We start from the raw sequence: 143,312 nt of genomic DNA on the forward strand, positions 1-143,312 counted from the left end.
CGACACGTGATGTCTTCCTGCTACCGAATGTACAATTAGAGCCCTTTAAATTAAGCTATGATCTAGCTAAAGCAATGAGACCCCGACTGCCCTCTTCGTTAGGGGGGCTGCACTATTCACATATGGGGGACTTTTCTAATTGCACCTTTTGGGGCTAATTAATTGCTCACATTGGGTCGTTTCTTATCCCCACAGATAAGGGGCGCCCTTAGGAATGTAAAAGATTAGAAAAATATGGCGTCCTCATTACAGAAATTGCACGAGAACATTCCATGCCACTCTATTAAAAAGAATAAAGCTGAGCTGTAATACTGCACACAACCTGTAGACTGGGGTGGTGCTGTTTTTAGAAGGAAAATAAAAAAAGCAAAAAACATGTTTTTATATATAGTAGGAACCTGTTTAATAGAAGGCATCCCAAGTGGGCTACCGGTCTCTAGGATGTTCATGTCCACTAAGTCACATCTCTTTTCAGAAACCACTTTTTTATTAACTAAGAAGACATAAAATAAATTTTAAAAAAATATCTTTAAAAAAAAACCTTACTTTTGGCTTCAAAAATTCTCTGTAGGACAAGAGTCAATTTTGCCCTTGATCGACGCTCATTTTGGGATTTTTGTGATCCACAGAGGAGACATTCCCCGCAGTCTGTGCTTCTGCTCGCCGCTGCCAATAGCTGCAGTTAACTTAGCCATTTTTTTTTATAGCAAATTGCGGCGCTGGGTAATGTCACCCTCCGGCAAGAAGAGGAAAAGTTTACATTTAATAAAATTCAGAGGCAAAAAAACAAAACAAAACAAAATAAGAGTAAATAGTGTAGCTGCTCTGCCCTGGAGTAAATGATGAATGTGACGGTTATACTATTACTGGACTAATTAGACTAAATGAAAACTTTAATTAGTGCGGAGTGATTGAGCTGGGAGTATTCAGGAAATACATAACTGTAGCTACAAGTCACAATCTACAAAATACTGAAATAATTAGCATTTAAAGCAACAGTACACACAGAACTGATACACTGTCATGCCTAATGCAGGATCTGTGTGGGCGGAGCATGAGGCAGGAATTTGAAGACCACGATCTCATTGGTAGGCTCATGCTCCGCCCATGCAGAACTTGCACTAGGCATAAGTGTATCAGAGGGTTCCCGTAAAGATTGTCTCCTCATTTCCATTGAAAGCCAAGATCAGGGGTGCTGTTTGTAGACTTAGGCTTCTTTCACACTAGCGTCGGAATCTCCCCGTCGCAATGCGTCGGGGAGAGATTCCGACGCTAGCGTTTAACGCTTTGCACAATGGGTGCAGCGGATGCATTTTTCCGGCGCATCCGCTGCCCCATTGTAATGTGCGGGGAGGTAGGGGCGGAGTTCCGGCCGCGCATGCGCGGTCGGAAAAAGCGGTCCGTCGGGAGAAAAAAACGTTACATGTAGGGTTTTTTTTTCCCGACGGTCCGCCAAAGCACGACGCATCCGTCGCAAGACGGATGCGAAGTGTGCAAATCCGTCGCAAATGCGTCGCCAATAGAAGTCTATGGGGAAAAAACGCATCCTGCAAGCACTTTTGCAGGATGCGTTTTTTCTGCAAAACGACGCATTGTGACGGATTTACAAAAAACGCTAGTGTGAAAGTACCCTTAGCGGTTTTGTTATTCCCGTGCCTGTAGGAAAATGTATCAGTTCTAAAGGGCCGGCCATTGGTTCATCATGAAGATAATTGATCGTGGTGCTTATGAGTTGTTGTTTTTTTTCACTATTCACTCCCAAAGCTTAAGGCTATGTGCACACGTTCAGGATTTCTCGCAGAAAATTCCTGAGAAAAACCGGACATTTTCTGCAAGAAATCCGCAAGAAAACCGCATGCGTTTTTGCCTCCGTTTTGACGCGTTTTTGCTGCGGTTTCTACGCGTTTTTTTCCGGACACTTTCCAATGCATTTTGTAGTGGGAAATCCGCAAAAAAAACCCGCAAAATTAATGAACATGCTGCGGTTTTTACCGCGATGCGGTTTTGTCGCGGAAAAAAATGGCATCATGTGCACAAAACATGCAGAATTCATTCTAAATGATGGGATGCTTATTGTATGCGTTTTTTTGCGGTTTTATAGCGTTTTTATCGGGAAAAACCGCAAAAAAATCCGCAAAAAAAACGCAACGTGTGCACACAGCCTCATTCAGAATTCTGCTGGCTTCTGGTCACTTGAAAGAGAATGGTGGAGATCTTGTGATCACAATTAAAGGGAACCTGTCATATTGGACATGCTATAGGGCAGAAGGAGCTGAGCAGATTGATATATAGTTTTGTGTCAAAAGATTTAGCATAACTAGTATTTTTAATATTTTACTTCCTGCTAACTCTGGGCTCAGGAGTCCAGTGGGCGTTTCTAACACAGTGTCAATCACCGCACACTGGACTTCTAAGCATAGAAAAAACAGAGGTTTAGAGCAAGAAATTAGTAGTTGTACTGAAACAAAGGTAAAGCAAAATATTTTCAAAGTAGGCAGGCAATATAGTATCCAACAAACAGCAGCAAAGATCTCAGCCTGACTTAGGTGGAAGTCTATTTATATTTCTCAGAATGACGATTATTACCTTCACTACTGCCTATTGTTCACATGGCTCATTCTACTGCTGTGTTTTGCTCACTGTGCCGGTCTTGCTGTACAAGAGAAGGGATCACTAGAGGGAAAGTTTAAACACCTGTTAAATGTATAAAAACAAAGATTGAAATATTCATATAAGCATAGTAAGAACATTACATCCAAATTCCGGTTAGGCCTCTTTCACACGTCCAGATAATTTTGGTACCGGAGTTATCGGTGTGCTCACGTAGTATATCAGTGTGGCACACGTGCGCCAGCCATGTGCCGACTGAGGACCACACGGACCGTGCGTGCAGGAGACAGCGCTACAGTTAAGCGCTGTCCCCTGCTTTTGGTGCTTAAGCGTGCTGAAGCCGGCATTCATTCCTTCTCCCCAGCAGCGTTCACTGTAGAGGAGGAATGAAAAATCAAGGTTTTTTTTTGTGTTAAAAATAAAGTTTGCGGGTCACATCCCGCCTCGCATCCCCTGTGCACCCGCCCGCTTGCCGAGAAATACTCACCCAGCTCCTGCGATGTATGCTCAGCGCCGGCAGCAGGTCCTGTGTGAGTGGTCACATGGTACCGCGCATATTCATCACTGTAATGAGCGGTACCATGTGACCACTCACACAGGACCTGCTGCCGGCGCTGAAAGCATACATCACAGGAGCTGGGTGAGTATTTCTTGGCAAGCGGGTGGGCGCACAGGGGATAGGAGGCGGGAGGTGACCCACAAACTTTATTTTTAACACACACAAAAAAAACCTTGATTTTTCATTCCTTCTCTCCAGCAAACGCTGCTGGGGAGAAGGAATGAATGCCGGCTTCAGCACCAAAAGCAGGGGACAGCGCTTAACTGTAGCGCTGTCTCCTACACGCCGTCCGTGTGGTCCTCAGTCGGCACACGGCGGCCGCACGTGTGCCACACTGATGTGCTACATGAGCACACGGACACGGATAACTCCCGTACTGAAATTATCTGGACGTGTGAAAGAGGCCTTAAAGGGAACCTGTCACCCCGTTTTTTCAGATTGAGCTATAAATACTGTTAAATAGGGCCTGCGCTGTGCGTTACTATAGTGTATGTAGTGTACCCTGATTCCCCATGTATGCTGAGAAATACATTACCAAAGTCGCCGTTTTCGCCTGTCAATCAGGCTGGTCTGGTCAGGTGGGCGTGTTCACAGCGCTCTTTTCTTCTCCAGCTTTCCGTTGGTGGCGTAGTGGTGTGCGCATGTCCAAGGTCCGAATTCCCTGCGCCCACGTGAAGACACAGCGCGCGATCTGCGCTGTAATCCCTTGCATCGGTGGGGGCGGCCATCTTCCTGGGGCCGCGCGTGCACAGATGGAGTGCTCTGCTGCACGGGGCTTCAGGAAAATGGCCGCGGGATGCCGCGCGTGCGCATTAGAGATCGCGGCGGCCATTTTCCCAAAGCCGAGTTTGCATCTCGGCTTTGGAAAAATGGCCGCCGCGATCTCTAATGCGCACGCGCGGCATCCCGCGGCCATTTTCCTGAAGCCCCGTGCAGCAGAGCACTCCATCTGCGCACGCGCGGCCCCAGGAAGATGGCCGCCCCCACCGATGCAAGGGATAACAGCGCAGATCGCGCGCTGTGTCTTCACGTGGGCGCAGGGAATTCGGACCTTGGACATGCGCACACCACTACGCCACCAACGGAAAGCTGGAGAAGAAAAGAGCGCTGTGAACACGCCCACCTGACCAGACCAGCCTGATTGACAGGCGAAAACGGCGACTTTGGTAATGTATTTCTCAGCATACATGGGGAATCAGGGTACACTACATACACTATAGTAACGCACAGCGCAGGCCCTATTTAACAGTACTTATAGCTCAATCTGAAAAAACGGGGGTGACAGGTTCCCTTTAATGAGAGTCCCTGCTTATGGGTCTTTACAAGAGGAGGAGCTGTGTGGAAGCTGTCAATCACCGCTAGGGTAGGACCGCCCTCTGGACTCTTAGCAAATAATGAGAAGGAAATCCAATAGTCATACTGCCTTCTATGTTATGAAATACATTGTACTCTTCTCCGAGGCTCCTTAGTGGACTGGCAGCGTACACAGCCCGGGAGTTGGGATCACCAGCAATCTACAGGGCATACAGCCCAAATGTTGGGAGCACCAAAAATCTACAGGGTATATAGCCCAGGTGATGGGAGCACCAACAATCTACAGGGTATGTAGCCCGGGTCATGGAAGCACCAATAATCTACAAGGTATACAGCCCGAGTGATGGGAGCACCAACAATCTACAGGGTATACAGCCCGGGTGATGGGAGCACCAACAACCTACAGGGCATACAGCCCAAATGTTGGGAGCACCAACAATCTATAGGGCATACAGCCCGGGTGATGGGAGCACCAACAATCTACAGGGTATACTGCCCAGGTGATGGGAGCACCACCAATCTACAAGGTATGCAGCCCGGGTGTTGGGAGCACCACCAATCTACAAGGTATACAACCCGTGTGATGGGAGAAAAAACAATCTACAGGGTATACAGCCCAAATGTTGGGAGAACCACCAATCTACAAGGTATACAACCCGTGTGAAGGGAGTATCAACAATCTACAGGGCATACAACCCAAATGTTGGGAGCACCAACAATCTACAGGGCATACAGCCCGGGTTATGGGAGCATCAACAATCTACAGGGTTTACAACCCAAATGTTGGGAGCACCAACAATCTACAGGGCATACAGCCCGGGTGATGGGAGCATCAACAATCTACAGGGTATACAACCTAAATGTTGGGAGCACCAACAATCTACAAGGTATACAACCGTGTGATGGGAGCATCAACAATCTACAGGGTTTACGACCCAAATGTTGGGAGCACCAACAATCTACAGGGCATACAGCCCGGGTCATGGGTGCATCAACAATCTACAGGGTATACAGCCCGGGTGATGGGAGCACCAACAATCTACAGGGTATACAGCCCGAGTGTTGGGAACACCAACAATCTACAGGGTATAAACCATATGTGGGTTTTAAACACTTCAGTAGTCATCTAATTTATCTCTTAAAGGGGAATCACACATTTAGGGTATGTTCACACGTTCAGGATTTCCATCCTTTTTTTTTCCTGTTTTTTAAAAAACTGCAGCTCTTGGCAGAAAACGCAGGTCCTTTTTTTGGTCCTTTTTTGGTCCGTTTTTGATGCGTTTTTTGATGCGTTTTTTTGATGCAGTTTTCTAGCCAGAGTCTGTGTGTTTTCTAGGAATTTTTTTAGGGTTAAAATGGCTGAAAATACCCTAACCCTACCCCTACCCCTACCCCTACCCCTAACCCTACCCCTATTCTAACCTTAGTGAAAAAAAAAAAAAAAAAATTCTTTATTTTTTTTATTGTCCCTACCTATGGGGGTGACAAAGTGGGGGGGGTGTCATTTACTATTTTTTTATTTTGATCACTGAGATAGGTTATATCTCAGTGATCAAAATGCACTTTGGAACGAATCTGCCGGCCGGCAGATTCGGCGGGCGCACTGCGCATGCGCCCGCCATTTTGCAAGATGGCGGCGCCCAGGGAGAAGACGGCCGGACGGACACCGGGTGAGTATAAGGGGGGGAGATTAGGGCACGGGGGGGGGCATCAGAGCACTGGGGGGGGGGGCATCGGAGCACTGGGGGAGGGCATCGGAGCACGGGGGGGCGGGATCGGAACACGGGGGGGGGCAGCCACACTCCGCCCACGCACTTCCGCCCGCTCCCCGCACTTCCTGCTGCAGCGGTTCTGCACATCAAACCGCAGTAAAACCTGCAGATATATTTTTGATCTGCGGGTTTTACTGCGGTTTGGACCTCACAATGGAGGTCTATGGGTGCAGAACCGCTGCGGCTCCGGAAAAAGAATTGACATGCTCCTTCTTTTTTCCGGGAGCTATTCAGCGCGTCTTTTTTTTTTACAATTTCCGGACCATGTGCACAGTGTGTCCTGTTTTCCATAGGGTACAGTGTACTGTACCCTGCATGGAAAACAGCTGCGGAACCGCAGCGGCAAAACCGCCGCGGTTCCGCGGTAAAAAACGCACTGTGTGAACATGGCCTTAATGTTTAAGAGATGTCTTAAAGTGGAACTGTCATTTTAATAACTTTCCCATAAATCAATAGTACGCATGAAAATAAGCAACTTTGTAATATATCTTATCAGAGAAATCTTCTTTCTCCTTCTGATCTTTCAACTTTAACACAAGGGTGAAATGTGTCCTCAGAGAAGACAGGTTTGTCCCATTACTGAGATAGGAGATGACCATCTCAGTCGCTTGTCTGTTCCGTCTTTACAGGGGCAGTGGAACAATCCATTAAAGGGGTTCTCTTTCCTGCGCACTGATGCTTCTCTATTTTTTGTCTAAATTCAGCCTCCTTCTGGTTTCCTGTAAATAAATAGAGAGCAGTGCATTGTGGGGGCTGTGATGTCCGACAACTGGATAGAGCCGAATCGTTGTCTGTTTCCAAGGGCAACCTGCAGAAATCATCAGGACCAGACAGAATATGCTGGCCGTCCACCAAGTGATACCAGCAAACAAGGACAAGGATGTCACCCAGAGCTGCCATTTTATTAAAAAAAAACGAGACCAGGAATTAGTATTTTTTTCTCCCTCAATGAGACTAAAATTTGCGGCCTTGGATTCTACTTTAACTCACAGGGATCATTAAATGAGGCTACCTGCCGCCATTTTTGAGTGGTATCCGCTTCAGTAAGCAAAATGTTTTTGAAACACGGCCTCGGTACTAACTGAGCAAAAGTGTCCTCGTTGCCCATAGCAACCAGAGCTCGGCCATTATTTTTTTTACCTGCTGAGGTAAAACGAAAGCTCCATGGTGATTGGCTGCTATGGGTAACAGACAGCTTCCCTTCTGCAAGGATATCCTGTCATGTGACTTTTACTTAAAGCGGAGGTCACATGACAGGAAGTCGATGCAGAATCGTCCTTTTTCAGCTACCATGGAAACCCCAGAGCCAGCGTGACATTTACAATTGTGCCGAGTAGGGAGGAACCTAATCTGAGCTCCATTTTTATGCACAGTATATCTTTAATGTATTCAAAATGGCCGTCCCCACTAGGCAGTAGGTTATAATGAGACAAAAAGTGGCGGACTCCAGCCTTGAGGGATGAACCTGAAGACCTGGAAGGGGGGGCTGAATCAATTATGGGCGGTCACCCATGACATCAAGTGTATAGGACACCAAGCAAATGACACCGGCATGGAGGTTTTAACTCTTTATTGTCCAGTCACGTACACGTTGCAGTCCTGTGCTGGCAGGTGGCATGCGTGACGGTAGAATATGGCTGTTTGGACGTCCTCGTGCTCCTCAGATGGCGCCGTTCCCACGGTGATGCCAATTATAAAATAATCAAGGTGTCCAGAAAAAAAAATTATTAAAAGACATTGTGGCCGACCACCGGCCAACATACCTCCAGTGTAACATGGTCCGCCATGTCTGCCCAATCTCGCATACAATGATATATTTATATACAGGTCATTTTACAAGTCACGGTGCATTATTAAATATATTCTGTATAGATAGCGCCAGTCACAGCCGGGAGCACAGCACATTATATACAATATAAGGGCCACAGGCGTCTGACCATAGGGTGCATTATAAAGCCGCAGCAGTATTATTGGCCTGTCCTGAATACGTGATGGAGGCAGCCATTTTATGGAAGGAAAGAGATCTGCAGCCTATAGGCCAGCCATTAGTAACAACATAAACCATGGATTACTTAAAGGGGTTGTGAGAACAATATTTTGCTTTACTTAAATGCATGTATTTTGGGCTAATAATCATTTTTGCAATTGGTTTACATTACAAATGATGCAGCATTTGCCTGTTGCTGGCTGCAGAATGAGTTGTCTGAGAGTCGCTCAGTGAGCTTGTTCTGACGATCCAGTGGGAGAGTTCATAACTCTTATCTGCCTTTTTCTGAGGAGCTCTCAGCTGATTTACGGCCAGAGACCGCATCAAAGCTGAATGTGTCATGAAACAAAGAGCCTGTAAAAGCCAAATGGTGTAAAATGTTTAACAATTGATTTGCAAAAATGATTTTCTCCTTCCCCCCCCCCCCCCAAGCATACATTAACTTTAGAAAAGAAAAAAATTGCCCCCAGAGGTCGACAAACCCATTAAAAATGGCGCTCTGACTAGCATCTAGTGAATGGGCCTGCCTAGACCTCCAGGCCTTAAAGGGGGACTCTAGGGAGGGAAGCTATATGACACATTTCCAAAACAAAGGAGCGATCAGGGCTACTCAATAGAGACATGATAGTATTTTGGACACTGTAAGTAAGCCCCTTCATGTTAGGAATATATGGGGGTCTTAGCACAATGTCCTTCAGGGACGAGCTAGAGGAGGTTTCAGTGTATCTTCATTTAAGGGGGTCCTTGATGAGGACTGTCCTCGCACTACTGCGGCTGGGGTGATTTCTCTACACAGTCTATTCCATGGACGGGCAGAGCGTTTCACATCACTAATTCGTGGTTTTGCTGGCACTGAAGCGACGTCAGACAAGGAAGCCACCATATCCTCAAGAGTAACACCCCCCTAAACCGTGCCCCTTGTGAGTGAGGCACCCATACATAATTATTTTGGGGCAGAAGGACCAAGTATCTAAAGTATACCATAGCCTGCTGAGTCTCCATTAATGGCAGATGTCATGGAAAAGAAGGACTGGGCATGTTGAATTTCAATATGTCCAATCTTTTACTCTAAGAGGATATAAGCCATTGCCAGAGGTGTCTGGTAGCAGCTTCCTTCACCCAGAACACATCTACATATCAGAAAACCCAGCTTCACATCACTAGCTTAGCATGTAGCAGGTCCCGGTACTCCCTGTGGGGGGATGAAGCTGCAGCCACCCGGCACCCTAAACCTCAGGTAACTATATTAGTTGTGGCTGGTTTTGCCTTTTCAGAGTGAGATGAGTGTAATAAATAATAGCTGGTACCTCGCTCCGGTAGTACCGCGGTGTGTTCGGTGCTCCGCTCTGGTTGTACCACCTTAAAGTGCATGTCCACCTTTTAATGAAACCATGTTGCTGGTTTTGGGTCCTAAGTGCTGTGCTGACCTGTCCTTAGCGGCCGGGGTTTCTTTTCTATTACACAGAGAGTTCTGCAGAGATATGGAGCTGCTGAATAAAATAATGGGTGCCTGCAGCCACCAGCAGAGGGCGCTCAGGAGCTTAAAGGGGTAGTTCAGTAGTTAAAAAAACTCCACGAGATTTATAAAAAAAAAACAAAAAAAGACATTCCTTGCTTGATGCCTCCTACATCTACATATGTGACTACTGCAGCCAATCACTTACCTCAATGGTGATGCAGAAACTGATGAGATGAGTGATTTCCTGCACAGATCATGTTAATGTATGTGACAACATCACTGCAACCATCACATCACATACATCCAGATGACCGCTGCAGCCAATCACTTACCTCAATGGTGATGCAGAAACTGATGAGACAAGTGATTTCCTGCACACATCATGTTAATGTATGTGACAACATCACTGCAACCATCACATCACATACATCCAGATGACCGCTGCAGCCAATCACTTACCTCAATGGTGATGCAGAAACTGATGAGATGAGTGATTTCCTGCACAGATCATGTTAATGTATGTGACAACATCACTGCAACCATCACATCACATACATCCAGATGACCGCTGCAGCCAATCACTTACCTCAATGGTGATGCAGAAACTGATGAGATGAGTGATTTCCTGCACAGATCATGTTAATGTATGTGACAACATCACTGCAACCATCACATCACATACATCCAGATGACCGCTGCAGCCAATCACTAACCTCAATGGTGATGCAGAAACTGATGAGACAAGTGATTTCCTGCACACATCATGTTAATGTATGTGACAACATCACTGCAACCATCACATCACATACATCCAGATGACCGCTGCAGCCAATCGTTAGCTTTAGCAGGCTTTTGCAGCAGGATCAATGCTGCAGCAGACTGATGGATGTATGTGATGTCATCGCCACAGCAATGACATCACATATATCTCAAGTGATTACTGCAGCCAATCACTGGCCTCAGTGCAAGGCATTTTTAATTAAATTTTACAAAAATCCCAGACAGTCCTTACTGCATACAGGTGACACATTGTAATCAGTACTTGAACAGTATGCAGTGAGCTCCCTCTAGTGGTGACAGCCAGCATAACTGAATTCTATGTCAGAGCAGAGGATTCGGTGCTCTGTATCATGAAAAAGCACTGTGTGGCCATAATAAAGAGAAATGGTGTTTAAGAGTGACCTTCTCTTTTTGTAGGATTGGAGGTCGGACGGAGGCTCTAGGCATCGGAGAGTCTGTATGGATAATACCTGGGCTGAGAGGAGAAAATAAAGGGGAGACCTAAGGAAACTATGAGGCAGAGACCCCAGCTCTACAGTATATCACCATGAATCCGGTCACATCTGTGCAATTGTCCACACAGGACCACCGGGACTCACTGCGACCCCACAACATCCAGAAGAGAAAGATGCACACATGGAATGTTCAAGCCTGGGGGCGACGCGAGACGAAAATCGGGGAACAATGCCCATAAACAGTTCACCTAAATCATAGAGGGGCTACTATACTAAGGATGAGGTGGCCGAGGTAAGGCCACAGTCCGGGTTTCAGCTTTTGGAGGGGGTCTGGGGGCTCCCATGTGCCGGCACACATTCCTTGCTTAGTCGGACGATCTCCTGGGAGAGAGCTTCCAGGTCCTGCAAGGAGAAGGAGAAAGGGTTAAAACTCCACAGTCGTCAAGTTGGTGTATGCAATCCGGAGCAAAGATAGCAGACAATAAGTGTAAAAAATAAATATAAATAACAAACAATAAAGCCCCAGCCGGCATTACACAGCAGCAAATCATTCCGATGCTGCGGAAAAACCTGCAGCAGAAACTGACCAGGGGCAAGAACTCGGCAGACCTCAGAAGCCTCAGATACATGTGTGGACACTTGTCCTGTCGCTTCCATGGCCGCTGACCCTCACCTGGTGCTCGGTTATCATGTCCGTCATGTGGCGCCCCATGCTTCCTATATGAAGGTTGAGGCAACACTTAAGAAATCTGCCTCTCCCAGCAGTAGGAAGAGGCTTTTCATGTTGCTATTCCCAGGCCGCAGGTTCTATGCAATCGGAAAATCAATGGCATGGATTCCTAGCACACCGGCTGCCTGAGATCTGTTTGACCTTCTCATGTCCTCCAACTGCATAAGAAAGAGCAAAAATAGACTCCAAGTGAGTACCGGAGTTATGTTGCGACCGGAGAGGACAGGCCGCGGGCCTAGCGACTGGAAAGAGCGGGCTGCGGGCCTAGCGACTGGAGGACAGGCCACGGGCCTAGCGACCAGAGAGGACGAGCCGCGGGCCTAGCGACTGGAGAGGACGGGCCGCGGGCCTAGCAACTGGAGGACGGGCCTAGCGACTGGAGAGGGCGGGCCTAGCGACTGGAGAGGAAGAACCGCGGGCCTAGCGACTGGAGGATGGGCCTAGCGACTGGAGAGGAGGGGCCGCGGGCCTAGTGACTGGAGAGGAAGAACCGCGGGCCTAGCGACTGGAGAGGAAGAACCGCGGGCCTAGCGACTGGAGAGGAAGAACCGCGGGCCTAGCGACTGGAGAGGATGGGCCGCGGGCCTAGCAACTGGAGAGGATGGGCTGCGGGCCTACAGACTGGAGAGGATGGGCTGCGGGCCTAGAGACTGGAGGACGGGCCTCGGGCCTAGCGACAGGAGGGGACGGTCCGTGGGCGTAGCGTCCGAAGAGGACGGGCCGCAGGAGTAGCGACCGGGCCGTGGGTGTAGCAACTGGAGAGGTCGGGCCGCAGACGTAGCGACCGGAGTGGACAGGCCGCAGGCGTAGCGACCGGAAAGGATGGGCCGTGTGTGTAGCGACTGTAGAGGACGGGCCGCGGGTGTAGTGCTCACAGAGGATGAGCCATGTGTGTAGGAAATGTCTGACATATAGGAAAGCCTTGGTGTAAATTACTTACAGTAAATTACACTTTCATGGAAGCTTTTGCACAGGCTATAAATGAATTATCCCTTTCTCTGGGATCAGCGCTGAGCCAGGACATTGTGCGTCGGGCTTGATGTAAAGAGCTTTATCATTATGGCTTCAGAAAGGCTTTACTAAGATCCTGGAATTGATTGATTCGCTTTCCTGCTCCAGTAACTTACCGGCGGGTTTGTGATACTGAGCGGCAGGCGAGAAATACATGAGATCTTTGGGTAAGAGGTGAATTCCTTCCATGGAGTGGATATTAACTGCCATCTATCATAGACACAGTATGGATGGGTCCAGTGTGCGGCCAGTAGTGGGTATAGGGAGTGCTCAGTGCCAGGAGGGTGCCGACATCCATGGGCCCTTGGTGTGCTGCACATTGTATGCAGGGGCCACCATCATGGACACCAGCACTTCCTATAACAGGCAGGAGAGGTGGCAATACCACCCACTACAACTGTGATGGTCGGCGGCCCACAACGCCCTGGGACGAGCTGCGGCCGGTGCACGGAGCAGCGAGGCTCACCAGCACTGGCGGAGGGACGGCCCCTGAGTGCTCCTGGATCAGCACATTGCTAAAACGGTCATATCCTTGTATTGATTAAAAGTCTTGCAAAATAATAAGGCTGATATTGTCTCGTGGCTCATTTTCCAAAGCCTATTACCTGCCTCAGCAAGATCAAGCGACGTGAGGCCTCAGCCAAATCGTAGGAACAGCCCCCCAGGGGTGCTGGGGGGGCATACGTCTGTGCTGAAATGCAGAAGCCTGAAACTTAATGAAGCACCTCTGGTTTCAGGATGACAGGACCGCGCAGCCCTTTTGCACCACACTGAGATTTCTCTTACTGGGGATGTCACACAAGATCCTAAGCAATGGTCCAAATCCATCCTAGATGGGTGGAAGGTTGGGTCAGACTTCCACACTAATTCGCAAGCTGGCCATGAGCACTAATGGTGACTGCACCCCGGTCTGCCACGGATGAGCACATGGGCTATGCCCCACGGTACACTTGGAACTAGCACTGTCTTGCAAAACTTGCAAAACTAGTGCATGCTGTGAACCGGCGGTCCTTGCCGAAAATCGCTGTTAACGGTCTGTGCAGACAGCAGACGGGCACAATTATGTTCTTCTGAACCTACTCTAAGAGCAATCCCTGAAGAGTGCCACAGGGGTCCGCACCTTGTATTCAGCATGTGACCTGTATGATCTTCTCATATGTAGGATGACTTCTCCCTACGAGTACGAAGAGCGAGAGACACCTGAAACTGGCGGTATAACCAAATCTTCCCAAACATGCGCATGCTATCTGAATGGATGGAATATAGGCTGAACTGGATGGACAAATGTCTTTTTTCGGCCTTACTAACTATGTTACTATGTTATGTTAATGGGGATGGGGGTAAGCTGCTGGCACACACCCCCCATGGCCGCTTATCTTCCAAGTGAACAAAAGGATGGAGCATGGTGAAATACAACTGCCCGATCCGTCTCTTCTCCAAAAATGGCCAAAAGTTGGAAGACCTCATACACATTAGACCATCGTCAGGTCCCACGGACATTTATCTCGTGAGCATAGGAGACTTTTTACTCTTCAGTACAAGGGCTTTTGCGTTTTGCCCAGTACACCCAGTTCCTTCTTTCCTGGTTATCACAATAACTGACTAGCACTGCTGGTTCCAGCACGTTGGCTCCTGGCAGTCCCTTCTGTTCAGTGCCAGCCTCATTTGTCATGTTGGCATCCGAGCTGTCTCACTGGTAGGCTCTTTGCCCTTTTCCCTGTCTCATCTAAGTGCTAGCACTCTCCTGGCCAGCTGTAGTGTCATCTCACCATGTTGGCGGTCACGTCCCGCACTCACCTTCTGCAGGTGCATGTTCTTGGTGAGCTGCTCCTCCAGCATGTTCTGCAGCTTCTTATTCATCTCCCTCAGGTTCTCATCACCTGGTTTCACCAGATCTCGGAGGACACTACTGAGGCTGCTGCGATCTACCTGCCCATGAATGGCCGAAACGTCTGCAAGAAAGAGAGAAGAAGTTGGTTACTCCTTATAGGCCTAGGAGAAGGCGCCATCTCAGCCCTTAGACCACGGCTGGACACAAAGTCCTAGAACCATCGGCAGGAAGGAAGTAGGGTTGTGGGTAGATGCATCTTGTGCCATGGCCACAAAGTTGGCATCCCTACTGTGTGTCGTGCCATAAGGTCTCAGCCTGTTCACCCCGTTAGGTGGGAATCATACAATGCTGCTTTGATTGCAACCTAAATAATTCAAGTCCTTATAATCTCCATCCACATTTGCAGGAGCCGAACCCCCCCAACACTCGCTTGCCCGCTCCATCCTCATCAGTGCGGCACACCCCTCACCTCTCCCATTTTATGCCCTAGTAAATAAAACATCAGCCAATCTTCCTGCAGCTAAATTATTCACACCCTGCAGCCCCCCACTTGCTGACGGCCTCAAAATCCACAATGTATGTCAGGTTCTGTTAGCCTCAGATCAGGTGGATGGGGTCGAAGCCGGGCATCACCGTGTGATATATGATTGGAGGGGAAGCCTGGCACTGCATTAGGCGCAGCCGATTCCCCCGGCGCCACGCTGCACTTAGAGTGATGGGTCGTGCCCGGGCAGTGTGGGGCATGGAGCACTCAGATGGAGACTTAACACGTAATGCTAAGGAGGGGTCAATGGGCATTAACTGGCACCAATCATACGTTGGCACCGACACTCCTCACGGCTGAGATCATCATGATTCTGCTCAACTAATGCGACATGATCGCCAGCAGGTATCGCGTCAGGCGGTGACATATGTCAGATTGGCGAGGAGAGGGTGGCAGAGCAACGCGCCAAGCATCCAGACACATTATAACATCAGGGTGTTAGTTAACCTGCGCTAGACGGCCCCAATCCCTGGTGGCCACCACCTCCTGTGCAGCCAGGTTTAACCCTCAGCTTGCCCAAATAGCTCTGCACTCAGTAGCTTAATCCCGTCTTTTCCATAGTGTTACATAACAGTCTGCTGCCACATCCCGCTCGTTTCACGCCGGTCCTTCTCCGATAACTAGGACTGGCTTAACCCCTCATCTTCCAGCGCCAAGGCAGGCATTACTGATATGTACTTTTCTGCCAAAGACCTACTTATCTCCTCTAAGAAAACGCCAACATAGCAATAAATGGTCTTATTTACCTAGGGCACGTGAGGCCAGAATGGTTATTTTCTGACGAGTAATGTTAGTAAATTTTGTACCCTTATATCTGTAATGAGAAGAGAATGAGGTGTTTTCACTTCTTTAAGTGCTAGCAAATCTGGATCCATTAGTATTGTCCTGTATGGAGGTATGTGCTAGTGTCTTGTATGGGAGGTATGTGCTAGTAAATCTGGATCTATTGGTAATGTCTTGTATGGGAGGTATGTGCTAGGAAATCTGGATCCATTAGTATTGTCCTGTATGGAGGTATGTGCTAGTAAATCTGGATCTATTGGTAATGTCCTGCATGGGAGGTATGTGCTAGTAAATCTAGATCCATTTGTATTGTCCTGTATGGAGGTATGTGCTAGTAAATCTGAATTAATGATGTCTTGTATGGAGGTAAGTGCTAGTAAATCTGGATCCATTCGTAATGTCTGTTATGGAGGTCTGTGCTAGTAAATCCGGATCTATTGGTAATGTCTTGTATGGGAGGTATGTGCTAGTAAATCCAGATCCATTGGTAATGTCTGGTATTGAGGTATGTGCTAGTAGATCCGGATCGATTGGTAATGTCTCGCATGGGAGGTATGTGCTAGGAAATCCGCATCCATTGGTAATGTCTTGCATGGGAGGTATGTGCTAGGAAATCTGAATCCATTGGTAATGTCTTGCATGGGAGGTATGTGCTAGGAAATCTGAATCCATTGGTAATGTCTTGCATGGGAGGTATGTGCTAGTAAAGCGGAATCCATTGGTAATGCCTTGCATGGGAGGTATGTGCTAGTAAATCTGAATCCATTTGGTAATGCCTTGCATGGGAGGTATGTGCTAGTAAATCTGGATCCATTGGTAATGTCTTGCATGGGAGGTATGTGCTAGTAAATCTGGATCCATTGGTAATGTCTTGCATGGGAGGTATGTGCTAGGAAATCTGAATCCATTGGTAATGTCTTGCATGGGAGGTATGTGCTAGTAAAGCGGAATCCATTGGTAATGCCTTGCATGGGAGGTATGTGCTAGTAAATCTGGATCCATTGGTAATGTCTCGTATGGGAGGTATGTGCTAGTAAATCTGGATCCATTGGTAATGTCTTGCATGGGAGGTATGTGCTAGTAAATCTGAATCCATTGGTAATGTCCTGCATGGGAGGTATGTGGTAGTAAAGCGGAATCCATTGGTAATGTCTTGCATGGGAGGTATGTGCTAGTAAATCTGGATCCATTGGTAATGTCTTGCATGGGAGGTATGTGCTAGTAAATCTGGATCCATTGGTAATGTCTTGCATGGGAGGTATGTGCTAGGAAATCTGAATCTATTGGTAATGTCTTGCATGGGAGGTATGTGCTAGTAAAGCGGAATCCATTGGTAATGTCTTGCATGGGAGGTATGTGCTAGTGAATCTGGATCCATTGGTAATGTCTTGCATGGGAGGTATATGCTAGTAAATCTGGATCCATTGGTAATGTCTTGCATGGGAGGTATGTGCTAGGAAATCTGAATCCATTGGTAATGTCTTGCATGGGAGGTATGTGCTAGTAAAGCGGAATCCATTGGTAATGCCTTGCATGGGAGGTATGTGCTAGTAAATCTGGATCCATTGGTAATGTCTCGTATGGGAGGTATGTGCTAGTAAATCTAGATCCATTAGTATTGTCCTGTATGGAGGTATGTGCTAGTAAATCTGAATTAATGAGGTCTTGTATGGAGGTATGTGCTAGTAAATCTGGATCCATTCGTAATGTCTGTTATGGAGGTCTGTGCTAGTAAATCCGGATCTATTGGTAATGTCTTGTATGGGAGGTATGTGCTAGTAAATCTGGATCCATTGGTAATGTCTTGCATGGGAGGTATGTGCTAGTAAATCTGAATCCATTGGTAATGCCTTGCATGGGAGGTATGTGCTAGTAAATCTGGATCCATTGGTAATGTCTTGCATGGGAGGTATGTGCTAGTAAATCTGGATCCATTGGTAATGTCTTGCATGGGAGGTATGTGCTAGTAAATCTGGATCCATTCGTAAGGTCTGTTACGGAGGTCTGTGCTAGTAAATCTGGATCTATTGGTAATGTCTTGTATGGAGGTATGTGCTAGTAAATCTGGATCCATTGTTAATGTCTTGTATGGGAGGCATGTGCTAGTAAATCTTAATCCATTGGTAATGTCTTGCATGGGAGGTATGTGCTAGTAAATCTGGATCCATTGGTAATGTCTTGTATGGGATGTATGTGCTAGTAAATCTGGATCCATTGGTAATGTCTTGTATGGGAGGTATGCAGCCAATCTGCAATACTTGACTGAATACTAGCAGACAATCTCAGCACACTGCATCTGTGGTGATAGGAAACCATCAAAAAGCAGGACAGCTGCTGCTGACGGACCTAATTATGATTTATTTAATTCATGTGAATGCTAGCGTTGGATTTTCATATCTAATTGATCCGGGGGCTGCTGGGAGACAGAATCATCAAATTATCCATCACAGCAGTAACAGATCTGTCAACTTGCTGATGGTTTCCATGAATAGTTTTATTAGATTTACTGTTTCTCTTCCCATTTGAAAGATCATCTTACAAATGTGCTTTGATGGTGGGATTCTGGGTAAAACCCTCCTGTGAGAGCGCGCAGTCAGGTCTGGAGCATCAATCCGAATCCCACTTAGGTTTTGTTGAAATATTAATTAACTTGTTAAAATCTTAAGTGAATCTTTTTTTCCGTTTCTCTGTAGAGCTCAGCAGCTCCTAGTGTTTTACCATGAACAAGAGCAGCTTGTGATGATAATGTATGCCGTGTATATATCTACTATATGTTACATATTCCATAGCGCTGTACACAGACTGTGATGACCCCACTGATCCCTACAAACAGGGGAGAACCAGGACCCCACTGCTTACCACCCACCATGCATAACCGTACATTTCCCCACACAAGCTCCAAACTCGCTGCTAAGACCAAGAGATAGATTATGCAATTCTGTCTGCCAGCAGCCGCCACAAGAGGGAGCTCCCTGCACTCAAACCGAAGCTGCTAACACAGAATACACACAGCTCCACCTAGTGGCAATTACAGGTAGACACAAGGGTTTTCATTATTAACTCACTCAATTCAATTTTACGCTTTTGCAAAAAAAAAAAAGAAATATATATTTTTTTTAATATTTTATACTTTTAATAAGTTCCCATAAGGTACGTGGGGACCTGTGATCACAGTGTGTAGTGAAATTGAGGATCTCTTATGAAAACCCCTGATCGACTCTCGGGAGAAGGTGGGGAATGGTCAACATGTTGAAGCTTTTTAAATGCTGCAGTTGCTCTCGACAGCAGCATTTAAGGGGTTAAACTGTTGTGACCGGCGCTGGCTGTGACTGTCTGGTGCCGGCTATGTAACACGGCCAGTATGCACACTATATATGTATGGAGCGGGCTCAGCTCCTGAACCTGCTCCGTAGAAGCGATGCACACTTATACGGCAGATGCCACTAAAGGGTTAAAGGGTTTTTTTCATCATCTCATAGGATATATCCCCTTTATGATCTTTGGGGGGAGCAGGGAATGATCAGGACGGGATGCGGAGTTACACCCACACTGAAAATCTCAGGATTGCTGGTGGTCTGTGGTCAGATCCCCACGACCATAAATGTATTTGGACATCAGGAGAGGAGTATGTCTGGTTTGGGTTCACCCTTGTGATCCACATGGACCCACCCTGCCTGGGAGAAGCAAATGTAGGATATCAAAGTCAGGTCCCATCCCCCCCCAGCTCCCATAAAGGAGGCTCCTGGGGAGCAGGGATGTCTTTGCTGAGTTTGGAGGTCGCTTTTTTCAGTCTAGAACAAAGGTAATCAGATCCAGTGACAAACCAAGGACAGCTAGGGAGAGGCACGCCAGCATACGCTGAGGAAGGAGGCACCGATGCCAACGCAGACTGGCAAACAGGTGGTGGTGGGGGAGCAGTAACGCTGGCACCTCAGCCGCATCCGCTCAGACACCCACTGTGCCGGCAATAGGCAAATTCTCTACAGGAAAGTGTTTACTTAATGACCGCGAGCGATTGCTTCCCCGAGAAAATAACCGCAAGGAGAGGAAAGAAAAAAAGGCTTTATTATAGGCAGCGGTTACAGCCAAGCTGCGATCCCCCGGCGGAGCCGCCATCATCCAGGAGGGGCGCCCACTGAGGACGCATTAACCAGAGAAGTAATGAGCAAGAGATGGATACCGAGCCTTGTGCAGATGCAGAATGGCTGATCACTGTGGGCACATGGCTGAGGCATGGGAAGGATGACTGATAATGGGGGGCAGCGGAGGTTAAAGGGAACTTGTCTCCCCCAAAATCGAAGGTGAGGTAAGCCCACCAGCATCAGGGGCTTATCTACAGCATTCTGTAATGCATTCTGTAATGCTGTACAGTCATGGCTAGAATTTTTGAGAATGACACCAAAATTATATTTTCACATGATCTGCTGGCCTCTGGTTTTTATTAGTGTTTGTCTGATGTTTATATCACATACAGAAATATAATTGCAATCATATTATGAGTACCAATAGGTTATATTGACAGTTAGAATGAGTTAATGCAGCAAGTCAATATTTGCAGTGTTGACCCTTCTTCAAGGCCTCTGCAATTCTCCCTGGCATGCTCTCAATCAACTTCTGGACCAAATCCTGACTGATAGCAGTCCATTCTTGCATAATCAATGCTTGCATTTTTGCCAGAATTTGTTGGTTTTTGTTTGTCCACCCGTCTCTTGATGATTGACCACAAGTTCTCAATGGGATTAAGATCTGGGGAGTTTCCAGGCCATGGACCCAAAATCTCTATGTTTTGTTCCACGAGCCATTTAGTTATCACCTTTGCTTTATGGCAAGGTGCTCCATCATGCTGGAAAAGGCATTGTTGGGCGCCAAACTGCTCTTGGACGGTTGGGAGAAGTTGCTCTTGGAGGACATTCTGGTACCATTCTTTATTCATGGCTGTGTTTTTAGGCAAGACTGTGAGTGAGCCGATTCCCTTGGCTGAGAAGCAACCCCACACATGAATGATTTCAGGATGCTTTACAGTTGGCATGAGACAAGACTGGTGGGAGCGCTCACCTCTTCTTCTCCGAATAAGCGGTTTTCCAGATGTCCCAAACAATTGAAAAGGGGATTCATCATAGAAAATGACTTTGCCCCAGTCCTCAGCAGTCCACTCCCTGTACCTTTTGCAGAATATCAGTCGGTCCCTGATGTTTTTTCTGGAGAGAAGTGGCTTCTTTGCTGCCCTCCTTGAAACCAGGCCTTGCTCAAAGAGTCTCCGCCTCACAGTGCGTGCAGAAGCACTCACACCAACCTGCTGCCATTCCTGAGCAAGCTTGGCACTGCTGGTAGTCCGATCCCGCAGCTGAAACAGTTTTAAGATATGGTCCTGGTGCTTGCTGGTCTTTCTTGGGCGCCCTGGAGCCTTTTTGACAACAATGGAAGCTCTCTCCTTGAAGTTCTTGATGATGCGATAGATTGTTGACTGAGGTGCAATCTTTGTAGCTGCGATACTCTTCCCTGTTAAGGTACCGTTACACATAGCGACGCTGCAGCGATACCGACAACGATCCGGATCGCTGCAGCGTCGCTGTTTGGTCGCTGGAGAGCTGTCACACAGACAGCTCTCCAGCGACCAACGATCCCGAGGTCCCCGGTAACCAGGGTAAACATCGGGTAACTAAGCGCAGGGCCGCGCTTAGTAACCCGATGTTTACCCTGGTTACCATCCTAAAAAGTAAAAAAAAACAAACACTACATACTTACCTTCCGCTGTCTGTCCTCGGCGCTCTGCTTCTCTGGTCTGGCTGTGAGCGCCGGGCAGCCAGAAAGCAGAGCGGTGACGTCACCGCTCTGCTTTCCGGCTGACCGACGCTCACAGCCAGAGCAGGAGGAGAGCAGAGCACAGCGCTGGAGGACAGACGGCTGTAGGTAAGTATGTAGTGTTTGTTTTTTTACTTTTAGGATGGTAACCAGGGTAAACATCGGGTTACTAAGCGCGGCCCTGCGCTTAGTTACCCGATGTTTACCCTGGTTACCAGCAAAGACATCGCTGAATCGGTGTCACACATGCCGATTCAGCGATGTCTACGGGGAGTCCAGCGACGAAATAAAGTTCTGGACTTTCTTCCCCGACCAGCGATCTCCCAGCAGGGGCCTGATCGCTGCTGCCTGTCACACTGGACAATATCGCTAGCGAGGATGCTGCAACGTCACGGATCGCTAGCGATATCGTCTAGTGTGACAGTACCTTTAGGCCAATGATGGCTGCACGTGTTTCTTTAGAGATAACCATGGTTAACTGAAGAGAAACAATGATACCAAGCACCAGCCTCCTTTTAAAGTGTCCAGTGATGTCATTCTTACTTAATCATGACTGATTGATCGCCAGCCCTGTCCTCATCAACACCCACACCTGTGTTAATGGATCAATCACTGAAACAATGTTAGCTGCTCCTTTTAAGGCAGGACTGCAATGATGTTGAAATGTGTTTTGGGGGTTAAAGTTCATTTTCTGGGCAAATATTGACTTTGCAAGTACAGTAATTGCTGTTAAGCTGATCACTCTGACATTCAGGAGTATATGCAAATTGCCATTAGAAAAAATGAAGCAGTAGACTTTGGAAAAATTAATATTTGTCTCATTCTCAAAATTTTTGTCCATGACTGTAGATAAGCCCCTGATGTATCCTGAAAGATGAGAAAAAGAGGTTAGATTATACTCACCCAGGGGCGGTCCGGTCCGATGAGTGTCGCGGTCCGGGGCCTCCTATCTTCTTACGATGAAGTCCTCTTCTTGTCTACACGCTGCGGCTCCTGCGCACTGCAGTACTTTGCTCTGCCCTCAACAGGGCAAAGTACGCCTGCGCCGAAGCCGCAGCGTGTAGACAAGAAGAGGACGTCATCGTAAGAAGATAGGAGGCCCCGGACAAGACAACGACGCCCATCGGACCAGGACCGCCCCTGGGTGAGTATAATCTAACCTCTTTTTCTCATCTTTCAGGATACATCATGGGCTTATCTACAGCATTACAGAATGCATTACAGAATGCTGTAGATAAGCCCCTGATGCTGGTGGGCTTAGCTTACCTTCGATTTTGGGGGAGACCGGTTCCCTTTAAGGGGATATTTCCCAACCTAGGATGTTATCACCTCCCTGCAGGACAGGGTGCGACCACTGGGATCCCCACCAATTCCGAAATCGGGGCTGTAAAATACCCGGGGCCGTACACAATGTGCATCGCTGCTCTCGGCTATCTCTGGTGATCACATAGACAGTGAATGGAGCAGAGGTGTGCATGTGCGGCCAACACGATTTTCCCATTTTCAGATGAGATGGAGGTCAGAGTGGTCAGAAGAAAGTTATCATCTGTCCTGTGAAGATCTGTGCTTGGAGGTCGCTTTTTCAGATGCTGCGCTCAAATTCTCCTACATACACAAAGCATTAAAAGAGAACATGTTGACTACCAGCTGCCACCACCAGGGGGAACTCAGGAGCCTACTGCAGACTACTCATACACTGAGCCTAAAAGTAATGCTGTCTGCACTGAGCTCCCCCTGGTGGCAGAAACAGGATAATGTACTATTGGAATTTGCTCACACGGAGGAACTTTCATACCAATTTCCTTGTGCACTCAACACTGAAATCCTCCCACAAACTCCTCTACAGTTGTGGCCAAAAGTATTTACACCCCTGCAATTCAGTCAGATAATACTCAGTTTCTTCCTGAAAATGATTGCAATCACAAATTCTTTGGTATTATCTTCATTTAATGTGTCTTAAATGAAAAAACACAAAACAGAATGAAGCCAAAAAAGCAAAACATTGATCATTTCACACAAAACTCCAAAAATGGGCCAGACAAAAGTATTGGCACCTTCAGCCTAATACTTGGTTGCACAACCTTTAGGCAAAATAACTGCGACCAACCGCTTCCGGTAACCATCAATGAGTTTCTTACAATGCTCTGCTGGAATTTTAGACCATTCTTCTTTGGCAAACTACTCCAGGTCCCTGATATTTGAAGGGTGCCTTCTCCAAACTGCCATTTTTAGATCTCTCCACAGGTGTTCTATGGGATTCAGGTCTGGACTCATTGCTGGCCACCATAGAAGTCTCCAGTGCTTTCTCTCAAACCATTTTCTAGTGCTTTTTGAAGTATGTTTTGGGTCATTGTCCTGCTGGAAGACCCATGACCTCTGAGGGAGACCCAGCTTTCTCACACTGGGCCCTACATTATGCTGCAAAATTTGCTGGTAGTCTTCAGACTTCATAATGCCATGCACACAGTCAAGCAGTCCAGTGCCAGAGGCAGCAAAGCAACCCCAAAACATCAGGGAACCTCCGCCATGTTTGACTGTAGGGATCGTGTTCTTTTCTTTGAATGCCTCTTTTTTTCTCCTGTAACCTCTATGTTGATGCCTTTGCCCAAAAAGCGCTACTTCTGTCTCATCTGACCAGAGAACATTCTTCCAAAACCTTTAAGGCTTTTCAGGTACGTTTTGGCAAACTCCAGCCTGGCTTTTTTATGTCTCGGGTAAGAAGTGGGGTCTTCCTGGGTCTCCTACCATACAGTCCCTTTTCATTCAGATGCCGAAGGATAGTACGGGTTGACACTGTTGTACCCTCGGACTGCAGGGCAGCTTGAACTTGTTTGGATGTTAGTCGAGGTTCTTTATCCAACATCTGCACAATCTTGCGTTGAAATCTCTTGTCAATTTTTCTTTTCCGTCCACATCTAGGGAGGTTAGCCACAGTGCCATGGGCTTTAAACTTCTTGATGACACTGCGCACAGTAGACACAGGAACATTCAGGTCTTTGGAGATGGACTTGTAACCTTGAGATTGCTCATGCTTCCTCACAATTTGGTTTCTCAAGTCCTCAGACAGCTCTTTGGTCTTCTTTCTTTTCTCCATGCTCAATGTGGTACACACAAGGACACAGGACAGAGGTTGAGTCAACTTTAATCCATGTGAACTGGCGGCAAGTGTGATTTAGTTATTGCCAAGACCTGTTAGGTGCCACAGGCAAGTTACAGGTGCTGTTAATTACATAAATTAGAGAAGCATCACATGATTTTTCGAACAGAGCCAATACTTTTGTCCACCCCTTTTTTATCTTTGGTGTGGAATATATCCAATTTGGCTTTAGGACAATTCTTTTTGTGTTTTTTCATTTAAGAAAAATTAAATGAAGATAATAAAAACAAAGAATTTGTGACTGCAATCATTTTCAGGAAGAAACTGAGTATTACCTGACAGAATTGCAGGGGTGTCAATACTTTTGGCCACAACTGTATGTGTTCATCAGCACAGAACTGTACATCTACAAATGATAGAGTCTGAAAGGGAAGCTGCCACTGGGGTTTACCCATATGCACTGTTCCCACAATACTTTATGACATGAAAATACCCTCTAATCTTGTAGATGTTTGGCCTCCTTAACACTGTACACCTTAAAAAAACCTCCTGTGTCATATGCTAATTAGCCATGAAGTGTCCGCTGGGCATATTCAGACCTTTCAAGTGTCCTGCCGTATTGTGGCTACGCCGCTATTGATCATATCACAGGTGTATTAATTTAACAGCGGAGATCCACTGGCTGTTACCTTCTTCAGTGCTGCCATCTACTGGCTGTTACCTTCTTCAGTGGCGCCATCTACTGGCTGTTGCCTTCTTCAGTGGCACCATCTACTGGCTGTTACCTTCTTCAGTGCTGCCATCAACTGGCTGTTACCTTCTTCAGTGGCGCCATCTACTGGCTGTTACCTTCTTCAGTGCTGCCATCTACTGGCTGTTACCTTCTTCAGTGGCGCCATCTACTGGCTGTTACCTTCTTCAGTGGCGCCATCTACTGGCTGTTGCCTTCTTCAGTGGCACCATCTACTGGCTGTTACCTTCTTCAGTGGCGCCATCTACTGGCTGTTGCCTTCTTCAGTGGCGCTATCTACTGGCTGTTGCCTTCTTCAGTGGCGCCATCTACTGGCTGTTACCTTCTTCAGTGGCGCTATCTACTGGCTGTTGCCTTCTTCAGTGGCGCTATCTACTGGCTGTTGCCTTCTTCAGTGGCGCTATCTACTGGCTGTTGCCTTCTTCAGTGGCGCCATCTACTGGCTGTTGCCTTCTTCAGTGGCGCCATCTACTGGCTGTTACCTTCTTCAGTGGCGCTATCTACTGGCTGTTACCTTCTTCAGTGGCGCTATCTACTGGCTGTTGCCTTCTTCAGTGGCGCTATCTACTGGCTGTTGCCTTCTTCAGTGGCGCTATCTACTGGCTGTTGCCTTCTTCAGTGGCGCCATCTACTGGCTGTTACCTTCTTCAGTGGCGCCATCTACTGGCTGTTGTCTTTTTCAGTGGCGCTATCTACTGGCTGTTACCTTCTTCATTGGCGCCATCCACCGGCTGTTACCTTCTTCAGTGGCGCCATCGACTGGCGACAATTCAGCAGGACTCTTGGAAGATCTGTATACGCCCAGAGGACACTTCAGGGCCAATAAGTATATGTATATGAGTATATGACTCGCATTATTTTTTTCTTTTGACTTCATTTTATAAGATGTGCCGGGCTCCGAGAGGTTAATAGATGGAAGTTTAGAAAGGTCTTTCTGGGTCATACACCGCGGTAGGAATGGCTCATGGAGGGTGAGACCCCGCATTAGTTTCCCTTTAAATGAGCTACAATACGGGTGTGATCAGTGGATCCACAGCTTTCAGCCCCGAGAGAGGATGAAGGTCCACCAAGATTCGCAGGACGCTGGTCACATCAGTCCTCCGCTGCAACCGAACCACGCAGCGCAAACTCCCTCTGCCGGCATCCCAGGCGCCTCTTGTAATAAGTGCACCCCCGTGATATTATGCCATCATGTGATGTCACCATGTGGCGGAAACCTAACAAGGGGCCAAGGATGCCGGCAGAGGGAGTGTGCCAGGCTCTGGTACACATCTGAACTCTGCAACCGGACCGGACAGTGCAGACTTCCTCCGGGCGCCTCTTCTAATAACTATACCCTCGTAATCACATACAGGGTCATGACATTGCAGGAGCCTAGTAATCATGAGAGGCACCCAGGATGCCGGGGTTCAGGTGCTGGCAAAGGAGGTTCGCACCGTCTGATCCGCCTGCAGCGGAGTACTGACGTGGACACTGGACAAGGGCAGCGCAAACTTAATCTGCCAGCATCCTGGATGCCTCATGTGATTACTAGGCCCCCCAACATCACAACAACATAATATCACAGGGGGGCTAGTTCTTCCAAGAGGCACCCGAGTGCCGGCAGAGGAGGTTGGCACTGCCCTGGGCCAGGTTCCTGAGAGAGTGTCGGCAGAGGAGGTTGGCCCTGCCCAGGGCCAGGTTCCTGAGAGAGTGCTGGCAGAGGAGGTTGGCACTGCCCTGGGCCAGGTTCCTGAGAGTGTGCCAGCAGAGAAGGTTGGCCCTGCCCTGGGCCAGGTTCCTGAGAGTGTGCTGGCAGAGGAGGTTGGCCCTGCCCTGGGCCAGGTTCCTGGGAGTGTGCCGGCGGAGGAGGTTGGCCCTGCCTTGGGCCAGGTTCCTGGGAGAGTGACGGCAGAGGAGGTTGGCCCTGCCCTGGGCCAGGTTCCTGGGAGTGCCGGCGGAGGAGGTTGGCCCTGCCCTGAACCAGGTTCCTGGGAGAGTGCCAGTGGGGGAGGTTGGTACTGCCCTGGGCCAGGTTCCTGGGAGAGTGCCAGTGGGGGAGGTTGGCACTGCCCTGGCCAGGTTTCTGGGAGAGTGCCGGCAGAGGAGGTTGGCCCTGCCCTGGGCCAGGTTCCTGGGAGAATGCCAGTGGGGGAGGTTGGCACTGCCCTGGGCCAGGTTCCTGGGAGAGTGCCAGTGGGGTAGGTTGGCACTGCCCTGGCCAGGTTCCTGGGAGAGTGTCGGCAGAGGAGGTTGGCCCTGCCCTGGGCCAGGTTCCTGGGAGAATGCTGGCGGAGGAGGTTGGCCCTGCCCTGGGCCAGGTTCCTGGGAGAGTGCCAGTGGGGTAGGTTGGCACTGCCCTGGGCCAGGTTCCTGGGAGAGTGCCAGTGGGGTAGGTTGGCACTGCCCTGGCCAGGTTCCTGGGAGAGTGTCGGCAGAGGAGGTTGGCCCTGCCCTGGGCCAGGTTCCTGGGAGAATGCTGGCGGAGGAGGTTGGCCCTGCCCTGGGCCAGGTTCCTGGGAGAGTGCCAGTGGGGGAGGTTGGCACTGCCCTGGGCCAGGTTCCTGGGAGAGTGACGGCAGAGGAGATTGGCCCTGCCCTGGGCCAGGTTCCTGGGAGTGCCGGCGGAGGAGGTTGGCCCTGCCCTGAACCAGGTTCCTGGGAGAGTGCCTGCGGAGGAGGTTGGCCCTGCCCTGGGCCAGGTTCCTGGGAGTGTGCCGGTGGAGGAGGTTGGCCCTGCACTGGGCCAGGTTCCTGGGAGAGTGACGGCAGAGGAGGTTGGCCCTGCCCTGGGCCAGGTTCCTGGGAGTGCCGGCGGAGGAGGTTGGCCCTGCCCTGGGCCAGGTTCCTGGGAGAGTGCCTGCGGAGGAGGTTGGCCCTGCCCTGGGCCAGGTTGCTGGGAGAGTGCCTGCGGACGAGGTTGGCCCTGCCCTGGGCCAGGTTCCTGGGAGAGTGCCTGTGGAGGAGGTTGGTCCTGCCCTGGGCCAGGTTCCTGGGAGAGTGCCGGCAGAGGAGGTTGGCCCTGCCCTGGGCCAGGTTGCTGGGAGAGTGCCTGCGGAGGAGGTTGGCCCTGCCCTGGGCCAGGTTGCTGGGAGAGTGCCGGCAGAGGAGGTTGGCCCTGCCCTGGGCCAGGTTGCTGGGAGAGTGCCTGCGGAGGAGGTTGGCCCTGCCCTGGGCCAGGTTGCTGGGAGAGTGCCGGTGGAGGTTGGCCCTGCCCTGGGTCAGGTTGCTGGGAGAGTGCCGGTGGAGGAGGTTGGCCCTGCCCTGGGTCAGGTTGCTGGGAGAGTGCCTGCGGAGGAAGTTGGCCCTGCCCTGGGCCAGGTTCCTTGGAGAGTGCCGGTGGAGGAGGTTGGCCCTGCCCTGGGCCAAGTTCCTGGGAGAGTGCCGGTGGAGGAGGTTGGCCCTGCCCTGGGCCAGGTTCCTGGGAGAGTGCCTGCGGAGGAGGTTGGCCCTGCCCTGGGCCAGGTTCCTGGGAGAGTGCCGGTGGAGGAGGTTGGCCCTGCCCTGGGCCAGGTTCCTGGGAGAGTGCCGGTGGAGGAGGTTGGCCCTGCCCTGGGCATCTCAGTGTGGAGCTCCACTATAACACACGGGCTGCCTGTGGAGCGCTCGGCAGTGCGTGGTGTGGAGGTTACGAGCCCCTTCCTTACACTCCTGACCTCTTTTTTCTCAGCCTGATGCTATTTTCACTCGTATCACAATTACAAGGACAAGATGCCAGTAAAATACGGCGATGAAAACAAAAAGTAAAAGCGACAAGATATATCCTCCATCTGAACAGGAGCTACAAGTCCCAGCATGCCCAGCCTCAACCATCCCTGGAGGTGCTCACCTATCCTACTGTCCATGACGTACGCCTCGATGATGGCGCTCTTCCTGCACAGATCCTCCGCCATGGACGCGCTGCTCACTTCTAAGTGCTTCACCTGCAGGAGACATTAAACCCAAATTAAATCCATTGTCAGCACCGGCGAGAGATAACAATGAAGGATGATGCGTCCGGAATCTGCGGTCAGATCACAATCACCGAACACTGAAAGCCTTCCTGACACAGCCAGCACTGAGTACACCAGCCTCAGGCCATAGGAACGTGTAGGTATGGCGCCACTCCTGTCCACAGGCTGCGTCTGGTATCACAGCTAGAAAAAGAGGAAGATGCAATACTGCAGGCGGCCTATGGAGAAGAGAGGCGCTATTACTGAGAAGGAAAACAATATATTAAAGGGGGATACTAATCTTCTCACAGGGATGGCATCTAAACTCCAGGACCCTGAAAACCCTGAGACTGAAGGGGATTTAGAGCTGTATCTTCTTCGCTGTGGATTCCCTGCACAGTGGCGCCCTGGCCTCCCGCAGCTAATGTAGCGCCCCCATCATTCCCAGGGACAGATATCCAGTGATCGGCCATCATTTGATGGGATGTGATACCCCCAGAGAGTAATCCAAACCTATAAGAACTGGCACAGCTCCCATTGAAATGAATGATAATCATGTCTTCAGCAGGCTCCCTCTAGTGGTGGCCACTGGAATACTACATGTGATTATTATTATGGGGGTAAATGCAGAAAATGGTAAATTTTTCTTACTTTCACACAAGTCCCGGACAGTCTGTCAGCAATGACATTATGTCCATCATAATGCGGAAGTGATCGGCACTGAACAACCCCTTCAGGCTGTGTGAGGGTAAGCAGGAGGTTATAAAGCATCTTACCTTTTCTTCCAGCATCCACTTTTCCTGCTGGATTTCGGCTAATCTCTGGAATAGGTCGGACACCTCGTCATCGGACAGCTCGGCGGGTCTCTGCGGCTGGGACTGGGGGCTTCCACTGTTAGACTGGAGCACAAATGTGGTCTTTAGGACATAGCAGGTTGGACCCCCTAAATGACCCCTGTAAATCTGAGCTGTCATCTCAGATACTTTTTAGAAGTTTTGGGGAAAGCTGGGTGACATGGGCAAGAGCGTCACGGTTTCTGCAAGCAAAGTGGACCCCTGTTTCTCATCTCGAGACCCTTTATATTTCTGATCTGAGCAGACTAAAGCCCATCAGAGCTTCCTCATCCCGCGTGTCCTCTGTAGTGCTGTGCAGAAGATGGATCCCTCGCAGATCCCCCTGCCACACACATTAACCAAGAGCAAAGGTCCTGCCAGCTAATTAACCCGCCTCTATGGCTTCTCTTGTAAGGAGAGCGGCCCGAGCAGCCATAATAGGCTGGTGATATCTCGGCTGTGTCTCGCTAGATGACAGCCGTGTCTGCACCACTGAAGTTCTGAGGACGCACGGACCTGTCACATCCTTACGAGGACGGAGGACGCCGAACCTTCAGGAAGGAGAATCCAATGTCAGGGACAACACAAAGTTTCCTCCAAGATAGCGCTGACCTAGAGCCCGGGCCTCCGTATTGGGTCGCAGTTTTTTGCAAAAACTGTAATTCTTAAAATGCCTTGAAAGTGGAGTGTTGTCAGGGCATGCTGAGAGTTGTAGTTTTTCATTAATGGTGCACGGGTGAAGACCACTGCTGCAGGTAACATCTACCAACCATCGGTCCAGTGGGTGAAACATGACTTTTGCCTCTTTTTTGCACCCTTTTCCATCCATTACCTTATTGCTGCTGGGGGTTGCATTCTCCTTCATAATCTCCCGGTAGCTGAAGGAGGAAACGCTGCTGCTGTCACCGGTCTGTGTCCGACTAGGGGAGCTGATCTCAGCTAGCACCAGGTCCTCCAAACCTAAGACAGACCAACGTGCGTTACAAGCGTGAAATGGCCTGAAGGCAAGGCATAAGCACAAATACTGATAGGACTGATCCATGGCCCCATGAATACAGCACTCACTGCCCGCACCGCACACAGTCACAGCACTCACTGCCCGCACCGCACACAGTCACAGCATTCACTGCCCGCACCGTACACAGTCAAAGCACTCACGGCCCGCACCGTACAGTCACAGCACTTACTGCCCGCACCGCACACAGTCACAGCACTCACTGCCCGCACCGTACAGTCACAGCACTCACTGCCCGCACCGCACACAGTCACAGCACTCACTGCCCGCACCGTATAAAGTCACAGCACTCACTGCCTGTACCGTACACAGTCACAGCACTCACTGCCCACACCACACAGTCACAGCACTCACTGCCCGCACCGCACACAGTCACAGCACTCACTGCCCACACCACACAGTCACAGCACTCACTGCCCGCACCGCACACAGTCACAGCACTCACTGCCCGCACCGCACACAGTCACAGCACTCACTGCCCGCACCGCACACAGTCACAGCACTCACTGCCCGCACCGTACACAGTCACAGCACTCACTGCCCGCACCACACAGTCACAGCACTCACTGCCCGCACCGCACACAGTCACAGCACTCACTGCCCACACCACACAGTCACAGCACTCACTGCCCGCACCGCACACAGTCACAGCACTCACTGCCCACACCACACAGTCACAGCACTCACTGCCCGCACCGCACTCAGTCACAGCACTCACTGCCCGCACCGTACACAGTCACAGCACTCACTGCCCGCACCGCATACAGTCACAGCACTCACTGCCCGCACTGTACACAGTCACAGCACTCACTGCCCGCACCGTACACAGTCACAGCACTCACTGCCCGCACCGTACACAGTCACAGCACTCACTACCTGCACCGCACACAGTCACAGCACTCACTGCCCACACCACACACAGTCACAGCACTCACTACCCGCACCGCAGTCACAGCACTCACTGCCCGCACCGTACAGTCACAGCACTCACTGCCCGCACCGCACACAGTCACAGCACTCACTGACCGCACCGCACAGTCACAGCACTCACTGCCACTGCCCGCACCGTACAATCACAGCACTCACTGCCCGCACCGCAGAGTCACAGCACTCACTGCCCGCACCGTACAATCACAGCACTCACTGCCACTGCCCGCACCGCAGAGTCACAGCACTCACTGCCCGCACCGCAGCACTTACTGCCTGCACCGCAGAGTCACAGCACTCACTGCCCGCACCGCAGTCATAGCACTCACTGCCCGCACCGCAGAGTCACAGCACTCACTGCCCGCACCGTACAGTCACAGCAATCACTGCCCACATCACACAGTCACAGCACTCACTGCCCGCACAGCACACAGTCACAGCACTCACTGTCCGCACCGCACAGTCACAGCAATCACTGCCCACATCACAGTCACAGCACTCACTGCCCACACCGCACACAGTCACAGCACTCACTGCCCACACCGCACACAGTCACAGCACTCACTGCCCGCACTGCACAGTCACAGCACTCACTGCCCGCACCGCACCATACAGTCACAGCACTCACTGCCCGCACCGCACCACACAGTCACAGCACTCACTGCCCGCACCGCAGCACTTACTGCCTGCACCGCAGAGTCACAGCACTCACTGCCCGCACCGCAGAGTCATAGCACTCACTGCCCGCACCGCAGAGTCACAGCACTCACTGCCCGCACCGTACACAGTCACAGCAATCACTGCCCACATCACACAGTCACAGCACTCACTGCCCGCACAGCACACAGTCACAGCACTCACTGCCCGCACCGCACAGTCACAGCAATCACTGCCCACATCAGTCACAGCACTCACTGCCCACACCGCACACAGTCACAGCACTCACTGCCCACACCGCACACAGTCACAGCACTCACTGCCCGCACTGCACAGTCACAGCACTCACTGCCCGCACCGCACCATACAGTCACAGCACTCACTGCCCGCACCGCACCACACAGTCACAGCACTCACTGCCCGCACCGCACCATACAGTCACAGCACTCACTGCCTGCACCGCACACAGTCACATCACTCACTGCCCGCACCGCACACAGTCACAGCACTCACTGCCCGCACTGTACAGAGTCACAGCACTCACTGCCCGCACCGTACAGTCACAGCACTCACTGCCCGCACCGTTCAGTCACAGCCCTCACGGCTCTGTGCCCACACCATATACCGTAGTCACAGGGCTCTCTGCCCACACCATGTAGTCACAGGACTCTCTGCCCGCACCATATACCGTAGTCTCAGGACTGTCTGCCCGCACCATGTAGTCACAGGACTCTCTGCTCGCACCATATATCATAGTCACAGGCCTCTCTGCCCACACCATATACCGCAGTTACATGACTCTCTGCCCGCACCATATACCGTAGTCACAGGGTTCTCTGCCCGCACCATATACCGTAGTCACAGGACTCTCTGCCCGCACCATATACCGTAGTCACAGGACTCTCTGCCCGCACCATATACAGTAGTCACAGGACTCTCTGCCCGCACCATATACCGTAGTCTCAGGACTCTCTGCCCGCACCATATACAGTAGTCACAGGACTCTCTGCCCGCACCATATACCGTAGTCTCAGGACTCTCTGCCCGCACCATATACCGTAGTCACAGGACTCTCTGCCCGCACCATATACCGTAGTCACAGGACTCTCTGCCCGCACCATATACAGTAGTCACAGGACTCTCTGCCCGCACCATATACCGTAGTCTCAGGACTCTCTGCCAGCACCATATACCGTAGTCTCAGGACTCTCTGCCCGCACCATATACCGTAGTCTCAGGACTCTCTGCCCGCACCATATACCGTTGTCTCAGGACTCTCTGCCCGCACCATATACCGTTGTCTCAGGACTCTCTGCCCACACCATATACCGTTGTCTCAGGACTCTCTGCCCGCACCATATACCGTTGTCTCAGGACTCTCTGCCCGCACCGCACAGTCACAGCACTCACTGCCCGCACCGCATACAGTCACAGCACTCACTGCCCGCACCGCACAGTCACAGCACTCACTGCCCGCACCGTACACAGTCACAGCACTCACTGCCCGCACCGTACAGTCACAGCACTCACTGCCCACACCACACACAGTCACAGCACTCACTGCCCACACCACACAGTCACAGCACTCACTGCCCGCACCGCACACAGTCACAGCACTCACTGCCCACACCACACAGTCACAGCACTCACTGCCCGCACCGCACACAGTCACAGCACTCACTGCCCGCACCGCACTCAGTCACAGCACTCACTGCCCGCACCGTACACAGTCACAGCACTCACTGCCCGCACCGCATACAGTCACAGCACTCACTGCCCGCACTGTACACAGTCACAGCACTCACTGCCCGCACCGTACACAGTCACAGCACTCACTGCCCGCACCGTACACAGTCACAGCACTCACTACCTGCACCGCACACAGTCACAGCACTCACTGCCCACACCACACACAGTCACAGCACTCACTACCCGCACCGCAGTCACAGCACTCACTGCCCGCACCGTACAGTCACAGCACTCACTGCCCGCACCGCACACAGTCACAGCACTCACTGACCGCACCGCACAGTCACAGCACTCACTGCCACTGCCCGCACCGTACAATCACAGCACTCACTGCCCGCACCGCAGAGTCACAGCACTCACTGCCCGCACCGTACAATCACAGTACTCACTGCCACTGCCCGCACCGCAGAGTCACAGCACTCACTGCCCGCACCGCAGCACTTACTGCCTGCACCGCAGAGTCACAGCACTCACTGCCCGCACCGCAGAGTCATAGCACTCACTGCCCGCACCACAGAGTCACAGCACTCACTGCCCGCACCGTACAGTCACAGCAATCACTGCCCACATCACACAGTCACAGCACTCACTGCCCGCACAGCACACAGTCACAGCACTCACTGCCCGCACCGCACAGTCACAGCAATCACTGCCCACATCACAGTCACAGCACTCACTGCCCACACCGCACACAGTCACAGCACTCACTGCCCACACCGCACACAGTCACAGCACTCACTGCCCGCACTGCACAGTCACAGCACTCACTGCCCGCACCGCACCATACAGTCACAGCACTCACTGCCCGCACCGCACCACAGTCACAGCACTCACTGCCCGCACCGCAGCACTTACTGCCTGCACCGCAGAGTCACAGCACTCACTGCCCGCACCGCAGAGTCATAGCACTCACTGCCCGCACCGCAGAGTCACAGCACTCACTGCCCGCACCGTACACAGTCACAGCAATCACTGCCCACATCACACAGTCACAGCACTCACTGCCCGCACAGCACACAGTCACAGCACTCACTGCCCGCACCGCACAGTCACAGCAATCACTGCCCACATCACAGTCACAGCACTCACTGCCCACACCGCACACAGTCACAGCACTCACTGCCCACACCGCACACAGTCACAGCACTCACTGCCCGCACTGCACAGTCACAGCACTCACTGCCCGCACCGCACCATACAGTCACAGCACTCACTGCCCGCACCGCACCACACAGTCACAGCACTCACTGCCCGCACCGCACCATACAGTCACAGCACTCACTGCCTGCACCGCACACAGTCACATCACTCACTGCCCGCACCGCACACAGTCACAGCACTCACTGCCCGCACTGTACAGAGTCACAGCACTCACTGCCCGCACCGTACAGTCACAGCACTCACTGCCCGCACCGTTCAGTCACAGCCCTCACGGCTCTGTGCCCACACCATATACCGTAGTCACAGGGCTCTCTGCCCACACCATGTAGTCACAGGACTCTCTGCCCGCACCATATACCGTAGTCTCAGGACTGTCTGCCCGCACCATGTAGTCACAGGACTTTCTGCTCGCACCATATATCATAGTCACAGGCCTCTCTGCCCACACCATATACCACAGTTACATGACTCTCTGCCCGCACCATATACCGTAGTCACAGGGTTCTCTGCCCGCACCATATACCGTAGTCACAGGACTCTCTGCCCGCACCATATACCGTAGTCACAGGACTCTCTGCCCGCACCATATACAGTAGTCACAGGACTCTCTGCCCGCACCATATACCGTAGTCTCAGGACTCTCTGCCCGCACCATATACAGTAGTCACAGGACTCTCTGCCCGCACCATATACCGTAGTCTCAGGACTCTCTGCCCGCACCATATACCGTAGTCACAGGACTCTCTGCCCGCACCATATACCGTAGTCACAGGACTCTCTGCCCGCACCATATACAGTAGTCACAGGACTCTCTGCCCGCACCATATACCGTAGTCTCAGGACTCTCTGCCCGCACCATATACAGTAGTCACAGGACTCTCTGCCCGCACCATATACCGTAGTCTCAGGACTCTCTGCCCGCACCATATACCGTAGTCTCAGGACTCTCTGCCAGCACCATATACCGTAGTCTCAGGACTCTCTGCCCGCACCATATACCGTAGTCTCAGGACTCTCTGCCCGCACCATATACCGTTGTCTCAGGACTCTCTGCCCGCACCATATACCGTTGTCTCAGGACTCTCTGCCCACACCATATACCGTTGTCTCAGGACTCTCTGCCCGCACCATATACCGTTGTCTCAGGACTCTCTGCCCGCACCGCACAGTCAAAGCACTCACTGCCCGCACCGCATACAGTCACAGCACTCACTGCCCGCACGGCACAGTCACAGCACTCACTGCCCGCACCGTACACAGTCACAGCACTCACTGCCCGCACCATACAGTCACAGCACTCACTGCCCACACCACACAGTCACAGCACTCACTGCCCGCACCGTACAGTCACAGCACTCACTGCCCACACCACACAGTCACAGCACTCACTGCCCGCACCGCACACAGTCACAGCACTCACTGCCCGCACCGCATACAGTCACAGCACTCACTGCCCGCACCACACACAGTCACAGCACTCACTGCCCGCACCACAGTCACAGCACTCACTGCCCGCACCGTATACAGTCACAGCACTCACTGCCCGCACCGCATACAGTCACAGCACTCACTGCTCACACCGTATACAGTCACAGCACTCACTACCCGCACCGCACACAGTCACAGCACTCACTGCCCGCACCGTACAGTCACAGCACTCACTGCCCACACCACACACAGTCACAGCACTCACTACCCGCACCGCAGTCACAGCACTCACTGCCCGCACCGTACAGTCACAGCACTCACTGCCCGCACCGCACACAGTCACAGCACTCACTGCCCGCACCGCACAGTCACAGCACTCACTGCCACTGCCCGCACCGTACAATCACAGCACTCACTGCCCGCACCGCAGTCACAGCACTCACTGCCCGCACCGTACAATCACAGCACTCACTGCCACTGCACTCACTGCCACTGCCCGCACCGTACAATCACAGCACTTACTGCCTGCACCGCAGAGTCACAGCACTCACTGCCCGCACCGCAGAGTCACAGCACTCACTGCCCGCACCGTACACAGTCACAGCAATCACTGCCCACATCACACAGTCACAGCACTCACTGCCCGCACCGCACACAGTCACAGCACTCACTGCCCACATCACAGTCACAGCACTCACTGCCCACACCGCACACAGTCACAGCACTCACTGCCCGCACTGCACAGTCACAGCACTCACTGCCCGCACCGCACCATACAGTCACAGCACTCACTGCCCACACCGCACCACACAGTCACAGCACTCACTGCCCGCACCGCACCATACAGTCACAGCACTCAATGCCCGCACCGCACTATACAGTCACATCACTCACTGCCCGCACCGCACACAGTCACAGCACTCACTGCCCGCACTGTACAGAGTCACAGCACTCACTGCCCACACCGTACAGTCACAGCACTCACTGCCCGCACCGTTCAGTCACAGCCCTCACGACTCTGTGCCCACACCATATACCGTAGTCACAGGGCTCTCTGCCCGCACCATATACCGTAGTCTCAGGACTGTCTGCCCGCACCATATACCGTAGTCACAGGACTATCTGCCCGCACCATGTAGTCACAGGACTCTCTGCTCGCACCATATATCATAGTCACAGGCCTCTCTGCCCACACCATATACCGCAGTCACATGACTCTCTGCCCGCACCATATACCGTAGTCACAGGGTTCTCTGCCCGCACCATATACCGTAGTCACAGGACTCTCTGCCCGCACCATATACCGTAGTCTCAGGACTCTCTGCCCGCACCATATACCGTAGTCTCAGGACTCTCTGCCCGCACCATATACCGTAGTCACAGGACTCTCTGCCCGCACCATATACCGTAGTCACAGGACTCTCTGCCTGCACCGTATACCGTAGTCACAGGACTCTCTGCCCGCACCATATACCGTAGTCTCAGGACTCTCTGCCAGCACCATATACCGTAGTCTCAGGACTCTCTGCCCGCACCATATACCGTTGTCTCAGGACTCTCTGCCAGCACCATATACCGTAGTCACAGGACTCTCTGCCTGCACCGTATACCGTAGTCACAGGACTCTCTGCCCGCACCATATACCGTAGTCTCAGGACTCTCTGCCAGCACCATATACCGTAGTCTCAGGACTCTCTGCCCGCACCATATACCGTAGTCTCAGGACTCTCTGCCAGCACCATATACCGTAGTCTCAGGACTCTCTGCCCGCACCATATACCGTTGTCTCAGGACTCTCTGCCCGCACCATATACCGTAGTCTCAGGACTCTCTGCCCGCACCATATACCGTAGTCACAGGACTCTCTGCCCGCACCGTATACCGTAGTCACAGGACTCTCTGCCCGCACCGTATACCGTAGTCACAGGACTCTCTGCCCGCACCATATACCGTAGTCTCAGGACTCTCTGCCAGCACCATATACCGTAGTCTCAGGACTCTCTGCCCGCACCATATACCGTAGTCTCAGGACTCTCTGCCCGCACCATATACCGTAGTCTCAGGACTCTCTGCCCGCACCATATACCGTTGTCTCAGGACTCTCTGCCCGCACCATATACCGTTGTCTCAGGACTCTCTGCCCGCACCATATACCGTTGTCTCAGGACTCTCTGCCCGCACCATATACCGTAGTCTCAGGGCTCTCTGCCCGCACCATATACCGTTGTCTCAGGACTCTCTGCCCGCACCATATACCGTTGTCTCAGGACTCTCTGCCCGCACCAGATACCGTTGTCTCAGGACTCTCTGCCCGCACCATATACCGTAGTCTCAGGGCTCTCTGCCCGCACCATATACCGTTGTCTCAGGACTCTCTGCCCACACCATATACCGTTGTCTCAGGACTCTCTGCCCGCACCATATACCGTAGTCTCAGGGCTCTCTGCCCGCACCATATACCGTTGTCTCAGGACTCTCTGCCCGCACCATATACCGTTGTCTCAGGACTCTCTGCCCGCACCATATACCGTTGTCTCAGGACTCTCTGCCCGCACCATATACCGTTGTCTCAGGACTCTCTGCCCGCACCATGTAGTCACAGACCTCGCTCTGCAGTACACACAGTGTGATGGGACCGGTCACCGCCCGCACTATACCCAGTGTGACAGTAACATGAATTTGCACTCTGCGGTGCCTTCGTCCTCATCCTCCCAGTGCAGCCGTCACTTCCAGCATTACTTCAGCTCAGCACTTTCCACGCTGATCTTTTTAAGAAAAGCTTTGGCTGTCGCTGCCTCCCACCTCCTGACTCATCACAGCAATGAAATATTAATGCTCTGCTGAAAGTCTTAATGCTTCTAGTGGGATTATGAGACAGGAGGGAGTGGCAGGGCATCCGAAGAAGCCTGCACTAGAGCGGTGAAGGGGTGGGAGACGGGGACCCCACACAAAGCCATGTAAAAGCCCTGGTGACAATCAAGGGGGGCCCAGCCCTGCACTGGTTGCCCCCGTTGTGGTATAGTTCCCCACAAAACTCTCTAATAGACTTAGTGTTGCAATTTTCAGCATGTTCAGCATCTGTGCTTGTTGTCAGTGAATGGAACTTCGCTTCTACATGCAAATCATGTCCCGCTGAGCATTTTACTGACTCTCTCTGGTAAGGGCCCTGCAGCTGCACCAGCCGGACCCGACTGGCGACATTTTCTATTACCTAAAGATGGAAAATCCATTTATGGCACAGGAGACGCCCGTCCTGGGGTGTATACTGTAATATTTATGAGCACAGATATATGTATATACTATGCAACGTGCAGCGGAAAGGTCCTGGATTCCACATTCTTCCGATAGGCTCGTGAATTATACAGCACACGAGCCGGGACGGATGCGGACTTCTTGATCTCGGCAGCTTTGCAGTCCAGAAAAGTCATGTGAAAGCCCCAAGTATATAAAAGTTTGTAAAAGTTTTTCTAAACTTCTTTTGTTTGGGGGCGGATATATTGGATGTCACCAGCATTAGGAAATAAGACAGCGCCCCTAGTGGCCACTTCTTACAAATGCAGATTACATGAATATTTACAGTATTCCCAGCTATTATAGGATTATTTAGAGTGACATTCTTTTAATCCGGCATCCAACAGTCCAGAAAGACTCCCAGTATAAATTACCATTGCATTTTGAGAGCTATTGTGACAGTCTGATAATCAGGAATGAATGATAATCTGCGTTATGGGGGATTAAAGGATTTTTACCATTGATGGAGGCACCAAGTATCTACAAAATGTACCAAAAGGAAATACACCAATCTGCTGATGGCTGTTGAGGGGTTCTCACCCCCTGATTGGCGCGATGTGTGGAGACTGCCCCTCTGGGCCAGGGTTCGGTGAATCTTATTGAAAAACGTAATTTTTATTGTTACTTCCCCTTTAAGTCCCCGCACCTATGGACTCGTGGTGAGGATAAAGCGGGGGCCGTGCAGCCATGTGGCAGAATTTTATGAAGCCCCTGGTGACGAGGCGGCGATGAATGCTCCTGACCCCAGACGCTCTCTTCCTCTGCGCTGCGGCAGGATCACTTTACAGCGCGGCTCCACTGCAGAGCGGCCGAGGCTGGAGATTCTGTGTCAGAACTAAAGGAGGAAAACAAAAGCCCTGACAGCTCCATTTATAACCGGGCAGCCGAGGATTGGCAATGATGTGGAGATAACGAGCCGTCTCTGGAGGCCGAGCCTCACACTGCAGAGCCTGGAGGAGAGCAACGCGAGAGGCACGTACGCACCGCGCCTGGCATCCGAGGGCTCGGGAAGAGATCTGCAGGACCCCAAAACACTGCCGCGTACTGCAGATCATCCTGGAGGACCCCAAAACCCTGCCGTGTACTGCAGATCATCCTGGAGGACCCCAAAACAAGGCCGCGTACTGCAGATCATCCTGGAGGACCCCAAAACCCTGCCGTGTACTGCAGATCATCCTGGAGGACCCCAAAACCCTGCCGTGTACTGGAGATAATCCTGGAGGACCCCAAAACAAGGCCGCGTACTGCAGATCATCCTGGAGGACCCCAAAACCCTGCTGTGTACTGGAGATAATCCTGGAGGACCCCAAAACAAGGCCGCGTACTGCAGATCATCCTGGAGGACCCAAAAACAAGGCCGCGTACTGCAGATCATCCTTCAGTACCCCAAAACAAGGCCGCGTACTGCAGATCATCCTTCAGTACCCCAAAACACTGCCGCGTACTGCAGATCATCCTGGAGGACCCCAAAACCCTGCCGTGTACTGCAGATCATCCTGGAGGACCCCAAAACAAGGCCGCGTACTGCAGATCATCCTGGAGGACCTCAAAATCACGCTGCGTACTACAGATCATCCCACAGTACCCCAAAATCACGCTGCGTACTACAGATCATCCCACAGTACCCCAAAATCACGCTGCGTTCTACAGATCATCCCGCAGTACCCCAAATTCACGCCGCATACTACAGATCATCCCACAGTACCCCAAAATAACGCTGCGTACTACAGATCATCCCACAGTACCCCAAAATAACGCTGCGTACTACAGATCATCCCACAGTACCCCAAAATCACGCTGCGTACTACAGATCATCCCGCAGTACCCCAAAATAACGCTGCGTACTACAGATCATCCCGCAGTACCCCAAAATAACGCTGCATAACACAGATCATCACGCAGTGCCCCAAAATAACGCTGCATAACACAGATCATCACGCAGTGCCCCAAAATAACGCTGTGTACTACAGATTATCCCACAGTACCCCAATATAATGCCACGTACTAAAGATCATCCCGCAGTACCCCAATATAATGCCACGTACTACAGATCATCCCACAGTACCCCAAAATAACACTGGGAACTACAGATTATCCCGCAGTACCCCAATATAATGCCACGTACTACAGATCATCCCACAGTACCCCAAAATAACACTGGGAACTACAGATCATCCCACAGTACCCCAATATAATGCCACGTACTAAAGATCATCCCGCAGTACCCCAAAATCACGCTGCGTACTACAGATCATCCCGCAGTACCCCAAAATAACGCTGCGTACTACAGATCATCCCACAGTACCCCAAAATAACACTGGGAACTACAGATTATCCCGCAGTACCCCAATATAATGCCACGTACTACAGATCATCCCACAGTACCCCAAAATAACACTGGGAACTACAGATCATCCCACAGTACCCCAATATAATGCCACGTACTAAAGATCATCCCGCAGTACCCCAAAATAACGCTGCGTACTACAGATCATCCCGCAGTACCCCGAAATAACGCTGCGTACTACATATCATCACGCAGTGCCCCAAAATAACGCTGTGTACTACAGATCATCCCACAGTACCCCAATATAATGCCACATACTACAGATCATCCCACAGTACCCCAAAATAACACTGCGAACTACAGATTATCCCGCAGTACCCCAAAATAACGCTGCGTACTACAGATCATCCCACAGTACCCCAATATAATGCCACGTACTACAGATCATCCCACAGTACCCCAAAATAACGCTGCGTACTACAGATCATCCCACAGTACCCCAATATAATGCCACGTACTAAAGATCATCCCGCAGTACCCCAAAATAACGCTGCTTACTACAGATCATCCCGCAGTACCCCAAAATAACGCTGCGTACTACAGATCATCCCACAGTACCCCAAAATAACGCCGCGTACTACAGATCATCCCGCAGTACCCCAAAATAATGCCACATACTAAAGATCATCCCACAGTACCCCAATATAATGCCACATACTAAAGATCATCCCACAGTACCCCAATATAATGCCACGTACTACTGATCATCCCACAGTACCCCAATATAATGCCACGTACTACAGATCATCCCACAGTACCCCAATATAATGCCACGTACTACAGATCATCCCGCAGTACCCCAATATAATGCCACGTACTACAGATCATCACGCAGTGCCCCAAAATAACGCTGTGTACTACAGATCATCCCACAGTACCCCAATATAATGCCACGTACTACAGATCATCCCACAGTTCCCCAAAATAACGCTGCGTACTACAGATCATCCCACAGTACCCCAATATAATGCCACGTACTACAGATCATCCCACAGTACCCCGAAATAACGCTGCGTACTACAGATCATCCCACAGTACCCCAATATAATGCCACGTACTACAGATCATCCCACAGTACCCCAAAATAACACTGCGAACTACAGATTATCCCGCAGTACCCCAAAATAACGCTGCGTACTACAGATCATCCCACAGTACCCCAATATAATGCCACGTACTAAAGATCATCCCGCAGTACCCCAATATAATGCGACGTACTAAAGATCATCCCGCAGTACCCCAATATAATGCCACGTACTACTGATCATCCCACAGTACCCCAATATAATGCCACGTACTACAGATCATCCCACAGTACCCCAAAATAACGCCGCATACTACAGATCATCCCGCAGTGCCCCAAAATAACGCTGCGTACTACAGATCATCCCACAGTACCCCAAAATCACGCTGCGTACTACAGATCATCCCGCAGTACCCCAATATAATGCCACGTACTACAGATCATCCCGCAGTACCCCAAAATAACGCCGCATACTACAGATCATCCCGCAGTACCCCAAAATAACGCTGCGTACTACAGATTATCCCGCAGTACCCCAAAATAACGCTGCGTACTACAGATCAACCCGCAGTACCCCAAAATCACGCCGCGTACTACAGATCATCCCACAGTACCCCAAAATAACACTGCGTACTACAGATCATCCCACAGTACCCCAATATAGTGCCACGTACTACAGATCATCCCGCAGTACACCAAAATAACGCCGCATACTACAGATCATGCCACAGTACCCCAAAATAACGCTGCATACTACAGATCATCCCGCAGTACCCCAAAATCACGCTGCGTACTACAGATCATCCCGCAGTACACCAAAATAACGCCGCGTACTACAGATCATCCCACAGTACCCCAAAATAACACTGCGTACTACAGATCATCCCACAGTACCCCAATATAGTGCCACGTACTACAGATCATCCCGCAGTACACCAAAATAACGCCGCATACTACAGATCATGCCACAGTACCCCAAAATAACGCTGCATACTACAGATCATCCCGCAGTACCCCAAAATCACGCTGCGTACTACAGATCATCCCGCAGTACACCAAAATAACGCCGCATACTACAGATCATCCCACAGTACCCCAAAATAACACTGCGAACTACAGATTATCCCACAGTACCCCAATATAATGCCACGTACTACAGATCATCCCGCAGTACCCCAAAATAACGCTGCGTACTACAGATCATCCCGCAGTACCCCAATATAATGCCACGTACTACAGATCATCCCACAGTACCCCAAAATAACGCCGCATACTACAGATCATCCCACAGTACCCCAAAATAACACTGCGTACTACAGATCATCCCACAGTACCCCAAAATCACGCTGCGTACTACAGACCATCCCACAGTACCCCAAAATAACGCTGCGTACTACAGATTATCCCGCAGTACCCCAAAATAATGCCACATACTACAGATCATCCCGCAGTACCCCAATATAATGCGACGTACTAAAGATCATCCCACAGTACCCCAATATAATGCCACGTACTAAAGATCATCCCACAGTACCCCAATATAATGCCACGTACTAAAGATCATCCCGCAGTACCCCAATATAATGCCACGTACTAAAGATCATCCCGCAGTACCCCAAAATAACGCTGCGTACTACAGATCATCCCGCAGTACCCCAAAATAACGCTGCGTACTACAGATTATCCCGCAGTACCCCAAAATAACGCCGCATACTACACATCATGCCACAGGACCCCAAAATAACGCCGCATACTACAGATCATCCCGCAGTACCCCAATATAATGCCACGTACTACAGATCATCCCGCAGTACACCAAAATAACGCCGCATACTACAGATCATCCCACAGTACCCCAAAATAACACTGCGTACTACAGATCATCCCACAGTACCCCAAAATAACGCCGCATACTACAGATCATCCCACAGTACCCCAAAATCACGCTGCGTACTACAGATCATCCCACAGTACCCCAAAATAACGCCGCATACTACAGATCATGCCACAGTACCCCAAAATAACGCTGCATACTACAGATCATCCCACAGTACCCCAAAATCACGCTGCGTACTACAGATCATCCCGCAGTACACCAAAATAACGCCGCATACTACAGATCATGCCACAGTACCCCAAAATAACGCTGCGTACTACAGATCATCCCACAGTACCCCAAAATCACGCTGCGTACTACAGATCATCCCGCAGTACCCCAATATAATGCCACGTACTACAGATCATCCCACAGTGCCCCAAAATAACGCTGCGTACTACAGATCATCCCGCAGTACCCCAATATAATGCCACGTACTACAGATCATCCCGCAGTACCCCAAAATAACGCCGCATACTACAGATCATCCCACAGTACCCCAAAATCACGCTGCGTACTACAGATCATCCCGCAGTACCCCAATATAATGCCACGTACTACAGATCATCCCGCAGTACACCAAAATAACGCCGCATACTACAGATCATCCCACAGTACCCCAAAATAACACTGCGAACTACAGATCATCCCACAGTACCCCACAATCACGCTGCGTACTACACATCATCCCGCAGTACCCCAATATAATGCCACTTACTACAGATCATCCCGCAGTACCCCAAAATAACGCCGCATACTACAGATCATCCCACAGTACCCCAAAATCACGCTGCGTACTACAGATTATCCCACAGTACCCCAATATAATGCCACGTACTACAGATCATCCCGCAGTACACCAAAATAACGCCGCATACTACAGATCATCCCACAGTACCCCAAAATAACACTGCGAACTACAGATTATCCCACAGTACCCCAAAATAACGCTGCGTACTACAGATCATCCCACAGTACCCCAAAATAACGCTGCATACTACAGATCATCCCACAGTACCCCAAAATCACGCTGCGTACTACAGATCATCACGCAGTACCCCAAAATAACGCCGCATACTACAGATCATGCCACAGTACCCCAAAATAACGCTGCATACTACAGATCATCCCGCAGTGCCCCAAAATAACGCTGCGTACTACAGATCATCCCACAGTACCCCAAAATCACGCTGCGTACTACAGATCATCCCGCAGTACCCCAATATAATGCCACGTACTACAGATCATCCCGCAGTACACCAAAATAACGCCGCATACTACAGATCATCCCACAGTACCCCAAAATAACACTGCGAACTACAGATCATCCCACAGTACCCCAAAATAACGCTGCGTACTACAGATCATCCCACAGTACCCCAATATAATGCCACGTACTAAAGATCATCCCGCAGTACCCCAAAATAACGCTGCGTACTACAGATCATCCCGCAGTACCCCAAAATAACGCTGCGTACTACAGATCATCCCACAGTACCCCAAAATCACGCTGCGTACTACAGATCATCCCGCAGTACCCCAATATAATGCCACATACTACAGATCATCCCACAGTGCCCCAAAATAACGCTGCGTACTACAGATCATCCCGCAGTACCCCAATATAATGCCACGTACTACAGATCATCCCGCAGTACCCCAAAATAACGCCGCATACTACAGATCATCCCACAGTACCCCAAAATCACGCTGCGTACTACAGATCATCCCGCAGTACCCCAATATAATGCCACGTACTACAGATCATCCCGCAGTGCCCCAAAATAACGCTGCGTACTACAGATCATCCCACAGTACCCCAAAATCACGCTGCGTACTACAGATCATCCCGCAGTACCCCAATATAATGCCACGTACTACAGATCATCCCGCAGTACACCAAAATAACGCCGCATACTACAGATCATCCCACAGTACCCCAAAATAACACTGCGAACTACAGATCATCCCACAGTACCCCAAAATAACGCTGCGTACTACAGATCATCCCACAGTACCCCAATATAATGCCACGTACTAAAGATCATCCCGCAGTACCCCAAAATAACGCTGCGTACTACAGATCATCCCGCAGTACCCCAAAATAACGCTGCGTACTACAGATCATCCCACAGTACCCCAAAATAACGCTGCGTACTACAGATCATCCCGCAGTACCCCAAAATAATGCCACATACTACAGATCATCCCGCAGTACCCCAATATAATGCGACGTACTACAGATCATCCCACAGTACCCCAATATAATGCCACGTACTACTGATCATCCCACAGTACCCCAATATAATGCCACGTACTACTGATCATCCCACAGTACCCCAATATAATGCCACGTACTAAAGATCATCCCACAGTACCCCAATATAATGCCACGTACTAAAGATCATCCCACAGTACCCCAATATAATGCCACGTACTACTGATCATCCCACAGTACCCCAATATAATGCCACGTACTAAAGATCATCCCACAGTACCCCAATATAATGCCACGTACTACTGATCATCCCGCAGTACCCCAATATAATGCCACGTACTAAAGATCATCCCACAGTACCCCAATATAATGCCACGTACTACAGATCATCCCGCAGTACCCCAATATAATGCCACGTACTACAGATCATCCCACAGTAACCCAATATAATGCCACGTACTACAGATCATCCCACAGTAACCCAATATAATGCCACGTACTACAGATCATCCCACAGTACCCCAATATAATGCCACGTACTACAGATCATCCCGCAGTACCCCAATATAATGCCACGTACTACAGATCATCCCACAGTACCCCAATATAATGCCACGTACTACAGATCATCCCACAGTACCCCAATATAATGCCACGTACTACAGATCATCCCACAGTACCCCAATATAATGCCACGTACTACTGATCATCCTGTAGTACCCTGAAATAACAGGAGGGATGGTAGAGACTGGTTACGGGTTGCGGTCCTCTGCGTGGCTCCCTCCGTCCCCCTCATGAACCAGTCTCCTCTTACATCTCCTCCATTCTCAGCGCTGCCTCCACCTATGTGGGAGATAATGTATCGGCCGCAGTCTAATGAGCTGTCCGGGGTTAATTATATTCAGCGTTTAGAGGGTAATTTGCCAGGAATGCAGCAAATCAATCAGCTGTGAGAATCCGGCAGAATTCACAGGAAAATAAAATGATTTCCGCAGCTAATGGATATCAGAGGCAGGAGCGGGGAGAAGAAACATCTCCCTCCATGCACAGAGCAAATATAGAAAGAGGGAAACAGCAAACATGCGGTTTAGCCATTAAAATATATAAAATCATTTTCTGTATTGCTCTGTTCTTGGGACGCAGCCTGCAGTGTAAAGCATGGAGGCCTTCATTGTGTCTAGTTCAGATAAACCCATCAGGGATATCCAAATTAATAAAAGTGGTCCCAATCGAAGACCCTCAATATTAGCCAGAGAGCTAATACCAGATACATGGGGCTAATGGGCAGCCCATTGATTACAATAGATCATGTGCAATTCCTCGTTCCTCCTCTGGAGGCGCTGCAGGGAAATTGAACATTTGCTTTCGTATTACCACGGATTGCTGAGGGCTATACAAATGGCCGAACATCTGATCAACAATTTAGTGGGGAGGCTTCCTACAAATAGGCAGTATGCAAAGCAGAGTGCACCTTTAAAGAGGACTGGTCACTTGCCATAAACATGTCTTTTTTTTTACCTGTCGTAAATGCTGCTGTTCTCCTGAATCCAGCGATGCTTTCCATTTGATCCTGCTCCTCTCCGTTCCTGAGATATGGCCCCTTCTTCCCAGAATATAATTTAGCCTTGTTATCCAAGTGGGCGTAGTTCTCAAGAAGACACCCACTTGACTAACAAGGCCAGATTTACAAGCCGGAAAGAAGAGGCCATATCTCAGGAACGGAGAGGAGCAGGAACAAAAGGAAAGCATTGCCGGATTCAGGAGAACAGCAGCATTTACTGCAGGTGATAAAAATGACATTTATGACATGTGACATATTCATATATAGAGCCATAAGATTTCCTTTTTCGATCCACACAAGGGTTAACAATGACCTACATTTTCTCCAGGAGCGGTATTGAGTAATTCTTGCCTCCCACTTATATTGACTGCCTTAATATCCTATTGAAAAAGGAATTATAATGTGGCCGCGGTTTTCCCTTTCTTTACTGCTGTATTAATCCTCACTTCTGTCCATTTGTAAACTAATGGAAATGCTGTAAATGCGGCCATTAGGATAATTGGATAGTTATGGAGTTTATCAGGCCGCCACTTCCCTGCATCTGCTGTTTTTCTGCAGATTCGGGTCCTGCATCTACTGAACCGCGCCATTTGTTTCTCCCGTCCGTGGGCGCGAGGTCTGACACCTGCGATATTCCCAGGGCGGCCGTTCTTACCCGCGCAGTAAATGGTTAGATTTCCGGGAGTGGATATCGGCCGCCATTAATCAGTGTCCTTTGATAATTGCGTCTTGTGCTGTTAATTAGGGTTTTCTATTTTCTTACAGCGGATGACTGGGTGTTGTGGTTCCCGCACAATGAGGACCGATGAGATGGGCACGGGCTAATAACCGGCTCATTAGGCGCCAGCAGCTTCATCACTGCCCCCGATACGTCAATTAGTCATGTGGCTTATAGAACAGCTACACCAATAGGTGTCACTAGAGAGTCAGATTTCTGTCTCCTGGAGGAGGAGGAGATCATTTACATATCTTTTTCCCAGGGCGCATTGCCAGCTGATAGTCTCCGCAAGGAGAAACAGAACCCCGTATATAAGCACCCTTCACCGTGTAAGAAAATCACGTTATGCAAAACCCTAGAATGTACAGGAGCGAAAGGGCATGTGCCAACATGGCTGCACCGGCCTTCAGAGTAGCTCCCGTTATTAGACCGCTTCTCCCCGTGCAGGAAGCGTCTACATCATGTTACCTCGGCAGACAGGGGCATGATAATGTGTGCAAACTGTAAAGCGCTGCGTAATATGTTAGCGCTATATAAAAATAAAGATTATTATTATTTATTATTATTATTATATCCATCATGGAGAGCAGGACTGCTGTGGGCCTTGCATTCAACTACACAGTAGAGTAGATTTATTAATCCCGTCTTAGAGGGATTGTCCCAATTTGAGAATTAAGCAATAGGATGACCCGTGCTAGATTGGAGCAGTGAGATGGAGCGGTGCTGGATTGGAGCAGTGAGATGGAGCGGTGCTGGATTGGAGCGGTGAGATGGAGCAGTGCTGGATTGGAGTGGCAAGATGGAGCGGTGCTGGATTGGAGTGGTGAGATGGAGCGGTGGTGGATTGGAGCGGTGAGATGGAGCGGTGCTGGATTGGAGCGGTGAGATGGAGCGGTGCTGGATTGGAGCGGTGAGATGGAGCAGTGCTGGATTGGAGCGGTGAGATGGAGCGGTGCTGGATTGGAGTGGTGAGATGGAGCGGTGCTGGATTGGAGTGGTGAGATGGAGCAGTGCTGGATTGGAGTGGTGAGATGGAGCGGTGCTGGATTGGAGTGGTGAGATGGAGCAGTGCTGGATTGGAGTGGTGAGATGGAGCAGTGCTGGATTGGAGTGGTGAGATGGAGCGGTGCTGGATTGGAGCAGTGAGATGGAGCGGTGCTGGATTGGAGCGGTGAGATGGAGCAGTGCTGGATTGGAGCGGTGACATGGAGCAGTGCTGGATTGGAGCGGTGAGATGGAGCAGTGCTGGATTGGAGCGGTGAGATGGAGCGGTGCTGGATTGGAGCGGTGAGATGGAGCGGTGCTGGATTGGAGCGGTGAGATGGAGCAGTGCTGGATTGGAGCGGTGAGATGGAGCGGTGCTGGATTGGAGTGGTGAGATGGAGCAGTGCTGGATTGGAGTGGTGAGATGGAGCGGTGCTGGATTGGAGTGGTGAGATGGAGCAGTGCTGGATTGGAGCGGTGACATGGAGCAGTACTGAATTGGAGTGGCGAGATGAAGCGGTGCTGGATTGGAGTGGCGAGAAGGAGTAGTACTGGATTGGAGTGGCGAAATGGAGCGGTGCTGGATTGGAGCGGTGACATGGAGCAGTACTGGATTGGAGCGGTGACATGGAGCAGTACTGAATTGGAGTGGCGAGATGAAGCGGTGCTGGATTGGAGTGGCGAGAAGGAGTAGTACTGGATTGGAGTGGCGAAATGGAGCGGTGCTGGATTGGAGTGGTGAGATGGAGCAGTGCTGGATTGGAGCGGTGACATGGAGAAGTACTGAATTGGAGTGGCGAGATGGAGCAGTGCTGGATTGGAGTGGCGAGATGGAGTAGTACTGGATTGGAGTGGCGAGATGGAGCGGTGCTGGATTGGAAAGGTGGTGTGGAAGTGGTTTAGATTTAGAGCAATGGGGTGGATTGGAGTGGTGCGTCAGAATGGCAGTGGACTGGAGCAGTGGGATGGAGCATTGATGGATTGGAGCAGTGGATTGGAGCAGAGGGATGGATTGGCGGTGGATTGGAGTGGCAGTGGATTTGAGCGGTGGAGTGGCAGGGGATTGGAACAGTGGGATGGAGTGGCTGTGAATTGGAGTGATGGGGCAGAGCCGCGGGTTGGAATGGAGATGGATTGCAATGGTGGGTGTAGCGGCGGTAGGATGGAGTAGTGGGATGGAATTGAAGAGACTGATGGAGATTGCTGAGCAATGGTTCTCTCTCCAGCCGTCTCCCACAGACAATGACTAGAATGGCGGGCACAATCCCAGAGATCAGTGAAGCTGGCTGAATCAAAAAGTTACCTGCCATCTTAAAGGGGATTACTCAGACACCCTCTTCTTAAACAGGGCCCCATTGAAACTAACTCTACTCACAACCCGGTTCACTGGCCCAGCAAAGTCAGCGCTGCGTCTGCCATCATCGAGTAACACTGTTATGTCACGTGACTGCTGCAGCCAATCAGTGGCTATTAATTGGCTGCAGGGCTCCCACCTTCCACAGACGCCCGAGTTTTGCCCAAGGAAAGTGTGAGCTAAGCAGCACATTCGCGGCCACTGATTGGCTACAGCACTCATGTGACTTACAAATGCGGTGCTGATTCTGGCAGCTGCGGCAAGGACATTGCCAGTATGGCGTCAGTCGGGGATGTGAGTAGACACTGCTTTTATTCTCAATGGGGTCTTGCTTGATTTAAGAAGGGGTTGTCTGAAGAGAGGAGTGGACAGCCCCTTTAAGGATAAGTGACAACTTGGCCTGGCAAGACCCCTCCATTCACCCCAGCGGCTCCTGCTGAATCAGCTATTTGGTGCGTCTTTCTCCCCCATTTTGGCACCATTTTTGTACACTTTTTCACTTTTCTAGATACTAGAAGAGATTTACCAAACCAGCATTATGGTAACATTTCTGGGTTTATAAATGTCCCCTACGGTCTTGTGAGGAGAAAAAAGGGTCAAAAACACACAAAAAATAAGGTCTGGCTGATGAAAGGAATTAAGTACAGCATTGCATTTACTTAGGACCCCTATTCCAGAGACAGCGGAGCATGTCCTAGGGGGGCAGACCCAAAGAGAAGGCTATAGCGTCCACACAAGCCATAACCATTATCACAGCAGCTCCCATTGATTTCAACAGGGCTGGGTTAATCTCTATGTCAAGTGCGCCCCCTAGTGGCAGCCAGATGTAACTACCTGTGTAAAGAAAGCCAGAAATAAATCACATATTGGACATGTGCTATGAATCCTGGTAAGGGGCGAGGTGGCTCATACAGGGGTCTGCCCTGCGCTCACCTGTCCGGGTTTTACTGTTGGTGAGAATCTCTTGGAGACGCTCCTGCAGTTTATCGGCCCTCTTCCTCTCCAGGTGCAGTTGCCTTTTCAGGTCTTTCAGCTGTAAGGAGAAGGATATATTATATACAGCCGATGATGACAAGTCCAGGTCTATAGCCTGATGATTGCATGGACACGGTCCTGTATACTGCGGTCATATACACAATATCGGGGACATCTGCAGAGGCGACGTCTTCTCATCTCGCTGCCTGTGTCCCCAGATCCATCACCGCTGCGCTCGGTGGAGTTAATAATAACCCTACCTCGACGGACCTGGCCGCATATTCCTATGACCTGGATAAAAGCCCTGCGGAGCTGTAACATCCTTACAATGTGCGGAGCATTGTGCTGTCACAGTATTATATGCGCCACCAATCATATACAGTATGTATACATATGTACTACCGCTATCCAGTGCCACAAAGCAGGGTACACAGGGGGCACAACAATGGGGATACACATCCGGCAGCATGTGTCTCAACTGCATGTACAGTCATGGCCAAAATTTTTGAGAATGACACCAAAATTATATTTTCACATGATCTGCTGCCCTCTGGTTTTTATTAGTGTTTGTCTGATGTTTATATCACATACAGAAATATAATTGCAATCATATTATGAGTACCAATAGGTTATATTGACAGTTAGAATGAGTTAATGCAGCAAGTCAATATTTGCAGTGTTGACCCTTCTTCAAGACCTCTGCAATTCTCCCTGGCATGCTCTCAATCAACTTCTGGACCAAATCCTGACTGATAGCAGTCCATTCTTGCATAATCAATGCTTGCATTTTGCCAGAATTTGTTGGTTTTTGTTTGTCCACCCGTCTCTTGATGATTGACCACAAGTTCTCAATGGGATTAAGATCTGGGGAGTTTCCAGGCCATGGACCCAAAATCTCTATGTTTTGTTCCGTGAGCCATTTAGTTATCACCTTTGCTTTATGGCAAGGTGCTCCATCATGCTGGAAAAGGCATTGTTGGGCGCCAAACTGCTCTTGGACGGTTGGGAGAAGTTGCTCTTGGAGGACATTCTGGTACCATTCTTTATTCATGGCTGTGTTTTTAGGCAAGACTGTGAGTGAGCCGATTCCCTTGGCTGAGAAGCAACCCCACACATGAATGGTTTCAGGATGCTTTACAGTTGGCATGAGACAAGACTGGTGGTAGCGCTCACCTCTTCTTCTCCGAATAAGCTGTTTTCCAGATATCCCAAACAATCGAAAACGGGATTCATCAGAGAAAATGACTTTGCCCCAGTCCTCAGCAGTCCACTCCCTGTACCTTTTGCAGAATATCAGTCGGTCCCTGATGTTTTTTCTGGAGAGAAGTGGCTTCTTTGCTGCCCTCCTTGAAACCAGGCCTTGCTCAAAGAGTCTCCGCCTCACAGTGCGTGCAGAAGCACTCACACCAGCCTGCTGCCATTCCTGAGCAAGCTCGGCACTGCTGGTAGTCCGATCCCGCAGCTGAAACAGTTTTAAGATACGGTCCTGGCGCTTGCTGGTCTTTCTTGGGCGCCCTGGAGCCTTTTTGACAACAATGGAAGCTCTCTCCTTGAAGTTCTTGATGATGCGATAGATTGTTGACTGAGGTGCAATCTTTGTAGCTGCGATACTCTTCCCTGTTAGGCCATTTTTGTGCAGTGCAATGATGGCTGCACGTGTTTCTTTAGAGATAACCATGGTTAACTGAAGAGAAACAATGATACCAAGCACCAGCCTCCTTTTAAAGTGTCCAGTGATGTCATTCTTACTTAATCATGACTGATTGATCGCCAGCCCTGTCCTCATCAACACCCACACCTGTGTTAATGGATCAATCACTGAAACAATGTTAGCTGCTCCTTTTAAGGCAGGACTGCAATGATGTTGAAATGTGTTTTAGGGGTTAAAGTTCATTTTCTGGGCAAATATTGACTTTGCAAGTACAGTAATTGCTGTTAAGCTGATCACTCTGACATTCAGGAGTATATGCAAATTGCCATTAGAAAAAAATGAAGCAGTAGACTTTGGAAAAATGACTGTATTTTTCGGACTACAAGACGCACAGTCGCAATGCAGGCTTACCGTGGCGGCAGAGGTGCGGTGGCAGAGGTGCGGTGGCAGAGGTGCGGCGGCAGAGGAGGCGCAGTAAGCGGGGTCCCTTTCTCCGGTGAGGTGATGCAGCAGCCCGGTAAGCAGCAGAGCCGAGTGACTCCTGTTGTTATCGGTGGTGGCGGCGGCCATTTTCCTGAGGCCGCGCGTGCGCTGATCTACATCTGCGCACGCGCGGCCTCCCGCGGCCATTTTCCTGAAGCCCCGGGAAGCAGAGCGCTTCATCTGCACACGCGCGGCCTCAGGAAGATGGCCGCCCCCACCGATAACAACTGCGCCTCCTCTGCCGCCACACCTCTGCCACCGCAGGATTCAACCGGCTCTGCTGCTTACCGGGCTGCTGCATCACCATACCGGGGAAAGGGACCCCTCTCACGCCATACCTCTCACTGCGCCTCCTCATCCCAGCACCTCCTCACCTCTGCCGACACCATGCCTCCTGTGACCCTGCTCTGCCACCGCCAGCACTCAGGTAAGATACTGTAAATTCGGACAATAAGACGGACCCCCATCTTATAAAAAATCTTTTTTTCTGCAATTTTCACCCCAAATTTGGGGTGCGCCTTATGGTCCGGTGCGTCTTATAGTCCGAAACATACGGTAATATTTGTCTCATTCTCAAAATTTTTGTCCATGACTGTACAGCGCTGTGCCATGCACGCGAGTGGCGCAGCTGTGTTTATTTGGTGGGTACCTGGGGTCTGTGCCACCTCCTACTATCGTATAAGGGGGCACTCACTAAAGTAAACACTTCAAAAACGGCACATGGCGTCCATCTAAGATCTCACTGCACAGAATGTGCCCAGTGAGGTTGGGGACCTCTGCTCTTTGCCACGTTATGACAACCCCTTTAATGATGCGTATACTCACCGCGGCACTGCCCCTCTTCTCAAGGATTCTCTGCCCATCCGCTGTATCCTTTACATCCTAATGACAGGAGCATGTATTAATAACCAATAACCGAGACTTGTGCCCCCCGCATTGTCATAGGCTTCATGGGGGGAACCAGTGCTGGATCAGACAGGATGAAGCACAGTTCACTCTGGGAGAAAACCACTCACATGTGGGGGCGACAGTACAGGCACTCGTACACACTCACACTGGCCGGCCGAGCCCACTGACTCCTGGTACACTAGTGTTTATCAGGGCTGATTTTGGGGGAAGAAAGGATCAGGCATGTTGGATTTTAGCATGTCCGATTCTTTGTTCTCTTTGAAGATAAGCATCAGTAGAGTAGCCCAGCAGCGGCCCATTCCACTCTCCCCATAGGGAACACATGCACGCACAGCTATATTGGGCATGCATGTACCTCATGGGTTCTCACCTGTCTGAGTCGCTCGATTGTTGTGTTAAGATCCTCTTTGTTTTTCTCAGAAGACTTTATCTGTCCGGTCAGCGTCTCAAGCTCCTGCTCTTTCACCTGCGGAGGGGAGCAAGTTCAGCGGCGGTCACCAATAATCACACACCAAACAGTAATACTGACAAAGTTGGGTGTTTTCACAAGCACTTTGTAATTTAATCATTTTTGGGGAAACCTCAATATGCCCCTTCTGGTCAAAGCAGAGCTGCAGACTTACCTGCAAGTCAGCAGAGTGCGTCTTTCGCAGTTCGGACAAATCCTCCTTATGTTGTAATTGGTTCCTTTCAATGGTCTCCTAAAAACATCCGATAGACATGATATGAAATAGAGGAAGGACCGACCTCCATCCCGGGTGTCCCCTATCGATCCCCTGCCCATCAGACCTGATCACATCTCATTTGCTCCATGAGAGGTTCGGGCATGTGCGCTGAATGTATCCGTGTGCCCCCGCTGACCGTGTGCCCTGTAAGGTATATCCCATTTACGGTGGGAGCCTATGGGTGATGGTCTATAGGGTGGCACACGTGGTGCCTTCCCTATACCTGGGCAGATCCTGCCAATGTATCCATCTGATATAAGGCTGGTAACAGATGTGAACAGAATATCAGGGCACATTCGGGAGAACACAGTCTGGGACAGTGCGTGCTCCTGTACCCATTCGTGATGCGGACAAACCCGGCGATCTGCACACGGACCCAGTCACATTCACCATTTGTGGCCATGACTGGTCTGGGCGAGGTGACGTTAGTCTGGATGTAGCCTTACGTTACGGGTTATACAAAGCCTGCAAGGATGAGAAGAGTGACGTCAATATACCGACAGATTATCCCCCACACTTACCTCTGCCTCCTTCAGCCGCCGCTCGAACCAGCCTTTGGTTCCTTCCAGGGACTGAATCTGTAGGCTCAGTTCTTCTGTTGTTTGCTGCAATCCTTCCAAATCCCGACTTCGAGCCTAAAAGCAAATTGCACACAGATGTAGACAAGTATCTACCACCAGAGACTGAGCTTATAAAAGCAAAGCTCAGACTCTAGGTGGTTACAATAATCAGTACACCTGCCTTCCTTCCCTGAAGTCTCGGGGCATGGGTGACCACTGTGGAGGTCACCTGTCAGTCAGCCGTACCTTCTCATCTCTCAGCTGACCTCTCAGCTCCTCCTCACCGCGGTTCTTCTCCTCGTGAAGCTCCCTCAGCTCCTTCTCGTACTTGGCCCTTATACACAGCACTTCCTTCTCGTGCTGGAGCTTTATGTTCCCCACCTCTTCTTTGTGCCGTGCCTTCTCCTGCTGCATCTCGATGGCCATCTCGTCCAGCATGCCTTTCCGCTTATCGGCGCTCTGAAGGGAACAGGAGCCGCAGTCACCTGCCTGATGCGAGGAGGACAACAATGGAAAAGGGAAGGGGCAAGAACTCCTAGTACCTTACGGGCTTCTTCGAGGTCCTGCTGCAGCTGCTGAGCCTCCTGCTTCTGCTCCTGCAGCTGCTCCAGCAGTCGGCCATTGGCACGGCTGGACTCCTGCCCAAACAAGAGAGAGGGGGATAAAGTGGACACCTGTGACATATTACCAATAGTAGTATCCCACAAAGGGGCGTTACGGCTGGTGCAAATGAAAGATGATCTATAAATGAAAAGTTATGAAACCACAATACCCCTTTAACACCTTCCAAGCTAATTTTCAGTTTTTGTGCTTTTGTCTCTCCTCCCTTCTTTCAACTGCCTTGGACATAGCTGTAAGAGGCTTGGTTTATGTGAGACGAGTTCTAGTTTTGGATGGTGCCATTTATTTATGCAATGCAGCAAGAGACAGGAAAAAGTTCCAAGTGTAGTGAAAAAAAAGTCTGCTTTTGTTCCGGGGGGTTCCCTCTTACTTTTGGGTCGGTGACATTATGGCGACAATGAAATTGTATGCGTTTCTAATTTGACAGATCGGACTTCAGGAGACATGGCGATGCTAAATATGTTTATTTATTTATTTTTTGTATTGGAGAAAGAGGAAAGATGCAAACTTTTTATTTAAACCTTTTCTTTATAAATACTCTCACTTTTTCATTGACCCTGTGATTGTTTGATCACGTGTATTATATACTGCACTTCAGCATAGCAATAAGTAATGAAATGAATGATCTTAGGGTGGGCTTCATAGCAGTACAAAGTTGGCAGCAATAGGGGTCTTCAGTAGGCCCTCGGCTGTCAGGGACGCCTGAAGTGGATGGCACAGACACACAGACAGCACCCAAGTGCATGGCACAGGCTCAGCCCATGAGCCCGCTCCATACACCGCACATGACAGAGGCACCAGTAAGTCTTATGTCAGGAAGGGGTTAAGCTGTTTAGCTGGTCTTATGGTGTACATTAAAATGTGAAAAATAATGTCCTCCATGTAAAACCACTTAAAATGAAAGACTGACGCTGCACTGCTGAGTCTGATGACGGCAGGTCCCTTCTGTTTGCTGGACACAGATATTACATCAGAAGGGGACCTGCGCTCATCTCCATCTCTCAGTGGTGCAGCCTCAGGCTTCAGATGACCGTATATTGATTACTTGTGAGAGAAGCCACTATTAATGGTAGACGCCGGTGGTGCCCGAGGGTCTGGTAATTGTCCCGGTGCCCCTACTAGAACAGCCCACCTGCAGCTGGGTTTTGAGGTCCTCTCTCTGGGCCAGCAGCGCCTCCTTGTCATTCTGCTGCTGCTGCACTTCTGCCGTCAGCGCTGCGCTCTGGTCCCGTAATAAGCTGAGTTCCTGCGTTCTGGATGTCTGAATCTACACAATGAAGGAGAGGTTTTAATAGACGCCAAGAACAGGAATGGACAGAACGATTCACGGAAAAGTGACACAGGACTGTGCAGCCCATGCTGAAGGATGAAGGGGGCAGCCATGCAAATCGTCAGGTGGTGATGAGATGTGGAAGATGGAGGCATACAAAAGTCAATGAGAACCATGAGTAATTAGTTACCATAACTAAACCTTTAAATCATTTTGATATGGTGCCGCCTTTGTTCAGAGCGGTCCTGAGACCCCCACCAATCACTCAATCTAGGGGGCAGAAGAGCTCATCTCATAATCAAGTGTGCACAAAGTGGTGAACGGACCAACCGAAATTAGTTAAAAGTGTAGGTCTCACAAGGATGTGCCACCGCTTTATGATCTGACCTCTATGATTCCCCTTTCCCCCCATCGAGCCCCTTTAGTTTTAGTTTGAGCAGTGGCGCCGTCCACCTTCTGTGCATTGAAGCTGCAGCATGGCACTAAGATGGGGTCAGGATCAGTGTGAGGGTCCCTGAGGTCACACCACCACTGATTATAAAGTTATAGCCTTTCTAAGGGATACACCATCACTTTAGCAAATGGAAATATCCCTTTAAGACACATGCAGATGGATGTATTGGACACTGTACACACCATCCCCTCCACCAATAATGCAACAGTCACATTAACATTTACCCCAGAGCCCAATTTTTGCCCATGAATGGTGGTAAGTCCAGACGTGCAGCTGCGTCCTGTGCGGGAACTCGGCCCCATGGCACCTTAATTTTGCTCATCATAGGGGTCCCAACAATGGCCATTTTTTCTTTTTACAGGATACCCCCAGCAGAGCATAACGTAGCACATCACGTGACCCAGGCACCACGTCTACATTGCTATATAGGGGGCACACAAATCCTAAAGCTGGCATAGTGATACAAGATTAGAAAAACATGGCTGCTTCCTTCCACAAATCATGCCACCTCTGTCCCAGGTCTAGTTTTGCAACTCAGATACATTGCAAAAAAAAAAGAGGCTAAGCTGCAATACCGCATACAATCTGTAGACGGGGTGGCGCTGTTTTGGGAAAAGAAAATAAATTTAAAAAAGCAGCCCTGCCCCTTTAATTATTTTCAGCCAAACACTTGCATAAGCGGAGAGGTTTCGCCAAGTGTGATTGAGAGGATGGCAGTGAGATGGGGCTTGTCATATGATCTGGGTAATGTTGAGGGGTGTAGTACCTGCTCCAAGGCGGCTAGGTTGGTACGCAGGGCATCGTTCTCTGACAAAATGTTGTCAACCTGCTCCTGGCTCTCCGCGCTTTGCCACGCTACCTATACCCGGGGGAGGCAGCGGCACAGAGAAGGCGAGGGGGGGACCGGAGAAGAGCAGGAGAGAGAGTTCAGTGCTGGAAACACAAGATGGCGCTCAGCGGTGCCAGGCCTGGGGGGCAGTGCCCAACATACCTGCTCCTGGAGTCCTTGAAGGGTCTTCTCGTGGTCTTGTTTCTGGCTCTGGATCTGATCCTTTAGGTCAGTACAAGTCTGTAGAGAGAAAGCTTCATGTAAGGCAGCGGACCGGTGAAGAAACTACATCCCACAGCATCCACAGGGAACGAGGAGAGTTGTGCTGCTCTATCTCCGACGGCCATTTTAGAAAACGTAGGGATGGACTCAGGAATAAAGGTACCCCATGTTAGTTCCACCAATAATGGACCCCCATTGAGGGGGCTTTCCGCCCCTTTCATCCAGGAGGTGAGGGTGATAGGACACAAACTTTCGTAGGAGGGGAACCTGGAATAAAAGCCATCATGGGCTAATCTGAGGGCTCGTCCTGACACCATAGTAGCCGCATGGACTCTCTCATATGTCCGCCATGCTGCAGTTACTACCTTTATGGCCGACACGTTATGTGAGTAGGTAGTAACAAGATGTGTTACCTGCTATACAATGTACTGCATTCCTAGGCAGCACAGACTTGTTCTACATCCTTTTTGATTTGATACCTCAGGAAGTCACATGAAAACAGTAATTTAAAGGGGAAGCGGTGCTGCCATCTGGGAATAGGATAAGCATAGATATTTATCTGTCCTGAGAGCAAAGATCGGGCGTGCGCTGGAGTGCAGCGTGCACACACGCATGGATCTTTTCATTTATGTAAGAGAACCGCATATTGGCAAGACCCTCGTTCTCCAGTCCTGGAGATATCATTGCGATAAGCCATGAATGTCATACCCCTTTAACCACTCGTGGCCCAGCCTTCGTCTGTGGACATCTGCAGGGTCATTTCTAAATGTCTGCGGCTGCAGAGCTTTCACAGACGAGACTCCCAAGAAATGATGGAAGGCGTTAAAGGGCAAATCTGGGCATCTAATATACCGTAAACCCTTTGGATAGGTCATCAATATCAGATCAGTGGGGGTCCGGTACCCAGCACCCCCCCACCAACCAGCTGTTGAATAGGAGTTGGTATGCAGCACCTGTGCTGTTCAGAACCATTCAATGTCTCCATGCCAGAGCTAATAACAGATTGTGGGGGCACTGGGTGTCAGACCCCCACTGATCTGAGATTGATAACCTTTCCTAAAAAAGAGGTAATCAGTGTCAGATGCCTGAACAACCCTTTTAACTACAGTCCCTGTCTGACCATATACACAGTGCTCATTGAGCGCAGGTAGCGGCCATGACACTTCCCGATCTTTTCCCCCATTTAGAGTCACAGTTTAATAGGTTTTCTAGTGATACTTTGTGCTATTAAATAAAAATAGAAAAATACTTATTTCTTTCTGAGATCACAAAAATATAAAACATATAAAAATGGCATAACAAAATAGCTCCATACAGCATGGAAAAAGGAAAAAATAATCTGAATAATTGAAACTACAGAGCAAAACTATGCCCAGTGACAGGAGCAGACGTCCGAAAGCTGGCCGGGGGGATAAGGAGCGCCAATGTGGAGGCATAGAGGACATCCTCAGATGCGATCAGCCCTCAGTACCTGCTGAGCCGCGCTCAGGTCCTGCTGCAGCTTCTGGTTCCGGGAGGCCGAGGCTTTCAGCTCTTCCTCTTTTCTTTGCTGGATTTCCTCTATTTTTGTCCTAGTGTGCAGGCAGTAAGGTAAAAAGTCAGCGCTGATCAGAGCCCCCACATCTCCCCCGACCGAAGGATGATGGACTCACCGGCTGTCGTTGTACAGGGCCTCCTTGTCTGTCTGGAGACGGAGATAACTGTGGAGGACAGAAGAAGTCACACATGGAAGGAGCGAGAGCTGAAAGCAATGCAGGGACAACATACATGGCACTGCCCGGCTGCTCCGACTCCTGAGAAACAAGAGCCAAGTCTGCGCTACATAAGGGAGGAGTCCATTCAATCACAAAAGGCAACTTGTCATTTTGTGTGACCCGACCATGGGCAACTGGAAATCATAATGAGAAAGAAGCTGGGGGCGTACGAGGAGGGAAGCCGAGGAGCAGCGAGAGAAGACCAGGAGAAGAGAGAAGCCCGGGACACGAGAAGAGAGAAGCCCAGGACCCGAAGAGAGAAGCTCAGGACACAAGGAGAAGCCCGGGCCACGAAAAGAGAGAAGCCCGGGCCACGAACAGAGAGAAGCCCGGGACACGAAAAGAGAAGCTCGGGACACAAAAAGAGAGAAGCTCAGGACACAAAAAGAGAGAAGCTCGGGACACAAAAAGAGAGAAACCCTGGAGCCGGGAAGAGAGAAGCCCAGGACACGAAAAGAGAAGCCTGGGACACGAGAAGAGAGAAGCCCGGGAGCAGAGAAGAGAGAAGCCCAGGACACGAAAAGAAAGAAGCCTGGGGCACGAAAAGAGAAGCTCGGGACACAAAAAGAGAGAAGCTCGGGACACAAAAAGAGAGAAGCTCGGGACACAAAAAGAGAGAACCCTGGAGCCAGGAAGAGAGAAGCCCAGGACACAAAAAGAGAAGCCCGGGACACGAGAAGAGAGAAGCCCAGGACACGAGAAGAGAGAAGCCCAGGACACGAAAAGAGAGAAGCCCGGGACACGAGAAGAAAAGCCCAGGACACGAGAAGAGAGAAGCCCAGGACACGAGAAGAGAGAAACCCAGAACACGAGAAGAGAGAAGTCCAGGACACGAAAAGAGAGAAGCCCAGGACACGAAGAGAGAGAAGCCCGGGACACGAAAAGAGAGAAGCCCGGGACACGAAAAGAGAGAAGCCCGGGAGCCGAGAAGAGAAGCCCAGGATACGAAAAGAGAGAAGCCCGGGACACGAAAAGAGAGAAGCCCGGGACACGAAAAGAGAGAAGCCCGGGACACGAAAAGAGAGAAGCCCGGGACACGAGAAGAGAGAAGCCCGGGAGCCGAGAAGAGAGAAGCCCAGGACACGAAAAGAGAGACGCCCAGGACACGAGAAGAAAAGCCCAGGACCCGAAGAGAGAGAAGCCCGGGACACGAAAAGAAAAGCCTAGGACCCGAAAAGAGAGAAGCCCGGGACCCGAAAAGAGAGAAGCCCGGGACCCGAAAAGAGAGAAGCCCGGGACACGAAAAGAGAGAAGCCCGGGACACGAAAAGAGAGAAGCCCGGGACACGAAAAGAGAGAAACCCGGGAGCCGAAAAGAGAGAAGCCCAGGACATGAAAAGAGAAGCCCGAGACATGAGAAGAGAGAAGCCCGGGAGCCGAGAAGAGAGAAGCCCGGGAGCCGAGAAGAGAGAAGCCCAGGGCACAAAAAGAGAGAAGCCCGGGACACGAAAAGAGAGAAGCCTGGGACATGAGAAGAGAGAAGCCCGGGACACGAGAAGAGAGAAGCCCAGGACACGAGAAGAAAAGCCCAGGACACGAGAAGAGAGAAGCCCGGGACACGAAAAGAAAAGCCCAGGACCCGAAGAGAGAGAAGCCTGGGACACGAAAAGAAAAGCCCAGGACCCGAAAAGAGAGAAGCCCGGGACACGAAAAGAGAGAAGCCCGGGACACGAAGAGAGAGAAGCCCGGGAGCCGAAAAGAGAGAAGCCCAGGACATGAAAAGAGAAGCCCGGGACACGAGAAGAGAGAAGCCCGGGACACGAAAAGAGAGAAGTCCAGGACACGAAGAGAGAGAAGCCCGGGACACGAGAAGAGAGAAGCCCAGGACATGAAAAGAGAAGTCCGAGACACGAGAAGAGAGAAGCCCGGGACACAAGAAGAGAGAAGCCCGGGACACGAGAAGAGAGAAGCCCGGGACACGAGAAGAGAGAAGCCCGGGAGCCGAGAAGAGAGAAGCCCGGGAGCCGAGAAGAGAGAAGCCCGGGAGCCGAGAAGAGAGAAGCCCAGGAGCCGAGAAGAGAGAAGCCCAGGACACAAAAAGAGAGAAGCCCGGGACACGAAAAGAGAGAAGCCCGGGACACGAGAAGAGAGAAGCCCGGGACACGAAAAGAGAGGAGCCCAGGACACGAAGAGAGAGAAGCCCGGGAGCCAAAAAGAGAGAAGCCCAGGACACGAAAAGAGAAGCCCGAGACACGAGAAGAGAGAAGCCCGGGACACGAGAAGAGAGAAGCCCGGGAGCCGAGAAGAGAGAAGCCCGGGAGCCGAGAAGAGAGAAGCCCAGGACACAAAAAGAGAGAAGCCCGGGACACGAAAAGAGAGAAGCCCAGGACACGAAAAGAGAGAAGTCCAGGACACGAAGAGAGAGAAGCCCGGGACACGAGAAGAGAGAAGCCCAGGACACGAGAAGAGAGAAGCCCAGGACACGAAAAGAGACAAGCCCGGGACACGAGAAGAGAGAAGCCCGGGACACGAGAAGAGAGAAGCCCAGGACATGAAAAGAGAGAAGCCCGAGACACGAGAAGAAAAGCCCAGGACACGAGAAGAGAGAAGCCCAGGACACGAGAAGAGAGAAGCCCGGGAGCCGAGAAGAGAGAAGCCCAGGACACGAAAAGAGAGACGCCCAGGACACGAGAAGAAAAGCCCAGGACCCGAAGAGAGAGAAGCCCGGGACACGAAAAGAAAAGCCCAGGACCCGAAAAGAGAGAAGCCCGGGACCCGAAAAGAGAGAAGCCCGGGACCCGAAAAGAGAGAAGCCCGGGACACGAAAAGAGAGAAGCCCGGGACACGAAAAGAGAGAAGCCCGGGAGCCGAAAAGAGAGAAGCCCAGGACATGAAAAGAGAGAAGCCCGGGACACGAGAAGAAAAGCCCAGGACACGAGAAGAGAGAAGCCCAGGAAACGAGAAGAGAGAAGCCCAGGACACGAAAAGAGAGAAGCCCAGGACACGAAGAGAGAGAAGCCCGGGACACGAAAAGAGAGAAGCCCGGGAGCCGAAAAGAGAGAAGCCCAGGACATGAAAAGAGAGAAGCCCGGGACACGAGAAGAAAAGCCCAGGACACGAGAAGAGAGAAGCCCAGGAAACGAGAAGAGAGAAGCCCAGGACACGAAAAGAGAGAAGCCCAGGACACGAAGAGAGAGAAGCCCGAGACACGAGAAGAGAGAAGCCCGGGACACGAGAATCCCAGGAGCCGAGAAGAGAGAAGCCCAGGACACGAGAAGCCCAGGACCCGAGAAGAGAGAAGCCCAGGACATGAGAAGAGAGAAGCCCGGGACACGAGATGAGAGAAGCTCGGGACACGAGAAGAGAGATGCTCGGTGCCGGGCATGGTAAGGAGAGAGGCCTCGATGTAGAAAAGAAAAAGTGCCAGGTATGAAAAAAAAGAGAGGCCCGAGTACGAAAAGGAGATGGTCCCAGGCACCGAAAAGAGAAGGTGCCAGGCGCAGAAAGGAGAGGGGGCCAACTGTGTAAAGGAGCTCGGGCATGGAAGGGAGAGGAGCGAGGCCACAGAAAGGAGAGGGACCAAGCTAAGGGGAGAACAGCTCAGATTTGCCTATTTAGTCTCTTCCTATTTGTTATAGACCTGTTAATCATGCCAAGTTTTCCCAGCAGTGACCCGGAGCGGAGTGGACTGCTGCCCGGTTCATAGTGTGAGCTGCGTTTTCCCTGACTTGTGGCAGGTTTGGCAGTAATACGTGGTGTCCTATAACTCCTGAGCCGGTCTACACTTCTTGCTGTGGTTCATGCTGCAGGGAGCAGATCATGTCGCCCCCTTTCATGCTGCACAGGTTCCCAGATGATCTTTTATTTAGGATTATCAGGAGCCTCATGTTTGATCCAATGAACATTTCACTACGTCTTCAGAATAAGAACCACCCTGCCGTACCGCAGCATCCGTACCGCAGCATCCCTACCGCAGCGTTCTGCACCCTCCTTTGTACCAACCAGTCTCTCACCTGTCATGTTTCTTCTTTAACTTTTCAGAAATCTATCACAGTAAAAAAGGAAAAATCCTTATTAGTATCAGATAACAGAATGGCTGGATTATAAGATCTGTGCAATCATTGGATGTGGGAACATCTGCAGTTTTATCATCCACTTCCTCAGTTTTCAAAACTTTTTGCTGTCAGTGTTCAGACCTGATAAAGGGGCACAAATCTCTAATCTTTACACTTTGCTGCAGTGTATGAGCGCAGGCCAGCAGTCCGAAGCCCAGGCCGCTCAGCTCACAGAGGACTGTCTGGATACAAGTGCAGTTAACCCTCACCTGGCTGATGTGCTAGGTCTATACAAGTTTGAGCTTGACAGCAAGCAGAGATCTTGCAAATGGGGATGAATTGAAACACATAGCGTGATAGAGAAGTGCAGAACCTGGGTCGTACCTTTGTGCTTTCCTCTTGCAGTTTGGAGAGCTCTCCCTGCACATAAAAAAGGAGAACATTTGTGCCAGATCCCTGCCCTGGATCATGTAAGACCAGCAGAGATCGATTGGTATAATGCAGAGGATCTACCCACATAAGACCCTACTCCCAATGGCCACAGTACCGACCTGTAGTGCGCTTATTTTGTCTCTCAGCAGTTTGTTCTCTTCCGTCTGGGTCGCCAGTTTCAGTGTTACACCTGAAGAAATAGAGAAAGTACTCAGGCTGTGCTCCATGCTTTACACTGCAGCTCCCATCTACTAGGGAACAAATCAGGGCCTCCTCCTATATATAGGAGACTGAAATGGTCTTACATCCTCCTCCAGGTAGGACACTACGCTGCACAATGACGGTACTTAAAGGTACTCTGTCACCTGAATTTGGAGGGAACAATCTTCAGCCATAGCGGCGGGGTTTTCGGGTGTTTGATTCACCCTTTCCTTACCCTCTGGCTGCATGCTGGCTGCAATATTGGATTGAAGTTCATTCTCTGTCCTCCGTAGTACATGCCTGCACAAGGTGCAATCTTGCCTTGCGCAGGCGTGTACTATGGAGGACAGAGAATGAACTTCAATCCAATATTGCAGCCAGCGGGTAAGGAAAGGGTGAATCAAACACCCGAAAACCCCGCCTCTATGGCTGAAGATTGTTCCCTCCAAATTCAGGTGACAGAGTCCCTTTAACACTGCAGCGCTGCTTGTTGGGACTGATTGCTGTGTAGAAGCACAAGCTCACAGAATTGTTTAAAACTGATGCTTGGAGCCGCAGCTTAAAGGGATTGTCCTGTTCTAAAGATTTTTTTTTTTCCAATTATCACAGGGATGTAAAAAAAGAAAAATAACCTGAGCTTTCACTAACACTCCTGGTGTACAGTGCTTCCTTGCCTTTGTTGATGGGCTGCAGCGGTGAGGTAACGTTTACAGTGCTGCAGCCAATCACTGACCTGAAAACTTGTGCTGTCTACATTGGCAGGACAGCTGGTCTCAGTGATTGACGTGGCGTCACCCATGCAGCCGTCAGACCAAAGCAGCGCTGGATCCCGGGAGGGTGAGTAAAGCTCAGTTCGGACCCCTGAAATGGGTCAGCCCCTGTAAAGACCACTGCAATGGATGATCACTGGCTACACTTGCCGCTTTTGTACGAGATATGGACATGGCATGCCCGATTCTTTCTCCGCGTGGGGATAAGCAGCGTCATAGGTGCCTGGCTCTCTCCCTCTCACATGTGGGGGCTGACCTCAGTGATGGCGGCCCACTCACCTTGCAGATTATCCTCCCTTGGCTCCCAGCTGCTGGACTGCTCGCCGTCCTATAAGAGACAACAGGTCACAAGAGCCGCATCCCTATATACAGCGCACCACTACTGACGCCGGCGCAGTGCAGACCACCTGCTGTCCAGGGCTCTGTCCGTCTGTCTGTACATCCTGCGACCCGCTCTCCAGACCTGCACCTGAGCTGCGAAGACCACTGGCTGGCGTTTCGTGGCTCTTCAGTGATGCCATTTCCTTCTCATGTCGTTCCTGAATGGCTGCAAAGCAGAAATCACCCCAATAAATGGACATACAGGAAAGCAGCAGGTGTGAACTGTAGCCAGGTAGTAAATGGGAGTTGTATCCGCTCCCGGAAAACTGGGTATGTATCTGCTGATGTAGCTGTGCTATTAACCCCTTCATGACCCAGCCTATTTTGACCTTAAAGACCTTGCCGTTTTTTGCAATTCTGACCAGTGTCCCTTTATGAGGTAATAACTCAGGAACGCTTCAACGGATCCTAGCGGTTCTGAGATTGTTTTTTCGTGACATATTGGGCTTCATGTTAGTGGTAAATTTAGGTCAATAAATTCTGCGTTTATTTGTGATAAAAACGGAAATTTGGCGAAAAGTTATGTGACACAAAATAGTTAATAAATAACATTTCCCACATGTATACTTTACATCAGCACAATTTTGGAAACAATTTTTTTTTCTTGCTAGGAAGTTATAAGGGTTAACATTTGACCAGCGATTTCTCATTTTTACAACGAAATTTACAAAACCATTTTTTTTAGGGACCACCTCACATTTGAAGTCAGTTTGAGGGGTCTATATGGCTGAAAATACCCAAAAGTGACACCATTCTAAAAACTGCACCCCTCAAGGTACTCAAAACCACATTCAAGAAGTTTATTAACCCTTCAGGTGCTTCACAGCAGCAGAAGCAACATGGAAGGAAAAAATGAACATTTAACTTTTTAGTCACAAAAATTATCTTTTAGCAACAATTTTTTTATTTTCCCAATGGTAAAAGGAGAAACTGAACCACGAAAGTTGTTTTCCAATTTGTCCTGAGTACGCCGATACCTCATATGTGGGGGTAAACCACTGTTTGGGCGCACGGCAGGGCTTGGAAGGGAAGGAGCGCCATTTGACTTTTTGAATGAAAAATTGGCTCCACTCTTTAGCGGACACCATGTCACGTTTGGAGAGCCCCCGTGTGCCTAAAAATTGGAGCACCCCCACAAGTGACCCCATTTTGGAAACTAGACGCCCCAAGGAACTTATCTAGATGCATAGTGAGCACTTTGAACCCCCAGGTGCTTCACAAATTGATCCGTAAAAATGAAAAAGTACTTTTTTTTCACATAAAAATTCTTTTAGCCTCAATTTTTTAATTTTCACATGGGCAACAGGATAAAATGGATCCTAAAATTTGTTGGGCAATTTCTCCTGAGTACACCAATACCTCACATGTGGGGGTAAACCACTGTTTGGGCACATGGTAAGGCTCGGAAGGGAAGGAGCGCCATTTGACTTTTTAAATGAAAAATTATCTCCATCACCATGTCGCGTTTGGAGAGACCCTGTGTGCCTAAACATTGGAGCTCCCCCACAAGTGACCCCATTTTGGAAACTAGACCCCCCAAGGATCTTATCTAGATGCCTAGTGAGCACTTTAAACCCTCAGGTGCTTCACAAATTGCTCTGTAAAAATGAAAAAGTACTTTTTTTTCACAAAAAAATTCTTCGCCTCAATTTTTTCATTTTCACATGGGCAATAGGATAAAATGGATCATAAAATTTGTTGGGCAATTTCTCCCGAGTACGACGATACCTCATATGTGGGGGTAAACCACTGTTTGGGCACTCGGCAGGGCTCGGAAGGGAAGGCGCGCCATTTGACTATTTGAATGGAAAATTAGCTCCAATTGTTAGCGGACACCATGTCGCGTTTGGAGAGCCCCTGTGTGCCTAAACATTGGAGCTCCCCCACAAGTGACCCCATTTTGGAAACTAGACCCCCCAAGGAACTTATCTAGATGCATATTGAGCACTTTAAAACCCCAGGTTCTTCACAGAAGTTTATAACGCAGAGCCATGAAAATAAAAAACAATTTTTCTTTCCTCAAAAATGATTTTTTAGCCTGGAATTTCCTATTTTGCCAAGGGTAATAGGAGAAATTGGACCCCAAATGTTGTTGTCCAGTTTGTCCTGAGTACGCTGATACCCCATATGTGGGGGTAAACCACTGTTTGGGCGCACGGCAGGGCTCGGAAGGGAAGGCACGCCATTTGGCTTTTTAAATGGAAAATTAGCTCCAATCATTAGCGGACACCATGTCATGTTTGGAGAGCCCCTATGTGCCTAAACATTGGAGATCCCCCAGAAATGACCCCATTTTGGAAACTAGACCCCCAAAGGAACTAATCTAGATGTGTGGTGAGGACTTTGAACCCCCAAGTGCTTCACAGAAGTTTATAACGCAGAGCCATGAAAATAAAAAAAAAATATTTTCTCAAAAATGATCTTTTAGCCTGCAATTTTTTATTTTCCCAAGGGTAACAGGAGAAATTTGACCCCAAAAGTTGTTGTCCAGTTTCTCCTGAGTACGCTGATACCCCATACGTGGGGGTAAACCACTGTTTGGGCACATGCCGGGGCTCGGAAGTGAAGTAGTGACGTTTTGAAATGCAGACTTTGATGAAATGGTCTGCGGGCGTCACGTTGCGTTTGCAGAGCCCCTGGTGTGGCTAAACAGTAGAAACCCCCAACAAGTGACCCCATTTTGGAAACTAGACCCCGAAAGGAACTTATCTAGATGTGTGGTGAGCACTTTGAAGCCCCAAGTGCTTCATAGAAGTTTATAATGCAGAACCGTGAAAATAATAAATACGTTTTCTTTCCTCAAAAAAAATTATTAAGCCCAGAATTTTTTATTTTCCCAAGGGTTACAGGAGAAATTGGACCCCAAAAGTTGTTGTCCAGTTTCTCCTGAGTACTCTGATACCCCATGTGTGGGGGTAAACCACTGTTTGGGCACACGTCGGGGCTCAGAAGGGAAGTAGTGACTTTTGAAATGCAGACTTTGATGAAATGGTCTGGGGGCGTCACGTTGCGTTTGCAGAGCCCCTGGTGTGCCTAAACAGTAGAAACCCCCCTCAAGTGACCCCATTTTAGAAACTAGACCCCCCAAGGAACTTATCTAGATATGTGGTGAGCACTTTGAACCCCCAAGTGCTTCACAGACGTTTACAACGCAGAGCCGTGAAAATAAAAAATCATTTTTCTTTCCTCAAAAATGATGTTTTAGCAAGCATTTTTTTATTTTCACAAGGGTATCAGGAGAAATTGGACCCCAGTAATTGTTGCTCAGTTTATCCTGAGTATGCTGGTACCCCATATGTGGGGGTAAACCACTGTTTGGGCACACGTCGGGGCTCGGAATTGAGGGAGCACCATTTGACTTTTTGAATACGAGATTGGCTGGAATCAATGGTGGCGCCATGTTGCGTTTGGAGACCCCTGATGTGCCTAAACAGTGGTAACCCCTCAATTCTACCTCCAACACTAACCCCCCCACACCCCTAACCCTAATCCCAAATGTAGCCATAACCCTAATCACAACCCTAACCACAACCCTAATTCCAACCCTAACCCTAAGGCTATGTGCCCACGTTGCGGATTCGTGTGAGATTTTTCAGCATCATTTTTGAAAAATCCGTGGGTAAAAGGCACTGCGTTTTACCTGCGGATTTTCCGCGGATTTCCAGTGTTTTTTGTGCGGATTTCACCTGCGGATTCCTATTGAGGAACAGGTGTAAAACGCTGCGGAATCCGCACAAAGAATTGACATGCTGCGGAAAATACAACGCAGCGTTTCCGCGCGGTATTTTCCGCACCATGGGCACAGCGGATTTGGTTTTCCATGGTACTGTAAACCTGATGGAACACTGCTGCGAATCCGCAGCGGCCAATCCGCTGCGGATCCGCAGCCAAATCCGCACCGTGTGCACATAGCCTAATTCTAAAGGTATGTGCACACACTGCAGAAAACGCTCCGGATCCGCAGCAGTTTCCCATGAGTTTACAGTTCAATGTAAACCTATGGGAAACAAAAATCACTGTACACATGCTTCTTTCTGCGGATTCCGCAGCGGTTTTACAACTGCTCAAATAGAAAATCGCAGTTGTAAAACCGCAGTGAAATGCGCAGAAAAAACGCGGTAAATCCGCCATAAATCCGCAGCGGTTTAGCACTGCGGATTTATCAAATCCGCAGCGGAAAAATCCTCAGAGGACCAGAATACGTGTGCACATACCAAAACCCTAACCCTAGCCCTAACCCTACCCCTAACCCTAACCCTATTCTAACATTAGTGGAAAAAAAAAAATTATTTAGTTTTTTATTGTCCCTACCTATGGGGGTGACAAAGGGGGGGGGGTCATTTATTATTTTTTTTATTTTGATCACTGAGATATAATCTATCTCAGTGATCAAAATGCACTTTGGAGCGAATCTGCCGGCCGGCAGATTCGGCGGGCGCACTGCGCATGCGCCCGCCATTTTGGAAGATGGCGGCGCCCAGGGAGAAGACGGACGGACCCCGGCAGGATCGGTAAGTATGATGGGGTGTGGGGGGAGCACGGGGGGGGGGGGGGGGGGAGGGGGATCGGAGCATGGGCGGGTGGATCGGAGCGCGGGAGGGGTGGAACGGAGCACGGGGGGTGCATTGGAGCATCGGGGGGTGGATCGGACTGCAGGGGGGGTGGATCGGACTGCAGGGGGGGTGGATCGGAGTGCAGGGGGGGTGGTTGGAGCACGGGGGAGGGTGATTGGAGCACGGGGGGAGCGGACAAGAGCACGGGGGGAGCGGCGCACAGGACGGAGGGGAGCCGGAGCAGTGTACCCGACAGATCAGGGGGCTGGGGGGGCGATCGGTGGGGTGGGGTGGGGGCACATTAGTGTTTCCAGCCATGGCCGATGATATTGCAGCATCGGCCATGGCTGGATTGTAATATTTCACCCGTTATAATAGGTGAAATATTACAAATCGCTCTGATTGGCAGTTTCACTTTCAACAACCAATCAGAGCGATTGTAGCCACGGGGGGGGGGGGGGGGGGGCTAAACTACCACTCCCCCTGTCCCTGCTGATCGAGTGAAATGGGAGTTAACCCTTTCACCCGATCTGCAGGGACGCGATCTTTCCATGACGCCACATAGGCGTCATGGGTCGGATTGGCACCGACTTTCATGACGCCTACGTGGCGTCAAAGGTCGGGAAGGGGTTAATATTGTCACACAGACATGTGAATGGCAAATCTACCCAATGAATCAGGGGTTGTACGGTGGATAGCCAGGCTGATCTGCCGTTCAGTATCTGGGCAAGCTGGGTGATAACCACCATATGACATAATGGCCCCAATCACTGAGGCTACGAGTCTTACATCCAATAGTCCTCTGTAGCGCCGTGTTCTCTGCCTGTAGTCTTCTCAGCTCGCCCTCTGCAGCTCCGGGGACGCCCCTCGCAGATGGACCCCCTTCCTTCAGCTGCTGGTTTTCGGTTTCCAGTTGCTCAATTTGGGAGCACAGCTGTGTACAAAGACATGAGTGAGCAAGCAGGCAGCAATAAACCCCACCCCAGAGCGGGCAGACCCCCTAACGCCTGGGTACCTTGGACAGCTCCTGCATTAAGGTGCTGTTCTGCAGCCTGAAGTCGTCCTCCTGACTGTGTAGTTTTCCTTGGAGCATTTCGTTCTCCCCCAATAACGCCTCCACCTCCTGCAGGAGAAGTAACACAGTAACTCACGACACCAGAAACCACATACCAATGAGATCCCAAAGGTGCCGCAATCCTTAGGTCCCCTCCTGCTTGTATTACCCAGATTGGAGAAGAATAAGTTCAGCTCTGAAGCACTGAATGCAGCACCTAATCCTGCTGTGTAAAGCCATTTATGAGAACGAGCTAAAGGGGCACAGATATTGTACATTGTTACACATATGTCCCCTTAATATTGCACTAGCCATGCAGCAATCAGACGAGACTGGAAGCCCCTGGAAGCTGCGCCACAGTAATAGCTTTATTGCAAGCTAACCGCCATATGCAAAGAATCAGAGGTCCTGCTTATTTCTGGGGGTCCCGTCTTACCTGGGCTTTCTTGCTTTTGCTGAGGGCCTGTGAATAAAGCAGAAAGTGATAAAAAACAGAACAGCACCAGAGCGACAAACACAAGACCAAGGGGAACGACGCAAAAGGGCACACGGCCTCCGCTGCGAGCAGATGGTTAAAGGGACGCTCCAGGGAAAACAAATATACAAGAAAACCCCACTGAGCCCCTCAGACATAGAAAAAGAGGAGATCTGTTAGAGGGATCTTCCTGCAGGAAAGGTCAATGTCTGATTGATGAGGGTCCTGCGTTTTGGAGAGCCACTGACACAGAATGCCTGTAGTGGTGGTCACACTGATGGCAGCAGGCGGTCAGCCTCAGGGGGGTAAGGAGACCCCTGTTCTCAGTACAGTAATGGTTCTTTCACTTTCCATAAATTCTCTGAGAAATGCTCCAGCTGGTTCCCACATTCACCATTTTTTCTCCTTCCCCCCCCCCCCGTGTTGTTAAATCCCCAGATGACAGTGGCGACCTCACCTTCTGGGCCTTCTGGTACTCCTTCTCCATGGACACATGTTTCTGACGCAGAGATGAGAGTTCTGGAAAAGTAGATGGTGTTACGGATATGACTGGCAGGTTATCGCGAACGGCACAGTAATGGGGTCCCCCAGCTAGATGTACAATGTAAAAGGGGCGGTGCAGCATCTTTTACTCTAGGTATCAGCTTGGCCCTCAGTTCAGTGGTCAGTCAGCCGTGGCTTCAAGGGACAAGGTGTCTGACCACCAAAGGCAGAGCCCAGCAGGCACCAATATGTCACACCTGATTCCGCTTGTGTTAGTGATCACATACAGTGGGTACGAAAAGTATTCAGACTCCTTTAAATTTTTCACTCTGTTTCATTGCAGCAATTTGGTAAATTCAAAAAAAGTTCATTTTTTTCACATTACTGTACACTCTGCACCCCATCTTGACTGAAACAAAACCAGAAATGTAGAGATTTTTGCAAATTTATTGAAAAAAAAACCCTGAAATATCACATGGTTATAAGTATTCAGACCCTTTGCTCAGACACTCCTATTTAAGTCACATGTTGTCCATTTCCTTGTGATCCTCCTTGATATAATAATAATAATAATAATAATTTTATTTATATAGCGCCAACATATTCCGCAGCGCTTTACAAATTATAGAGGGGACTTGATATGGTTCTGCTCCTTCATTGGAGTCCAGCTGTGTTTAGTTAAATTGATAGGACTTGATTTGGAAATAGACACACCTGTCTATATAAGCTCCACAGAAGAAAAACAGCAGCGGCAGCACTCACCGATATTGCAGTTGGAAAAACTTGTTTATTCAAGCATGTAGAAAATCTTCACGGTCCGGGAGGGTGGGAAGCTGACAGGAGTGTGAGGGGAGAGACGACGGCCGTTTCGCGCTGCACAAAGCGCTTCTACGGGTCCATATCCAAAAGGAAGTGACGCCAGGAGAAATAGAAGAGTCCAGATTAGACTCCTCCTGCGCCACATTCCGATTGGAAACAACACAGGTGCATGTGCATAAAATTAAAACCATTTAAAAACAACAGCAATAATAAACCAGCAGTAGGAAAGAATAGCCGGACATCGCACGAAGTCATTATCGGATTACAAAATTAGATATATACAACTGGCTCTAATTCATCCCCATCCATGAGTAAACGGTCACAAACAAGAAATATATACGTCGGGTAGCCGGTACACTTTACAGGCATAATGCACAGAAACTAATATCATATCAAATAAGGGGACAAGGATTACAAAGAGGCGCGGTACTAAATAACCGCAAAATAGCGCAACATGCCATACTAGTTCACAAGAACACTGACATGTCAACCCTATCATTCAGGCCCGCCGGGCCACTTGCCCGGGTCCGCAAAATCCACTTAACCTCTTTTCTAAGCAATAATTTATGCAAATCTCCCCCTTGTGTTGGCAATATCACTTTCTCAATACCTGCAAAGGTTAAAACCTCCGGATTCCCTTCATGAATTTCCCTGACATGACTTATTAGTCTAGGTACCCCTTTGCCCGAGAGTATAGACTTGAAATGCTCCCTAAACCGGATATACAATTTACGTATCGTCTTACCAATGTAGAACCTTCTGCACGGACAAAAGACCACATACACAACATATTCAGTTTTACATGAAATAAACTGTTGTACCACATGTGTAACCGGCCCAATACTCAAAGTGCGCCCCAAAAGATGATATTGGCAATAACGGCAATGGCCGCAACGATAATTACCTTTTAATACTGCCTGATCCAACCAATTGGTCTGTTGTTTAGTGATACGGTTACGGACCAAAGGATCTCTAATGCGTGTGCTACGCCTAGTGGAAATGAGTGGCCCCCCGGCTGCTCTACCCGCCAACTCCTTATCTCTTTCCAATATGTGCCAATGCCTCCTAATCACAGATCTAATCTCCTGGTCCATGGGACCATACTGGAAGCAAAAAGTAAACCGCTGCCTGGATGCATTAGATCATGAAGGGAATCCGGAGGTTTTAACCTTTGCAGGTATTGAGAAAGTGGTATTGCCAACACAAGGGGGAGATTTGCATAAATTATTGCTTAGAAAAGAGGCTAAGTGGATTTTGCGGACCCGGGCAAGTGGCCCGGCGGGCCTGAATGATAGGGTTGACATGTCAGTGTTCTTGTGAACTAGTATGGCATGTTGCGCTATTTTGCGGTTATTTAGTACCGCGCCTCTTTGTAATCCTTGTCCCCTTATTTGATATGATATTAGTTTCTGTGCATTATGCCTGTAAAGTGTACCGGCTACCCGACGTATATATTTCTTGTTTGTGACCGTTTACTCATGGATGGGGATGAATTAGAGCCAGTTGTATATATCTAGTTTTGTAATCCGATAATGACTTCGTGCGATGTCCGGCTATTCTTTCCTACTGCTGGTTTATTATTGCTGTTGTTTTTAAATGGTTTTAATTTTATGCACATGCACCTGTGTTGTTTCCAATCGGAATGTGGCGCAGGAGGAGTCTAATCTGGACTCTTCTATTTCTCCTGGCGTCACTTCCTTTTGGATATGGACCCGTAGAAGCGCTTTGTGCAGCGCAAAACGGCCGTCGTCTCTCCCCTCACACTCCTGTCAGCTTCCCACCCTCCCGGACCGTGAAGATTTTCTACATGCTTGAATAAACAAGTTTTTCCAACTGCAATATCGGTGAGTGCTGCCGCTGCTGTTTTTCTTCTGTGGAGCTGCAAGTTATTTATTTTTCTTCAAGCGAGCACCTCCGATCAGCATTCAGGGGATTTAACTGTTTAAGTACACGCTTATTTTTCCCTGCCTCGGCTGTGCTGCTCTGTAATATTTTTTTTTTTTTTTTAACCTGTCTATATAAGACCTCACAGCTCACAGCGCATGTCAGACCAAATGAGGATGATGAGGTCAAAGAAACTGGCCAAGGAGCTCATTAGACAGAATTGTGGCAAGGCACAGATCTGGCCAAGGTTACAACACAATTTCTGCAGTACTCAAGGTTCCTAAGAGCACAGTGGCCTCCATAATCCTTAAATGGAAGAGGTTTGGGGCCACCAGAAGTCTTCCTAGACCTGACCGTCCAGCCAAACTGAGCAATCATGGGAGAAGAGCCTTGGTGAGAGGTAAAGAAGAACCCCAAGATCACTGTGGCTGAGCTCCAGAGATGCAGTAGGGAGATGGGAGAAAGTTCCACAAAGTCAACTATCACTGCAGCCCTCCACCAGTCAGGCCTTTATGGCAGATTTATGGCAGAGTGGTCTGAAGGAAGCCTCTCCTCAGTGCAACACATATGAAAGCCTGCATAGAGTTTGCTAAAAAACACATGAAGGACTTCCAGACTATGAGAAATAAGATTCTCTGGTCTGATGAGATGAAGATAGACCTTTCTGGTGATAATTTTAAGCGGTATGTGTGGAGAAAACCAGGCACTGCTCATCACCTGCCCAATACAATCCCAACAGTGAAACATGGTGGTGGCAGCATCATGCTATGGGGATGTTTTTCAGCTGCAGGGACAGGAGGACTGGTTGTAATTGAAGGAAACATGATTGTGGCCAAGTACAGAGAGATCCTGGATGAAAACCTCTTCCAGAGTGTGGGACCTCAGACTTGGCCGAAGGTTCACCCTCCAACAAGACAATGACCTTAAGCACACAGCTAAAATAACAAAGGAGTGGCTTCACAACAACTCTGTGACCCTTCTTGACTGGCCCAGCCAGAGCCCTGACCTAAACCCAACTGAGCATCTCTGGAGAGACCGGAAAATGGCTGTCCACCAACGTTCACCATCCAACCTGACGGAACTGGAGAGGATCTGCAAGGAAGAATGGCAGAGGATCCCCAAATCCAGGGGTGAAAAACTTGTTACATCATTCCCAAGAAGACTCATGGCTGTACTAGCTCAGAAGGTGCTTCTACTCAATACTGAGCAAAGGGTCTGAATACTTATGGTCATGTGATAGTTCAGGTTTTATTTTTTAATAAATTTGCAAAAATGTCTACATTTCTGTTTTTTTTCAGTCAAGATGGGGTGCAGAGTGTACATTAATGAGAAAAAAAATGAACTTTTCTGAATTTACCAAATGGCTGCAATGAAACAAAAAGTGATAAACGTAAAGGGCTCTGAATACTTTCCGTTCCCACTGTATCTCTAAAGTTCTACAAGGACAATCCCTTTAAGAAAGACTGTACAGAAGGGAGCTCTCAGGGAGGATGGGGGTTATACTCACCCTGGCTGTTTTTCCGCAGGTTGTCAGACAGCTGGTAGTTCTGGGAGCGGAGCTCCAGGAGCTGAGCCTGTGATAGGAGAGAGACACATCATGTGATAGGGGGCAGGGAACGGCTGATAACAGGGAACAATAGCCTTGCTGCAGACGTTAGGTCTGTGGTCCCTGTAACTACAGCAGGCACTGACCTCGCAAACAAGGACTCCAGTCACACCGAGGGCCGCCGAGCACGGGATGCAGAACTAATGGTGCACATGTGACCTGGAAAGCACCGCTGCATGCTGGGAAATCACAGGAATGTGACCCTATGCCGGGGAAACGGGGCGACAACTGATCAACCAGCCATTACCACCGCCCTCAGGGTTGTCACCGAGCGCTCAATACACTGCTGCACGGGCGACAGGGCAGCCCCAGCCTGAAATACGGGGAGTCTGACCGCAGGCGACCACAGAGCTGACAATCTAATCACCCAAAACTCAGTGGTGACGGAGACGTTACAGCCAATGATACGGGCACTACCCAGCAGCAGGACAGCTATGGCTCCTCCCTGGGGTGTGCGACTCCCTGCACCCAACCTCATGCCACAATTACTAGAAAGAAGAAAAAAGGAATTGGTTCCAGCTCCAGAAATGCTTCAATAAAATTGGTACTTTATTATTCCATAGGTAAAAAAGCGCAGGCTATAAAGCTCTCCAGAGCACAACGAGAAACGAGCAACGCGTTTCGATCTATACAGATCTTTATCAGAGCTACAAATACGGGAACAAAATCACATTAAATAGCCACCACTAACCAATGAACAGACACAATCAAATCATGTGATATATACAAATTCTATGAATAAAAAACTCTAAACAAAACAATATACACAAAATATGCAATTAAAATCAAAACAAAAAAAGACAGACAGAACATGAATAATACAGCTCTAGATTAATCTGATATTAATAATGATACATCAATTCATTACGCCTATTCAAACCGGCTGGAAACCGCGTGTTTAAATGGTAAATCCAGAAGGCTTCACGCTTGAAAAGGGATCTCCTAATGTTCCCACCCCGTGGAGATTTATTGACTCGTTCTATGCCATAAGCACGGAAACATGTAGTGTTACCAGCATGCTGAGTCGCAAAATGTTTGGAAGCCGCAGACATTGTGCGATTTGAGACTCCCGTATGATTTATGTCATGCAAATGTTCATAAATTCGTGTCTTCAATTTGCGAGAAGTGCACCCAATGTAAGATAGTCGACATGAAGTGCAATCAATTTTATAAACTACAGACGTAGTATTACAATTGATATATTGTTTGATATTAAAACTTCTACAATCTGCAGAATCGCTAAAGGTTTTAGTGACATATGCATGAACACAGGTACTACATCTATTGCTACCACATTTATAGAAGCCTGTGACATCAAGCCATGTTTTATGTCTATTTTTGTCTGTGCAAAAAAGACTTGGCGAAATTCTATTGCCAATGGTTACAGCCCTCCTGGGTATTACATTAATGCCGGCTCTCAAAATCTCAGCTAAACTGTCATCTTCATATAGAATGGGCAAAAATGTATTCACAATACCCTTAATTAGATTGAATTGTGGACTGAATTGCAAGCACAAAAAAGGGTTCTTATAGGCATCCGCCGATGTCACCAAAGGCGGTGACAATGAATCCGATGTAATTAAATTTTTTCGTTCCTTGTGATCAACAATCCTACGTGCTCTATTTAATGTCCACTGGGGATAATTTCTGCGTTTTAATTTAGCTGATACCATATCAATTTTGTCTTTTAAAGCACAGTTTTTACTGCAGTTGCGTTTCACTCTAGTGAACTCACCAACAGGAATAGCTTGAATAGTATGTTTCGGATGACCACTACTAGTATGCAACGCAGTGTTGCCGCTAAGTGATTTATGGTGAGTTTTGGTCTCAATAAGTCGGTCAGCAATACCACTCAAATTCAAATTCAAAAAATTGATTTGGCTTTTGTCATGTCTGTACGTAAACTGGATATTATATCCATTTGAATTTAAATATTCAACAAAGGACGGTATGGCAGACACATCGGCGGCCCAAATAATCAGTAGGTCATCGATGTATCTGCCATACCACCCAATACAAGACAAAAAAGGATTATTATTATGGCATTTTGGGAACACAATTTTGTTTTTTCTGTCACTAATCCTTTTTTGCAGTAAAAACTGTGCTTTAAAAGCCAAGTCTTTTTTGCACAGACAAAAATAGACATAAAACATGGCTTGATGTCACAGGCTTCTATAAATGTGGTAGCAATAGATGTAGTACCTGTGTTCATGCATATGTCACTAAAACCTTTAGCGATTCTGCAGATTGTAGAAGTTTTAATATCAAACAATATATCAATTGTAATACTACGTCTGCAGTTTATAAAATTGATTGCACTTCATGTCGACTATCTTACATTGGGTGCACTTCTCGCAAATTGAAGACACGAATTTATGAACATTTGCATGACATAAATCATACGGGAGTCTCAAATCGCACAATGTCTGCGGCTTCCAAACATTTTGCGACTCAGCATGCTGGTAACACTACATGTTTCCGTGCTTATGGCATAGAACGAGTCAATAAATCTCCACGGGGTGGGAACATTAAGAGATCCCTTTTCAAGCGTGAAGCCTTCTGGATTTACCATTTAAACACGCGGTTTCCAGCCGGTTTGAATAGGCGTAATGAATTGATGTATCATTATTAATATCAGATTAATCTAGAGCTGTATTATTCATGTTCTGTCTTTTTTTGTTTTGATTTTAATTGCATATTTTGTGTATATTTAATTGTTTTGTTTAGAGTTTTTTTATTCATAGAATTTGTATATATCACATGATTTGATTGTGTCTGTTCATTGGTTAGTGGTGGCTATTTAATGTGATTTTGTTCCCGTATTTGTAGCTCTGATAAAGATCTGTATAGATCGAAACGCGTTGCTCGTTTCTCGTTGTGCTCTGGAGAGCTTTATAGCCTGCGCTTTTTTACCTATGGAATAATAAAGTACCAATTTTATTGAAGCATTTCTGGAGCTGGAACCAATTCCTTTTTTCTTCTTTCCTGTTGTTACTACGTGGATCAGCGTGGAGGTTCCGTGCACCTGCGGCTGCCTGGTGAGCTGGCTGTTATTGCCTTTCTCTTGTTGCCACAATTACTGACAGGGTAGCACAGGACGGCACCGACAGCGGGGTGAAAGGGCATCACTGATTGGTGACACCACAGCACACCTAGCATGTCTGACATCACCGACACCTGGCACACATGTCTGACATCACCGACACCTGGCACACATGTCTGACGTCACTGGCACCTGGCACACATGTCTGACATCACCGACTCCTGGCACACCTAGCATGTCTGACATCACCGACACCTGGCACACGTCCGACATCACTGGCACCTGGCACACATGTCTGACGTCACTGGCACACCTAGCATGTCTGACATCACCGACACCTGGCACACATGTCTGACGTCACCAGCACCTGGCACACATGTCTGATGTCACTGGCACCTGGCACACATGTCTGACGTCACCAGCACCTGGCACACATCTCTGATGTCACTGGCACCTGGCACACATGTCTGATGTCACCGGCACACATGTCTGATGTCACCGACACCTGGCACACATATCTGATGCCACTGGCACCTGGCACACATGTCTGATGTCACCGGCACCTGGCACACATGTCTGATGTCACCGGCACCTGGCACACATGTCTGATGTCACCGACACCTGGCACACATATCTGATGCCACTGGCACCTGGCACACATGTCTGATGTCACCGGCACCTGGCACACATGTCTGATGTCACCGGCACCTGGCACACATGTCTGATGTCACCGGCACCTGGCACACATGTCTGATGTCACCGGCACACGTCTGATGTCACCGGCACCTGGCACACATGTCTGATGTCACCGGCACACGTCTGGCTACGTTCACATTTGCGTTGTTGGGCGCAGCGTCGTCGACGCATCCGTCATGCGCCCCTATCTTTAACATGGGGGATGCATGGACATGCGCCGGTATGCGTTGTATTGCGTTTTACGATGCATGTGTCAATTTGACGCACCAGACAGGGCGCGGAGGACGCTACTTGTAGCGTTTTCCCTGCGCCAAAATTCATGAACATTACTAGTTTATGGCAACGCATGCGTCAAAAAATTTTGAGTTGTGTACATGCGTTGTTGGTTGCGTCGACGACGCTGCGCCCAACAACGCAAATGTGAACGTAGCCTCTGATGTCACTGGCACCCATGCCTGATTTCACCGGCACACATGTCTGATGTCATTGGCACACAAATCTGACATCACTGGCACCTGACACCGACAGATGACATCACTTGCACTGACTGGTGAGCGCTCAGCTCCAGCTCAGCACACAGTGACTGGCAGGCATCAGCTGATCCTCCACCTCCATTCATTCTGTGTGATGGAAAAACTAATGACATTCAGGACTGCGGCTCTTCACCAAAACCCTCCCTACCGCTCACACATGACGTCAGCGTGCTGTTTGTCATGACGTCACGCGTCAGTTGTCACCTGAGCAGGCCTCAGTGCAGCGTTACCTGCATCCGCTGGAACTCGTCCTCAGACAGAGCCTGCGCCATCTTCCTGTCACCCACTGTGGACACCGGCAAAGCACCCCCGCTTCCCTGTTCAATGGTATCGTCCAGCCACCACCATAGAGAGATGCCGACTACAGACAGGAACTGGGCGCAACCAAGGAGGCTGCAGCTGCTGGGTAGAGCGGCGGAGGGGCGAGCGCGCCATCTGCTGGTCGTGTATGGTAGTGTACTGTACAATAAATGTTTCTGAGTCTGACAATTCACTCACTGCCACATAATAGACCAGGACGGAGTGAGATCCGGAGCTGAGAGTCCGGCCCGGGAGCAGCGTGAGATCGGGAGCAGAGAGTCCGGCCCAGGAGCAGAGAGTCCGGCCCGGGAGCAGAGAGTCCGGCCCGGGAGCAGCATGAGATCGGGAGCAGAGAGTCCGGTCCGGGAGCAGCGTGAGATCGGGAGCAGAGAGTCCGGCCCGGGAGCGTCTTGTACAATAAATGTTTCTGAGTCTGACAATTCAGTCACTGCCACATAATAGACCAGGAGCGGAGTGAGATCCGGAGCCGAGAATCCGGACCGGGAACAGCGTGAGATCGGGAGCAGAGAGTCCGGCCCGGGAGCAGCGTGAGATCGGGAGCAGAGAGTCCGGCCCGGGAGCAGCATGAGATCGGGAGCAGCGTGAGATCGGGAGCAGAGAGTCCGGCCCGGGAGCAGCGTGAGATCGGGAGCAGAGAGTCCGGCCCGGGAGTAGCATGAGATCGGGAGCAGAGAGTCCGGCCCGGGAGCAGCATGAGATTGGGAGCAGCGTGAGATCGGGAGCAGAGAGTCCGGCCCGGGAGTAGCGTGAGATTGGGGGCAGAGAGTCCGGCCTGGGAGTAGCGTGAGATCGGGGGCAGAGAGTCCGGCCCGGGAGCAGCGTGAGATCGGGGGCAGAGAGTCCGGCCCGGGAGCAGCGTGAGATCGGGAGCAGAGAGTCCGGCCCGGGAGCGTCTTGTACAATAAATGTTTCTGAGTCTGACAATTCAGTCACTGCCACATAATAGACCAGGAGCGGAGTGAGATCCGGAGCCGAGAATCCGGACCGGGAACAGCGTGAGATCGGGAGCAGAGAGTCCGGCCCGGGAGCAGCGTGAGATCGGGAGCAGAGAGTCCGGCCCAGGAGCAGAGAGTCCGGCCCGGGAGCAGCATGAGATCGGGAGCAGAGAGTCCGGCCCGGGAGCAGCGTGAGATCGGGAGCAGAGAGTCCGGCCCGGGAGCAGAGAGTCCGGCCCGGGAGCAGCATGAGATCGGGAGCAGAGAGTCCGGTCCGGGAGCAGCGTGAGATCGGGAGCAGAGAGTCCGGCTCGGGAGCGTCTTGTACAATAAATGTTTCTGAGTCTGACAATTCAGTCACTGCCACATAATAGACCAGGAGCGGAGTGAGATCCGGAGCCGAGAATCCGGACCGGGAACAGCGTGAGATCGGGAGCAGAGAGTCCGGCCCGGGAGCAGCGTGAGATCGGGAGCAGAGAGTCCGGCCCGGGAGCAGCATGAGATCGGGAGCAGAGAGTCCGGCCCGGGAGCAGCATGAGATCGGGAGCAGCGTGAGATCGGGAGCAGAGAGTCCGGTCCGGGAACAGCGTGAGATCCGGAGCCGAGAGTCCGGACCGGGAACAGCGTGAGATCGGAAGCAGAGAGTCCGGCCCGGGAGCAGCGTGAGATCGGGAGCAGAGAGTCCGGCCCGGGAGCAGCGTGAGATCGGGAGCAGAGAGTCCGGCCCGGGAGTAGCATGAGATCGGGAGCACAGAGTCCGGCCCGGGAGCAGCATGAGATTGGGAGCAGCGTGAGATCGGGAGCAGAGAGTCCGGCCCGGGAGTAGCGTGAGATTGGGGGCAGAGAGTCCGGCCTGGGAGTAGCGTGAGATCGGGGGCAGAGAGTCCGGCCCGGGAGCAGCGTGAGATCGGGGGCAGAGAGTCCGGCCCGGGAGCAGCGTGAAATCGGGAGCAAAAAGTCCGGCCCGGGAGCGTCTTGTACAATAAATGTTTCTGAGTCTGACAATTCAGTCACTGCCACATAATAGACCAGGAGCGGAGTGAGATCCGGAGCCGAGAATCCGGACCGGGAACAGCGTGAGATCGGGAGCAGAGAGTCCGGCCCGGGAGCAGCGTGAGATCGGGAGCAGAGAGTCCGGCCCGGGAGCAGCATGAGATCGGGAGCAGAGAGTCCGGCCCGGGAGCAGCATGAGATCGGGAGCAGAGAGTCCGGCCCGGGAGCAGCATGAGATCGGGAGCAGAGAGTCCGGCCCGGGAGCAGCATGAGATTGGGAGCAGCGTGAGATCGGGAGCAGAGAGTCCGGCCCGGGAGTAGCGTGAGATTGGGGGCAGAGAGTCCGGCCCGGGAGTAGCGTGAGATCGGGGGCAGAGAGTCCGGCCCGGGAGCAGCGTGAGATCGGGAGCAGAGAGTCCGGCCCGGGAGCAGCGTGAGATCGGGAGCAGAGAGTCCGGCCCGGGAGCAGCGTGAGATCGGGAGCAGAGAGTCCGGCCCGGGAGCAGCGTGAGATCGGGAGCAGAGAGTCCGGCCCGGGAGCAGCGTGAGATCGGGAGCAGAGAGTCCGGCCCGGGAGTAGCATGAGATCGGGAGCAGAGAGTCCGGCCCGGGAGCAGCATGAGATCGGGAGCAGAGAGTCCGGCCCGGGAGCAGCGTGAGATCGGGAGCAGAGAGTCCGGCCCGGGAGCAGAGAGTCCGGCCCGGGAGCAGCATGAGATCGGGAGCAGAGAGTCCGGTCCGGGAGCAGCGTGAGATCGGGAGCAGAGAGTCCGGCTCGGGAGCGTCTTGTACAATAAATGTTTCTGAGTCTGACAATTCAGTCACTGCCACATAATAGACCAGGAGCGGAGTGAGATCCGGAGCCGAGAATCCGGACCGGGAACAGCGTGAGATCGGGAGCAGAGAGTCCGGCCCGGGAGCAGCGTGAGATCGGGAGCAGAGAGTCCGGCCCGGGAGCAGCATGAGATCGGGAGCAGAGAGTCCGGCCCGGGAGCAGCATGAGATCGGGAGCAGCGTGAGATCGGGAGCAGAGAGTCCGGTCCGGGAACAGCGTGAGATCCGGAGCCGAGAGTCCGGACCGGGAACAGCGTGAGATCGGAAGCAGAGAGTCCGGCCCGGGAGCAGCGTGAGATCGGGAGCAGAGAGTCCGGCCCGGGAGCAGCGTGAGATCGGGAGCAGAGAGTCCGGCCCGGGAGTAGCATGAGATCGGGAGCAGAGAGTCCGGCCCGGGAGCAGCATGAGATTGGGAGCAGCGTGAGATCGGGAGCAGAGAGTCCGGCCCGGGAGTAGCGTGAGATTGGGGGCAGAGAGTCCGGCCTGGGAGTAGCGTGAGATCGGGGGCAGAGAGTCCGGCCCGGGAGCAGCGTGAGATCGGGGGCAGAGAGTCCGGCCCGGGAGCAGCGTGAAATCGGGAGCAAAAAGTCCGGCCCGGGAGCGTCTTGTACAATAAATGTTTCTGAGTCTGACAATTCAGTCACTGCCACATAATAGACCAGGAGCGGAGTGAGATCCGGAGCCGAGAATCCGGACCGGGAACAGCGTGAGATCGGGAGCAGAGAGTCCGGCCCGGGAGCAGCGTGAGATCGGGAGCAGAGAGTCCGGCCCGGGAGCAGCATGAGATCGGGAGCAGAGAGTCCGGCCCGGGAGCAGCATGAGATCGGGAGCAGAGAGTCCGGCCCGGGAGCAGCATGAGATCGGGAGCAGAGAGTCCGGCCCGGGAGCAGCATGAGATTGGGAGCAGCGTGAGATCGGGAGCAGAGAGTCCGGCCCGGGAGTAGCGTGAGATTGGGGGCAGAGAGTCCGGCCCGGGAGTAGCGTGAGATCGGGGGCAGAGAGTCCGGCCCGGGAGCAGCGTGAGATCGGGAGCAGAGAGTCCGGCCCGGGAGCAGCGTGAGATCGGGAGCAGAGAGTCCGGCCCGGGAGCAGCATGAGATCGGGAGCAGAGAGTCCGGCCCGGGAGCAGCATGAGATCGGGAGCAGAGAGTCCGGCCCGGGAGCAGCATGAGATCGGGAGCAGAGAGTCCGGCCCGGGAGCAGCATGAGATCGGGAGCAGCGTGAGATCCGGAGCCGAGAGTCCGGACCGGGAACAGCGTGAGATCGGGAGCAGAGAGTCCGGCCCGGGAGCAGCGTGAGATCGGGAGCAGAGAGTCCGGCCCGGGAGTAGCGTGAGATCGGGAGCAGAGAGTCCGGCCCGGGAGCAGCGTGAGATCGGGAGCAGCGTGAGATCGGGAGCAGAGAGTCCGGCCCGGGAGTATCGTGAGATTGGGGGCAGAGAGTCCGGCCCGGGAGTAGCGTGAGATCGGGGGCAGAGAGTCCGGCCCGGGAGCAGCGTGAGATCGGGAGCAGAGAGTCCAGCCCGGGAGTAGCGTGAGATCGGGAGCAGAGAGTCCGGCCCGGGAGCAGCGTGAGATCGGGAGCAGAGAGTCCGGCCCGGGAGTAGCGTGAGATCGGGGGCAGAGAGTCCGGCCTGGGGGTAGCGTGAGATCGGGGGCAGAGAGTCCGGCCCGGGAGCAGCGTGAGATCGGGGGCAGAGAGTCCGGCCCGGGAGTAGCGTGAGATCGGGAGCAGAGAGTCCGGCCCGGGGGTAGCGTGAGATCGGGAGCAGAGAGTCCGGCCCGGGAGCAGCGTGAGATCGGGAGCAGAGAGTCCGGCCCGGGTGTGGCGTGAGATCGAGGGCAGAGAGTCCGGCCCGGGATCAGAGAGTCCGGCCCGGGATCAGAGAGTCCGGCCCGGGATCAGAGAGTCCGGCCCAGGAGCAGAGAGTCCGGCCCGGCCCAGGAGTAGCGTGAGATCGGGGGCAGAAAGTCCGGCCCGGGTGTAGCGTGAGAAAGGGGGCAGAGAGACCGGCCCGGGAGTAGCGAGAGATCGGGGTCAGAAAGTCCAGCCCAGGTGTAGCGTGAGAAAGGGGGCAGAGAGACCGGCCCGGGAGCAGCGTGAGATCGGGAGCAGAGAGTCCGGCCCGGGAGCAGCGTGAGATCGGGAGCAGAGAGTCCGGCCCGGGGGTAGCGTGAGATCGGGAGCAGAGAGTCCGGCCCGGGGGTAGCGTGATATCGGGAGCAGCGTGATATCGGGAGCAGAGAGTCCGGCCCGGGGGTAGCGTGAGATCGGGGGCAGAGAGTCCGGCCCGGGAGCAGAGAGTCCGGCCCGGCCCGGGAGTAGCGTGAGATCGGGGGCAGAAAGTCCGGCCCGGGTGTAGCGTGAGAAAGGGGGCAGAGAGACCGGCCCGGGAGTAGCGAGAGATCGGGGTCACAAAGTCCGGCCCGGGTGTAGCGTGAGATCGGGGGCACAGACACCGGCCCGGGAGTAGCGAGAGATCGGGGGCAGAAAGTCCGGCCCGGGTGTAGCGTGAGATCGGGGGCAGAGAGTCTGGCCCGGGAGCAGCGTGAGATCGGGAGCAGAGAGTCCGGCCCGGGAGCAGCGTGAGATCGGGAGCAGAGAGTCCGGCCCGGGGGTAGCGTGAGATCGGGAGCAGAGAGTCCGGCCCGGGAGCAGCATGAGATCGGGAGCAGAGAGTCCGGCCCGGAAGCAACGTGAGATCGGGGGCAGAGAGTCCGGCCCGGGGGTAGCGTGAGATCGGGAGCAGAGAGTCCGGCCCGGGAGTAGCGTGAGATCGGGAGCAGAGAGTCCGGCCCGGGAGTAGCGTGAGATCGGGAGCAGAGAGTCCGGCCCGGGAGTAGCGTGAGATCGGGGGCAGAGAGTCCGGCCCGGGAGTAGCGTGAGATCGGGAGCAGAGTTAGATAGGAGCCGCTGTTTCCTCCTCTGCACATTGTGCGTCTTAGGCTGGGATCACACATACGCGAGATACGGCCGAGTCTCGCAGGAGAAATCCCTCCTCTGGCGCCGGCACTCCATAGCAGAGTGTGCAGCTCCATGTGTTACTGTGCGGCTGCACGCTCCGCTCTGGAGTGCCGGCGCCAGAGGAGGGATTTCTCCTGCGAGACTCGGCCGTATCTCGCGTATGTGTGATCCCGGCCTTACACTGGATCTAGTTGTTACACTCAGCTGTTTGTGGATTCAGTCACTGACATCTCAGAGATCTTGAAAATCGTGCAGGATTTGCAGCCGCGCATGCTGGAAAGCTGCAGATATACAGGTCCTTCTCAAAAAATTAGCATATAGTGTTAAATTTCATTATTTACCATAATGTAATGATTACAATTAAACTTTCATATATTATAGATTCATTATCCACCAACTGAAATTTGTCAGGTCTTTTATTGTTTTAATACTGATGATTTTGGCATACAACTCCTGATAACCCAAAAAACCTGTCTCAATAAATTAGCATATTTCACCCATCCAATCAAATAAGTGTTTTTAATAACAAACAAAAAAACAACAAATAATAATGTTCAGTTATGCACTCAATACTTGGTCGGGAATCCTTTGGCAGAAATGACTGCTTCAATGCGGCGTGGCATGGAGGCAATCAGCCTGTGACACTGCTGAGATGTTATGGAGGCCCAGGATGCTTCAATAGCGGCCTTAAGCTCATCCAGAGTGTTGGGTCTTGCGTCTCTCAACTTTCTCTTCACAATATCCCACAGATTCTCTATGGGGTTCAGGTCAGGAGAGTTGGCAGGCCAATTGAGCACAGTAATACCATGGTCAGTAAACCATTTACCAGTGGTTTTGGCACTGTGAGCAGGTGCCAGGTCGTGCTGAAAAATGAAATCTTCATCTCCATAAAGCATTTCAGCCGATGGAAGCATGAAGTGCTCCAAAATCTCCTGATAGCTAGCTGCATTGACCCTGCCCTTGATGAAACACAGTGGACCAACACCAGCAGCTGACATGGCACCCCACACCATCACTGACTGTGGGTACTTGACACTGGACTTCAGGCATTTTGGCATTTCCTTCTCCCCAGTCTTCCTCCAGACTCTGGCACCTTGATTTCCGAATGACATGCAAAATTTGCTTTCATCAGAAAAAAGTACTTGGGACCACTTAGCAACAGTCCAGTGCTGCTTCTCTGTAGCTCAAAAATGGCTTTACCTGGGGAATGCAGCACCTGTAGCCCATTTCCTGCACACGCCTGTGCACGGTGGCTCTGGATGTTTCCACACCAGACTCAGTCCACTGCTTCCTCAGGTTCCCCAAGGTCTGGAATCGGTCCTTCTCCACAATCTTCCTCAGGGTCCGGTCTCCTCTTCTCGTTGTACAGCGTTTTCTGCCACATTGTTTCCTTCCAACAGACTTACCATTGAGGTGCCTTGATACAGCACTCTGGGAACAGCCTATTTGTTGAGAAATTTCTTTCTGGGTCTTACCCTCTTGCTTGAGGGTGTCAATGATGGCCTTCTTGACATCTGTCAGGTCGCTAGTCTTACCCATGATGGGGGTTTTGAGTAATGAACCAGGCAGGGAGTTTATAAAAGCCTCAGGTATCTTTTGCATGTGTTTAGAGTTAATTAGTTGATTCAGAAGATTAGGGTAATAGGTCGTTTAGAGAACCTTTTCTTGATATGCTAATTTATTGAGACAGGTTTTTTGGGTTATCAGGAGTTGTATGCCAAAATCATCAGTATTAAAACAATAAAAGACCTGACAAATTTCAGTTGGTGGATAATGAATCTATAATATATGAAAGTTTAATTGTAATCATTACATTATGGTAAATAATGAAATTTAACACTATATGCTAATTTTTTGAGAAGGACCTGTATGTGGCGAGATTTCCCTCCTTTTATTTTTCCCTCCCCATTGCCATGTGAGGACTTGTTGGGACGAGTTTCCTTTTTGGACGACGCCATTCACTTCACCATATAATGTGCAGGAAAGCAGGAGAAAGATTCCATGTGAGGGGAAAAGTGGGAAAACACAATTCCATCATTGATCTTTGGGTTTTGTTTTCACAGAGTTCATGGTGCAGTAAATATGCCCGATTCTCCATGTGCGTACGAGCACAGAGACGTCACTGAGCGTGGGGAGCCGTCACTGAGCGTGAGGAGACGTCACTGAGCGTGAGGAGACGTCGCTGAGCGTGGGGAGCCGTCGCTGAGCGTGGGGAGACGTCCCTGAGCGGCGTGGGGAGACGTCACGGAGCGTGGGGAGAAGTCGCTGAGCGTGGGGAGACGTCACCATATAATGTGCAGGAAAGCAGGAGAAAGATTCCATGTGAGGGGAAAAGTGGGAAAACACAATTCCACCATTGATCTTTGGGTTTTGTTTTCACAGAGTTCATGGTGCAGTAAATATGCCCGATTCTCCATGTGTGTACGAGCACAGAGACGTCACTGAGCGTGGGGAGCCGTCACTGAGCGTGGGGAGACGCCACTGAGCGTGCGGAGACGTCACTGAGCGTGGGGAGATGTCACTGAGCGTGAGGAGACGTCACTGAGCGTGGGGAGCCGTCGCTGAGCGTGGGGAGCCGTCGCTGAGCGTGGGGAGCCGTCGCTGAGCGTGGGGAGCCGTCGCTGAGCGTGGGGAGAAGTCGCTGAGCGTGGGGAGACGTCACTGAGCGGCGTGGGGAGACGTCACTGAGCGGCGTGGGGAGACGTCACTGAGCGGCGTGGGGAGACGTCACTGAGCGGCGTGGGGAGACGTCACTGAGCGGCGTGGGGAGACGTCACTGAGCGGCGTGGGGAGACGTCACTGAGCGGCGTGGGGAGACGTCACTGAGCGTGGGGAGAAGTCGCTGAGCGTGGGGAGACGTCACTGAGCGGCGTGGGGAGACGTCACTGAGCGGCATGGGGAGACGTCACTGAGCGTGGGGAGATGTCACTGAGCGTGTGGAGACGTCACTGAGCGTGGATTCGTCAACGCGGGGAGACGTCACACTTGTACGGTTCTGTTTTTTTCAAGTAATAAAAAAAATTGAGGACTTTGTAAAAGAACAAACAAATCAATGCTTTATGTCCGGGACTTTCTGAAACCTGTAATGGTTTTCTTCTCTGTCCATGGACCCGGTTGGGGCCGTTTTTCCGCTGTCATATTAATTGATATCATTTTGGGGCACACTTGACACTGGACGGGCGGTGACTGAAAACAGCCGTTCTGGAATGTGGATTTCCCGTTACCTTGCGGTTATATCATTTTCTTTTTTCATAAATCTGACTCGGTGATACCAAGCGTGATTTGTTTTTTACTTTTTTTTAAATCTTTTTTATTATTTTTAATGGGGATATAAAGGGGTGATTTTATTTTTTTTTGTCTTTTAGAGGACTAGAGCTGCGATCACTCTATACATTCTGCGATGCCCCAGTATCCATCTATATGGGGAATCCTAGGAAGCTCGGCTCCTCGGTCCGATCCATACTCCTGCCCATGATGCCAGTACAGTGGGGTCCTGTGGTAGAGAAGGGGCCATGGTCTGTGCCCCACCACCCTCCATCCTGCAGGCAGGCGACGTCCAGATCCCGCACAGGCGGCACTATGGGCTCCCTGCATTGTTCCGACTGTGCCAGAGATGAAGATGGCACATAGATCAGTTTAGTATAAATCTTTATTCTTTTCTTTTTTTTTTAGGGGGAATGGCCCCTTTAACATTTAATTTTAGGTTGCCTTCCCAATAATAGGAGTCCTCTGCTATTAACGGTCTGCCCACCACTAGGGGGAGCTCATAGTATAGGAAATTATACAGCCACCACTATGGAGAGCTCATGGTATAGGAAATTATACAGCCATCACTAGGGGGAGCTCATAGTATCTGGATTTGTACAGTCACCACCAGGGGGAGCTCATTCTATACGGAATTATACAGTCACCACTACGGGGAGCTCTCTCTATTGGAAATTATCCACACACCACTAGGGGGAGTTCATATTATAGGAAATTATACAGCCATCACGAAGGGGAGCTCATAGTATCGGGAATTGTAGTCACCACTGGGGAGCTCATTTTATAAGGAATTATACAGTCACCAGTAGAGGGAGCTCTTTCTATAGGACATTATACAGGCACCAATAGGGGGAGCCCATAGTATAGGGAATTATGCGGCCACCTCGAGGGGGATTGCAGTTTAGGTAGTATACAGCCACCTTGAGTGGGAGTGCATAGTTTAGGGAGTATACAGCCACCACTAGGGGGTGCTCATAGTATAGAGAATTATACAGCCACCACTAGGGGGAGCTCATAGTATAGAGAATTATACAGCCACCACTAGGGGGAGCTCATAGTAGAGAGAATTATACAGCCACCACTAGGGGGAGCTCATGGTATAGAGAATTATACAGCCATCACTAGGGGAGCTCATGGTATAGAGAATTATACAGCCGCCACTAGGGAGAGCTCATAGTATAGAGAATTATACAGCCACCACTAGGGAATGGTCATAGTATAGAGAATTATACAGACCCCATTAGTAGAAGCTCATTCTACAGGAATTTATGAAGCCACCACTAGGGGGAGCCCATAGCATAGGGAATTATGCAGCCACGAGGGGGGGGCGCATAATTTAGGGAGTATACGGGCATCAGTGGCAGGAGCTTGTATTATAAGCGTGCCTCTTAACAAACATAACCTTTTTTTTAATGCTGTGCGTGTAACTGAACTAATAAAATATAATGTTTGACCCATACAGTGAATGTGGAATAAATAAGTAATGAAATAGAATCACTGTTTTTGGTTAAAAAAAAAAAAAATGGAATTGTGCTTGAGGGGCAGTAAGGTGTTGTGAATTCTGTGGCTGAGTTCACTTCTGTGGTCACAAGTGGTATTGCAGTCTCTGGGCTTCCTCCCTCAGGTGTTTTGGTGAGCTCGTTGGCTGCCTTGCTATTTAGCTCCACCTGAGTCTGTCTTCCTTGCTCCTTGTCAATGTTCCAGTGTTGGATCTGAGCTACTGCATCTTTCCTTGGGCCTGCTGCTCTGCTAGATAAGTGCTTCTAGTTTGTTTTCTGTTTTTTCTGTCCAGCTTGCTATTAACTTTTGCTGGAAGCTCTGAGAAGCAAAGGGGTGCACCGCCGTGCTGTTAGTTCGGCACGGTGGGTCTTTTTGCCCCTTTGCGTGGTTTTCGTTTTAGGGTTTTTTGTAGACTGCATAGTTCTCTTTGCTATCCTCGCTCTGTCTAGAATATCGGGCCTCACTTTGCTGAATCTATTTCATTCCTACGTTTGTCTTTTCATCTTGCTAACAGTCATTATATGTGGGGGGCTGCCTATTCCTTTGGGGTATTTCTCTGAGGTAAGTCAGGCTTGTATTTCTATCTTCAGGCTAGTCAGCTCCTCAGGCAGTGCCGAGTTGCATAGGTAGAGATAGGCGCAATCCACTGCTGCTTATAGTTGTGTGAGGATAGATCAGGTACTGCAGTCTACAGAGATTCCACGTCTCAGAGCTCGTCCTATTGTTTTTGGTTATTGCCAGATCTCTGTATGTGCGCTGATTACTGCACGCTGTGTTGCCTGATTGCCAGCCATAACAGTAAGGGCTTAGTGCTCGCCTTTTCTGCTGACCCTTTTATTGAACCTATACAGTGGGGAAAAAGTATTTAGTCAGCCACCAATTGTGCAAGTTCTCCCACTTACAAAGATGAGAGAGGCCTGTAATTGACATCATAGGTAGATCACAACTATCTGAGTCAAAATGAGAAAACAAATCCAGAAAATCACCTTGTCTGATTTGGCAAGAGTTTTTTTTTTTTTTTTTTTTTTTTTTTAATCATGGAGGAAAATACGTATTTGGTCACCTAATAACATGCAACATTTCTGGCTCTCACAGACCTGTAACTTCTTTAAGAGGCTCCTCTGTCCTCCACTCATTACCTGTAGTAATGGCACCTGTTTGAACTTGTTATCAGTATAAAAGACACCTGTCCACAACTACAGTCACACTCCAATCTCCACTATGGTGAAGACCAAAGAGCTGTCGGAGGACACCAGAAACAAAATTGTAGCCCTGCAACAGGCTGGGAAGACAATCTACAATAGGCAAGCAGCTTGGTGTGAGGAAATCAACTGTGGGAGCAATAATAATGGAAGACATAAAAGACCACTGATAATCTCCCTCGATCAGAGGCTCCACGCAAGATCTCACCCAGTAGGGTCAAAATGATCACAGGAACGGTGAGCAAAAATCCCAGAACCACACGGGGGGACCTAGTGAATGACCTGTATAGAGATGGGACCACCATAACAAAGGCTACCATCAGTAACACACTACGCCGCCAGGGACTCAGATCCTGCAGTGCCAGACGTGTCCCCCTGCTTAAGGCAGTACATGTCCGGGCTCATCTGAAGTTTGCTGGAGAGCATTTTGATTATCCATAAGAGTATTGGGAGAATGTCATATGGTCTGCGGAAACCAAAGTAGAACTGTTTGGTAGAAACAAAACTCGTAGTGTTTGGAGACAACAGAATGCTGAGTTGCATCCAAAGAACACCATACCTACTGTGAAGCATGGGGGTGGCAAAATCATGCTTTGGGGCTGTTTCTCTGCAAAGGGACCAGAACGACTGATCCGTGTACATGAAAGAATGAATGGGGCCATGTATCGTGAGATTTTGAGTGCAAACTTCCTTCCATCAGCAAGGGCATTGAAGATGAAACGTGGATGGGTCTTTCAGCATGATAATAATCCCAAGCACACCGCCAGGGCAACAAAGGAGTGGCTTCATAAGAAGCATATGAAGGTCCTGGAGTGGCCTAGACAGGCTCCAGATCTCAACCCCATAGAAAACCTCTGGAGGGAGTTGAAAGTCCGTGTTGCCCAACGACAGGCTCAAAACATCACTGCTCTAGAGGAGATCTGCATGGAGGAATGGGCCAACATACCACCAGCAGTGTGTGCCAACCTTGTGAAGACTTACAGAATACGGTTGACCTCTGTCATTGCCAACAAGGAATATATAACAAAATATTGAGATGAACTTTTGTTAATGACCAAATACTTATTTTCCACCATAATTTACAAAATATATGTTGCCAAATCAGACAAGGCGATTTTCTGGATTTGTTTTCTCATGTTGACTCTCATAGTTGTGGTCTACCTGTGATGTCAATTACAGGCTTCTCTCATCTTTGTAAGTGGGAGAACTCGCACAATTGGTGGCTGACTAAATACTTTTTTTTTTCCCCCCCCACTGTATGTCGCCACTTCTGCCCATGGGTCTTGGTGCGCTGCATGAATGGTAAATTGGCCCTTATCTGGGACAGGACGTGACCTATAAGATGGAAGTTGATTCACAAGAATAATACACCATCGCATTGCCCTTGGGGAATGTCCGTTTCCTTCCAATGCGGGAGACCGTGATTGAAGAGTAATAAACACCTGCAGTACCAGTTATGATCACCAGATGGCGAAACATTTCTTTCCTGCAAATGTCTAAGGGTATGTGCACACGTTCAGGTTTTTAAAAACTGCAGTTTAGAAACTGCAGACATATGCATCCTATCATTTATTATGCATTCTGCAATTTTTGTGCACATTATGCGTTTTTTTCTGCGAAAAAAATGCATCGCGGTAAAAAAGCAGCATGTTCTTGAATTTTGCGGGGTTTTTTTCCACGTTTTTCCCGCTATTCTATGCATTTGGAAAAAACACAAGAAAAAACGCATCAAAAACGCGCAAAAAAATGAGAAAAAAAAAACGCTTGCGGATTTCTGGCAGAAATGTCAGGTTTTTGTCAGGAAAATTTCTGCCAGAAATCCTGACGTGTGCACATAGCCTAAAGACACAGAACTTCCCCCCCATATCGCCTAATGAGACCCCCCAGCAGCAGGTGGTCCAGTGTCTCTGTCGCCTTTATAAAAATACATTTTGCTCATTGTCTCCTATTAACCCTTTACTCCTGCGCAGCATGGCGTCGACAGGTCGTAGTGTGTAAAACGTTTTATTTAAAGCATATAGTAACATCTAGTAGTTTGTAGTATATAAAACACATAAGATAATTCTCTATATAGAAACACGTTCTCAGCGAGGAAATAGGGCGAGACCTGCACCCGCAATACACTCACTGTCCATTATCTGCACTCCCCCAAAGATGCGCGCCAACCACGGGCGCACTGCTGACACTCTCCTTCACGCCGCACACTCATTCACCCCTTCTCTCATCCGCACCATACATTAATGCTGCCATCACACCACACACCACATCATGTGCTTGTCCCTCATTCATTACGGCAGGGGTTCAGTAATGGACCCTCCACATGAGATGATATGTGAGGATCCGAGTAATGTCTGTCTGACAACACTTATCTCCTGTCTGTGACCACTTTTAGACCATAGAGTTGTCAGAGTATAGGACAGTGACTATCTGCCACCCATTGCTGCACCCCATTATTGCCATGGATCCAGATTAATGCTTTTATATGAAAACACCCTACAAGACCCCAGCTAAAACTTGGAAAGGGCAGAGATTCCCCGACCGTCCTGGGTACCAGAGTGTGAAACGTCCGGCTACCAGTCGGGCATTGGAAGGGTCTTCCTAGCGTGGGGGGTAGTGTCTATCCTCTACATAAGGGGACAAGGGTCATATGCTTATTGCTCGGCACCATCATCCCCACTTTTTGATGCCACCTACTATATAATGCCCTGTGGGTTCTTCATCTGGCCGCAGCCCGATCCTGTGACCTGCACACTTGGTTCCCACCCAGACGCCTTCTTTTCTGAACCCCATCGTGCCATCTTGCACACCAGCTTGTACTCCAGCCCTTTGCCCACCGGCAGGCACTCTCTTTCGCCCTTCATGCCCTCCCTCAGCAGACGTGCCAGTCCTCCATTCATTGCCGGACATCACTGCGTGTATCGCGCCTGTGACCAGACGTCATGATTCACCTTCATCATCCGTCTCTCCACACTTTACATTGTGCCGATGTCTTACTTTGGGGGAACAGGGTGACATAACCTGGCTCTCATCTCTAGGGTAGATTTAAGAACTGTCGCCTCTACAAAGCAGGAAGAAACATTTTCAGAAATGAAACATGGCCGCCGTCAGATTAGGAGACATCAGGCACTCAGGAGTGACTTTTTTGGAGATGGGCTCCACCTGGGCGACAGCTGTCAGTCTGATGGGAGGGGTAGAGACTGGTGATCTTAGAGTAAAGTACTAGAGAAGTCCAATATCTGAGGACTGATCAAGAGTCGTCCTCCATGCTGAAGCTGCTGTGACGGCTGCTGGTCTTAGACGCTCCAGGAGAGACGGATGACAGCAGGGGATCCGCTCCTCCGAGTGGTGACAACACATCGTCCATAAGAATGTCTGCAATGGCCGAGTCGCTCGTCAGGCTCAGATGAAAATTCAGGTTTCCGTCAACTAAATCACTCAGCTGGTCTGAAAAGTGAAGGGTGCCGAGGTTCAGGGTGGAGGGGTCCACGGGCTGGGTAGGCTGAGCACCGAATCGTGACATCACCTCGGAGATGGACTCTACCTTGGGAAGGTCTGCTGACATGGTGGACGCTGGAACAGCTGTGATCCCGTGTATCTGGGCCTGCATTTCCAGTTCCTGCAAGACAACATTCAGGATAGGACGTTGGAGCATGGCCGCTAATATCCAGCCTGTGTGAGGCGCCTTACCTGGACACGCAGCAGCAGGCTCTGGTTCATGTGCTCCAGCTTACGCTGCCTGCCCTCCAGATCGCGCACCCTCTGCTGGTCTTTCTGCAGCTTGCGGATGTATTCTACGGAGGCCTTCAGGATGGTTCCTTTATTCCAGCGCAGCTCCCTGCAAGGGGCGAACAGACGGGACACATCAGCCATGATGCAAGCGATGAGATGAAGGCAACAGTGTAAAGAGAGCAAGCGGACAATGATCTAATGTGGTCTATCAGTGATGGCCAGTAACCCCTTCACGACCTTGCCCTTTTCTGTTTTTGTGTTCTCGTTTTTCGCTCCCCTCCTTCTCAGAGCCATAACTTTTTTATTTTTCCGTCAATATGGCCATGTGAGGGCTTGTTTTTTGCGGGACAAGTTGCACTTTTGAAAGACATCATTGGTTTTAGCATGTCGTGTACTAGAAAACGGGAAAAAAATTCCAAGTGCATGAAATTGCAGAAAAAAGTGCAATCCCACACTTGTTTTTTGTTTGGCTTTTTTGCTAGGTTCATTGAATGCTAAAACTGACCTGCCATTATGATTCTCCAGCTCATTACAAGTTCATAGACACCAAACATGTCTAGGTTACATTTTATCTAAGTGGTAAAAAAAAAATTCCAAACTTTGCTAAAAAAATAAATAAATAATTGTGCAATTATCCAATACCCGTAGCTTCTCCATTTTTTGTGATCTGGGGTCAGGGAGGGCTTATTTTTTGCGTTCCAAGCTGACGTTTTTAATGATACCATTTCGGTGCAGATACGTTCTTTTGATCGCCCATTATTGCATTTTAATGCAATGTCACAGCGACCAAAAAAAAACGTAATTCTGCCGTTCCTAATTTTTCCTTTCTACGCTGTATAGCGATAAGGTTAATGTTTTTTTTTTTTGATAGATCATGTGACGGGGGTCGGCGATGCGCTCATTTCCGGCCTGATGGCCTGATAAATGCCACTGTCAGCGTTTGACAGCGGCATTTATCTAGTTAATAGCGGCGGATGGATCGCGATTTCACCCGCTGCTATTGCAGGCACATGTCAGCTGTACAAAACAGCTGACATGTCCCAGCTTTGAGGCGGGCTCACCGCCGCTGCTCCCATCAAAGGGGGAGACACGACATGCGCAGTAATAGTACGGCGGAGGTCTGTAAGGGGGTAAAGAGGACAATTTGATATTGATCTATAGACCATGTGGTCTATCAGTGATGGCCAGTAAGGAGGACAAGCGGATATTGATCTATATACCACAGGGTCCATTAGTGATGGCCAGTAAAGAGGGCAAGCGGACAATGATCTAAAGACCCAGTGGTCTTTCAGTGATGGCTGGTAAAGAGGACAATGGATATTGATCTATAGACCCAGTGGTCTATCAGTGATGGCCGGTAAAGAGGACAATGGATATTGATCTATAGACCCAGTGGTCTATCAGTGATGGCTGGTAAAGAGGACAATGGATATTGATCTATAGACCATGTGGTCTATCAGTGATGGCCGGTAAAGAGGACAATGGATATTGATCTATAGACCCAATGGTCTATCAGTGATGGCCGGTAAAGAGGACAATGGATATTGATCTATAGACCCAGTGGTCTATCAGTGATGGCTGGTAAAGAGGACAATGGATATTGATCTATAGACCCAGTGGTCTATCAGTGATGGCTGGTAAAGAGGACAATGGATATTGATCTATAGACCCAGTGGTCTATCAGTGATGGCTGGAAAAGAGGACAATGGATATTGATCTATAGACCATGTGGTCTATCAGTGATGGCCGGTAAAGAGCACAATGGATCTTGATCTATAGACCATGTGGTCTATCAGAGATGCCTGGATATTGATCTAAAGACCATACAGTCTATTAGGGATGGCTTGTAATGAGGGCAAGCAGACATTTATCTATAGACTATGCAGTCTATCAGTGATGGCAGATCTCTTAGGCAAGGAGTGCAGCGCTTACAAGCGGTTTGGTATACCGTTTGTAAGCGCTGCTCTGACGTTGGCTGAACCCGGCCCATGCCCCTGCGCTCCTCCGGTGTTGTAGAGGCACAAGTGTCATTGCTTGCAGCATTGGAGAGCGCACAGTTCTGACTAGCACCGCGACCATGCCACTGGTCCGAACTGTCAATGTTCAGGCGCACACCACCCCCACTGGCAAAACATTAAGCCTGAAGAAAGGGGGGTGAGCGCTCCCTTTTAATACTTGTGCAGATATGCTGCATACCCAAATTTCTGCTGCACATCATGTCACAATTATATGCCCGACTTGCAAATTGCAAATCCGAGAGGTTTGATGGATGGCAATATATCGCTGGTGAGTAAACTTACGGGTCACTGGATTTCGGGATGAGCGTCCCAAGTTCTTTGATTCTATCATTGATGTTAAATCTTCTGCGACGTTCGACTGCAAAAAAAAAAGGAATATATTGAAAACTAATACACACCAGATCTAAAAAAAAGTGGTGCGGATGGAAACAATGGTGTTACTGATATCACAATAGGACGGCGAAGATCTCGCTGGCTGCCGTGATGGGAGATGATGTCGCCCTGAATGTTAGGTAACAGGGAGGAGCGGCAGCCATGAATACGAGGATTGTGTCAGCGTTGTATTGTGGCCAGGGACTGTTTGTGAATCCTGTACATGTACGGGCAGATCGGCCCCCGGACTGGCAGATATGTCCTTACATTAGAGGAATGCTGATGGAGCCGGTCCGGCCAGTTTGGGCGTTGTTCCTATTCTTTCTGATTATGGTAACAATCTCGATATCTCGAGTCAGGATATTTCTACTGATGGACTTATTAAGTCAGACGGATGACGACAGATGTGCAGATCATGAGAAAAAAAAAGACTGGAAAGGAACCTCAAATAATTGGGAAAATGAAAATGTATCTTCAGGACAGGAATTAGTAAGTAGGAGCTGCTAATGCAGTGTATGGAAGAGTTGGGGTAAGTGGCGGGGCACAGAGCTTTATGGGGGGCATAGGGAGTCCATGCCATAAGTGCCTCTGCATACTGCGCCTACACGGCCACAATACACCAGAGACATACGTACTCAGGTTGTGGTTGTCCTTCTTCTGACGCTCCTTCATAATTGCTTTTGCCTCGTGCTCTGTGTAGGAGAAAAATGAAACAGAAGTGAGCAGCTCTCTCCACCATACTTTACACTGCCCTGTGCCCAAAAAACAGCTATGAACTCACCGGTGTATTCTGTCTTAATGTTCGTCAGGTCGGCAGGGCAGGAGTTACTGACGGTGATGCCCGGAGCAGCTGTCATTCCTGGAGCACAATACATGTCCAGCAGATTAGCAGACACGGGAAGCTGAAAATATAGAACATATATGGATATAAGTCATGGTGCTCACACACTACTGTACACGTCATGGCGCTCACACACTGCTGTACACGTCATGGTGCTCACACACTGCTGTACACGTCATGGCGCTCACACACTGCTGTACACGTCATGGCGCTCACAACTACTGTACACATGGTGCTCACACACTCCTGTACACGTCATGGCGCTCAAACACTACTGTACACGTCATGGAGCTCACACACTACTGTACACGTCATGGAGCTCACACTGCTGTACACATGGCGCTCACACTGCTGTACATGTCATGGCGCTCACACACTACTGTACACACGGCGCTTACACACTGCTGTACACGTCATGGCGCTCACACACTGCAGTATACGTCATGGAGCTCATACCCTACTGTGCACATGGCGCTCACACACTACTGTACACGTCATGGCGCTCACACACTGCTGTACACGTCATGGCGCTCACACACTACTATACACGTCATGGCGCTCACACACTACTGTACACATTGCGCTCACACACTGCTGTACACGTCATGGCGCTCACACACTACTGTACACGTCATGGCGCTCACACACTACTGTACACGTCATGGCGCTCACACACTACTGTACACGTCATGGCGCTCACACACTGCTGTACACGTCATGGCGCTCACACACTGCTGTACACGTCATGGCGCTCACACACTGCTGTACACGTCATGGCGCTCACACACTGCTGTACACGTCATGGCGCTCACACACTGCTGTACACGTCATGGCGCTCACACACTGCTGTACACGTCATGGCGCTCACACACTGCTGTACACGTCATGGCGCTCACACACTGCTGTACACGTCATGGCGCTCACACACTGCTGTACACGTCATGGCGCTCACACACTGCTGCACACATGGCGCTCACACACTCCCGTACACGTCATGGCACTCACAACTACTGTACACATGTCGCTCACACACTACTGTACACGTCATGGCGCTCACAACTACTGTACACATGTCGCTCACACACTACTGTACACGTCATGGCGCTCACACTACTGTACACGTCATGGCGCTCACACTACTGTACACGTCATGGCGCTCACACACTACTGTACACGTCATGGCGCTCACACACTACTGTACACGTCATGGCGCTCACACTGCTGTACACGTCATGGCGCTCACACACTACTGTACATGTCATGGCGCTCACACACTACACGTCATGGCGCTCACACACTACTGTACACGTCATGGCGCTCACACTGCTGTACACGTCATGGCGCTCACACACTGCTGTACACCACATGGCGCTCACACACTGCAGTATACGTCATGGAGCTCACACACTACTGTGCACATGGCGCTCACACACTACTGTACACGTCATGGCGCTCACACACTGCTGTACACGTCATGGCGCTCACACACTGCTGTACACCACATGGCGCTCACACACTGCAGTATACGTCATGGAGCTCACACACTACTGTGCACATGGCGCTCACACACTACTGTACACGTCATGGCGCTCACACACTACTGTACACATGGCGCTCACACTGCTGTACACGTCATGGCGCTCACACACTACTGTACACGTCATGGCGCTCACACACTACTGTACACGTCATGGTGCTCACACACTGCTGTACACGTCATGGCGCTCACACACTACTGTACACGTCATGGCGCTCACACACTACTGTACACATTGCGCTCACACACTGCTGTACACGTCATGGCGCTCACACTACTGTACACGTCATGGCGCTCACACTGCTGTACACGTCATGGCGCTCACACTGCTGTACACGTCATGGCGCTCACACTGCTGTACACGTCATGGCGCTCACACACTACAGTACACGTCATGGCGCTCACACACTGCTGTACACGTCATGGCGCTCACACACTGCTGTACACGTCATGGCGCTCACACACTACTGTACACGTCATGGCGCTCACACACTGCTGTACACGTCATGGCGCTCACACACTGCAGTATACGTCATGGAGCTCACACACTACTGTGCACATGGCGCTCACACACTACTGTACACGTCATGGCGCTCACACACTACTGTACACATTGCGCTCACACTGCTGTACACGTCATGGCGCTCACACACTACTGTACACATGGCGCTCACACTGCTGTACACGTCATGGCGCTCACACACTACTGTACACGTCATGGCGCTCACACACTGCTGTACACGTCATGGCGCTCACACACTGCTGTACACGTCATGGCGCTCACACACTACTGTACACGTCATGGCGCCCACACACTACTGTACACATTGCGCTCACACTGCTGTACACGTCATGGCGCTCACACACTGCTGTACACGTCATGGCGCTCACACACTACTGTACACGTCATGGCGCTCACACACTACTGTACACGTCATGGCGCTCACACACTACTGTACACGTCATGGCGCTCACACACTGCTGTACACGTCATGGCGCTCACACACTGCTGTACACGTCATGGCGCTCACACACTGCAGTATACGTCATGGAGCTCATACCCTACTGTGCACATGGCGCTCACACACTACTGTACACGTCATGGCGCTCACACTGCTGTACACGTCATGGCGCTCACACACTACTGTACACGTCATGGCGCTCACACACTGCTGTACACGTCATGGCGCTCACACACTGCAGTATACGTCATGGAGCTCATACCCTACTGTGCACATGGCGCTCACACACTACTGTACACGTCATGGCGCTCACACTGCTGTACACGTCATGGCGCTCACACACTGCTGTACACGTCATGGCGCTCACACACTGCTGTACACGTCATGGCGCTCACACACTGCAGTATACGTCATGGAGCTCATACCCTACTGTGCACATGGCGCTCACACACTACTGTACACGTCATGGCGCTCACACTGCTGTACACGTCATGGCGCTCACACACTACTGTACACGTCATGGCGCTCACACACTGCTGTACACGTCATGGCGCTCACACACTGCAGTATACGTCATGGAGCTCATACCCTACTGTGCACATGGCGCTCACACACTACTGTACACGTCATGGCGCTCACACTGCTGTACACGTCATGGCGCTCACACACTGCTGTACACGTCATGGCGCTCACACACTGCTGTACACGTCATGGCGCTCACACACTGCAGTATACGTCATGGAGCTCATACCCTACTGTGCACATGGCGCTCACACACTACTGTACACGTCATGGCGCTCACACTGCTGTACACGTCATGGCGCTCACACACTACTGTACACGTCATGGCGCTCACACACTGCTGTACACGTCATGGCGCTCACACACTACTGTACATGTCATGGCGCTCACACACTACACGTCATGGCGCTCACACACTACTGTACACGTCATGGCGCTCACACTGCTGTACACGTCATGGCGCTCACACACTGCTGTACACCACATGGCGCTCACACACTGCAGTATACGTCATGGAGCTCACACACTACTGTGCACATGGCGCTCACACACTACTGTACACGTCATGGCGCTCACACACTGCTGTACACGTCATGGCGCTCACACACTGCTGTACACCACATGGCGCTCACACACTGCAGTATACGTCATGGAGCTCACACACTACTGTGCACATGGCGCTCACACACTACTGTACACGTCATGGCGCTCACACACTACTGTACACATGGCGCTCACACTGCTGTACACGTCATGGCGCTCACACACTACTGTACACGTCATGGCGCTCACACACTACTGTACACGTCATGGTGCTCACACACTGCTGTACACGTCATGGCGCTCACACACTACTGTACACGTCATGGCGCTCACACACTACTGTACACATTGCGCTCACACACTGCTGTACACGTCATGGCGCTCACACACTACTGTACACGTCATGGCGCTCACACTGCTGTACACGTCATGGCGCTCACACTGCTGTACACGTCATGGCGCTCACACTGCTGTACACGTCATGGCGCTCACACACTACAGTACACGTCATGGCGCTCACACACTGCTGTACACGTCATGGCGCTCACACACTGCTGTACACGTCATGGCGCTCACACACTACTGTACACGTCATGGCGCTCACACACTGCTGTACACGTCATGGCGCTCACACACTGCAGTATACGTCATGGAGCTCACACACTACTGTGCACATGGCGCTCACACACTACTGTACACGTCATGGCGCTCACACACTACTGTACACATTGCGCTCACACTGCTGTACACGTCATGGCGCTCACACACTACTGTACACATGGCGCTCACACTGCTGTACACGTCATGGCGCTCACACACTACTGTACACGTCATGGCGCTCACACACTGCTGTACACGTCATGGCGCTCACACACTGCTGTACACGTCATGGCGCTCACACACTACTGTACACGTCATGGCGCCCACACACTACTGTACACATTGCGCTCACACTGCTGTACACGTCATGGCGCTCACACACTGCTGTACACGTCATGGCGCTCACACACTACTGTACACGTCATGGCGCTCACACACTACTGTACACGTCATGGCGCTCACACACTACTGTACACGTCATGGCGCTCACACACTGCTGTACACGTCATGGCGCTCACACACTGCTGTACACGTCATGGCGCTCACACACTGCAGTATACGTCATGGAGCTCATACCCTACTGTGCACATGGCGCTCACACACTACTGTACACGTCATGGCGCTCACACTGCTGTACACGTCATGGCGCTCACACACTACTGTACACGTCATGGCGCTCACACACTGCTGTACACGTCATGGCGCTCACACACTGCAGTATACGTCATGGAGCTCATACCCTACTGTGCACATGGCGCTCACACACTACTGTACACGTCATGGCGCTCACACTGCTGTACACGTCATGGCGCTCACACACTACTGTACACGTCATGGCGCTCACACACTGCTGTACACGTCATGGCGCTCACACACTGCTGTACACGTCATGGCGCTCACACACTGCAGTATACGTCATGGAGCTCATACCCTACTGTGCACATGGCGCTCACACACTACTGTACACGTCATGGCGCTCACACTGCTGTACACGTCATGGCGCTCACACACTGCTGTACACGTCATGGCGCTCACACCCTGCTGTACACGTCATGGCGCTCACACACTGCTGTACACGTCATGGCGCTCACACACTGCTGTACACGTCATGGCGCTCACACTGCTGTACACATGGCGCTCATACTGCTGTATACATGGCGCTCACACACTGCTGTACACATGGCGCTCACACACTGCTGTACACGTCATGGCGCTCATGTACAGTTGCTATAATCTGGGACCTGACAGAAGGCAAATTATCTATGATTATCATGCAACCACTTAGTACAAGTGTATGTTCCCTTTAAAGCTACATTACGTGTCCAGTATTTGATGAGTACCAGGAGAGGAACAATCAAAGGAAAAGTATAATATAAAAATGTCACCACTTCTGCATTTATCACCCACTCCTGGTTTTGGCTACAAATACTGATGTGAAATACTGACAGTGTGAACATCGGCTAAGGTGTATAACGGCATCACTTGGACAGCTCTGTTAGGACTGGTGTTCTGGGGTATTTAATGGCACATCACATCCCCCAAATTTGCCAACCACCATAATTAATGAAATATTGGCTATGACTTACCGTGCTGGGTAGGTTCCCTCGGTCCACATATCCCATAAATTCGTCATTGAGGCTGGACTCCAAGCTTATGATCTCATCGATGACATCATCAATCTAAAATGTGGAATAATTGTCAAGAGGAGAAAAATTCAGTCAAAGATTTTTGCCCCTGTGATAAACTACCACTCCTAGCAGACACAAGTGGGTAGGGAATGCTGGGAAGTGTAGTGTCAGAACAACTGGACCACTAGTACAAATAGTTTTGAAATATGATTCATGATGGAAAAGGGGCCCAGAGGAATAAAAGGGGGCACTTTCTGGATACTGGTTGCCTGAGCGTATCAACAACTTGATTCCCAGGATAGGTCCAGTGATAGTGTGACTGTAATGACCCGAGTCTGGACTGTGATGACCGGAACGGCCGCAGGTCTTCTGGTCCAAACTCAACAGCCTAATAAGCTCTGGAGACCCCTCAGCCGGTTCCATACTCATAATGAAAGACAGATGTGTGAAATCAGTGGTCCCATAGAAGAAAGGAATCCACCTCAATCTACTGGTTCACACCAACACTACCAGCCGCCCCCAAAAAATGGGGACCTGATGCTTGCAGGATGGATATGACCCTGGGGTTTGCCTTCACAAGCACTATGGTGCCAATGAGAGCCCTGAGTAAGTTCCTACGGCAGCCCAGGCTGACAATGTAAGACTTGCACTCACCTCTTTTTCAGGATTGGAGCCAATTTTCAGCATGGCTAGTGGACTATTCGGAGCACTGCAGGCGGTGGGGAGCAATGCCTGCTCGGGCTGCGGGGATGCTCCGGTAGAGTTGGGCATAAGAGTGGTGGTACTTGGGGCAGAGGTGTGCAGGGGCACCTTGGTCCCCATGGTGGTAGAGAGGTACTGCTTCACCTGCTGCCTCTGAGACTGTTGGATGTGATACTTTGTTGGATTTTCTAAATGGGTCTGAACCTGCAAAATAAGGAACAAATGGATCAGAATAAATCCCGGTGATAGACGCAGGCACGCACGGCCTCGGTCCTGCATTCTCAGCGTTACTAAGCAGAATGGCGTTTGGACAGGGTCTCACACGCAAACTGTCGAAAGTGAGAATCATAACAGGGATGTTTACTTTTTCAATTTTACTTCCAGTTTTAATACTTTGTTTCTGATTCCAGTGACATTTTTGTTTCTAGTTCATATAATATCACTTGCAAGTGGTCTCTCTTACCTTTAAGACCTCCAAGGGCACCTGTGCTGGGGTGGGGCGGCTACCAGTGCTGACGCTGATGGCAGGCGTGGGCAGAGCAGGGATCTGGGTAGTTTTCTGCTCCTGCTCTCTTCTCTCTTGCTCCTGGGCCTGAGCCCTCATCAGCTGCTGTCGCAGGAGGATACGTGAAGACATACTGGTCGAAGTCTGAAAGGAGGATGAAGGGGACTGCGATGGGGTCTGACTGTTAGGGGAGAAAAACAGTGAGATTACAGATGCTGCCACTCAGGTTCCCACAGTTCTGCATTTAAATGATGTATATGTGCAAAATACATTTAGCATTTATTTAAATCTGTGCTTTTGTCTCTGCCATTTCAAATAACTGATCATATGATGGTTTAATTATTAAGGGGTAATATAATAATAATTTTTATTTCTATAGCGCCAACAGGGCACGGGTAAGCTGGTAGATTGAGACGAGGGAGGAGATGTAGGGTGGTGCTGAACCATGGAGCGCTTTGTGGGCAAGAGTGATAAGTTTATATTGAACTCTGAGGCAGATGGGTAACCAGTGGAACGACTGGCACAGGGTAGAGGCATCAGTGTAGTGGTTGGAAAGGAATATGATCCTGTCTGCCGAATTCAGGACAGATTGGAGTGTGAAGAGTTTATTCCTTGTTAGTCAAAAATGTCCGAATCTTTGTTCCACAGATTGGGAAGGACAATCTCAGATATGTCCTCCTATAGCTCCTCCTGAGAGTAACCCAGGGGAGGGGAGAGTTTGGTAAGAGGGAGTCCAATCAGTAGAGAGTAATAATAGTCCAGACGAGAATGAATAAGCGCAACAGTAAGAGGTTTAGCGGAGTCAAATGTAAGAAAAGGTTGAATTCTAGAGATGTTTTTGAGGTGCAGGTGACATGAGCGAGTGATCGGATGTGGGGGGTTAAGGAAAGATCTGAATCAAGTATGACTCCAAGACAGCAGGCGTGTTGCTGGGGAGTACTGGTAAAACTACATACGAAAATGGCAATATCTGGCACAGGTAAGTTAGTGGCGGGAGGAAACACAAGGAGTTCAGTTTTTGACAGATTCAGTTTTAGAGGGAGGACATGATTTTAGAGACAGCAGACAGACAATCCCTGGTATCTTGTAGTAATGCAGGGAGATGTCAGTAGACGATGTGTATTATCGGGTGTCATTGGCAGATGGTAATGAAGACTGAAATTGATAATGGTTTGAACAATAGGGGCAGTGTATAGAAAGAAGAGGAGGGAAGCTAGGACAGAACCCTGGAGGACCCCAACAGTAAGAAGAGGGGACCTAATTCTGAGCATTGACCTACCCCAACAATAAGAGGAGGGCACGGAGGACTGAAAATTGAGGAACCCCGACAGAAAGAGAAGGGCACACAGGACTGAACCCTGTGGAACCCCAACAGTAAGAGGAGGAGGACGCAGGACTGAACCCTGAGGAACCCCAACAGTGAGAGGAGGGGACGAAGGACTGAACCCTGAGGAACCCCAACAGTAAGAGGAGGGGACGCACGACTGATCCCTGAAGAACCCCAACAGTAGGAGGGGACGCAGGACTGATCCCTGAGGAACCCCAACAGTAAGAGGAGGGGACGCAGGACTGAACCCTGAGGAACGCCAACAGTAAGAGGAGGGGACGCAGGACTGAACCCTGAGGAACCCCAACAGTAAGAGGAGGGGACGCACGACTGATCCCTGAAGAACCCCAACAGTAAGAGGAGGGGACGCAGGACTGAACCCTGAGGAACGCCAACAGTAAGAGGAGGGGACGCACGACTGATCCCTGAAGAACCCCAACAGTAAGAGGAGGGGACGCAGGACTGAACCCTGAGGAACCCCAACAGTAAGAGAAGGGGACGCACGACTGATCCCTGAAGAACCCCAACAGTAAGAGGAGGGGACGCAGGACTGAACCCTGAGGAACGCCAACAGTAAGAGGAGGGGACGCACGACTGATCCCTGAAGAACCCCAACAGTAAGAGGAGGGGACGCAGGACTGAACCCTGAAGAACCCCAACAGTAAGAGGAGGGGACGCAGGACTGAACCCTGAGGAACCCCAACAGTGAGAGGAGGGGACGAAGGACTGAACCCTGAGGAACCCCAACAGTAAGAGGAGGGGACGCACGACTGATCCCTGAAGAACCCCAACAGTAAGAGGAGGGGACGCAGGACTGATCCCTGAGGAACGCCAACAGTAAGAGGAGGAGACGCAGGACTGAACCCTGAGGAACCCCAACAGTAAGAGGAGGGGACGAAGGACTGATCCCTGAGGAACCCCAACAGTAAGAGGAGGGGACGCAGGACTGAACCCTGAGGAACCCCAACAGTGAGAGGAGGGGACGCAGGTCTGAACCCTGAGGAACCCCAACAGTAAGAGGAGGGGACGCAGGACAACCATGAGGAAACCCAACAGTGAGAGGAGGGGACGAAGGACTGAACCCTGAGGAACCCCAACAGTAAGAGGAGGGGACGCAGGACTGATCCCTGAGGAACCCCCGACAGTACGGGAAACATTCAAGGAACAAAAGCCAGCAAAAGAAACAGTGAAGGAGCGGTCAGAGAGTTAGAAGGAGAACCAGAGAGAACGGTGTCCTTGAGGCCGATGGTGTGGAGCATACTGAGGAGGAGCCAGTGCTGAATGCTGCAGAGAGATCCAGGAGAATCAGCAGGAAGCAGTGACCATTACTTTTAGTAGATCATTAGAGACATTACTGAGAGCAGTGTCAGTAGAGTGTAAAGAATGGAAACTGGATTATAGAGGGTCAAGAAGAAAGTTTTCTGAGCGATAGCGCATAAGGCAGGAGTAGACCAGGCGTTCCAGGAGTAATATAAATATGTGGGTGTATATCTGTTTTGTAAGGCTGAAATGTTGCTGTCTACCTGTATTATGTGATGTATAAAGAAAAATAGACTTTTTGCCACGTGGATGCTTTTGTCGCTTTCTTCACCTTTGGACATTATTGAGGATTGGGATCATCCTCTTTTTGCCATACTTGCAACTGCTAACAGATATCAACTTATCTATGGTGCCGCCCTAAACTTGCTATTTTCCTCTGAATGAGGCCTAAATACGTGGATACAAGCACTAGATCCAAGCACAAGCAGGACTGCAGGGTAAAGCATGGGGAAAAGGACGGAGCAGTACATTTGGTGTCTGACGACGCAATGCTGGTCTGTCTGTCATATTGAACAAGCAGAGCTGCAGGTTCTGGCAGGATTGGTCGACCATCTCTTGTGTACTGGGGTGTCCAGACTTTCCCTCAATATCTGCGGTTGTGGAAAGAAGGATGGGGCTGTTGGGATTTCAACATGCCTGACCCTGTTGTTCTAACCTGACATGTGTCTGTCTTATCACTGTATAACCAGGCAGATTTACCATATTAGTTGTCATCCCTGAAGAGGGCAGAAAATGATGACCCATAAACCTGCATTTACTAAAGAAATGTATATTCTAGAAGGAAATGCCATGTAAAGAGTAAGAGTTATTTTATAAATCAATAATACATGAAGAAATGGGTAACTTTGTAATATATCTTAGCAGAGAAATCTGCTTCTTTCTCTTCCTGGATTGATCAATCACTCAATTCATGGAACATATCTGTATACAGTGAAAACAGATTTTCCCATTACTGAGATAGGCAATGGCAGTTGGTGCTCATAAGATTCTATGGAGATGGGCAGTAGGGAGGAGCTGGACACAGACATTAAGTTCTCCTAAATGGACTGTTAAACTTTAAAATGTAACGGTCGTTTCAGAAGTACTTGCAGTAAAATGTCTGCGTCTGTCTCCAGCTTCTCCCCCCTATCCGTCTCCATAGAATCTTATGAGCACCAACTGTCATCTCAATCTTCAAATACTGATTTTAAGCAGAAATTGAGATAATCAGTCCAGGAGGAAACTTGTTTCTTTGACAATACATATCACAAAATCACTTATTTTTACGTACACTGATTGATACCAAACAAAAATGTAAAAGATGGTTACTCTTTATAGGAACACTCCAACCAAAGAGTATACGCTGCATCGCCAAATGCAGGACTTCAGGGGGCTGAGTAACCTTGTGTCACGCCCCACTCCTTTAAGCGTAGGCATAATAAAGTGTATGATTTTCGCTCGGAGTGTTCTTTTAAGTCATCCCTTTAATTTTCTCCATTTATGTGGAAGTGAAGCCAACTTCGTCCTGGAAAATGCTGAGTGAGCGCCGCTTATCTCGCAAAGTGCCAGGTATTATCAGTGCGGCTGGATGTCTGCAGCTTATCAGGTTTTCCTGTTGACGGCGCGGTGGCCGGCGTCCTTACATTTATGTCTGCGTCATGCATTTTTCGCCTCTGAACACGTCCTGTATCTGCTATCTCACCTAGAAGGGATCGGCTGGCTCTTCAGCTGGTAAAACTGCTCCTCGCTCGGCTCTAGCGCGGTCTCAACGTCAATGTCGGCGACGATTCCAGACTCGGGTAATATGGGGCTCAGACTGTTGTGATGAGAGAATAAAATAATGAGATTAAAACATAAAAAACGATGCAAAAAAAAGATTCAAAATATAAAAGTTTAAATCATCCGGCTTTCCAAGTTAAAAAAAACCAAACAGAACAGATGAATATATTTGGTATCGCTGCGTTTGCAAAGGTCCGATCTATGAAAATAAAATTATTTCACTCGTGTAGTAAACACAAAATAGAGAAAATATATTGAAATTCCAGAATTGCTGTTTTTTTGGTGGCCGTGCATCCTCCGTAAAAAAAAAAAAAAAAAAAAAAAAAAATGATATCAAAACATTGTATATACTGTATGTCAAAATGGTGCCAATAAGGCTACGTTCACATTTGTGGTGTTGGGCGCAGCGTCGGCAACCAACAACGCAAATACACAACGCAGCATTTTACGACACATGCATTGTCATGGGATCGTACAGAGCAGGAATTTCTGCGCAGGAAAAATGCTGCAAGTAGCGTTTTCTGCGCCCTCTCTGTACGTCAATATGACGCATGCGTCGTAAAACACAATACAACGCATAACGGCGCATGTCCATGCGCCCCCCCATGTTAAAGATAGGGGCGCATGACGCATGCGTCGGTATTATTGAAAGATAGGACACAAAAAAAGCGCAAATAGGGTCTTATCCCCAGGATTGTTTCTGATCAATTGTGAGAGAACTGCTCACCTGGTGGTACACAGTACAAGCGTGTAGTTTGTCAGCTGCTGCAGATCCACAGGTCGGCGCTGCGACCTCTCAGAACCGTTATAATAGATGAAATGTGGATTACATCCGCGCTGCTGCGACAAATAATAGATCCAGATATACTTGTAAGATGTTCGGGTGGTTTATTCAACGCGTTTCGAAGCTCATGGCTTCTTCTTCAGGAAGTTTCCACACAGAGATAACTCTGTGTGGAAACTTCCTGAAGAAGAAGCCATGAGCTTCGAAACGCGTTGAATAAACCACCCGAACATCTTACAAGTATATCTGGATCTATTATTTGTCGCAGCAGCGCGGATGTAATCCACATTTCATCTATTATAACGGCATGCGTCGGTATGCGTCGCCGACGCTGCGCCCAACACCGCAAATGTGAACGTAGCCTAAAACGACAGCTCGGCACACACAAAAAAAATGAATCATACGATATGGCAACACAGACCAAAAATATATTGTAGAACATGTAGATTTTTTTTTTGTCCCTAAAATAATAATAATTAATAATCACTATACAATTTGGTATTACCATAGGCTACTGATCTGGAGAATTGTGTCGCCAGATCATTTTTATCACACAATAAATGTCGTAAAAAAAAAAAAAAAATGGTATATCACATTTTTGCTACCATTTCACCTCACTTGGATTTTTTTCCCTGTTTTTGTCATTTTGTAAACTCAACGGTGTCATTCAAAACTGCAACTCGCCCCACCAAAAACTGCTATACTAGCGTGAAAATAAAAAAAAGTTATAGCTCTTGGAAGAAGGGAAGGAAAAAGCGAAGGAAAAAAAAAAGGCCTGGTAATAGAGGGGTTAAAGATTTAAAACAGAAACCGAAAGTGGAGGAGTTGGTCATAGCAAGTAACCAATCAAGTCACAGCTCCCATTATCCAGAGCCTGTTTTCTAAATGAAAACGGCAACCTGATTGGGCGCTATGAGCAACTGGTTCAAATTTACTTTCCAGCATAGTTGACCATGACAACCAATCAAATGGCTTCTTTCATCTTCCAGCTTGGCTCTGAATTAGAAGAGCAGGAACCTGATTGGTTGCTATGGGTGACCACCATCTACAATAGAGACATATACATGAGGCCTACAGTTTACAATATATACATTAATTTCATATCTCAGTGATTAACTTACAGGAATAATATGGCGGAGGAAGTGCCTACAACCTCCAGAGGGTCAGCACTAATTATTACAATCCTGAGGGAAAATTCTTCACAAACATATTTGTTATGTGTCACTAAGCTTTCCTAGGAACTAAAAATTGACTGATTAACCCCTTTACCCCCAAGGGTGGTTTGCACGTTAATGACCAGGCCAATTTTTACAATTCTGACCACTGTCCCTTTATGAGGTTATAACTCCGAAACGCTTCAACGGATCCTGGTGATTCTGACATTGTTTTCTCGTGACATATTGTACTTCATGATAGTGGTAAAATTTCTTTGATAGTACCTGCGTTTATTTGTGAAAAAAACGGAAATTTGGCGAAAATTTAGAAAATTTCGCAATTTTCAAACTTTGAATTTTTATGCAATTAAATCACAGAGATGTGTCACACAAAATACTTAATAAGTAACATTTCCCACATGTCTCCTTTACATCAGCATAATTTTGGAACCAATTTTTTTTTTTGTTAGGGAGTTATAAGGGTTAAAAGTTGACCAGCAATTTCTCATTTTTACAACACCATTTTTTTTTAGGGACCACGTCTCATTTGAAGTCATTTTGAGGGGTCTATATGATAGAAAATGCCCAAGTGTGACACCATTCTAAAAACTGCACCCCTCAAGGTGCTCAAAACCACATTCAAGAAGTTTATTAACCCTTCAGGTGTTTAATAGGAATTTTTGGAATGTTTAAATAAAAATGAACATTTAACTTTTTTACACAAAAAATTTACTTCAGCTCCAATTTGTTTTATTTTACCAAGGGTAACAGGAGAAATTGGACCCAAAAAGTTGTTGTCCAATTTGTCCTGAGTACGCTGATACCCCATATGTGGCAGTAAACCACTGTTTGGGCGCATGGGAGAGCTCGGAAGGGAAGGAGCGCTATTTGACTTTTCAATGCAAAATTGACAGGAATTGAGATGGGACGCCATGTTGCGTTTGGAGAGCCACTGATGTGCCTAAACATTGAAACCCCCCACAAGTGACACCATTTTGGAAAGTAGACCCCCTAAGGAACTTATCTGGATGTGTGGTGAGCACTTTGACCCACCAAGTGCTTCACAGAAGTTTATAATGCAGAACCGTAAAAATAAAAAATCATATTTTTTCACAAAAATTATATTTTTGCCCCCAATTTTTTATTTTTCCAAGGGTAAGAGAAGAAATTGGACCTCAAAAGTTGTTGTCCAATTTGTCCTGAGTACGCTGATACCCCATATGTGGCAGTAAACCACTGTTTGGGCGCATGGGAGAGCTCGGAAGGGAAGGAGCACAATTTTACTTTTTCAACGCAGAATTGGCTGGAATTGAGATCGGACGCCATGTCATGTTTGGAGAGCCCCTGATGTGCCGAAACAGTGGAAACCCCCCAATTATAACTGAAACCCTAATCTAAACACACCCCTAACCCTAATTCCAACGGTAACCCTAACCACACCTCTAACCCCGACACACCCCTAACCCTAATCCCAACCCTATTCCCAACTGTAAATGTAATCTAAACCCTAACCCTAACTTTAGCCCCAACCCTAACTGTAGCCCCAACCCTAACCCTAGCCCTAACCCTAGCCCTAACCCTAACCCTAGCCCTAACCCTAGCCCTAACCCTAGCCCTAACCCTAGCCCTAACCCTAGCCCTAACCCTAGCCCTAACCCTAGCCCTAACCCTAGCCCTAACCCTAGCCCTAGCCCTAGCCCTAGCCCTAGCCCTAATGGGAAAATGGAAATAAATACATTTTTTTTTATTTTTCCCTAACTAAGGGGGTGATGAAGGGGGGTTTGATTTACTTTTATAGCGAGTTTTTTAGCGGATTTTTATGATTGGCAGCCGTCACACACTGAAAGACCCTTTTTATTGCAAAAAATATTTTTTGCAATACCACATTTTGAGAGCTATAATTTTTCCATATTTTGGTCCACAGAGTCATGTGAGGTCTTGTTTTTTGCGGGACGAGTTGACGTTTTTATTGAAAACATTTTTGGGCACGTGACATTTTTTTATCGCTTTTTATTCCGATTTTTGTGAGGAAGAATGACCAAAAGCCAGCTATTCATGAATTTCTATTGGGGGAGGCGTTTATACCGTTCCGCGTTTGGTAAAATTGATAAATCAGTTTTATTCTTCGGGTCAGTACGATTACAGCGATACCTTATTTATATCATTTTTTTATGGTTTGGTGCTTTTATACGATAAAAACTATTTTACAGAAAAAATAATTATTTTTGCATCGCTTTATTCTCAGGACTATAACTTTTTTATTTTTTTGCTGATGATGCTGTATGGCGGCTCTTTTTTTGCGGGACAATATGACGCTTTCAGCGGTACCATGGTTATTTATATCTGTCCTTTTGATCGCGTGTTATTCCACTTTTTGTTCGGCGGTATGATAATAAAGCGTTTTTTGCCTCGTTTTTTTTTTTTTTTCTTACGGTGTTTACTGAAGGGGTTAACTAGTGGGACAGTTTTATAGGTCGGGTCGTTACGGACGCGGCGATACTAAATATGTGTACTTTTATTGGTTTTTTTTTTTTATTTAGATGAAGAAATGTATTTATGGGAATAATATTTTTTTTTTTTTTTTCATTATTTTGGAATATTTTTTTTTATTTTTTTTTACACATTTGGAAATTTTTTTTTTACTTTTTTACTTTGTCCCAGGGGGGGACATCACAGATCAGTGATCTGACAGTTTGCACAGCACTCTGTCAGATCACTGATCTGACATGCAGCGCTGCAGCCTTCACAGTGCCTGCTCTGAGCAGGCTCTGTGAAGCCACCTCCCTCCCTGCAGGACCCGGATCCGCGGCCATCTTGGATCCGGGGCTCGAGCAGGGAGGGAGGTGAGGAGACCCTCGCAGCAACGCGATCACATCGCGTTGCTGCGGGGGGCTCAGGGAAGCCCGCAGGGAGCCCCCTCCCTGCGCGGTGCTTCCCTGCACCGCCGGCACATCGCGATCATCTTTGATCGCGGTGTGCCAGGGGTTAATGTGCCGGGGGCGGTCCGTGACCGCTCCTGGCACATAGTGCCGGATGTCAGCTGCGATAAGCAGCTGACACCCGGCCGCGATCGGCCGCGCTCCCCCCGTGAGCGCGGCCGATCGGCTATGACGTACTATCCCGTCCAGGGTCAGATAAGCCCAGGGCACCTCGACGGGATAGTACGTCTAAGGTCACAGAGGGGTTAAAAGATGATGCATGTCGTACTCATGTCTCATGCCGACAGGGCCATTTCCCTGATAAAATATTAAATATGAGGCTATATAATGGGTGTGTAGTCACTCTGTAAGATATAGGCTATTTACGCGTTATGTGTGGTGGGCCCAGGGACCCCCAGCGCTCATATGAGGCTATATAATGGGTGTAGTCACTCAGCCTATATCTTACAATGTCCTCGTTATGTGTGGTGGGCCCAGGGACCCCCAGCGCTCATATGAGGCTATATAATAGGTGTGTAGTCACTCTGTAAGATATAGGCTATGTCCTCGTTATGTGTGGTGGGCCCAGGGACCCCCAGCGCTCATATGAGGCTATATAATGGGTGTGTAGTCACTCTGTAAAATATAGGCTATGTCCTCGTTATGTGTGGTGGGCCCAGGGACCCCCGGCGCTCACTCATATGAGGCTATATAATGTGTGTGTAGTCACTCTGTAAGGCCGTCCTGATATTTCCGGTAACGTGGGAGATTGCAAGTGATGAGGTCACTGTGACAGAGCTTGAACGGCCGTGACCTCATCACTTGCATTCTCCCACAGTCCTGAGGTCACAGTTCATGCCGGCGAGCGAGCAGACTCAGTGACGTCATCGCTAGTTACTGAGCCTGCGCCCGCAGTGTCTCGGTTTGTTTAAAAACATAGGGGGGACCCACGCGGGTTTTTCATTCATTCATTCTCCTCTGTTCATGCTGCTCACCGGCAGAGAAGGGATGACAGCCAGCTTCAGCACCACACAGGGGAACAGCGGCTTACAGTAGCGCTACTTCCCAGATGGCCGTCCGTGCACACGGAGGACAGTGGGCCCGGTTTTCCTTGTGCACGTGTGTGGCATGCTTTGTGGCCCCTGTGTCCGGGTAAAAACAGACAGGTCTGTGAAAACACATTGACATGTGCATAGACCCATTCATTTGAATGGGTCTACGTGTGTCAGTGTCTCCAGTACGTGAGAACACTGTCAATACACGTAATGGAGACACTGACCTGTAAAAGAGGCCTAAGATATAGGCTGTGTGTGGTGGGCCAGGGACCCCCAGCGCTCATATGAGGCTATATAATGGGTGTGTAGACACTCTGTAGCAGGGAAGACCAGGTTGCTGCGGCTGCTGAAGTGCTGGGTCCGGAACTGCTGGAGCCAAACCTCCTGTTCCTGGGGCGAACAAGATTGCAGCCAGAGCGAGACAGTAACCAGAGAAAAAGGGGCATGGCCAGTCAGTGAGGTAAAATGGTTTGCATGGCAACGGAAGCAGTCTTCCCGCCAAAACGCTGATGAGGTACAGACCACAAATGCTGAGAGGGGAGCGACAGGCCGGCATAGTGAGGGACTCACCGAAACCGGCGGGTGCACAAGGGAGCGTGCGATCAACGGAGTATTGCAGTACAGACGTCAGGGTGTCGGCCGATATTCAGAGAGGTGCACGCCGGGTAAAACATTGCAACGCAGCAGGTCACAGCGGCTGCTTAAGGAGACCCGCGCCGAGAGGAATCTTGTGGGGAGCTCTACTCTCCTACTCCACAGATATACAACAAGTTCCAAATTATTATGCAAACAACATTTTTCTTGGATTTTCCTAAATGGTCGGTGCAAATGACAGACTAATAAAAGTCATCACCCGTTAGATTATACATCGAATTTTATTTAAGAAACCTCCCAATGATAACAGTATAATCTCCAAAATGAATGAAAACTCAAAATGCACTGTTCCAAATTATTAGGCACAGTAGAATTTCTATACATTTGATATAAAGAACTGAGAATGCTCATTTGTGGAATTTGCAGCATTAGGAGGTCACATTCACTGAACAAAAAAAGCTATTTAACTCCAAAACCTCCCAACAGGCCAAGTTACATGTTAACATAGGACCCTTCTTTGATATCACCTGCATAATTCTTGCATCCATTGAACTTGTGAGTTTTTGGAGAGTTTCTGCTTGTACGTCTTTGCATGAAGTCAGAATAGCCTCACAGAGCTGCTGTTTTGATGTGAACTGCCTCCCAACCTCATTGATCTTTTGCTTGATGATACTTGAAGGTTCTCTATAGGGTTGAGGTCAGGGGAAGATGGTAGCCACACCATGAGTTTATCTCCTTTTATGCCCATAGCAGACAATGACTCCGGAATTCTTTGCAGCATGAGATGGGGCATTGTCAGCATGAAGATGATTTCGCTCCTGAAGGAACGTTTCTGCTTTTTATACCATGGAAGAAGGTTGCCAGTCAGAAACTCTATATATTTTGCAGAGGTCATTTTCACATCTTCAGGAACCTTAAAGGGACACTGTCCCCTGAATTTGGAGGGAACAATCTTGAGCCATGGAGGCGGGGTTTTTTATTCACCCTTTCCTTACCCGCTGGCTGCAATATTGGATTGAAGTTCATTCTCTGTCCTCCGTAGTACATGCCTGCACAAGGCAATCTTGCCTTGCGCAGGCATGTACTATGGAGGACAGAGAATGAACTTCAATCCAATATTGCAGCCAGCGGGTAAGGAAAGGGTGAATCAAAAACCCCGCCTCCATGGCTGAAGATTGTTCCCTCCAAATTCAGGTGACAGTGTCCCTTTAAAGGGCCCTACCAGCTGGTTCCCCATGATTCTGGCCCAAAACATGACATGGTGGCCATCCACCAAATTTCCACTACTCCATCCATCTGGACTATCCAGGGTTGCTCGACAACACTTATCAGTAAACAAGACTGTTTGAAAATTAGTCTTCATGTATGTCTGGGCCCACTGCAACCGTTTCTGCTTGTGAACACTGTTTAGGGGTGGCCGAATAGTAGGTTTATGCACCACAGCAAGCCTTTGAAGGATCCTACACCTTGAGATTCGAGGGACTCCAGAGGCACCAGCAGCTTCAAATAACTGTTTGCGGCTTTGTAATGGTATTTTGGCAGCTCCTCTCTTAATCCAATGAATTTGTCTGGCAGAAACCTTCCTCATTATGCCTTTATCTGCATGAACTCTCTCTGTGCTCTGTTTCAGTCACAAATCTCTTCACAGTATGATGATCACTCTTAATTTTTCATGAAATATCTAATGTTTTCATACCTGTCAAAGGCATTGCACTATTTAACGCTTTTCAACAGCAGAGATCCTTTTTAGTTCCCATACTGCTTGAAACCTGTGGCCTGCTTAATAATGTGGAACATCATTTTTAAGTAGTTTTCCTTTAATTAGAATCACCTGGAAAACTAATTATCACGAGTTTAAGATTGATTTCAGTGATCCATTGAGCCCTGAGACAATACCATCCGTGAGTTTATTTGAAAAACAAAATTAAATCTTTATTATACTTAAATCCAATTTTCATAATAATTTGGAACACAGTGTATGGACTAGGGGCTCAGCGGGTAGGACTGCCCGCTGCCGCCAGAAGGACCGAGTGCTAGGCGAGGACGCCAGCAGACATTACACGGAACACTGCCGACATTCTGCGATCCACGGGGTCTTCAGAAAGTGACAGGCCACAGAGTCACGATAAGTGGAACCATTAACAGACTGTTTAGCTAACCAACGTTTATTCAGTTTACCTTTGTACCCCGTTTACCCTACTATCTCCCTGTGATAGCAAATCTCCCTGGCGCATAGCAAATGTGGTGCCAATATTCAAAAAGGGCTCCAAAAGTGAACCTGGAAATTATAGGCCAGTAAGTCTAACCTCTATTGTTGGTAAAATATTTGAAGGGTTTCTGAGGGATGTTATTCTGGATTATCTCAATGAGAATAACTGTTTAACTCCATATCAGCATGGGTTTATGAGAAATCGCTCCTGTCAAACCAATCTAATCAGTTTTTATGAAGAGGTAAGCTATAGGCTGGACCACGGTGAGTCATTGGACGTGGTATATCTCGATTTTTCCAAAGCGTTTGATACCGTGCCGCACAAGAGGTTGGTACACAAAATGAGAATGCTTGGTCTGGGGGAAAATGTGTGTAAATGGGTTAGTAACTGGCTTAGTGATAGAAAGCAGAGGGTGGTTATAAATGGTATAGTCTCTAACTGGGTCGCTGTGACCAGTGGGGTACCGCAGGGGTCAGTATTGGGACCTGTTCTCTTCAACATATTCATTAATGATCTGGTAGAAGGTTTACACAGTAAAATATCGATATTTGCAGATGATACAAAACTATGTAAAGCAGTTAATACAAGAGAAGATAGTATTCTGCTACAGATGGATCTGGATAAGTTGGAAACTTGGGCTGAAAGGTGGCAGATGAGGTTTAACAATGATAAATGTAAGGTTATACACATGGGAAGAAGGAATCAATATCACCATTACACACTGAATGGGAAACCACTGGGTAAATCTGACAGGGAGAAGGACTTGGGGATCCTAGTTAATGATAAACTTACCTGGAGCAGCCAGTGCCAGGCAGCAGCTGCCAAGGCAAACAGGATCATGGGGTGCATTAAAAGAGGTCTGGATACACATGATGAGAGCATTATACTGCCTCTGTACAAATCCCTAGTTAGACCGCACATGGAGTACTGTGTCCAGTTTTGGGCACCGGTGCTCAGGAAGGATATAATGGAACTAGAGAGAGTACAAAGGAGGGCAACAAAATTAATAAAGGGGATGGGAGAACTACAATACCCAGATAGATTAGCGAAATTAGGATTATTTAGTCTAGAAAAAAGACGACTGAGGGGCGATCTAATAACCATGTATAAGTATATAAGGGGACAATACAAATATCTCACTGAGGATCTGTTTATACCAAGGAAGGTGACGGGCACAAGGGGGCATTCTTTGCGTCTGGAGGAGAGAAGGTTTTTCCACCAACATAGAAGAGGATTCTTTACTGTTAGGGCAGTGAGAATCTGGAATTGCTTGCCTGAGGAGGTGGTGATGGCGAACTCAGTCGAGGGGTTCAAGAGAGGCCTGGATGTCTTCCTGGAGCAGAACAATATTGTATCATACAATTATTAGGTTCTGTAGAAGGACGTAGATCTGGGGATTTATTATGATGGAATATAGGCTGAACTGGATGGACAAATGTCTTTTTTCGGCCTTACTAACTATGTTACTATGCGTTTTCCCACTGTTATATAACTATATATATATATTTTCCCTGCTCTGCAGTATCTGTGTCACTGCATCCCAGTGCCTGCGTATTACAACTCTGCAAGATATAGGCTATGTCCTTGATATGAGGTGGGCCGAGGGACCCCCAGCCCTCATATGAGGCTATATAATAGGCACGTAGTGACTCTGTAAGATATAAGCTATGTCCTTGTTATACAGTGCCTACAAGTAGTATTCAACCCCCTGCAGATTTAGCAGGTTTACACATTTGGAATTAACTTGGCATTATGACATTTGGACTGTAGATCAGCCTGGAAGTGTGAAATGCACTGCAGCAAAAAAGAATGTTATTCCTTTGTTTATTTTTTTTTTTAAATTGTGAAAAGTCTTTTCAGAGGGTCATTTATTATTCAACCCCTCAACCCACCAGAATTCTGTTTGGTTCCCCTAAAGTATTAAGAAGTAGTTCAGGCACAAAGAACAATGAGCTTCACATGTTTGGATTAATTATCTCTTTTTCCAGCCTTTTCTGACTATTTAAGACCCTCCCCAAACTTGTGAACAGCACTCATACATGGTCAACATGGGAAAGACAAAGGAGTATTCCAAGGCCATCAGAGACAAGATCGTGGAGGGTCACAAGGCTGGCAAGGGGTACAAAACCCTTTCCAAGGAGTTGGGCCTACCTGTCTCCACTGTTGGGAGCATCATCCGGAAGTGGAAAGCTTATGGAACTACTGTTAGCCTTCCACGGCCTGGACAGCCTTTGAAAGTTTCCTCCCGTGCCGAGGCCAGGCTTGTCCGAAGAGTCAAGGCTAACCCAAGGACAACAAGGAAGGAGCTCCGGGAAGATCTCATGGCAGTGGGGACATTGGTTTCAGTCAATACCATAAGTAACGTACTCCACCGCAATGGTCTCCGTTCCAGACAAGCCCGTTAGGTACCTTTACTTTCAAAGCATCATGTCAAGGCTCGTCTACAGTTTGCTCATGATCACTTGGAGGACTCGGAGACTGACTGGTTCAAGGTTCTCTGGTCTGATGAGACCAAGATCGAGATCTTTGGTGCCAACCACACACGTGACGTTTGGAGACTGGATGGCACTGCATACGACCCCAAGAATACCATCCCTACAGTCAAGCATGGTGGTGGCAGCATCATGCTGTGGGGCTGTTTCTCAGCCAAGGGGCCTGGCCATCTGGTCCGCATCCATGGGAAGATGGATAGCACGGCCTACCTGGAGATTTTGGCCAAGAACCTCCGCTCCTCCATCAAGGATCTTAAGATGGGTCGTCATTTCATCTTCCAACAAGACAACGACCCAAAGCACACAGCCAAGAAAACCAAGGCCTGGTTCAAGAGGCAAAAAAATCAAGGTGTTGCAGTGGCCTAGTCAGTCTCCTGACCTTAACCCAATTGAAAACTTGTGGAAGGAGCTCAAGATTAAAGTCCACATGAGACACCCAAAGAACCTAGATAACTTGGAGAAGATCTGCATGGAGGAGTGGGCCAAGATAACTCCAGAGACCTGTGCCGGCCTGATCAGGTCTTATACAAGACCATTATTAGCTGTAATTGCAAACAAAGGTTATTCCACAAAATATTAAACCTAGGGGTTGAATAATAATTGACCCACACTTTTACGTTTGAGGGTATGTGCACACGTCAGGATTTCTTGCAGAAATTTTCCTGACAAAAACCGGACATTTCTGCCAGAAATCCGCATGCGTTTTTACTGCGATTTTACCGCGTTTTTCCCCAAATGCATAGAATTGCATGAAAAACGCAGAAAATCCGCAAAAATAATGAACATGCTCATTTTTTACCGCGATGCGTTTTTTTCACGGAAAAAAAACGCATCCATGTGCACAAAACATGCAGAATGCATTCTAAATGATAGAATGCATAATGTATGCGTTTTTAATGAGTTTTTATAGCGTTTTTAGCGTGAAAAAACGCGACAAAAACGCGAAAAAACCTGAAAGTGTGCACATGGCCTAAAATTTATAACAATTTAACTGAGCAACAAAACTTTTTGGTTTGTAAGATTTATGCATCCGTTAATAAATCCTGCTCTTGATTGAAGTTTGAAGGCTCTAACTTATTTGCATCTTATTAAACCTGCTAAATCTGCAGGGGGTTGAATACTACTTGTAGGCATTGTATGTGGTGGGCCCAAGGAACCCCAGTGCTCAGACTGATGGCGAGTCGCATATACATCAGTGACCGCAGTTTGCAGCGTGCATAATTTGCATTTCCAGCAATACTAGATGAAATGTATACTTTTCAATCGTCACTCATATAAATCGCTTCCAAATGTTCGTTGTCCCAAAATAGCATCATGATTTCATACCAAAATGGTAAAGGATCGTCTATCCAGCAACAATTCTGCAAAACTGGTTAAGAACAGCAGAATTTAGATTGCAGCTCTGGATGTAAATGGGGTGAAATTTGTATACAAACTGTTATGGGGTTTAATAGCCTTTTACGAGTCCGGATCTAAGTATAGTCCATGCTGTATGATCAGATCATATTTATGGGGCGGATCTTCAATTAACGTTTCCTGGCGCTGTTTCTTAAGAAATGATGTAGCCTGTTTATCAGAATGTACAACCTGTTCCTCGGCACAGCACCGGATCCATCTTATCAGCTGTCCTACAAATGGACTTTCCATGCAGTAACCCAATTCAGTAATGTGGGCGCTCCTGCACATATTGCTGTCCTGACCGGTACAATATGGCTGCCCACCGTTCTGGCTATAAATGCTCAATGACATTTTGTTTACATGTCTGCAACGTCGGGATAACTTCCCCCCAAATTAAGATATGGGTCCTGCAAAGCAAGAGCATCCTCAAGAATTTAGTGTCAGCTCGTAGATAGACTCATGTCACCCCAGATGTTAGTTATTTGTACACATAGTGAAATGGTGTATAATGGGCTGGCCATCTTTTGATATTTGATTTCAGTCCCATTAAACATCTTGCGCCATATTGGCTTCTGCAGGCTCTTTAGTTTCCCTGCACTTTGATGTAATCATAAATCAGCTGAGAGGAGAGAACAGATAAACAAAAACACATATGAGTATTAACCCCTTAGTGACCGAGCCAAATTTTTGAAATCTGACCAGTGTCACTTTATGTGGTAATAACTCTGCAACGCTTCAACAAATCCCAGTGATTTTGAGATTGTTTTTTCGTGACACATTATACTTTATGATAATGGTAAATTTTGTTCAACATTTTTTGTGTTTATTTATAAAAAATATCAAAAATTTGAGAAAAATGTTAAAAAATTAGCAATTTTCTAAATTTGAATGATTATCCCTTTAATCCAGATAGTCATACCACAGCAAACCATTAATAAATAACATTTCCCACATGTCTGCTTTACATCAGCACCATTTGTAAAATGTTATTTTATTTTGTTAGCATTTTAGGAGGTTTAAAAATGTAGCAGCAATTTTTCATTGTTTCAAAGAAATTTACAAAATTTATTTTTTTAGGGACTTATCCATGTTTGAAGTGACTTTAGGGGTCCCATATGTTGGGAAACCCACAAACGTGATACCATTTTAAAAACAGCACCCCCTGACATATCAAAAACTGCTGTCAGGTAGTTTATTAACCCTTCAGGTGCTTTACAGGAATTAATGCAAAGTGGTATGACAGAAATGAAAATGTGTATTTTTACCACCTAAATGTTGCTAACTTCTAAACAGATTACTACAGCTGTCAGACTCTAAGGCCGCTATTTGGTCATGAATTGCCATGGCAAACATCAGGACAACAAAATCATGAACTGAGGGCACCAATTGTGACAAAGAAGAAGCCCCCACACTCTGTTAACCATTTATAATGATGTAGTCACTATTGACAGCAGCATCTAAGGGGTTAAACAGATTTAGATGGTGCAAATACTGATCGTGGCTGGTACAGCAAGTTGTCAGCTATAGTGTACAACTGACAGATGCTGGATTGTCATCTGTATGGGGAGGCTATTCTCTTATATCTCAGGTCAGTTAAAAGACGTATTGGCGGTCATTAAGGGGTTAAACTTTCCCATCATTCAATCAGAACGAGTTCACTGATGGATTTTCATTTAACTCGTTCTGCAGCCAGACATAGACAGTGCAGTACAGAGGATATATAAAAGGAAAACAGTGCAAACTTTTTCATAACACCAAAATACAAAAATTATTTTTAGCCCTAAATATATGCGTTTAAGAAAAACAAGTAGTTTTACCCCAGAATACTGGGGCAAACAGTTTGATGAATCAGGCCCCAAATTTTGCATCCCGTAGAAATCAATGGTATCTGTTAACCATTATCTAATGTGCATGGCCACACAGAAGACCAACTCATTGCAAGTGCATGGCTGATAACTCGGAACAATAGACTGCATTCTACGTGCTGCAATGTGAGAAAAATCAGCCTTTCCAGGGTCTTGTTGAAACATCCATTGTATGTTTTGTTCTTCGCGGGCTGGAGACTAAGGCTTCTTTCACACTAGCGTCGGAATCTCCCCGTCGCAATGCGTCGGGGAGAGATTCCGACGCTAGCGTTTAGCGCATTGCACAATGGAGGCAGCGGATGCATTTTTCCGGCGCATCCGCTGCCCCATTGTAAGGTGCGGGGAGGTGGGGGCGGAGTTCCGGCCGCGCATGCGCGGTCGGAAAAAGCGGTCCGTCAGGAGCAAAAAAACGTTACATGTAGCGTTTTTTGCTCCCGACGGTCCGCAGAAGCACGACGCATCCGTCGCTCGACAGATGCGACGTGTGGCAATCCGTCGCAAATGCGTCGTCAATGCAAGTCTATGGGGAAAAAACGCATCCTGCAAGCACTTTTGCAGGATGCGTTTTTTCTGCAAAACGACGCATTGTGACGGATTGCAGAAAACGCTAGTGTGAAAGTAGCCTTACCAAGACTAGAAAATCCTTCCAGGCATGCTCAGAATGAAAAAAACGGGATACGTCGCAAAATTCCGGTGTGTGGCGGTCAGCGGCGGATCCTGTGCCCATAGGCTTCCATTATAGCCAATGACGGACAGCGCAGGATGCGTCACTGAGCGATTTTCCGACGTACAAAAAAAGTTCCTCTGAACGTTTTCTCTGCCCGATAGACTGCTATTTTCTGACGGATCCAGTGCACGACGGATGAAACGTAAGGCCATCCGTCAAAATCCGTCGCTAATACAAGTCTATGAGAAAAAACAGGATCCTGCAGAAGAATTTGCAGGATCCTGTTTTTGTTCAAAAATCAATGGATTTCGACGGGAGGAAAAAGACGCACGTGTGAAAGAGGCCTAAGGGGCGCCTGTGAGCCCCTCTCAGACATGCCCTTACAGCAGACTAAGGGGCGCCTGTGAGCCCCTCTCAGACATGCCCTTACAGCAGACTAAGGGGCGCCTGCGAGCCCCTCTCAGACATGCCGATACAGCAGACTAAGGGGCGCCTGCGAGCCCCTCTCAGACATGCCGATACAGCAGACTAGGGGGCGCCTGTGAGACCCTCTCAGACATGCCGATACAGCAGACTAGGGGGCGCCTGTGAGCCCCTCTCAGACATGCCCTTACAGCAGACTAAGGGGCGCCTGCGAGCCCCTCTCAGACATGCCGATACAGCAGACTAAGGGGCGCCTGTGAGCCCCTCTCAGACATGCCGATACAGCAGACTAAGGGGCGCCTGTGAGCCCCTCTCAGACATGCCCTTACAGCAGACTAAGGGGCGCCTGCGAGCCCCTCTCAGACATGCCGATACAGCAGACTAAGGGGCGCCTGTGAGCCCCTCTCAGACATGCCGATACAGCAGACTAAGGGGCGCCTGTGAGCCCCTCTCAGACATGCCGATACAGCAGACTAGGGGGCGCCTGTGAGCCCCTCTCAGACATGCCCTTACAGCAGACTAAGGGGCGCCTGCGAGCCCCTCTCAGACATGCCGATACAGCAGACTAGGGGGCGCCTGTGAGACCCTCTCAGACATGCCGATACAGCAGACTAGGGGGCGCCTGTGAGCCCCTCTCAGACATGCCGATACAGCAGACTAGGGGGCGCCTGTGAGACCCTCTCAGACATGCCGATACAGCAGACTAAGGGGCGCCTGTGAGACCCTCTCAGACATGCCGATACAGCAGACTAGGGGGCGCCTGTGAGCCCCTCTCAGACATGCCCTTACAGCAGACTAGGGGGCGCCTGTGAGCCCCTCTCAGACATGCCGATACAGCAGACTAGGGGGCGCCTGTGAGCCCCTCTTAGTCAGACATGCCGATACAGCAGACTAGGGGGCGCCTGTGAGCCCCTCTTAGTCAGACATGCCGATACAGCAGACTTTGCTGGAGTTGCACAACTTTCCTGCCGCGGAGGAGGAGAGGGCGCAGTGCTTGTGTCAGCCATTCTCACTACTCGGAGGTAGAAGAATTACCCAGTGTTAATATTAGGAGGCTCAGATTACCAATTGCTTAACCCTTGGATTGCTAGCACCAGACTGTGATCAGACCCAACCCCCCGGCCCCCCATATAGCGCCGGGTACCAGGCCGGCCTTGTTATTATTATGCCCATGTGTTTTCTCCAGCCGGCGCCGCCTGTGCCTGAATGACTAAGCAAAAGCCGAACAGTCCTCCTCCCTCCGGCCGCCGCCGCTCTCCTCCCTCCGGCCCAAGACGCCTCCAAAAAACAATGCCCCATTTCTACCCTCTTCCAAATCTACGCCAAGGAGAAGCCCCCTAATTGCCCCGAGAAGCCTGTGCCCCAACATTCCGGCTTGTACGTGCGCCCCCCATCAGAGCCCACGTTGGCTACAGTCGGCCGCCCCGCGCCATCCGCCGCCCTAGGCGCGGTACTCTGCGTTACCTGAGCAGCTGAATGCTGTCCGCACCGGATCCCACCAGGACATAGACTGTATGCTGTGCGCCGTCCTGCACTTTGGGGGTCTCACAGCCTATATCATGAGACATCGCTGGGGAATTCCACAGTTGGAGCCACTCTTGGCTGTGGCGGGTGTCCCCCAATTTTCGGATCTCGCTGGAGATTATGGGGGCGCTGCAGCTGTTCTCGGCGTCGGTTTCCCAATCTCGCTACTATGCGCTAAGTTCACACTTAACTGGAACAGAGCAAAACAAGCCCCCTCCCCCTCCTGTGCTCCTCCAGTCCCCCTCCTCCTCCTGTCCTCCCTTGCCTGCCGCCCCCGCCCTCACTTTCCTCTTTCCCCTCCTTACTCTTCCTCTCAGGGCTGAGCATGGCCGCCCGCACCCCTTCTATGCTGAATCCGGTGGATCTTTGCAGAGCAGCGCTCCCGTGGCTGGCGGCGGGCTCCAGCGCACGATGGGTTAACGGGTGACTCATAGACTAGGGGAATTCCGCAGCCAGCATGGGCTGACAGCGGGACAATGGGGCAGCCAATCAGTGGCTGTCAGCAGGGGTGACGTCATGTGTTAGCCCAGCGCTGCTGCCCGCAGCCACCACGCCATGTAAACACTGGCTGAGGATCCTGTGTGCGCTCCGCCGCTGTTACTAGCTCTCACATATAGACGGGCCATTCTGGGCTTTCCTAACCTCTGGGGTAAAGGGCCACCCGGCTGCCATAGTCCTGTGTCCAGCCTAATACCTCAAGCCCACACAGCACAGAGCAGCAGAGGTCTGTTCTATCAGAGTTGGAATGGTGAAGGAGCACTATGGGGGCATCATACTGTATGAGGGGCACTATGGGGGCATCATACTGTATGAGGGGCGCTATGGGGGCGTCATACTGTATGAGGGCACTATGGGGTGTCATACTGTATGAGGGGCACTATGGGGGCGTCATACTGTATGAGGGCACTATGGGGGTGTCATATCGTATGAGGGGCACTATGGGGGCGTCATACCGTATGAGGGGCACTATGGGGGCATATACCGTATGAGGGGCACTATGGGAGCGTCATACCATATGAGGGGCACTATGGGAGCGTCATACCGTATGATGGGCACTATGGGGCATCATACTGCATGATGAGCACTATGGGGGCATCATACTGTATGATGGGCACTATGGGGGCAGCATACTGTATGATGGGCGCTATGGAGGTGTCATACTGTATGAGGGGCACTATGGGGGCGTCATACTGTATGAGGGGCACTATGGGGGCGTCATACTGTATGAGGGGCACTATGGGGGCGTCATACTGTATGATGGGCACTATGGGGGCGTCATACTGTATGAGGGGCACTGTGGGAGCATCATAGTGTATGAGGGGCATGATAATATATGAGAGGCACTATGATCATCAAGCTGTGGAGTCATCAGAATATGTGAGGGGGCACTATGAGGCAACATAATGTTGCCACCCGGCTGCCATAGTCCTGTGTCCAGCCTAATACCTCAAGCCCACACAGCACAGAGCAGCAGAGGTCTGTTCTATCAGAGTTGGAATGGTGAAGGAGCACTATGGGGGCATCATACTGTATGAGGGGCACTATGGGGGCGTCATACTGTATGAGGGGCACTATGGGGTGTCATACTGTATGAGGGGCACTATGGGGGCGTCATACTGTATGAGGGCACTATGGGGTGTCATACTGTGTGAGGGGCACTATGGGGGCGTCATACTGTGTGAGGGGCACTATGGGGGCGTCATACTGTATGAGGGCACTATGGGGGCGTCATACTGTGTGAGGGGCACTATGGGGGCGTCATACTGTATGAGGGACACTATGGGGCGTCATACTGTATGAGGGGCACTATGGGGGCGTCATACTGTGTGAGGGGCACTATGGGGCGTCATACTGTGTGAGGGGCACTATGGGGCATCATACTGTATGAGGGCACTATGGGGGCGTCATACTGTGTGAGGGGCACTATGGGGGCGTCATACCGTGTGAGGGGCACTATGGGGGCGTCAAACCGTATGAGGGGCACTATGGGGGCATCATACCGTATGAGGGGCACTATGGGGGCATCATACCGTATGAGGGGCACTATGGGGGTGTCATATCGTATGAGGGGCACTATGGGGGCGTCATACCGTATGAGGGGCACTATGGGGGCATATACCGTATGAGGGGCACTATGGGAGCGTCATACCATATGAGGGGCACTATGGGAGCGTCATACCGTATGATGGGCACTATGGGGCATCATACTGCATGATGAGCACTATGGGGGCATCATACTGTATGATGGGCACTATGGGGGCAGCATACTGTATGATGGGCGCTATGGAGGTGTCATACTGTATGAGGGGCACTATGGGGGCGTCATACTGTATGAGGGGCACTATGGGGGCGTCATACTGTATGAGGGGCACTATGGGGGCGTCATACTGTATGATGGGCACTATGGGGGCGTCATACTGTATGAGGGGCACTGTGGGAGCATCATAGTGTATGAGGGGCATGATAATATATGAGAGGCACTATGATCATCAAGCTGTGGAGTCATCAGAATATGTGAGGGGGCACTATGAGGCAACATAATGTTGCCACCCGGCTGCCATAGTCCTGTGTCCAGCCTAATACCTCAAGCCCACACAGCACAGAGCAGCAGAGGTCTGTTCTATCAGAGTTGGAATGGTGAAGGAGCACTATGGGGGCATCATACTGTATGAGGGGCACTATGGGGGCATCATACTGTATGAGGGGCACTATGGGGTGTCATACTGTATGAGGGGCACTATGGGGGCGTCATACTGTATGAGGGCACTATGGGGTGTCATACTGTATGAGGGGCACTATGGGGGCATCATACTGTATGAGGGCACTATGGGGGCGTCATACTGTGTGAGGGGCACTATGGGGGCGTCATACTGTGTGAGGGGCACTATGGGGGCGTCATACCGTATGAGGGGCACTATGGGGGCGTCATACCGTATGAGGGGCACTATGGGGGTGTCATACTGTGTGAGGGGCACTATGGGGGCGTCATACTGTATGAGGGCACTATGGGGGCGTCATACTGTGTGAGGGGCACTATGGGGGCGTCATACTGTATGAGGGACACTATGGGGCGTCATACTATATGAGGCCAAAGGTTTCAAACAATATGAGAAATAAAAAGGATCTCTCTGCTGCTGAAAAGCGTTAAATAGTGCAATGACTTGGACAAGGTATGAAAACATTAGATATTTCACAAAAACTTTGTGATCATCATACTGTGAAGAGATTTGTGACTAAAACAGAGCACAGACAGAGTTCATGCAGATAAAGGTATAATGAGGAAGGTTTCTGCCAGACAAATTCATTAGATTAAGAGAGCAGCTGCCAAAATACCATTACAAAGAAGGAAACAGTTATTTGAAGCTGCTGGTGCCTCTGGAGTTCCTCGAATCTCAAGGTGTAGGATCCTTCAAAGGCTTGCTGTGGTGCATAAACCTACTATTCGGCCACCCCTAAACAGTGTTCATGAGCAGAAACGGTTGCAGTGGGCCCAGACATACATGAAGACTAATTTTCAAACAGTCTTGTTTACTGATGAGTGTCGAGCAACACTGGATGGTCCAGATGGATGGAGTAGTGGATGGCCACCTTGTCCCAACAAGGCTGCGACGTCAGCAAGGAGGTGGAGGAGTCATGTTTTGGGCCGGAATCATGGGGAAACAGCTGGTGGGGCCCTTTAAGGTTCCTGAAGGTGTGAAAATGACCTCTGTAAAGTATATAGAGTTTCTGACTGACAACTTTCTTACATGGTATAAAAAGCAGAAACGTGCCTTCAGGAGCAAAATCATCTTCATGCACGACAATGCACCATCTCATGCTGCAAATAATACCTCTGAGTCATTGGCTGCTATGGGCATAAAAGGAGATAAACTCATGGTGCGGCCACCATCTTCCCCTGACCTCAACCCTATAGAGCAGTGGTCCCCAACTCCAGTCCTCAAGGCCCACCAACATGTCATGTTTTCAGGATTTCCTTAGTCTTGCCCAGGTAATAATTGCATCACCTGTGCAATGCAAAGGAAATCCTGAAAACATGACCTGTTGGTGGGCCTTGAGTTGGCGAACACTGCTATAGAGAACCTTCAAGTATCATCCAGCACAAGATCAATGAGGGTGGGAGGCAGTTCACATCAAAACAGCAGCTCTGGGAGGCTATTCTGACTTCATGCAAAGAAATACAAGCAGAAACTCTCCAAAAACTCAAGAATGCAAGAATTGTGAAGGTGATATCAAAGAAGGGTCCTATGTTAACATGTAACTTGGCCTGTTAGGAGGTTTTGGAGTTAAATAGCTTTTTAGTTCAGTGAATGTGACCTCCTAATGCTGCAAATTCCACAAATGAGCATTCTCAGTTCTTTATATCAAATGTTTAGAAATTCTACTGTGCCTAATAATTTGGAACAGTGCATTTTGAGTTTTTATTCATTTTGGAGATTATGCTGTTATCATTGGGAGATTTCTTCAATAAAATTCGATGTATAATCTAACAGGTGATGACTTATATTAGACTGACTGTCATTTGCACCGACCATTTAGGAAAATCCGAGAAAAATGTCGTTTGCATAATAATTTGGAACATAGTGTATTTCTGTGTGGGGGCACAAAAAGGACTGAATGAGGTTAAAGTTGAGGTTTAGCAAACAAAAATGTTGCAGCTTGCCTCCAGCTGTCCTGTCTTTCTAAATTGGGAGGTTTGCTACAACTCCTAACATGTTCTGAGATGGGCAGACTGCCGGCCATGATGAGAGTTGGTCCTAATGCTTAAACACATAAATGACCGCACAAACAGTGACGAATATCATTTTACAAGGCAGAAAGGGACCCGTTGTCCCCAGGATCTCAGTGGTGCACCTTGTAGGTGGTGATCGCACGGTACGGCTCACCATACATCTGTACAAGCACAGTCCGGGTATCTGCACTCGCCACAATGACAATCACTCGCGATAAGACTGCGACACTGATTTCCATGTGTCCTTATCGTAGCCACACAGATTATCAGCACAGATTGGCGGTATCAGTATTTCATCTGTCGGCCTGTGATGAGTAGTATCCAAAATGTGGCTGTCCAGCCGTGTGACACTACAACTCCCAGCATGTCCTGACACTCACATAGTTTGCTATGCTAGTTTTTGCAGGGATCATGACTACACCATCATGGACGGCCCTCAGGGACTGGGGCTGAAATTCAGTTCTGGCATTTGAAATCACACCGGCCCATGTTGTCCCTGTCCGCAAGCACTAGATGGGATATATTACTAATATTACCCTGGATGGAGAAAAGGAAGATTTACTACAAGACCAATATTTCTAATGATACCCGTGGCCTGGTGGGGTAAGTGATGGAGTCAGCGACTTTGTGCTCCGTCACAACTCTTAACAGTATGGGAGTCTCGAGAACACAGATTCTGTTAACAACATAGCAGACAAGGCAATGGAAGGACATGCTGCGTTCTTAAAAGACGCGCCGCATGTGCGTTTTCGCGGGTCTGCCGCATGCGTCTTTTAATGCATAGTGGAGACGGGATTTTATGAAATCCCCTCCACTATGCTGTAACATCTGGACGCTGCGGGTTTGACACTGCAGCTCAACGCAGCTTAAAAACCACAGTGTTTCCTGCACGTGGAAGCATACCCTTAGACTTTTGCTCTGCACTTCTTATTTTGCGCACACATTGACCAGCAGCTAGTAAATCTTTAAGCCTGTTTACGGCTAGGTGACCCTGTGAGCCCAGGAGTGCGATAATCATGATGGGAGTGCTGCTTCTCTGCTATCTGTGAATGATTGTACACCTGGGAGATAATGATGCAGCCGCTCCGCCCGTGCAGCTCATAAAGGGTGTATCCTTACCGGGGACCCCACTCTATGACCACTGGTGAAGCCTTGATGAGACCACCCCTTTATCCCAATGGTGGAGATTTCTCATGGAAAGTCCTGCAGCTTTCTCGCAGGGTTTGTTCCTCACCACTTCCAAGATCTCTGCTTGCTGTCAGTGAATAATGCAAATATTCCTTTGAGATTCCATATTACTTCTATACTAGTTTGCCTGCACTGATACATTGTAACAAACTATCAGGGCCGGAGATTTGTGCTGCTGAATAAGGACGTGGATTCAATGGCAGCAAACCCCCTGCTGGGGGAGACACCGTATTAGGTAGGGAAAATGGCGTCAAGGATGTTGCAATTCAAGGATAGCAAGTATGGATCTTGACATTGTTGAAAACCAAAGTGCTGTAGAAAGTTGTGCGACGTCTCATTCTATAGTGATGATGGCGGGGACAGCAGTTCCTCTTCTGTGTCAGTAGAGGGCGCCGTCGTTAAGCCTTTGTTTAATCTCGGATGAGAACGTGAAATTGTCTGACAGCCGAGAATGAAGCCGATAAGGGCGGGATGTCACGTCTGTGAATGCGACTCGCAGCGTATTATATTAGTACTATGTGCCGTGTAATCACAAACCATAGCCCCACAAATCAGCATGACGCCATGCTGAGCCGTAACACTGCAGGCGCCCTCTAGTGTCAGCGGCTGAGATCTGCAGCCACTGCTAACCAAGGCCTGATTACATGAGTACGCCGCCACTTATGCCGTAACACCCTGGTCATTAGGGTTACGCCAGTGGAAGTGGTATTTATTTATGCTACTTATATAGCGCCATTAATTCCACAGCATTTTACAGACATTGTCATCGCTGTCCCCGTTGGGGCTCACAATCTACATTCCCTATCAGTATCAGAGCATATGAGGAAACCGGAGAACCCGGAGGAAACCCACACAGACACGGGGAGAACATAAACTCCTTGCAAATGTTGTCCTTGGTGAGACAGATCTACTTGTAGTGTAGTGCTAACCACTGAGCCTCCGTGCTGCCCAGTATAGTTCTGGAAAGCAGGCCAACATACATGGAATGTCAGCTCACATCTGATTGGCTGCAATTTAACACATTGTCTGCTGTTGTTGATTTGCATATCATTAGTTTGATATCTTACAGATGTAGTAAACTTTAACTTTGCATTTCATGTATTACGTTTTATTGCAATGGCGTGTGAGGCATTAATGTCACGTTAAAGTTTATAGCAGAAGCGTGTCCTTCATAAATAGTCACCACTTAGTGACTAAATGAAGCCACATACAAGGAACAAATACCGTCACACCGTGACCAGATCACATATTACCACCACATAGTGACCAAATAATACCACATACAAGGAACAAATACTGTCACACCGTGACCAGATCACATATTACCACTACATAGTAACCAATAATACCACATACAAGGAATACTGTCACCCCATGACCAGACCCCCTATGTCTCCTTCCTACCCCCATATGTCTCCATCTGCCCCATATGTCTGCATCCTGCCTCGGAGCTGGCACCAAATATTGCTCCTTGATATTCTTGTGTCATGGACACTGGAAAAACTAAAAAAAAAAAAAGAAAAACTGGAAGAAATAGCTACATTGCATCAACCCCTCAGCTGGACTAAGCCAGAAAGGTTTCCAGTCTCTGTTCTCTGACAGCAAGAAGAAATGTTGAAACTGGTGTGAAATTGGGGCACAAAAGTACATTACAAAAATGCAGAACGCTTTATTATATAATGATTGCACTTCCTATAAATAATCGGAAACACGAGTGACCTTCACACCGACCGGTGGATTGCTCCTTTGGTGAAGAACTTGCGTCATATTCCAAGTGGCGATGACTTCACTTTCAGGTTTTAGTGCGCACTTTACTGTTCATCCACCAGATGGCGCACATCCCCAATAAATTACTTTGCTCTGCATTAATCTGGACTGTGCCTTCACCTGGGAAATCAAGTCATTCTCTTTCTGAAGGGTTTTGTACAATTTTTTCTCATAAATCATAAGCTTTGCTGTCACAATAAATCATAAATCAGGTTGCTTTTTTAACACCTTCATGCCCCATTTTATAACCTATTATGGCATTAGAAGCCAAGTTATTCTCCCAGCTGCCACTAGTGGGAGCTCTGTTATAGAAGTCAATGAAAGCTGTATGAACTCCCTTACAGTGAGCTCCCCCTAGTGGTGCCTGCAGGCAGACAGAATGATATTATGCAACTATCATCAAGCAGGAGATTTGGCGCACTGTACCAGAAATATAGATTTCTCACTCCTATATAGAATCTGAAGCCCATTAAGAATAAAAAGAAATTCTCTCCATGCTGCATTGATTGTCAGCTACGTCTGTGTGTGTCCTATAGAGACTATTTATCACGAGCAGGCCCACCCACTGGACTCCTAAGCCCTGAATCAGCAGCGATCTACATCACACTGCCTGCAGACTGCAAATTATGGAAAATGTTACAAGATCAGATAGGTATCATGTATAGATGATAGACAGATAATAGATAGATAATAGACAGATGACAGATAACACTGGTTAATGCAATTTTTCTGGCAAAAGGTTTTAAAACATTTTAAGTCAATTTTGGCTGCTGATTACGAATATGAACTCCGTTTTTGGCGATCATCAGGATTTCGAGATATTTTCAATTTTTGATGAAAATTACTCCTAGTGTTTTATGATAAAAACACATGATTTTCGGTACTACATTTTGTATATTTTTAATCAAGGAATAACAAAGATTACAAAGTCTATGTACAGCAAATCAAATAGACTTACAGAATTAAACTACAAAATCTAAAAACACATATATATGGCACACAGATGAATGACAAATGGCAGTTATTTGAACTTTCTTTTCTTCGCTGATCTGTGATGTACGGCTTCTGGGTTGTCTCTCATCAAGCTCCAGCAATAGTCAGCCATCATATGGGAGTCCCACCGGCCTTGATACCGTTCTTCCATTGTTTTAATGTCCTGATGAAAACGCTCCCCTTGTTCCTCGCTCACATCCCCAAGGTTCTCTGGAAAAAGTCCAAATGGCTGTGTAATAGTGAATCTTGATCCTCATTCTACATCCGAGATTTCGCAGACTCATTAGTAGCTCTTCCACAATCTCTTCATAGTTGTCCGCTTTCTTATTCCCTAGAAAATTCTGCACCACATAACAAAATGCATTCCAAACTCTTTCTTCTGTCTCATTCATTGATGTGATAACATTTGGGTCTCTTATAAGTGTTCTTATTTGAGGTCCATCAAATATTCCAGCCTTTTTCTTCTCTTCACTAAGACCAGGAAAAGTTGAACATATATAGTTAAAGCATTCTCCACTGTGATTGAGAGCTCTGACGAACTGCTTCATCAATCCAAGTTTAATGTGTAAGGGAGGAAAGACAATGTCCTTCCTATCCACTAGAGGATCATGGATGACATTCTTATCGCCAGATGCCAAACTCTGTCGCTGAGGCCATTCAGTTTTCACCCAACGCTCTGCTGTAGCTCTACTGTCCCAGTAGCACAGAAAATAAGGGTGTTATCATAACAAATGGGAATTATGCATGTTCAAAGAAAACAAAGATATTCTCACATTTATTGGGAGACTAAATGAAAACTACATTTACCTTAGTGAATCGTATAAACCGGCACTTTTCATACACTACTTATATTTATCATGGAATTCATGAAAATGGGCAATATACTAATAGCGCAAAAACGTGATGTGATAGAGAAATTATAAGATCAGATTTGAATTCAGCACCCTCATATTAGTGTAAAACTGTTCTTAAAGTCCATGCCAAAATGTTTTTTTTTCTTGTAGACCAGTGTAATAGATAGATAATAGATGATAGAAAGATGATAGATAATAGAAAGATGATAGATAATAATTGATAAATAGATTTAATAATGGATAGATGATAGATATAGATAATAGATAAATAGATAATAGATTTAATAATGGATCTATAGACAATAGATAGATAGATAATAGATAGATTTAATAATGATAGATAATAAGTAGATTAATAAGTAGATAGGCAGATAAGGATTACATATAATAATATATGGGTGTGGGACAGATGTGCTTTGTGTCCGGGGTGTACACTAGTTGATGTACATTATGATCACGTTTCCTGTAGAAGTGAATGCGACGAGCCCTTCGGACAGGGGCAGAATACAGATTACGTAGGTTAACCCTTCCAGCGCTGGGGCTGGTGGCCTCCATATTGAAGGGTCTGTGTTCAGCGCCCCCACCTGTCCCCCCAGTGCTTCCTGTTTCCCCCCATCCTCTTATTCAGGACACTACATGACTGTTTGCTATCATAGAAAAGAGATGTCACAGGGACAGGATATGAGGATTCGCAGCCAAATAAATCCATGCCTCTTAACCCCTGCTGTGCCAGCGCCCGCAGATGACGGGCTCATATACAGGGATTAGCAGCGCAGGATGAGTTCTCTCTCTGGGCCCACGTCTGTTATCACAGGGGAAGGGGTAGAATTATGCGTATATTTCGGTGCCAGTCTGGTCTTCACGGTATCAGTCCACGCTGGCATCCTGGCATTTGTCACTAGCCACAGAATACGGCATGAGATGACTAGTGCCGCGTCTGTTTGTGGGCCCTCTGGCCGCAGGCTCTTCAGCATGGCCTGAATGGTCAATCTCGTCCCCCGCTATTACCGGCAGGAAGAAGCCGCGGCTTGATCCAGTATCACCACCCAAGGAAAGCCTGTTATAAAGCTGTAAGTCGCACCATCACTCACTAAGAAAGCTGACAACAACCAATATGGTCACCAGTGCTGCTTCCATGGGTAGTCAGACCACTGTCCTCACTCCTCCACCAATAAGGACGTGGCTCATGGCAGTAAATTGTGTACCTGCACCCTTATAATGTGAAGTACTGAATTGGTTAAATATCTGTGCCCACATGTGGTGGTAATCACTGAGATAGACACCTATGCCCTCAGCTCTGGCAGTACCTGGCTGTGCCCACTGCTCTGGCAGTACCTAGCCATGCTCTCAGCTCTGGCAGTACCTGGCTGTGCCCTCAGCTCTGGTAGTATCTGGCTGTGCCCTCAGCTCTGGTAGTATCTGGCCGTGCCCTCAGCTCTGGCAGTACCTGGCCGTGCCCTCAGCTCTGGCAGTACCTGGCCGTGCCCTCAGCTCTGGCAGTACCTGGCTGTGCCCTCAGCTCTGGCAGTACCTGGCTGTGCCCTCAGCTCTGGCAGTACCTGGCTGTGCCCACTGCTCTGGCAGTACCTGGCCATGCCCTCAGCTCTGGCAGTACCTGGCTGTGCCCTCCACTCTGGCAGTACCTGGCCATGCCCACAGCTCTGGCAGTATCTGGCGGTGCCCTCAGCTCTGGCAGTACCTGGCCATGCCCACAGCTCTGGCAGTATCTGGCGGTGCCCTCAGCTCTGGTAGTACCTGGCCGTGCCCTAAGCTCTGGCAGTACCTGTCTGTGTCCACTGCTCTGGCAGCACCTGGCTCTGCACACAGCTCTGGCAGTACCTGGCCGTGCCCTCAGCTCTGGCAGTACCTGGCTGTGCCCTCAGCTCTGGCAGTACCTGGCTGTGCCCTCAGCTCTGGCAGTACCGGGCCGTGCCCTCAGCTCTGGCAGTACCGGGCCGTGCCCTCAGCTCTGGCAGTACCTGGCCGTGCCCTCAGCTCTGGCAGTACCGGGCCGTGCCCTCAGCTCTGGCAGTACCGGGCCGTGCCCTCAGCTCTGGCAGTACCTGGCCGTGCCCTCAGCTCTGGCAGTACCTGGCCGTGCCCTCAGCTCTGGCAGTACCTGGCCGTGCCCACTGCTCTGGCAGTACCTGGCCGTGCCCTCAGCTCTGGCATAACTTGGCTGTGCCCTCAGCTCTGGCAGCACATGGCTGTGCCCTAAGCTCTGGCAGTACCTGGCCGTGCCCTCAGCTCTGGCAGTACCGGGCCGTGCCCTCAGCTCTGGCAGTACCTGGCTGTGCCCTCAGCTCTGGCAGTACCTAGCTGTGCCCTCAGCTCTGGCAGTACCTGGCCGTGCCCACTGCTCTGGCAGTACCTGGCCGTGCCCTCAGCTCTGGCAGTACCTGG

The 143,312-nt window shown here is 49.4% G+C and overlaps 2 protein-coding genes across 5 annotated transcripts; both read right to left on the reverse strand.

Annotated features, from left to right (window-relative positions):
* Positions 1-7,810: 7,810 nt before the first annotated feature.
* Positions 7,811-84,296, reverse strand: GRIPAP1 (GRIP1 associated protein 1). Of its 4 annotated transcripts, XR_011318024.1 has the most exons (29): positions 84,147-84,267; positions 79,546-79,612; positions 75,310-75,371; positions 74,814-74,840; positions 74,339-74,446; positions 74,113-74,257; positions 68,797-68,936; positions 68,669-68,717; positions 67,538-67,608; positions 67,371-67,406; positions 66,945-66,976; positions 62,891-62,938; positions 62,710-62,809; positions 61,179-61,256; positions 60,954-61,046; positions 59,596-59,730; positions 58,385-58,480; positions 58,089-58,301; positions 57,804-57,917; positions 57,181-57,258; positions 56,928-57,023; positions 56,474-56,530; positions 53,473-53,572; positions 31,062-31,189; positions 30,173-30,295; positions 29,294-29,387; positions 14,475-14,629; positions 10,161-11,338; positions 7,811-10,033 (listed from the first exon to the last, which is right to left on the reverse strand). XR_011318024.1 is itself a non-coding variant. In XM_069747939.1 (28 exons), exons 1-28 carry the CDS (start codon positions 84,186-84,188, stop codon positions 11,249-11,251), a joined length of 2,577 nt encoding a protein of 858 aa, XP_069604040.1. In that variant the 5' UTR covers positions 84,189-84,271; the 3' UTR covers positions 7,811-11,248. The 4 variants fall into 4 exon arrangements, 2 of the variants coding, with proteins under 2 accessions (XP_069604040.1, XP_069604039.1); XR_011318025.1 differs by lacking the exon at positions 60,954-61,046 and having other exon boundaries at positions 84,147-84,275; XM_069747939.1 differs by having other exon boundaries at positions 7,811-11,338; positions 84,147-84,271.
* Positions 84,297-97,918: 13,622 nt separating this feature from the next.
* On the reverse strand, positions 97,919-131,799 carry TFE3 (transcription factor binding to IGHM enhancer 3). The gene is made up of 10 exons (XM_069747940.1): positions 131,319-131,799; positions 114,218-114,331; positions 109,848-110,070; positions 109,337-109,588; positions 108,641-108,733; positions 102,831-102,951; positions 102,685-102,741; positions 101,960-102,035; positions 99,618-99,765; positions 97,919-99,546 (listed from the first exon to the last, which is right to left on the reverse strand). Exons 1-10 carry the CDS (start codon positions 131,420-131,422, stop codon positions 99,178-99,180), a joined length of 1,557 nt encoding a protein of 518 aa, XP_069604041.1. The 5' UTR covers positions 131,423-131,799; the 3' UTR covers positions 97,919-99,177.
* Positions 131,800-143,312: the final 11,513 nt, after the last annotated feature.

The sequence above is a fragment of the Ranitomeya imitator genome, chromosome 2 (genome assembly GCF_032444005.1).
Source record: "Ranitomeya imitator isolate aRanImi1 chromosome 2, aRanImi1.pri, whole genome shotgun sequence".
Classification (NCBI taxonomy): Eukaryota; Metazoa; Chordata; class Amphibia; order Anura; family Dendrobatidae; genus Ranitomeya; species Ranitomeya imitator.

Coding starts and splice junctions, on each gene's coding strand:
- GRIPAP1 (XM_069747939.1), bottom strand. CDS start 84,188: ATGGCGCAGGCTCTGTCTGAGGACGAGTTCCAGCGGATGCAG. Junction 59,731..60,953: donor ACCTAGCCGCCTTGGAGCAG/GTACTACACCCC, acceptor TTCATTGTGTAG/ATTCAGACATCCAGAACGCA. Junction 31,190..53,472: donor CAACAGTAAAACCCGGACAG/GTGAGCGCAGGG, acceptor GGTCTGTCTTAG/GTTTGGAGGACCTGGTGCTA.
- TFE3 (XM_069747940.1), bottom strand. CDS start 131,422: ATGTCTCATGATATAGGCTGTGAGACCCCCAAAGTGCAGGACGGCGCA. Junction 114,332..131,318: donor GACAGCATTCAGCTGCTCAG/GTAACGCAGAGT, acceptor TCATCACAACAG/TCTGAGCCCCATATTACCCG. Junction 99,766..101,959: donor ATCCCGAAATCCAGTGACCC/GTAAGTTTACTC, acceptor CGCCCCTTGCAG/GGAGCTGCGCTGGAATAAAG.